Below are 111500 nucleotides of genomic sequence, written 5' to 3'. Positions count from 1 at the left end.
TGGGCCTTCATGTTGGGCACAATGGCGGGCGGGCGCGCACGTGCTCCCTGACACGCATGCATGCATGTGGACACGCAGACAAGACAAGAGCAATCCCTTCCTTCCTTCATCCTCTTATCATCCTTCAAGCATTCTTCCATCCCTCATTTTTATCTTTTGAAAGGCCACAATGTGTTCCTCTGTTCTGGAGTGGGTAAACAAAGGCGGGGGGCAGTCTGGACATCCCTGTATATCCCTATGGAGAAATGACACCCTATTCACTATATAGTACACTACTTTATACCAGGACCCTATGGAGAGATGACACCCTATTCCCTATATAGTACACTACTTTATACCAGGGCCCTATGGAGAGATGACACCCTATTCCCTATATAGTACACTACTTTATACCAGGACCCTATGGAGAGATGACACCCTATTCCCTACATAGTACACTACTTTATACCAGGGCCCTATGGAGAGATGACACCATATTCCCTACGTAGTACACTACTCAGTAGTTGTGCAGTAAATGATCAGGTTGCCAGTATATGGCGCTGGGGAGATGTTATTGCCTAAGGCTGTGGCTGTCTGGTGAAAACCTCTCATTTTGAAAACAGAAATGGTTCAGGAATTTGAATCCAATTAAAATACAAATAGGAACTTTTGGGAGTTTATGAAAGGCTTTTCCTGGTCCAAAAGTCAGAAAAGGTTAGAGTAGTTCATGCTTTCAATAAAAGTAACAAAAAAAAAATTCTAAAATGTAGTTTTTTCATCAAACAGCAAAGACATACCAACTGCCTCCATAGCTAATAACTGATTCAGGGTCAGCCATAACTCTAGGTTGAAGGAAAACTGATCTCAGATCTGGGGTTTGGCTAAGACACTGAGGTTTAAAGACGGGTGCTTTTACTGTAGCAACCACACGCATTTGTGAACATCCCAGAGGCAAAGACAGACATCCACATTGGAGCAGTTTCAATAGAGGATGATGATTTACAGGTACACACAAGAAACATGTCGCGAGAAGGCGGCCATATTGGATGATATTGAAGGAGTCATGCTAACAGGACAGTGTTCTGACAGGAGCATGCTAAGGATGCCCAGGCAACAGAACCCCTCGATTTAATCCTGGTGGACGGGGCATTTCAGTCCCTCTGAAAAATGGCATAGCTCGGGAAAGATCTGGAGGACATAAAAGCTCTTTGACCAATAGAGTGGCTCCATTTATGTCTGGTGGGCAGAGATGAGGTTGCGCAGCTGTTTGACGACAGTGTCGATGAGTTTCTGTTTGTCTCTCTCGTTCTTCCTGAACTGAGCAAACATGGTGCCTTTCCGACTAGTGTCTTTCATCCTGGGTAGAGATGGAGGGATGAGAAGAGATGGAGGGATGAGAAGAGATGGAGGGATGAGAAGAGATGGAGGGATGAGAAGAGCGGGAGGGATGAGAAGAGCGGGAGGGATGAGAAGAGCGGGAGGGATGAGAAGAGATGGAGGGATGAGAAGAGATGGAGGGATGAGAAGAGATGGAGAGAACATAGACGGGTTAAAAAATGCTAAACGCTTTTCGATGCATTTCAATTCTCACTTTGCAGCAAGAGACACAGAATCCAGACAGAGTTCACAAGGCATCACACACACACACACACACCCACACCCTCAGTGGCCCTCTCTCACCAACTGAGTGTGCGTGTGTGCGTGCGTGTCACATGCAGCAGCTCAGTCACAGTTTGGTGGTTTTCCATGGAGCTTCAGTGGGTTAGGGGGCAGCGGGAAAGAGACTAGCCCCAGCAGGGTGCATCCTCTGTGGGCAAACAGACCACCAAGACTGGGCCTACAACTCTCAGGGTTCCCAGGCCGTGACAACCACTGATTCACTGAGGAACAAAGTGTGTGTGTGTGTGAGTCTCTCTGTCTCTGAGAGTGTGTGTGTGGTGTGGTATGTTTGTGCATGCGGTGTGTTTGTGTGCGCTCCTATCTGTCACTACATTAACAAGACAGACTGATAAGATGATAGCCATCATTGCTATGGATACTTTATTGCTATGGATACATAAGTGTTGCTTTGGCGATACATCCCATCACTAAAACAGTGATAACATCATTATCAGCACTACTGCCTGGCTGTCTGTCAAAGACACTATCGTAACACACACGTTGCTTCCGTTTGGACCATGCGGCTGTTCTCAATGAATCACTGCAACACATGCATAATACATAAAGCGTGTGCACTCACACACACACAGAGACAAACACACACACACAGAGACAAACACACACACACACAGAGACAAACACACACACACACCACACACACACACACACAGAGACAAACACACACACACACACAGACAAACACACACACACACACAGACAAACACACACACACACACACACACACACAGAGACAAACACACACACTCACACACACACACACACAGAGAGACAACACACACACACAGAGAGACAAACACACACACACACACACACAGAGAGACAAACACACACACACACACACACACACACACAGACAAACACACACACACACACACACACACACACACACAGAGAGAGAGACAAACACACACACACACACACACACACACACACACACACACAGAGAGAGACAAACACACACACACACACACACACACACACAGAGACAAACACACACACACAGACAGAGACCCACAGAGAAACAAACACACACACACACACACACACGCACACAGAGACACAAACACACAGACACACAAACACAAGTTTGTATGTCTATCCTCATGGGGACCAGAAAATAGAAATTGCATGCACCCTTGCCCTAATCTTAACCCTAAACCTAATCTAAACCTTAACCTAACCGTAATCAAACCCTAACCTCAATAAAGTAACATTTAAGCCTAAACGTTACCTAGATGTAATGCCTAACTTTAACCCTCAACATAACCAACAATTCTGGGGCCTTAAAGAAACCCCAATTCTAACTATAAAATGAATGGTAAGTTTGACCCTAAAACCTGAGTCGAAAATTGACTTTTGCCTCATGGTGAGGCAAATTTGGTCTCCATGAGTATTTGGTGTCCATGAGTATAGTTAGAACTAAAACACACACACACACACACAAAGAGACACGCATACACACACTCAAAAGGACTTAAATGCACAACACACAGTAGTCCAGAGTTAAGGCAGTACTCACAATCTGGAAATCCTTAAAGATTCAAGGAAGAAGTGGAGAGACAGTTAGATGGGAAAATAACAGTAAACCAGGAGAGATGAGGCATGTTCTCTTACTTCTCCAGCAGCACCAGGGCAGTGTGAGGGCTGACCCTCAGGTACCTGCAGGTGGGTCTTCCGTAGTCGGCCAGATAGGTAGACCAGTCCCACTGGATGAACAGGTCCAGCAACTGGGGGGGGGGGGGGGGTCAGGTACATATAAATAAAACCATTCTGAAAACACTTTGACACTTCCAGAGATGGAGGGAATGAGGGAAGAAAGAGGAGTAAACTGATGTGTGCGTTTGCCTTTTTCATCTGATTATATAAAGGAGTGGCTGGGATGTTGAACTTTAGCTAAGACTAAACACACACACAGAGAGAGAAACCATATGAGATGGTAGGAGAGCAGAGGAGGAGGAGGGAGCAGAGGAGGAGGAGGGTAGGGAGCAGAGGAGGAGGAAGGTAAGGGAGCAGAGGAGGAGGAAGGTAAGGGAGCAGAGGAGGAGGGGGAGGAAGGAGGCTGATTTGGACCAGCGGTTCCAGTCCCTTTGACCGTGTTATGATGGTATGACCGAGACTTGACATGTTCCTGACCCAAACACACACAGAAACGGTTCTGACCTTGAGGTGACTCTCCCCCACTGAACGGCCCGGCAGAGAGACAGGCGGCTCGGAAGAGAGACAGGCGGCCCGGCAGAGAGACAGGCAGGAGTGGTTTGTTTATATAACTTGGCTAGATAGTGTGTGTGTGTGTGTGTGTGTGTGTGTGGGGGGGGGGGGGGTGAGAACAAGGTGAACGCATGCTGACAAGAGATAAGGAAGACAACTTATGTTTAGAGGAAATCACCTCAAAAGACAAATCTCGTACCTTTACACAAACACACACACACACACACACACACGATTTGCATAGGAATCTGACAGCGCATCTCCATGTAGAGACACGGACAGAAGGAAAGAAAACGAAAGAGACAAAGCGTGCGTGAGGGAGATAAGAGAAGATACAGGAGACAGTAGGAGTGCATCAGAAGGGCGCTTCGGACCAGGGCCTTGTGGGGAGTGCACTAGAGAGGGGACGTGGCACCATTGAGGAAGCATCCCAAGCTGGCCGTTTGGAACGCCACGGACTGAAATCACAGTACACGACCATGACCCATGATTCACCCACACACGTGCGCACAGAGTTGCGCATTTCTATCCTTCTTGGGAACCGAAAACAAAAGATATTCAGCTTCCCTTCTCATTGAGCTAACATACACATCAAAACATAAATGGGCCCTAATGCCTAAACCTAACCCTAAGCACTGCTTAAAGCTTGAAATAAACTCAATTCTAACCCTAGCCCTAACTTTAGGTTTTGCTCTAAACCTAACTCCTAAACCAAAACTCTTCTTTGTCGTCATGGGGACTGAGAAGAGGCCCTATTAAGGGCAGATCCTCTATAATTTACTACTCCGGTGAAGACCTTCTGCCTGAATCAGTTAAACCAAAACACACACACTTACCCATTTAAGTAGGGACAACCATGTTGATTGCCCTTAAAGAATCTAACCCTAACATTTAATCCTAAACTTAACCTAGCCCAAAAGCCTGACCAGTAATTCCAACCACAACACAATGTAATTCTTAGCCTTACCCCGAAATTGCCTTTTTAAAAATGGGGACAGGAAAAAGTTTCCCATTATTATATTTTTTTCTGATTTAACAGCAGTTTGAGAAAATGTTTGTCCCTGTTATACAGTACACACACAGACACACACCGCAACTTGGTCCGTCACGCGCACACACACGCACACACACACACACACACACACACACACACACACACACACACGGTTTCTCCTCTGTGCCTCTCCGTCTTCACCTCTAGGTGAACTGTTCTTCGTTCTCTCGCTCTGCCTCCCTCTCTTCCTACCTCAGAGTGACCTGCCTGGCTATCACTCCATTCTGCAATAACTCCCACACAAGAGGGGTGGAGGGAAGAAAACATGACGTAGCACAAAGAATCTCCTCATTTCTCTCCATCCTGCCACCTTCCCTCCCTGTTTGTTTAACAGTTCTAATGGTTATTCAGGCTGCTGGACATTTTGTTGGGAACATTTTGGGAAATTGTTTATTCTCCATTTACGGCAAAATGCCTGGAATACAGAACGTGGCGTGTTTCGATGTTATTCTAAGAGCCTGAGATATAATGGGTTACAGCCAGAGATCACCAATCAGACACGCAGAACGCCCCCCACCCAAACACACACACACACACCAACACCTGCATGCACGCACATTTGGGCATGACATTAATGGGAGTAGATAGGGAATATAGTGTTTTATATGTGGGTCTCTGATATTATCACACACTAATAACCAGTAGCGGTATACCTAGCATATACTGGTTGATAAGGGGCTGGTTGTGTTCACCCGGCACAGCCAGAAGAGGACTGGTCGCCCCACTGAGCCTGGTTCCTCTCTAGGTTTCTTCCTAAATATCGGTCCTTATAAGGGAGTTTTTCCTAGCCACTGAGCTTCAGCATTGTTGTTTCTTGCTCCTTGGGGTTTCAGGTCGGGTGTTTTGTAAAAGCACTTTTTGACAACTGCTGATGTAAAACAGGCTTTAAAAATAAATGTGATTGATTGATACGGGGGTGGTTACTTAGGGGCAGGTTAATAAGGGGATGGGCGTGGCCAGGACCACATGACATGATTATCACAAAGCTTATATCACAAATACCTCATGCGAGGCTCTTGATTCGATCAGTACTGTGACTTCTTTGGGAATATCAGAATAAAACTGCTCGCTATCTGCTCCAGAGTCACGTGGAAACAGTCCTGACCAGCCTTGGAAATAAACTAAACAAATTAATGTAGAAATAAAGAATACCCTAGGTGCAGTCAACTAACTATTGCAATAGTCAAAACACCAGGCAGATTATGAGCGAATGATCCGGTGCCCAGCTTCTGCCCTCAGGCTGGGTTGACTCGAGGTCAACAAGGGAAAGAGCCACCAACGACCCTGTCAATCATGGAGTCTTGACCTCAACGCACGCAGTTTAAAGGCGCCTAACAGATTATTATTTCTGAGGGTTTCCGTGAGAAACGTCTCAAGTGGTCTCATATCTTATCAGCTATGATTGTCACTGACAGCTACCGTATTGGGCGCTGGCTACAGAGCCATCTGAGAGGCTTGGGGTTAGGGTTAGGGTTAGGGTTGGGGTTGGGGGGGGGGGGGGGGTGTCAGTCGGTTAGACTCCCCGCGTCTGTGGCATAGATTAACTACATATCTGTGACCTCTTGAACCTTTAAAAGAGAAAGTCAAGGGTTATCCAAAGGGGATGCATAACCCTTGACCTGGCCTAACACACTATCTGGGCTAGTATTGAACCGTCACTCACTGGCCTAAAACCTCAATCAAATTCCTATTCCCATTTATCCTAACTGTAAACTCCATGCCCAAAACAACCTTTTCCCTAAGTGCTACTCTGCCTCCCTATTCTATTCCATTCCATTCCTCGCTGGGCTTTTTCCTATTTAACAGAATCCTAAAAGACCACGTATCGCATGCAGAGTTATTTAACGCCACACGCTATTTCCACTCAGGAAGTACTTAATAGTTCAAGAGGTCCCTGTAGGAGCTGACTCTTAATGGTGGAGACACTCTCCCCAGAGTCAAGGACCGGTCCCTCTCAGCATGTCAACACGGCCCAGGCGACCCGGTTCCGGGACAGCGAGTTGATGCTGATAATGGTGGTGGTCAGGGCCCGCTGACATTTGGACCAGTGCATCAGCACAGAATATGGGTTCAGTTGGAGCCCCCCCCCCCCACATTTCACCACGACACAAACCAGAGACCGGGAGGGAGAGAACGAGAGGTTGGAAAGGCAAACACAAGTAAGGCGAGGCAGGAGGGGAGAGGGTCTTTCCCCGGAGAAGTCGGCATAACCTAAACATAACAGAGTCATGTGAACTTGGGGCCGAGGGGGTATGACCCAACACCAGTTTGGTTCTCATCGCTCCCATCGTAGTCCGACCCTAAACAGGAAGGTCAGCGTGCACACACACACACACACACACACACACACACACACACAGACGCTGACCGGGTCAAGGCTTCGACAGTGCCAGGTCTGTCCCAGTTCTGTTTCCTTCAACAGGACGGTCAGGGTTAAAGACCAGGTTAAGACGGTCGTCCCACTTTTTGTTTAAACCTTGGTTTTTTTTAATGACTCTGCCTCCTCTCCCTTCGTGACGGGTTCCAGACACAGCGTGTACCAGCTGAGCCAAAACAACCCCTCTTCCTGACCGTGTGTGTGTGTGTGTGTGTGTGTGTGTTGACCGTGTGTGTGTTGACCGTGTGTGTGTGTGTGTGTGTGTGTGTTGACCGTGTGTGTGTTGACCGTGTGTGTGTGTGTGTGTGTGTACACGAGGCCCCTAAGTCACCTTCCTGTCTGCAGAGTTATCGCCAGGGCAACGTGGCCCAGCGCCGGTCTCCTCCACAACACAAACCAGCAATCTGATTGGTGGAGTCGCCTGACGGTCACAGCATCCGACTGACACGGTCAAATAGCGGTCAGCGTTGGAAACAATAAGTCAAACACCAGTTAGTCTCACACACTCTCTCTTACACATAAACACACTCACAGACGTACTCTCGCTTTCTCCCACACTCAGCCAATTTCAGGCCTCTCCAGGGAGGTTCGATCAGGTTCAAGGCCAGGCCTGGCTGGGCCACTCCAGGACAAAGACTTCTCCCAAAACCATTCTGCGTTGTCTGTGTGCTTGGGGTCATTGACCTCTTGGAAGCTGAACACCAACCCCAGTCTGAGGTCCTGAGTGCTCTGGGGCAGGTTTTCATCAAGGATCTGTCTACTTTACTGTGTTCATCTTTCCTTCGATCCTGTCAAGTCTCCCAGCCACTGAAAAACATCCCCAGAGCATAATGCTGCCACCACCATGCGTCACAGTAGGGATCCCAGGTGTCATATTTCAGTACGACCTTTGACCCAAGATACCAATTTCAGTGTCACACAAGAAGGGAGTTATGCCGTAATTTAAGATGCCTGCCTGCATGCATGCATACACACACACACACACACACACACACAACTCAGGTCAACCACAACAATATGGAAGAAAGAGAAAGAGAAACATCTAAGGATGGAGGGAGATAGAGGAGAGAGCTAGAGAAGATAGAGGAGAGAGAGTTAAAGAGAGTCAACAAGGTCAGAAAGGAGAAGGGGAAAAAAAGGAAAGATGGAACATTCTGTAATCTGTCTCTGTCACACACACACCCACCCACACACACACACACACTTTGGCATAGCGACCACCACAACGTCATCAGACTGTGAGGAGACAAACATCTCTCTCAATGTCCCTCTCCTTCCCTCTCCCTCCCATCCTTCCTCCCTTCATCCCTCCCTCCACACATCCCTCCCATCCTTCCTCCCTTCATCCCTTCATCCATCTCTCTACACATCCCTTATTTTTTGTCACTCTCGGATGGAGCCACCAGATCGACATACCAACACGGGATCAGTAGAAGGTCTGAGGGCGGGGTTGGATTTCAGGATGTGTGTGTGTGTGTGTGTGTGTGTGTGTGTGTGTGTGTCAGAGGTTCCCAATAGGACCACAGGGGGAAGCATTTACACGTCTGTCCACTGCTCATCCAGCTTTATCCTCCTCGTCTCCCTCGCTTTTTCTCCTCTTCACAGCATCAGTATACGGATGAAGAGACATGTCAGCCCCCCTGCCAGCCTGATGTCTGACTGGCGCACACACACACACACACACACACACACACACACACACACAAAACGCTGACCTCACTCCCAGTCCCCAGAGTAGCCAGACTTTCTCATGTTGTCAGTTAGAAGTGGCTTCCGTTCCCTTTACGGTTGACCACCCCAGAGGTCAGGGGTCAAAGTGCTGCCCTGACAAGTACAGGACAACCAATACTCTACTGTTAACACAAACCCACACACACACACACACACACACACACACACAGGGTAATCGATACTGGCTATGCTACGGTCTCACACACATACAAATGTTTTTATCTTGGCGTGGACCGAAAACTAAATCAAAACCTTAACCCCAAACATACAAACGTAACCGGACAACTGGCAAATGATGATTTGACTGCAGTTATAAACTATACCTTCAGTCCTTACTAAGACAGAAAAACAAGTACACACACACACACACGTCTTAGACCAGAGGAGCCAGTGAGTTAACGGCTGCTACTTTGGTTCATAGCCTGATACTGTCACAGACACAAACAAAGAGATTGCTAGCTCTTGTCGCTGTGTAATAGTGGTAATGGTGAGGTTACTCTGCACGCACACAGGCAAGGCCTTAGAGCTCTTTACTCTGGGGACTGACTTTACCCTCAGAGCAGAGAACCGTGGAACCAGAAGAACAGGCCGAGTTCAAAGGGGGGGCGGAGGAAAACACCTGCTCTAAAACAGAACCGCAGTCTGTGGAGAACCAGGTTTAGGGTCAACCAGGAGAGATGTCACTATCAGGAAGGTTAAAGGTCAACCAGGAGACTTTCCAACATCCTTTCCCACATTTTCCCCATTTGCTTTTTTGTAACCACGGCACTCCCCTCTTCCTCGCTCTTCCTCCCTTCTCCTCTCAGTCTCCCCACTCCCTCCCTTCTCCTCTCAGTCTCCCCACTCCCTCCCATCTCCTCTCAGTGTCCCCACTCCCTCCCTTCTCCTCTCAGTCTCCCCACTCCCTCCCATCACGGTCCCCTTTCTCCGTGCTCTCCATCCTTCCACTCCAAGTCTACTGGTTTGGATGTGTTGTGGGTCTCCCCCAGGGTGGAGTTGGGGTGTCCGCCTGGCTGGGACCTTAGTTTCCGGCACTCTTGTGAAATGCCCGCTCCGCCCCATCCCAGGACCCCAAACTCAGAGACACAAACAACTTTTGAAAACCTTTCAACGTGATTTATCGGCCATTCAAATACCGCTTAGACACACACAGATTCATACACACACACACACACACACATATATGAGGCATTGGGACCCCCCACCTTCTCTTTGATATGATGATAACATGAACCACATCGAAAGAACTAGAAAGATCGAGAGCAAGAAAACGAAAGCGGGAGAAAACAAAAGAGAAAGAGAGGAAAAGACACGGATTTAACTACGGCTGCTTCTGATGGAAAACATGCGAAGTAAACACTGAAAAGAGGAATTCATTTTCTTTTTCATTTCATCCTTCTCTCTCTCTCTCCCAAACAAGCGGTAGTACATCATGAGGACAGGCCAGACAAAGAGAGAGGGAGGGAGAAAGGAGGAAGAGAAAAAGCGATTGTTGCAGAGGAAGAAAGGGCTATCCGTCTCTGTCTGTCAGCTCATTCATCACGGTGTGCGTGTGTTAGTGTGTGTGTGTTAGTGTGTGTGTGTTAGTGTGTGTGTGTGTCAGCTCATTCATCCTGCATCCAGCCCATCTGTCTTAGTCTGCCAGTGTGAGTAACACACACATACACACACACACACAAAATGGCCACCTCAATGCCCAAAGCGTCCAAAGTTCCACAGACCTTTTCCCATCACACACACACACACACACACACACACACACGCATACACACACATACACACGCATACACACGCATACACACACACTCTTTAAACTAACATACACACAACACTTCATCACACATACACACACTCTTCAAACTAACATACACACATCATCACACACACACACTCTTCAAACTACCATACACACACAACACTTCATCTCACACACAAACGTATATACACAAACACATACTTTGCACTACCATACACACACCATCACACACTTTTCCACAACCCCCATGAACCTCTGGGCTGAGACGATGGTCCCGCCTTCAAAGCCAACACACACATCCTCCTGACCAAATGCAAAAACAACATCTGACTAAATTCAACATTTGGGGAGGGCCGGTAGATGGACAGAGTGAAGGAGGGACGGAGAAAGTGAGAGAGAATGGTGGACTATGGTAGAACAGTGGACTTTACAAAGTCTCAAACAGCATGAAGGATACTAACGGACTAGAACCACAGTGAATGATCACACCTAGGATGCTAAAAGACACACTCAGCATCGTAGATGTGACACGTCATTAGGATAATAGTTTAGTCTGTTAGCATCCTAGATGTGACACGTCATTATGATGATAATATGTTAGTTTGTTAGCATCCTAGATGTGACACGTCATTAGGATGATATTATGTTAGTCTGTTAGCATCCTAGATGTGACACGTCATTAGGATGATAATATGTTCGTCTGTTAGCATCCTAGATGTGACACGTCATTATGATGATAATATGTTAGTTTGTTAGCATCCTAGATGGGACACGTCATTAGGATGATATTATGTTAGTCTGTTAGCATCCTAGATGTGACACGTCATTAGGATGATAATATGTTCGTCTGTTAGCATCCTAGATGTGACACGTCATTATGATGATAATATGTTAGTTTGTTAGCATCCTAGATGGGACACATCATTACAATGATAATATGTTAGTCTGTTAGCATCCTAGATGTGACACGTCATTAGGATGATATTATGTTAGTCTGTTAGCATCCTAGATGTGACACGTCATTAGGATGATATTATGTTAGTCTGTTAGCATCCTAGGTGTTAGCACCCCCAAACCCCCCCCCCCCCCCAACCGAATTCGTACTGAGCTAAATGTCAGAACAGCTGCTTTCAAGAACCAGATCACAAAACAGGTCGCTCGCAAGAGTTCTGGGCCCTCTCCACTCCACACTGCCCTCTCATCTGTACAGAAGGAAAATCTCTCTGAGAATGTTAACATGCCGTCCAGCGACTACAGTTCAACATCATAACGCCCTCCAGGCTCATCACAAAGTTCAGGACCCCGGGACTGAACACCTCCATCTGTAACTGGATCCCGGACTTCCTGACGGATGTGGTAAACATCTGGAACCACACAGAACCGCATTCACACTCCAGAGGTTGAGTTGCATGCGCACAACGGATGTCCTCGCAATGAGGCCTGTTGTTGAATCACTAAAGTTGTCTGGCTTTAATTGTATGAAACAGAAAACAACTATTTGTTGCCGGGAAAAGCGTTTTGAATACATCACCGACCACATCATCTCATTTCTGGTTTTATGACATCCATTCAGCGTGGGCACATGTGAGCTACGTGAATGGCACAACAGGATCTGGCTCGAGTAATGCGTCCTGTTAATACAGCTTGGATAAAGGGGCAAAGGCCTTTAACCTTTGACACATTAGCAAAGCCTTGCAGATATTTCTGAGTGGTACAATGAGCCAAACGCATCATCCACGGTCTTGAATTAAACTGACTTGAAGAAGAAAATAGAAAAAAAAAGCCTAAACTCGCAAATTTCTGGGGGCCGGGCTGTATGTGTTTTAATCCAATAAAATGAAAAATGAGAAGAAAAAAAAAACATTTATGCTAAAACCCGATTTTGGGTGGTCTTGTTTCCTCACCAGCGCTGACTTTAACAAGCACTTTGATCACTTTAAAAAGACACCTCAAACATTTAAACCCCTTATCCAAAAGGGTGCAAGAGAGACAACATAAGACAGGTAAAACACCAATCCATGTGAAACTGTCTGGAAATTGCAGCGCGCTGTCTTTAAAGCCCATGGAAGGAGGATTCAGGCTTAAAGGGCAGGGGGACAGGTAGATCTTAAAGGCCTAAGGCAGGGGGATTGGCAGGGGTACTGGGGGGGGGGGGGGGGGGGGTCGAGGGTAAGAGAAAGACAGTGACCAAAACAATTTGAAAGAAGGCTATAAAGTTTGTTGACTGGAGCAAACCCCAAAACGTCACAAAATGAAAGAAAAGACTAAAGGATGAGCACGTGAGAGAGGGAGAGATGTTCTCCAACAGCAAGGAGAGAGAGGTTCTCCAACAGCAGTGAGGGAAAGAGAGAGGTTCTCCAACAGCAAGGGGAGAGAGAGAGGTTCTCCAACAGCAGTGAGGGAGAGAGAGGTTCTCCAACAGCAAGGGGAGAGAGCGAGAGAGTGAGGGCGAGAGAATAATGGACAACACAAAGACCTACTTGTCTCAAGTCAGAGAAGGCGAGCAACAGTGTGTCCCCCTGGAACCCTGGTACCGGGTCGGTTCTGGCAAACCCTGTGGGAACAGACAGAATGAATGAATTAAGGAGGGGACAGAGAGAGAGAGAAAGAGAGAGAGAGAGTGTGGGGGAGGGAGGGAGAGCGGGGAGACAGAAGGAAAGAAAGGACGGCAGGAATTTGCCGCACCGGGAGATTGGCAGACGGATGACAGGAGGGAGGTGGGAGGAGGAGGGAGGAGGTGGGAGGAGGAGGGAGGTGGGAGGAGGGAGAGTAGAGTGAGGGGAGGATGAAGAGATGATGAAGAGGGGGGGGGGGTGCGGAGGAGAGAAGGGAGTGGAGAAAAGGAGGTGGTGGTGTACTGGCTTTGAATTTGGAATGAAGGGGTTAACATCATTTAGTAAAATGGCAGGAGGTATTTCAGGTGCTGCAATATATAAATAGATTTAAAAAAAAAGTTATGCTAGCAAACTAACCTTTATGTGACAGACCAGAGCTTTGGCAAAGAGATGCTTAATCAGTATCCCCAGAGTCAGATGAGCTCTATGCAGTTTTAACAAATCAAGTTCAGCTGTTGTTAACACTCAACAGCCAGTTGATAAAGGGACAACCAGTACTGAGCTGAACCCTCTAAACCCCAAATGACGGAGGTCATCCAGGGATGCCACCAGGTGTTGGAAACCTACCAAAGGATGCTGCTCCTTACCAGACCTGAAGATGCCCACTTGGGTTAAGGATTTTTCAGTTTTGTAAAATATAAAACAGAAATATCATAACGGAATCAAACTCCATTCCCTGAGTTAATCTGTCAAATTCCTTGGAAAGCGACAATCTTCGAGGCATGCCACACATTTTAAATTGAATTTAGGCTGAGGCTTTGACTGAGCCACTCAAAGTCATTGTCCATTCAATTTAGCCACTGCACTGTAGATCGGGCACTCTGAAAGGTAAACTTCTGTCCAAGTTATATTTTTCTTGCAGAGAGTAGCCAGATTTTCTCAATAACCTTTCTGTGCCATTCATTTGTCCTTTTACACAGACTCAATGCCTGACGATGAGAAACAACCCCATAACATGATGCTGCCACCACCATGCTTTACAGTAAGGATGGTTTTCTACGGGTGATGGTCTGTGATGGGTTTGCACCAAATGTAATTCTTTGCATTTAGGTGAGAGTTCCAATCCATTTTGTCGGATCACGCCAAGTTTCAGCACATGGCTGAAGAATCCCCTAAGGGTTTCTCTGCCATACATAAAACAGAATTCAAGGAGGGCTTTCTTGAGTAATGGCTTCCTTCTTGCCACCCTACTATTCAAGCCAGGAATGCTTGGGATACTGTCACATGCACACGTTGATCAGTCTTGTCAATGTTGCCATTTGCCTCTTGGGAGGCAGGTCAGAGTCCTGATTGCCAGGTCATCCAGTTGGCAGGAGCAGTTTGCATGGGCAGATTGTAGCACAGATTGTAGCTCAATGGCAGCAACCTGCCTAAAATTCCTAGGACTTCGAGATATCCCAGTCGGAAGATTACAAGAATCGGAAGGCAGTAAGGCCTTCATCCGTACAATCACAAAAACCAGTGACAGGAGGGGTCACAGGAGCGACAGGAGGGGTCACAGGAGCGACAGGAGGGGTCACAGGAGCGACAGGAGGGGTCACAGGAGCGACAGGAGGGGTCACAGGAGCGACAGGAGGGGTCACAGGAGTCATAGGAGGAGTGACAGGAGTCATAGGAGGAGTGACAGGAGTCATAGGAGGAGTGACAGGAGTCATAGGAGGAGTGACAGGAGTCATAGGAGGAGTGACAGGAGTCATAGGAGGAGTGACAGGAGTCATAGGAGTGTTGCATTTCCTATCAGAGGGAATCTGGTTGAGGGGGAAAAATGTTGAGTGAGAGGCTAGGAACGAGAGGGATGAGGATTCGCCTGTTGATGTTTTTTTGGGACGGGGTCGACTCAAGTTTAGATGTGTTTTTGGCTCTAGGTATGATGCGGAATACGGGCTGTGTGAGAGAGAAAGGGAGAGGATCTGAGCATTGTGGTGGGTTAGAGAACATTTGACACTGGGACACAAAACAGCCGGGGCTGTAGCTAATCTCTTTCACCTTGTCCACACAGGCCTCCAAACAGCCCTGTATCAAGCCATTATCACGCCTGTCTCATTCCTCCCCGGGCCTGACCCCAACACACACACACGCCAACTATCTACGTTCCTGACCCCCCCACCCATTCCCTCAAAGTCCCTCAGCCTCTGTCCCCCTCCTGTAACCCTCTAACCCAAGTGGTAGACCCAGATGACCTTTAACCCACATCTAAAGCCTTCAACACAAACTACGCCTGTCGTCAAGGTCCCCCTGGTGTACCCCACCATTCACACACACACACACACACACACACACACTCCCTCTACTGTACACCCACTGTTCACTCACACAAACACACACACAATCATTCTCCTGTACCCCCACTGTTCATACACTTCCCCCTACTGTACCCCCACTGTTCATACACACACGACCCCTTTACTGTACCCAGACTGTCCTCACACACACACACACACACTAACTTTGAGATCCCTGACGTGTCAGCCAACAACCTATTAACCCTCACTCTCTATTTGTCTCTTTCACCCCACTCATCTCTCTCCCGCAGCTCTCTCACTCCCTCCCTCTCTACCCACTCCTTTCCATCCTCTCCTCTGAAGCCTGTAGTCCCAAAAAGGGCGAAGACTAATAGGAGGAGAAGACAAGCTGGGAGGGAGCAGGGGAAGTAAAATTGGTGTGTAGCGCCACCTCTGGGCGAATCTGAGAACAACAGAACAGAGGAATCTTCACTCTGAGCTCCGAGAACTGGAGAGACAAACTAAACTGGCTCAATGAGAAGACGTGGTTAGAGCGAGGGAGGGATGAGGAAGTGGTGTGACAGGGAGGGATGAGGAAGTGGTGGGACAGGGAGGGATGAGGAAGTGGTGGGACAGGGAAGGATGAGGAAGTGGTGGGACAGGGAAGGATGAGGAAGTGGTGGGACAGGGAAGGATGAGGAAGTGGTGGGACAGGGAAGGATGAGGAAGTGGTGGGACAGGAAGGATGAGGAAGTGATGGGATGGTAAGGGATGAGGAAGTGTTGGGATGGTAAGGGATGAGGAAGTGTTGGGATGGTAAGGGATGAGGAAGTGGTGGGATGGTAAGGGATGAGGAAGTGGTGGGATGGTAAGGGATGAGGAAGTGGTGGGATGGTAAGGGATGAGGAAGTGGTGGGATGGTAAGGGATGAGGAAGTGGTGGGATGGTAAGGGATGAGGAAGTGGTGGGATGGTAAGGGATGAGGAAGTGGTGGGATGGTAAGAGATGAGGAAGTGGTGGGATGGTAAGGGATGAGGAAGTGTTGGGATGGTAAGGGATGAGGAAGTGGTGGGATGGTAAGGGATGAGGAAGTGGTGGGATGGTAAGGGATGAGGAAGTGGTGGGATGGTAAGGGATGAGGAAGTGGTGGGATGGTAAGGGATGAGGAAGTGTTGGGATGGTAAGGGATGAGGAAGTGGTGGGATGGTAAGAGATGAGGAAGTGGTGGGATGGTAAGGGATGAGGAAGTGGTGGGATGGTAAGGGGGCGATTGAGTGCAGGGGTGGAGAGAGGGATTGTCAAAGACTAGAGGAGAGGGACATTTTAAGCATAGGCATTAAGGTTTAGGGATTTTTATTATTTATTTTTTATTATCCTAAATTGCTGGTCCGAACTTTGATAGTCGATTCAATGTGTGTAGCCTGTGTGTTGATGTACTTGTGTACTTTAGTGAGCTAGTTGTTGTATGTGTGTCTGTGGCTCCACTTTGGATTAGAGTTGGGTTAGGTAAGGTAAAGGTATGGTTAGGGTTAGGTAAGGGTTAGGTAACGGTTGGGTTAGGTAAGGTAAAGGTATGGTAAGGGTTAGGTAAGGGTTGGGTAAGGGTTGGGTTAGGTAAGGTAAAGGTGTGGTTAGGATTAGGTAAGGGTAAGGTAACGGTTAGGTCAGGGTTGGTTAGGCAAGGTATGGTAAGGGTTAGGTAAGGGTTAAGTAACGGTTGGGCTACTCACTCTCACACTCCTTGACGTCGTTGTTGAACTGCTGCATGGCTCCCAGGGAAACCTGTCTGACGTCAGGCTGCAGGAGGAGCCGAAGGAGAGAGGAGGCCAGGTGTTTACAGGCCGACATGCAGGCTGTCTGGGCCACCTTCCCCTGGGGCAGGAGGGGGAGAGAACACATGAAACTCTGGTCCTCTTAACACAGGAGGGGGAGAGAACACGTGAAACTCTGGTCCTCTTAACACAGGAGGGGGAGAGAACACATGAAACTCTGGTCCTCTTAACACAGGAGGGGGAGAGAACACATGAAACTCTGGTCCTCTTAACACAGGAGGGGGAGAGAACACGTGAAACTCTGGTCCTCTTAACACAGGAGGGGGAGAGAACACATGAAACTCTGGTCCTCTTAACACAGGAGGGGGAGAGAACACGTGAAACTCTGGTCCTCTTAACACAGGAGGGGGAGAGAACACGTGAAACTCTGGTCCTCTTAACACAGGAGGGGGAGAGAACACGTGAAACTCTGGTCCTCTTAACACAGGAGGGGGAGAGAACACGTGAAACTCTGGTCCTCTTAACACAGGAGGGGGAGAGAACACGTGAAACTCTGGTCCTCTTAACACAGGAGGGGGAGAGAACACGTGAAACTCTGGTCCTCTTAACACAGGAGGGGGAGAAAACACGTGAAACTCTGGTCCTCTTAACACAGGAGGGGGAGAGAACACATGAAACTCTGGTCCTCTTAACACAGGAGGGGGAGAAAACACGTGAAACTCTGGTCCTCTTAACACAGGAGGGGGAGAGAACACGTGAAACTCTGGTCCTCTTAACACAGGAGGGGGAGAGAACACGTGAAACTCTGGTCCTCTTAACACAGGAGGGGGAGAGAACACGTGAAACTCTGGTCCTCTTAACACAGGAGGGGGAGAGAACACATGAAACTCTGGTCCTCTTAACAGGAGGGGGAGAGAACACATGAAACTCTGGTCCTCTTAACACAGGAGGGGGAGAGAACACGTGAAACTCTGGTCCTCTTAACACAGGAGGGGGAGAGAACACATGAAACTCTGGTCCTCTTAACACAGGAGGGGGAGAGAACACATGAAACTCTGGCCCTCCTAAAACCATGGTGGGTTGATTATTAGTTATCTGTTTATAACAAATAGACTGGAGGCTCTGTTAGGGTTTTAATAGTCGGGACATATATTTCCCTCTCTTTCACGACATCACACACACACACACACACACACACACACAGACAGACAGACACCACACACACACAGACAGACATCACACACACACAGAGAGACATCACACACGCACAGACAGACAGACAGACACCACACACACACAGACAGACACCACACACACACAGACAGACATACACCACACACACACAGACAGACAGACACCACACACACACAGACAGACAGACACCACACACACACAGACAGACAGACACACACACAGACACACACACACAGACAGACAGACACACACACAGACACACACAGACAGACAAACACCACACACACACAGACGGACAGACACCACACACACACAGACAGACACCACACACACACAGACAGACACCACACACACACAGACAGACACCACACACACACAGACAGACAAACACCACACACACAGACAGACAGACACCACACACACACACAAACAGACAGACACCACACACACACACAAACAGACAGACACACACACACAGACACACACAGACAGACAAACACCACACACACACACAGACAGACAGACACCACACACACACAGACAGACACCACACACACACAGACAAACACCACACACACACAGACAAACACCACACACACACAGACAAACACCACACACACACAGACAGACAGACAGACACCACACACACACAGACAGACACCACACACACACAGACAGACAGACAGACACCACACACACACAGACAGACACCACACACACACAGACAGACAGACACCACACACACACAGACAGACAGACAGACAGACACACACACACACACACACACACACACACACAGACAGACACACACAGACACAGACACAGACAGACACACACACACAGACACAGACAGACACACACAGACACAGACACACACAGACAGACAGACAGACAGACACACACAGACAGACAGACACACACAGACAGACACACACAGACAGACACAGACAGACAGACAGACACAGACAGACACACACACACACACACAGACAGACACACAGATAGACAGATAGACACACAGATAGACAGATAGACAGATAGACACACAGACAGACACACAGACAGACACACAGACAGACACACAGACAGACAGACACAGACACACAGACAGACACACAGACAGACAGACACAGACACACAGACAGACACAGACAGACACAGACAGACACAGACAGACAGACAGACAGACAGACACAGACAGACAGACACAGACAGATAGACACACAGATAGACACACAGATAGACAGATAGACACACAGATAGACACACAGATAGACAGATAGACACACAGACAGACACACAGATAGACAGATAGACACACAGACAGACACACAGATAGACAGATAGACACACAGACAGACACACAGACAGACACACAGACAGACAGACAGACACACAGACAGACAGACAGACACACAGATAGACAGACAGACACACAGATAGACAGACAGACACACAGACAGACAGACACACACAGACAGACACACACAGACAGACACACACAGACAGACACACACAGACAGACACACAGACAGACACACAGACACCAATCAGGGCCACTTCAGATGCAGTTAAGATGATGAAGGTGAATCAGGGGAAACTGGATGAGGTGAGACACGGCATTACAATGCATTCATATACTAACCACAACGAAACATAGAGCGCACATGTGCACAGAGGAAAGGAGACAGATTTCATTCCAGGGAGGAGATGGTTAACCGTGATTAAACAACACAGTAAGGGTGCGCACACACACACACACACACACAGAAAGACACAGACAGACAGAGAGACTAGACGGGAGACAGTGGTAGTTTCCATCATGATTCAGAAAATACAGTAACTTTCATCCATCAATGTGACTGGGTTATAGTTCAGTATGGACGGACCGACGCACACACGTGCACACAATAATTCAAAGCCCTATGCAAATCTCAGATAATAGTCACATCCCAGATAATCAATAGTCACATCCCAGATAATCAATAGTCACATCCCAGATAATCCCAGATAATCTATGGTCACATCCCAGATACTGTAATCAATATTCACATTCCAAATAAACTCAGGTAATCAATAGTCACATCCCAGATACTGTAATCAATATTCACATTCCAAATAAACTCAGGTAATCAATAGTCACATCCCAGATAATCAATAGTCACATCCCAGATAATCAATAGTTACAACCCAGATACTGTAATCAATAGTCACATCCCAAATAAACCCAGGTAATCAATAGTCACATCCCAGATAATCAATAGTCACATCAAAAACAGCATTTGGAAAAATGAACAGATTTGACCACAAAACGTCAATAAACTGTTTATATAAATCCCTGACTGAGCTGTTTACAATGAACATGTCAGCATTCACAATAAGCTAATGGAATAAGACAGTCAACAATATAAACCTACAGAAAACAAAATATAAATCAGTGAATCAAGGTTGAATATAATGAATCATTTTTGGTTTCTTTCTTTTTACAAAGGCATTTTCAGAAAGTACCGTCTGGTTAGCCAGAACACACTCTGCTATTAAGACACATAACCAAATGTGTAAAAACAATACACACCTCAGACCAGACGGATGTCCTGCCACATAATTATGATCCACACACACACACACACACACACACACACACACACACACACACACACACACACACACACACACACACACACACACACACACACACACACACACACACACACACACACACACACACACACACACACACACACACACACACACACACACACACACACTAACCTGAGGGCCAACTGCCAGAGGGGGGTTGAAATTAGCCTTGTTCTATTCACCCTGAACACACTGAGGTGACTGGAAGGGGGACTGGGAGTCTGAATTGCAGGGGCATGCACACACACACACACACACACACACACACACACACAAACGCACTCGCACACACACGCACGCACTCGCACACACACGCACGCACTCGCACACACACGCACGCACTCGCACACACACGCACGCACGCACTCACACGCACGCACGCACTCACACGCACGCACTCACACACACACACGCACGCACGCACTCACACACTCACACACACGCACGCACTCACACACACAGGTGGAAGTGTTTTAAGGTTCTAGACAGAAGACTGGTAACACTTAGCCTGGGGGACAGAGAGGAGGAGGGAGAGAGAAGAAGGGAGAGACACGCGCAGAGAGACACGCGCAGAGAGACACGCGCAGAGAGACACGCGCAGAGAGACACGCGCAGAGAGACACGCGCAGAGAGAGTCAGAGAAACAGAGAGAGAGAGACACGCAGAGAGAGAGACAAATATATATATACATTTTTTTCCCAACTTGCCATGAAAAATTTCTAACACAAATGTCCACATGGGGAGAATAAATGAATCCACCCACATTCTCACCTCTACATACCTGTCTCTCTCCCCCCTCCACCCATCCAGACCTGTCTCTCTCCCCGCTCCACCCATCCAGACCTGTCTCTCTCTCCCCTCCACCCATCCAGACCTGTCTCTCTCTCCCCTCTACCCATCCAGACCTGTCTCTCTCCCCTCCACCCATCCAGACCTGTCTCTCTCTCCCCTCCACCCATCCAGACCTGTCTCTCTCCCCCCTCCACCCATCCTCACCTGTCTCTCTCCCCCCTCCACCCATCCTCACCTGTCTCTCTCTCCCCTCCACCCATCCAGACCTGTCTCTCTCCCCGCTCCACCCATCCAGACCTGTCTCTCTCCCCCCTCCACCCATCCTCACCTGTCTCTCTCCCCTCCACCCATCCAGACCTGTCTCTCTCCCCGCTCCACCCATCCAGACCTGTCTCTCTCCCCCTTCCATCCATCCATACCGGTCTCTCTCACCCCTACACCCATCCAGACCTGTCTCTCTCTCCCCTCCACCCATCCACAACGGTCTCTCTCACACCTACACCCATCCATACCGGTCTCTCTCACACCTACACCCATCCATACCGGTCTCTTTTTCTCACTCCTCAATCCATTCCCATCCATCCATCCTCCACCCATATCGTTTGCTCTCCCTCCTCCTCCACCTCCATCCAACACTCCCACTCTCTCTCCCCAATCCATCCCCTCCATCCTACTCCCCCCCTCCATCTAGACCCGTCCCTCCCTCCCTCTCCACCTAGCCCCCCCCATCCCTCCCTCTCCACCTAGCCCCCCCCATCCCTCCCTCTCCACCTAGCCCCCCCCATCCCTCCTATACAAGGTATATTTTAACAGCCGTTAGGATGAGTGTTTTATAATGAGTCCTTTGATGAAAGACTCCTTGATTAACAAGACAGAGGGATGAAGAGGAGGTGGGAGTGTGAATTGAGGGATGAGGGAGGAATGGAGGAAGCATGGATGAAGGACTGGAGGGAAGGGATCAAGAAAGGGGGGATGAGGGAGAAATGGAAGGATGGAGGAGGAATGGAAGGATGGAGGAATGAAGGAGGAATGGAAGGATGGCGGAACGGAAGGATGGGGAATGAACGAATGAAGGGAGGACCAGAGGAGTGAGGAAGCAGAAGTAGAGAAAGATATTTCAGGCAGGTTCCAGACTCACGCTGGGTCAGCCAATGGCTGAATCCGATTCACCAAATAAGAGCCTTTGACTCAGTAAGTCGATTTACAGACTTGGCAGCGACTGGGCACTGGACGCCATTCAAGGGTTAATTTGTGGTTAATTTCAGCCTGATGAGTGCAAAGGCTTGGAGTCCCTCCCTGCAAGGCAGTAAGAGCCAGGGTGGAGGGCACAGAAATCAACTGGACATCCGACCAAATCGGAAAACAGACGTTCCAATGCCTTGTCTGGAGCAAGCCGTGTCTGGGCGGATTTCTGAGAGTGAATTATTCAGAGTGATTTTTTTCAGAGTGAATTGCTCTGAGTGAATTCTCATGTTCACTCTGACGACAGGAATTCAGCCACAGGACAGCCGTGCGCAGAAATGATGGCCGCCCAAATCCACATACGTCTATGCAACAAAATCAACCCTTATATTTTGCCATGGCAACAAATTGGGACAATTCGGCGACACACAGCTGCACGCACACGTGCACGCAGACCAAAAGACATGGACACACTCATGCTTACACTAAGACACACAGCAGTAATCTGAGAAAGGAAAAAAAACGGCAGCAGTAGCAGTCAGGGAGGATTACAGGACAGTAGGACCACTCAGTGTTTCAGAAGAATGCATGGCCCAACAGCTTTCCCATGGAGTTTGGGGTGGATGGTGCATTCTGGGCAAATGTGTCTGCAAACACAGGATGTGCCTTATCAACAGCGGAGCATCAGAGATGGTGTTCCAAATGAGAAAACCTTGTTCAAGCTAACCAGCAAGGTTTAAGTGTTTGGAGGAGGTTCGGGGGCGACGGGGCGACGGGGCGACAGGGAGACACATTCCAGCAGCTGTCAAACAAACTGCCAGGCGGGAAAGGGGAGGGTCAGAGCCATGGTCAAGGGGTGGGGCCAATTGAGAAAGGGGCAGGGGCAATTTGAGAAGGGGTTGGTCACTGAACAATAACATATGCTTCCAAAGAAAATGAGGAGGGCATTTAGAGGAGCCTTTCAGGTAAGAGACCCCAGGTTTATTGACTACTTCAGGAATCATCCCTCATAGCAGCATTGCGAATGAAAAGGTTTGAATCAGGGAATCAATCAACCCGGGGTGCCACGCCAAAGACCAGGCAGTCCATCAATACTGTAGCCAAAGCACTCGCACTCCATTTTCGTCCAACCAAACCAGGCCTCATCACTCTCATGCTCCGTGGTCGTGGTTACAGACAGGTTATGGAGGCGTCGTGGTTACGGTGTGGTTACGGTCACTGACAGTCGAACCGCTATGCAACCAACACACAGCTGTAAACGACCGACCTTACTTACCGGTAGCCTAGCATGTTCTACGGCTCTACCCTACAGGAGAGAGAAACAGACTGGTGTGGGTGTGTAGTTAAGGAAATCATGCATTCTAGTAGACCTCTGCCCAGCCCAAGGTCCTCCCGATTGGATAACTCATCGATCCTCAGGCCTCCGACTGGCCAGCTCATTGGCCAGCTTTATGGTGTGACATCAGACTCTGTGAATAACTAGCCAGCAATTTTTAAAACAGGTTTGTTTGGAGGGCAAGTTTGCTGTGGGGCTTGCCATGACACTTGTTGGCTACGGGTGAACAGAAGCACTTTATAAAGGGAGGTTTTCACTGGGCAGTTACTACAAAAGGAAAAGATGAAGGCAACCTCCTCATTCCCAGCGCCTAGCCGTTCCCTAACCCTATCCAGATCGTTAAGTATTGTGGACAGTTACAGAATGTTCCGGAATGTCCTGGAGTGTTCTTTACGTTCCGGAGTTTCTCCGTTCAGCTGGGCAGCACATGGGCAGTCTGAATGTCCAGGGGCCACAGAGGGGCCAGGGGAAAGCCTCTTACAGGGGTGGCTTGGGGGCCACCACACTTACCACCAGCGCCATGTGTGTTCAATGTGATCCCCTAGGGCCAGAGACCCGTGTGCGTGCGTGTGTGTGTGTGTGTGTGTGTGTGTGTGTGTGTGTGAGACGAGTGGTATTAGCTGGGTTAAAGCAGGGGTCGTTAGCTGAATAAGCTAACTAAATGAGCCAAAGCAGGTTTAAGTCTGAACAGAGAACAGAGCTAGCACATGTATCAACAGACCGTGTGTGTGTGTGTGTGTGTGTGTGTGTGTGTGTGTGTGTGTCTATAAGCATTTCTGTGTACCAACCGGAAGGTGAGTGAAGACAGAGAAGGTGGAACACAGGAAGGCAATGAGGTCACTCAAGTAGTCGCTTGGAGCTCCGCCCCCCTGGGCTGCTGTCCAATCATAGTCCGCCAGCTGCAGGAACTGATCGATCTTAGCGTTTAGATTGGTATAAATCTCCTCCTCCGCAGCATGTCTGGCATCCTGAGGAAAACAATACATGCACTATTATTCAGAGACATTTGGGAGCATCATGCTATGGGGATGTTTCTCAGCATCAGGAACTTGGAAACTGGTAAGGATGGAGGGAAGGATAAACTGAGAAAAATACAGAGATGTCCATGCGGAAAACCTGATCAAGAGCGCACAGAACCACTGGCTGGGTCCAAGATTCATCCTTCACCATGACACTAACCGGGTGACAACACTTGACTGCTTTGTTATTACGGGGAATGGTGTGTAAACAATGGCTCATGAAGTCAATAATGAAGTCAATAACTTCATTGGAGGAGAAAGTAAAGGGGGTCGGAATAATCTCACGAAGACATTAGAAATAAAATTTAAATCAGATTTTATTTCTCACAGGCGCCAGAGGTGTTTAACATGAACGTGAAATGTTAGCTTGCAGATAATAAAAAAAAAGACATTTCCTGCTCCACTACCGTCCTTATCCGGGTATTTCCGTCCCAGGCCTTCAGGCGACGTCCAACCACGAAGGGGCGGAAGGCCGCGGGCGCGGGCATACCTTGAACGTGGAGGTTCCGTAGAGCTTTGTAGTGTTGGCGGTGTCGGGAGGGACGTCAGTGATGTTGGATATGAACCCCTCCAGGTAAACACAGGACGCCTCCAGATGAGTGGTGTTCAGGATGAGCTGGACCAACTACGACACACAGAAACACACAGACATGGTTCACCTCTCATCGACTACAATGACGATATAACTCCAGTTGGAGGGAGGGCGCGGGCGGAGCGAGGTCGACTGACAGGGGAATTGAGACGGCGCTTACTTCTGCCAGACCCACATTCTTCTTCTTGATGGCATACTGGAGACAGTGGCTGAGTGTTCTGGTTAAGAGCAGGTTGGTGGATTTACGAATCATGTCATCTACCTCTGTAGAGCTGTACAACAGAGACACACGGACAGAGACGTTTAATATGAGGAGCACAAAAACATCCACACGACATGGAAGAACAACTGACTCTTCAAACAATGTTCCAATCAATGTTCTAGAATGGCTCTTTCCAATTTGACAGGATGACATCCCAGAGACCTGAGGGGACAGGCTCCACCCCCTCTTTCAGGTGAGTGATCTCCGATCTCCGTATAGACAGCCCTGCAGTTCGCTGCGCTTCCAAACGTTTCATAGGTTAAAAAATGACTGTGGTGAACCCTCAGGAAAATGAACAAACAGCGCTAAATGGATAAAAAGTTAATTGGGAAAAAGGGATTAAGGAAAAGAGACAGAAAACATTCTGACCAAACACACAGACAGACACCAAATCCCTTAAATGTCTCATATCTTATTGTGTTGAGACAGGACGACAGGAATCGGAACCGTTCCCAGCACTCCGGAGCGGGGGTTAGAATTCCAATCACTGTTCCCGACAATACAGAGACAGATTCCTCGATTTCAATTCGCTGACTGGGCAAAAAGAGATCGACAGAGAGAAGTAGAGAGTGCAAGACAGGGGGAAAGAGAGGGAGAGAGAGGGGGAGAAAGCCAGGAAGGGAGGGGGAGAGAGTAGCGGGAGAATCATTCCTGATGAACATCTTTCTTCGTTTATTCTGTGGATGTCAGTGGTTACTAAGCCTGTCTGATTACACACACACACACACTATCCGATTACATCAATGTTCTCATCTCTGTATCGCTTTCACCACAACGTTTCGCATGATCAGTTAACGTAAAATTTGCTCAAATAAAAAAATTGAAAAACGCTACACGCACACACTGTCGATCCATAAATAGATCGAGAAAACTCACTGGCAACGAGACAACATTCTCTAGTCTCATTCAATAACAGAACAGATCTTTAGAAAACATAGTCTGCACTCCTGCCGTCTTTGTCTGTCTGTGCAGCTGCCTGTCTGTCTGTCTGTCTGTCTGTCGGCCAGTCTGCCAAAACTACCTCACGGTCCTGGTTAACAATACTTTAGGGGTTATGGGTACATTTGGGAAGCAACCAGGTTCTAAAACATGGCACGTGCACACACACACGCACCTCCTCTCATAGCAGAGGACGGAAGCCAAGCAGACCCTACGGAAACAGTACCCAGAGTCAGGCCACATCAAACCCCATATCACCACACACACTCCTCCAGGCTACCAAGGGACAGGCACTTCCAATCGGAACACAGGCCCATCACAAGGTCAGGGGTCAGGAAGCCAAGAGGAGTATCAATAGCCATATTTCCCTAACTTAGGAGAATATCAGAGGGAGTGTGCGCTCGCTCGTGCGCGGGTGAGAGGAACAGGGATCATATCACATGTCAAGCCCTTGATGTTCACCTACCTGAGGTGAAGGTCTTCAGAGTACTTGAGGCAGGCGTAGATGAATTCCTTGAGTTGGCAGTAGACTTTAGGAACAAACTCAGAGAACGGAAGCTTCTTGGGGAAAGGAAGCTACAAGGATAAGATGAGATAGATTAAAGGTCAGCGTAGGATCTACTGCCAATTACCTTCTGGGTTTTCTCTGTCGTTATCATTGACCCGGAAACACTCAATGAAGCCCATCAATCAGTATGCAACTCAAAACAAATACCAATAAGATAAATAATAAACACATTTTACTGACAATGAATGCCATTTCACTGAAAACAAACACTGCTTAACTGAATAACAAATACTATTTAACTGGAAACGATTACAGTTTTACTGTAATGAAATAATTACAATTTACCCGAAAGACCAATCTTTTCCTAAATCCTCTGAAATGACATTACATACAGTTACTGTACCCCTGAAGTCATTTCAGCGGGCTTGGGGGGGTCTGGACCATGGCAGTGTTGTTGGCATGGTAACGGGCCAGCACTTCCTGGTTGAGGGAACAGTGGGTGGGACATGAAGGGGCCCAGTGCAGCCCCCAGGGACCGCCTCGCCTCTCAACACGGACACATTACCTTGTCTAGGTCAGGGTCCTGGAAAGGGAACTGGGAGCTGAACTGTCGGTAGTCTTCCTCTGTGGCCACGGGTATTGGGCTGTAGTTATCCTGATCCAAGGCCTGCCTGAAGGGAGAGAAAGACAAGAGAGCATGTGAGAGAGGGCGGCAGGGAGAGGTTAGCGTATTGGTTGACTCTCGTCCTCCTCTCTTCATCCCTGGACAAACACTCCAGACCTTCCGTGGACCACAAGGAACCCTAGAGCAAACAGACAGATGCCAGGGGGCCTGTCTCTCGCCTGCACTCCTCTTGCTTCCCTCTGGACTCTTCGGAATGCTGAGAGCGACGCTCCAAGGATCAGACATTCCGACGATCCGAACAGCATTCCAGAGAGAGGCTTTGAACACTGAGTTGTTTCACAATAGAGGCCACATTTCTGCGGCGTGTGTGTGGGGACATTTCTGTGGTTTTACAGTGTATTGAACAGCCCTCTGGCATTTGGTGAGAAATTACTGCAGTAACAACGCTTCAGCTACCCCTGAGGTCAACACCCTAACAATGAGAAGGAGAACGAGAGGAGGGGAGGAGAGAGAGAGAGAGAGAGAGGAAGAGAGAAAGGGAGAGAGGGAGAGAGGAAGGGGGGGCAGAGAGAGGGAGAGAGGAAGGGGGGGCAGAGAGAGGGAGAGAACTGCACACTTCGGTCATGCCAAGGGCATTATCACATCTCGGGAAGTTTATCCTTCCCTCTCCTGTCGTAAAACATCACCACCACAACATTCCCACAATCAAACAACAAACTAATGACCTGGAACAGAGTGATTCATTCCAACACTTCCAGAACACACAATGACATTTACAGGAAGGGGACGAGAACCCCACCTCCCCACCACCAGAGGAGGGTAGTCTGTAACCCCACCTCCCCACCACCAGAGGAGGGTAGTCTGTAACCCCACCTCCCCATTACCAGAGGGTAGACTATAACCCCACCTCCCCATTACCAGAGGATAGACTGTAACCCCACCTCCCCACTACCAGAGGATAGACTGTAACCCCACCTCCCCACCACCAGAGGAGGGTAGACTGTAACCCCACCTCCCCACTACCAGAGGATAGACTGTAACCCCACCTCCCCACTACCAGAGGATAGACTGTAACCCCACCTCCCCACTACCAGAGGGTAGACTGTAACCCCACCTCCCCACCACCAGAGGGTAGACTGTAACCCCACCTCCCCACCACCAGAGGGTAGACTATAACCCCACCTCCCCACTACCAGAGGAGGGTGGACTGTAACCCCACCTCCCCACTACCAGAGGAGGGTAGACTGTAACCCCACCTCCCCACTACCAGAGGATAGACTGTAACCCCACCTCCCCGCTACCAGAGGATAGACTGTAACCCCACCTCCCCACTACCAGAGGAGGGTAGACTATAACCCCACCTCCCCACTACCAGAGGAGGGTAGACTGTAACCCCACCTCCCCACTACCAGAGGAGGGTAGACTGTAACCCCACCTCCCCACTACCAGAGGATAGACTGTAACCCCACCTCCCCACTACCAGAGGAGGGTGGACTGTAACCCCACCTCCCCACTACCAGAGGAGGGTAGACTGTAACCCCACCTCCCCACTACCAGAGGAGGGTAGACTGTAACCCCACCTCCCCACTACCAGAGGAGGGTAGACTGTAACCCCACCTCCCCACTACCAGAGGAGGGTGCTGAGCAAAAATGTGCGTGTGTTTATACCTGAATGTGAGGTTCCACTTCTTCAGTAGAATCTCTCCATATTGTTCCCTCATCTCCAGCAGCATGTCAAACAGCTGGGACACTGGAAAACCATAGCCCTGGGACACACACACAGATACACACACACAGATACACACACATGCCGTTAAAACAACATTGAGCATGCATGTTGAACGTTAAATATCATTTGAGTGACCTTAATCATTGAAATATTGTTGTGGCATCGTCAAGTTGTCAAATACTGATACAGTGTACATTACATTACATTACATTATTGTTGTGGCTTTAACATTTTCATTCTTACAGCAGCAGTGAAACTGTTTTACTGACGCTATAAAGATGACAGACAGGCAGGAAGACACATCAAACAGGCGGGTAACGCCAGGCAGACAGGCGGGTAACGCCAGGCAGACAGGCGGGTAACGTCAGGCAGACAGGCGGGTAACGTCAGGCAGACAGGCGGGTAACGTCAGGCAGACAGGCGGGTAACGCCAGGCAGACAGGCGGGTAACGCCAGGCAGACAGGCGGGTAACGCCAGGCAGACAGGCGGGTAACGCCAGGCAGACAGGCGGGTAACGTCAGGCAGACAGGCGGGTAACGCCAGGCAGACAGGCGGGTAACGCCAGGCAGACAGGCGGGTAACGTCAGGCAGACAGGCGGGTAACGTCAGGCAGACAGGCACCCTGACACACTAACCTGCAGTGTGTCTGCAAACAGCACAATGAGGTTCTTGAGATCCAACACCAAGTCAGGATCAGAGCAGTACGACTGGAAACAGACAGAGAAGATCAGACAGGAGTGTCCCTATTAAGGAGTGTGTGTTCCTTACAGAGAATGTGTGTGTATTACAGAGTGTGTGTGTGTGTGTTTCTTACGGAGTGTGTGTGTGTGTATTACAGAGTGTGTGTTTCTTACGGAGTGTGTGTGTGTATTACAGTGTGTGTGTGTGTGTGTGTGTGTGTTTCTTACGGAGTGTGTGCGCAGGGCTGCGATGGTCTTGGACAGTGCCAGCTCCCACAGCTCTTCAACATAAGCCCTATTGACCAATCCCTGGGTAGTATGAAGTATATGGTCCTCTACAACAAAGAACCTGGACATAGAGACAAAGATGGAGAGAGAGAGACAGAGGGGGAGAGAGAAGAGAGAGGGAGGGAGAGAAGTATATATAGAGACAAAGAAAGAGGGAGAGAATTACAACAGGAATGTACTAAACTAAAACATGAACTTCACTATTATACAGACAGAGAGAGGGGGAGACACAGGGGACACAGAAAGGGGGAGAGAGAGAGTGAAAAGGGTGGGGGGGGGGCTGGCTGATGGGATGTTTGGAGAAGCACGGGTCTTCTCTGCGCCAGACGCAGAACATTCCCATCCAGACTAATAGAATAACAGGGATATGCCACCTCAGAGCCCATGGACCATCAATCCTCATTCAGTGCCTTCCTGTGTGCATCACAGAGCGAGGACGGAACGAGACAAGAGACGGAACGAGACAAGAGACGGAACGAGACAAGGCTGGGGCTAAGGACGGAATAACGGAACCTTGAAATGGATCGATGGACGAGTGGGGGATGAGGGGAGGAAAGAAGAACTTACCCGATGATTTGATTGAAGAATCTCCTGTATCCATCCAAAGTTTCATGCTAGAGAGAGATGAGTGAGAGGCAGATCATTATTATAAGAAGCATCCTTATTGCGGTTGTTGTTACTTTAGGGGATATCGACGATGTGTAGAGCGTGGTCAGAGGGGATATCTACCATGTTAGAGTGTGGTCACAGGGGATATATACCAAGTTAGAGTGTGGTCACAGGGGATATATACCATATGTAGAGTGTGGTCATAGGGGATATCTACCATATGTAGAGTGTGGTCAGAGGGGATATCTACCATGTTAGAGTGTGGTCACAGGGGATATATACCATATGTAGAGTGTGGTCATAGGGGATATCTACCATGTTAGAGTGTGGTCAAAGGGGATATCTACCAATGTTAGAGTGTGGTCACAGGGGATATCTACCATGTTAGTGTGGGGTCAAAGGGGATATCTACCAAGTTAGAGTGTGGTCAGGGGGGATATCTACCATGTTAGAGTGTGGTCAAAGGGGATATATACCATATGTAGAGTGTGGTCATAGGGGATATCTACCAAGTTAGAGTGTGGTCACAGGGGATATCTACCATATGTAAAATGTGGTCAGAGCAGATATTGACTATGTTAGAGAGCGGTTCGAGGGAATATCTACCATGTTAGAGTGCTGTTGGAGGAGATATCTACCATGTTAGAGTGCGGTCAAAGGGGATATCTACCATGTTAGTGCGCTGTCGGAGGAGATATCTACCATGTTAGAGTGTGGTTGCAGTACAAGTCGAGCCTGTTTCCTCCTCTGCTTCCTGTAGTAGTTCTCAAACTCTTCCCGGGCTCCCTGAAGAAGAAAAAAAAACTCAAGATACCTGGTGCTGTAGCAACAAAGATACAGTTGCCCAGACAACATTAGGGTCGCCACAAGGTCTTATTTGGGTAATCAACTGGAGAAGGGATTTTTTCTTGATTGCATAACCCAAATGGCGATTATCCAATCACAACAATTATGCACATACTGGAACTCAATCACGGTACTCTCCATCCACAGAACTGTCCGAAGGCGCAGTTGGCCTGGACAAAAGCAGCATGTGGAACGGTGCTCTGCTCACGTCTCCGTTCTGAAACCAAACCCACACTGCAATCCCAACACCAAACGGCACAGATCCAGTGAAACACACTGACATCCTTTACCAATCAACGACTTGTTGAACGTTGAAGGAGAACCTGAACGTCTCTCTGACAATGCCACGCAGAAGAGACATCTATTCAGTAAACAAAGGTCGGCAGAATGGACATGGGAAAAAGTCAGAAGTGCAACAGTTTAAGGCTTCCATACAAAGCAATACAGCAAGTGTTTTCATATAAAATCGTTTGATACTGAGGTACAAAGGTGTTCTTATTCAGGGACCATCGCAGTCTTGACAGTACAGTCCCTGGTGTTGCCATCCCACTTCAAAGTCTGCAGCTTATCAGTCACTCACAGACCATTCCTGCCCTTCACATGGACATCGAACAGTGGCACCAGTCTGGGGCCTTATCTCCGCTAGATGAGACCTATCTCAGGACCAAACCAGGACCCACAGTAACGCCCCACCCCGCAGATAAGACACTAGAGCTGGCCTGATAACCAGCGGCCAATCCCCCTCTCACAACCCCAGGGCCAAAACCACACCGATTCATCTCTGTCACGCTGTTATAACAAACAACGCCACGGACAACAGAAGTTCAACAGAGATCGGACAGCAGAGATAAAGTGCAGGGCTTCCTAACAGAAAAGACGTCCTCGGACGAAGGCTTTTCAGCACCTTGGCAGTCCTGGCACTGAGAACAATGTCTATTGAATGTTGGGAACAGGGCTCAACGCTGCAAACCCTCTGGTGCACAGTAGCAACTGTCCCTCAGAGAGAGTCTGAAGGTTAGAGAGGGGGGAGGACGGGGAGGAAGGGGAGAGGGCGGAGGAAGGAGAGGGGGAGAAGGAAAAAGAGAATAATGAAAGTGACAGAGAGGTGAGACGCAGTCTAATGAATAGAGAGAATGTTGCTTAACCTCAGATACACAGTGGTGGTGGGGGGGGGGGGGGGGGGTTTAAAGTGGGGGTCCTGGGGAAGGAGGGGGAGGAGTTAAACTGGGGTACTGGGGAAGGGGGGGTAAAGTGGGGGTACTGGGGTACTGGGCAAAGAGGGGGGGGTGAGGTTAAACTGGGGTACTGGGGGGTGAGGTTAAACTGGGGTACTGGGGAAAGAGGGGGGTGAGGTTAAACTGGGGTACTGGGGGGGTGAGGTTAAACTGGGGTACTGGGGGGGTGAGGTTAAACTGGGGTACTGGGGGGGTGAGGTTAAACTGGGGTACTGGGGGGGTGAGGTTAAACTGGGGTACTGGGGGGGTGAGGTTAAACTGGGGTACTGGGGGTGAGGTTATACTGGGGTACTGGGGGGGTGAGGTTAAACTGGGGTACTGGGGGGGTGAGGTTATACTGGGGTACTGGGGGGGTGAGGTTATACTGGGGTACTGGGGGGTGAGGTTAAACTGGGGTACTGGGGGGGTGAGGTTAAACTGGGGTACTGGGGGGTGAGGTTAAACTGGGGTACTGGGGGGTGAGGTTATACTGGGGTACTGGGGGGTGAGGTTATACTGGGGTACTGGGGGGGTGAGGTTAAACTGGGGTACTGGGGGGGTGAGGTTAAACTGGGGTACTGGGGAAAGAGGGGGGTGAGGTTAAACTGGGGTACTGGGGGGGTGAGGTTAAACTGGGGTACTGGGGGGTGAGGTTATACTGGGGTACTGGGGGGGTGAGGTTAAACTGGGGTACTGGGGAAAGAGGGGGGAGGCCTACAGAGCAAAGTTTCACAGTTAAATTAGTTACACAATAAGGAAGACAATGTTACAAGTGTAGTAAAATGTTTCTGTTTCTGAACTAAACAGTCATTAAATAGTCACTGTATAAAACTGTATAAAACGTCCCTAAGTAAAAACATTTAGAAATACAATGGGAAAGTTGAAGCCAGGAAAGATGGGGTCCAGGATGTGTAACAGGCTAATTAAACACACATGAATACAATCAGCGCTGAGGCCTGGCAGTGACTATTAAACCTGGCCTTTCTCAGAGACTTGATGGTGACTATTAAACCTGGCCTTTCTCAGAGACTTGATGGTGACTATTAAACCTGGCCTTTCTCAGAGACTTGATGGTGACTATTAAACCTGGCCTTTCTCAGAGACTTGATGGTGACTATTAAACCTGGCCTTTCTCAGAGACTTGATGGTGACTATTAAACCTGGCCTTTCTCAGAGACTTGATGGTGACTATTAAACCTGGCCTTTCTCAGAGACTTGATGGTGACTATTAAACCTGGCCTTTCTCAGAGACTTGATGGTGACTATAAAACCTGGTCTTTCTCCGAGGCTTGATGGTGAATATTAAACCCGGGCTTTCTCAGAGACTTGATGGTGACTATTAAACCTGGCCTTTCTCAGAGACTTGATGGTGACTATTAAACCTGGTCTTTCTCCGAGGCTTGATGGTGAATATTAAACCTGGCCTTTCTCAGAGACTTGATGGTGACTATTAAACCTGGCCTTTCTCAGAGACTTGATGGTGACTATTAAACCTGGCCTTTCTCAGAGACTTGATGGTGACTATTAAACCTGGTCTTTCTCCGAGGCTTGATGGTGAATATTAAACCCGGGCTTTCTCAGAGACTTGATGGTGACTATTAAACCTGGCCTTTCTCAGAGACTTGATGGTGACTATTAAACCTGGTCTTTCTCCGAGGCTTGATGGTGAATATTAAACCCGGGCTTTCTCTGAGGCTTGATGGTGACTATTAAACCCGGTCTTTCTCTGAGGCTTGATGGTGACTATTAAACCTGGCCTAGCCAGCTGTATTGTGTCTTTTATCTGAACCAAGACCAGACTGCCTGAACTCTCCGGCACCAAGAGGGATATCTAAACCAGGACCCAACAGGTCCAATTAAGTTTACTGAATGTTGGAAAGCCAATTAAGAAAACAAATTAAAAAAACTACTCAGCGATCCTTTGACCAAAGAGCTGTGTTAAGAACCGAACAGTTCTGCCTGTGTGAATGGGGGTCGTTTCAGGAGGAGATTGTTTCCATTCACCTCAGAATAAAGGAGCAGCTCGCCCAGCAGTGAGAGCATCTGACACACCTGAAGGAGGTGTTAAACTACGAGTTAGAATGTGTTGTCAGTGAACTCACCTGGTAAGATAACAGTAAAGCATTGTTTTAAAAAGGAAATCTCTCTAGATTCTGGAGGGTCCATATGCAATAAATTGAGATACAATCATTTGTGGAAATCACACACAACCCCCCGTATACACACACGTGCGTGCGTGCGTGTGTATAATATAGTACATAATTTAGTTTTCTCTGCTTTCTGAAATTTTGAAATGTCTCCTTGTTGCTGTCATGGTGAACAATATGCCTGTGTTCTCCTGTTGCATGCGCGCACGCACGCACGCACAAGTTAGGACCACTGTGCAGTGTTCGCCTTTAAAAACCCACAGATTGTTTAACACTCAAACACACACAAACACTTCTCCAATCATCTAACTGCCAGGTATCAATCACAGGAGACTCCATGTGTTCTGGTCTACTTAACAGAGAACACACTGCCTTCATCTGTTGTGCAAAGGTTTCAAATGTCCTCCCTAGTCACGAAATGCGATGAATAGGATGATTAGGCTTATGATTTGTATCAATTATGTAGATGTGTGTATTTAAGTGGTATAAACAGTCATTGGTAAAGAGATCTGTATGTAGTGTTGAGTTCAGTGTGTGTTGGCATCCCTCTGTCCTTCACCCAATGCCCCTCTGGCACAAAGACATCCATTTAATCTGCCAGACCAACAGTTCTCCTCTGGGGTCATGACACACACACACACACACACACACACACACACACACACACACACACACACACACACACACACACACACACACACACACACACACAGACACACAGACACACAGACACACAGACACACAGACACACAGACACACAGACACAGACACAGACACACACACCAGCTCATAGATGCATAAAGCCTGAAACAATGGAGTGAAAAACAGGAGCAGGAGGGGGAGAGAGATGGAGGGGGAGGTAAAGATGGAGGGGGAGGTTGAGAGAAAATAGAGGAAGAACACAAAATAACTAAACAAACCAAGGAAGGAATGACAGAGGGGAAAACAGGAGGAAAAACAGAGCGAAAAGAACGAGTGACCCTGAGGTTAAGGAGGTCATACCTTTCAACACCTCACCCTTGTTCTGCCGCTCCCCCTCTTTCCTCTCATTCACTTTCTCTCCTGCCACCCCACCCCCCAAAGCCGTGGTTCAACTGGTGAACTCCAGTTCAACCTCTCTCTCCCCCTCTCATCTCTCCCTCTCTCCCCCTCCCATCCTCCTCTCCCTCTCTCTCTCTCTCTCCCCCTCCCATCCCTCTCTCTCTCTCTCTCCCCCTCCCATCTCTCTCTCTCTCTCTCTTCCAAAATCTCTCTCACCTCCCCCTCTCTCTCTGTCTCTCTGTCTCTCTCTCTCTGTTGCAAGGGCTGCCTCCTGCACTCTGTCACCTCCTGACAGCTTTCTCTCTCATTTCCTCCTCCACATCTCTCCCTCCCCCTGTCTTTTCCTCCCCTCTTTCTAAAACCCCCTCTTCTCTGCACCCCTTTCCTCCCCCCAACCGACATAGCCGTGCACCTCTTTATCCAGACTAAAAATAGTCTCAACTCAAGAGCACACGCAAGTTGTGTTTCACAGCAGCCAAAAGGTCATCTGTCATAGCTGTTGCCTAAATATTTCCTCTGTGAACTTTGACAATCAGACGGAGCCCTCCCCACAATGCAACAGGGTACGAGTGTTGGTCAAAACCAAAATCATCAGTAATCAGACCATGTCTGAGCAATCGGGGCATCAAAGCCATTGACAAATGAGATATTTGCTTTCCTTTTATTTCTGTCCCGGCTCCGACTCAGCCAATCAGACGGAGCCCATTTGTTTCTGGGAGTGGTCAGAGCGGTTCCATCATTCACACAACTAACTATAATTTAGTAGAAATCATCAGGTAGTTCAACCCGGACTAACGTCAGAGAAGACATAGTGTCACCGTGACTGGAACACGGTGTTCAGTTACCCAGGTAACACTCAAAACGTTTGTCTCTCAAAAAAAACACAATGTCAGGACATTTGTCAACAAACAATATTACTTGGAAAATCTCTTAAAACTTTAGAAACATTACACATGTTCACTCCTTAATTATGGCTAACAAATCTGAGCTGCTAGCCTCATATATCTTTTTTTTATTTATCCACCAGTCACAGCAGCCGGTGAACCAAACAGTAGAGGTTCTGGTTGACCCAGACTCCCAGCTCCGGCCAAGCACCACAACACCACACCCACGGACATTTGTTTCTCCTCTGCGGTGAAAGGTTCGGCCGATCCCTGGAAAGTTCAGTCCTGGAAGTCCTCCTCACCAGACATCATGCCTCCCCCATTCACTGGCCTCTCCTGGTCATGACCCCACAATCGCTCCACAACCCGTGCACACACACAGTCACGCCGCACCCCCCCCCCACCCATACAGTGAATGGAGGATGACACGTGTGGTGTAAATCATTACAGTGCGCGGTTCAGACAGGATCACCCAAACACTGGAGGCCCGGAAAAAAACAACGGAACACACACACACACACACACACACAGTTACGTGGCGGGGGAACAGAAAACTCTTCTGGAAGTGCTTACACATAATTTCTCCCTTAACCTTGACTCTGACATGGTGGGCACGGATACACACACAGGGAATGGCCTTAGGATCAGAACAGCGCCCCCCGAAGGTTACGAACCGCGCCGTGATCCGACCAATCTAGTGGGGGCTGGAGAAACGGGCGGCGCAGCACTGTGGGCATTTTATAAAGCCTGTGAAACTAAATAAACAGCCAACCTGAATAAAAAAGACACACTGGAAAGACAGGAGAAGGGAGAGCGACTGAGAGAACGAGAAAGAGGGAAAGGAAACCGTGTGGATGTCTACCGACTCACCAGAACAGTGTAGATGTGGAGGCAGCAGTACACTGGAGAGAAGTCCACCAGCTCCTGGGCTCCCGGTACCTGGGGGGGGGGTACAGGGGGACAGGTTAACATCCTGCTACGACTGGGCCTTGTGATAGACCCCCCCCCGTTCTGTCTATTGGGACAAGGGGAGTGGAGGGGGGGGGGGGGAATCACCCACGAAAGTAGATGCTAAGAGAACAACTTGACCCCTTGACTGTTAGAACATTTCCAAAGGTTCCCGGGGTCAAATCGGCTTGTCCAAATAGACGGCCCTGAACTAGAGGCTCCTAGCAGCCTGTGGTCACGGGGACAAAGAAACACAGACGCCGTCCTACAAGCCCTGGCACCGTGGAATGTCCCTAAAAGCTACCACCCTCAAAACAGCACTAATGTGGAAACAAAGGAAACATACACACACACACACACAACAATAAGAAAACAAACAGAAGAATGTTCCGGTGTTCGGCGCTTGACCACCATGTACACATGGGGGGGGGGGGGTGTCAAGGCCGGGGGAGAGAGGTTGGAACCGAGGGAGTCGACAGGAGGTCACGGGTGGACGTGAGGGCGAAGCACAGTGCCTGGGTCAACACCGAAACATGGTCAAGAGTTCAGGGTTAGACCAGGGCAGCGCTCGTCCCAGGGTGACGGACAGAACCGGTGGGAAACCGGTGTCCCCTGGTGTCAGGGAAAGGGTGACCAAGTTGGCAGGACTTCCCAGGAGAACAGAAAAACGTGTTGACCTGCCCTCCGGTGAAACAGTAAGCAACCTCCCATGGGAAGTGGTCCCTCTGTTTCTCCTCGACATATTAGAACACATGGATGGTAACGTAACTCAATAAATGACACTGAAATTAACCTCATATCATACAACCATGCATTGGGTGTGTCAAGACAGGGCTGTAGATCCCCTGACGGGACCCTGGGGTTCTCAGAGACTTCTATGAGAGTATTTCCGTCAGATGTTGGGGTGGCGGGACCCTGGGGTTCCTGGAACACTATGTAACACCCCCCCCCCCTCCTCCCCAACACACACACATACCTCATCATCCTCATCATCCTCTACGTCCAGTATTCCAGAGTCCTGCTCAGTCACTGGACTGCTCCCATGTCCATCCACCTCAGTCGCCGCCCCTAGTCCCGCCTCCTTTCTGAGCCGTCTACCTACCGCAGCTCTTTGGACATGTGCCTGGAAAACACACACACACACACAGCTGTTATCCTACAACACCTGCAGAATGTTTTTGTGAAATCGCTGCAGCAGCAACATCATGCAGCCAATCAGCTTTTCTCCAATCTTGTTCTGTCAAATACTCCTCTCTCCACCTCCTCCTCTCATCCATACTGCTCCCCTCTCTTCTTTCACACCTTTACGCTCTTCTGTCCCTTGCCGTTTCCCTCTCCTCCCATCCACACCAAAGTAGAACAAGCATTAGTTCATGAAATGCTCTAAAACATGGGTTTTAGATACTTCCCAAAAAGGCGGACTTTCAGACATTTTCTTAAGATTAGGGGGAGATAATCTGGTTCCACCACAGTGGATGACAGAGAGAAGTTGGTTCCACCACAGTGGATGACAGAGAGAAGTTGGTTCCACCGTAGTGGATGACAGAGAGAAGTTGGTTCCACCATAGTGGATGACAGAGAGATGTTGTTTCCACCATAGTGGATGACAGAGAGAAGTTGGTTCCACCGTAGTGGATGACAGAGAGAAGTTGGTTCCACCGTAGTGGATGACAGAGAGAAGTTGGTTCCACCGTAGTGGATGACAGAGAGAAGTTGGTTCCACCGTAGTGGATGACAGAGAGAAGTTGGTTCCACCACAGTGGATGACAGAGAGATGTTGTTTCCACCATAGTGGATGACAGAGAGATGTTGTTTCCACCGTAGTGGATGACAGAGAAAAGTTGGTTCCACCGTAGTGGATGACAGAGAAAAGTTGGTTCCACCGTAGTGGATGACAGAGAAAAGTTGGTTCCACCGTAGTGGATGACAGAGAAAAGTTGGTTCTACCACAGTGGATGACAGAGAGAGGTTCTGACTGAGCTGATCAGGAGTCGTCCTCCTGTGGAGGTGGGATGTCCCACAGAACAGAGGTGTCAGAGAGAAGAGCTCAGGGTGGGCTGTGGGGTTTGATCATAGCATGAAGGTAGGGAGGGGAAGTTCTCCTTGCTGCTCCGTGGACAAACATGTTGTCGTAGTGGATGAGAGATTCAAATGGAAGCGAGTGGAGTGCGAGGAGGAACAGGGTTACATGGGAGGACCATGGCATTCTGGGTAACACGCAGGGGTTTGAGGGCAGACGTAGGGAACCCCACCAACAGGGAACATTTGGCCCGCTTCCTGTGGGAGGAAAGGCTGCATTCAGCGCTTGGTGCCGAGTGTGACCGTGGAATCCCCAGCGGCTGCTCAAGGGAGCAGAGGACAGAAGCGCCGTTCACGAGAACGTGGTGTGTCAACAGGCCAAAACCCTCCCCCCACCGCCCCTGCCGCCCTCCCCAGCCCCACGGCCCCATCCTCCGTCCCGACAAAAGCCATAAGTGCCCCACAGAGAATGCGTGCGCACGGGTCCTGCTCCACACTCAGGTTGTCGCAGACCGAAAGAGACCGAAAGACAAGGAGCCAAAAAAACCTGGATGAAGGAATGCGGACGTCAGTCCTACGTCCGACCGAACCTCGGAACCGACGTCAACGCCAGCCGTCTCCTTGACAACCAACACTCAGCCATCGCCAACGGAGGCCGGAGTCCTTGGAGGGGGAGCGACAATAGGAGCACATGAGGAGAACCGGCCCAGGCCAGGAGTGGACCGAAACCTGAATGCGTGTGGGCGGGAATGTGGGCGCCCGTGCGTGCGTGCGTCATCCAGGGCATTCCCAGAGAAAGCGCTGCCTCTCAGTTCTGTGGGGATCCACGTTGTTTTTCTGTTGAGTTTCTAGTGGGACGTAGTTTTGTGTCGCACTTCAACACCAGGTACGTCAGAGGCTGACGGAGGCCAGGTGGGCGGGGCCTGGGGCAGGAAAGGGGAAGAATGGAACGGAGGAGGGGCGGGGATACACCTGTCCGGCTGACCTCTGAACTCTGCCACGGTTGTTCTTTGTCCAACAAGCAGCTCAGAGACGTAGGACAACCTGGAACTAGATACTGGTCATCAATCTTCCTCCACTTCACAGACGGAGCAATGTGGTTCCCATTAAGGTGTGTGTGTGTGTGTGTGTGTGTGTGTGTGTGTGTGTGTGTGCGCCCCTACTGAAAATTCACCCAGTGGCACTGAACTTTCTCCTAGTGAACTACGGAAGGCAAAAGACAAATAAAGAAAGGAGAGAGAAAGAGGTGGAGAGAAAGGGATAGACTGAGAGGACAGGAGCCCAACAGAAAGAGAAAAAGACAGGCTGCATTATTTGGACGGTTTCCTCTCCTCCTCTCCACCCCCATTCCTTCCTCCCTCTTCCCCAAGCCTCCCTCCCTCCTCCCCAAGCCTCCCTCCCTCCTCCCCAAGCCTCCCACCCTCCTCCCCATGCCTCCCACCTTCCTCCCCATGCCTCCCACCTTCCTCCCCATGCCTCCCACCTTCCTCCCCATGCCTCCCACCTTCCTCCCCATGCCTCCCTCCCTCCTCCCCATGCCTCCCTCCCTCCTCCCCATGCCTCCCTCTCCACGCCTGTGGCTGCAGACAATGGCCCCATTATAAGAAGGTCTGGATGGACGATAGTATTTATTTTCAGAGACCGACTTCCAATGTCACCCTAAACCCCAGGTAGTGCACTTAATTAGACCAGAGTCCATAGGAGAACTAGTGTACCACTTCCCACCAAAGTCTATAGACGTATTTAAACAGTCACTGAGCTTTAAGTCTGCCTGTCTGCCTGCCTGCCTGCCTGCCTGTCTGCCTGTCTGCCTGTCTGCAACAACCAACTATTAGTGCCCTGGTCTGATGGGAAAAAGACAGTGATGGTGAGATGAAGTGGAAGTGCCTGGAAGGAGGAAGGAGGAAAGGAAGGAGGAAAAGGAGTGCCTGGAAGGAGGAAGGAGGAGAGGAAGGAGGAAAAGGAGTGCCTGGAAGAAACACAGATGGTGGACGAAAGGATATAATATAGAAGTACAGGGATTAGAAGGATGGAAGAAAGGCCAACAGCAACAGACCAAAAGACAGACAGACCAAGACAGACCACAAAAGGGACAGACCGACCACAAGAGAGACCGGCAGAGAGACACAGGATTAGACAAAAAAAGACCTTACACTCAGACAGACAGATGTAATGCAGTGGTTCTATTTGCAGTGTTCTATAATGGAACCCAGTAGTTCTATTTGCAGTGTTCTATAATGGAATGCTGCAGTTCTATTTGCAGTGTTCTATAATGGAATGCTGTAGTTCTATTTGCAGTGTTCTATGGGTTATTACAGTTCAGACGTGGCACTCCGTTCCAGGCCAACATTTCACGGGGCTTACAAGCTGGAAGGACCAAATTACCCTCTGCTCCCTTCGGAGGGCACGACATGTGACTATACATATGGTTTTGGTCCAATTAAGTGCACCACTGACTCCGGTACAGTAACGTACAGCAGTATCACAGAAAAGGAAGTCATTTAGGACACACTAACTCCCTCACTAACCAGGTGCAGATATCATGCCGTCGACAGGTGGGAGTGTTTCAGGATGACATGCTAAGGTAGACAGATCGTAGATCTTTGATCAGGGAATTGCTATTTTTGTCTTCAGGCAGCTACAGTGCCACCCCTATGCTTTACTGACACCTATAGGACACCAGTGGAATTACACCAGAGGATAAAGGGTATATAGCAAGGCTGTAGGTTTTAACTCCAACACTGTTCCAGGACATATACACTGCTGTAGGTTTTAACTCCAACACTGTTCCAGGACATATACACTGCTGTAGGTTTTAACTCCAACACTGTTCCAGGACATATACACTGCTGTAGGTTTTAACTCTAACAATGTTCCAGGACATATACACTGCTGTAGGTTTTAACTCCAACACTGTTCCAGGACATATACACTGCTGTAGGTTTTAACTCTAACAATGTTCCAGGACATATACACTGCTGTAGGTTTTAACTCCAACACTGTTCCAGGACATATACACTGCTGTAGGTTTTAACTCTAACACTGTTCCAGGACATATACACAGCTGTAGGTTTTAACTCTAACACTGTTCCAGGACATATACACTGCTGTAGGTTTTAACTCTAACACTGTTCCAGGACATATACACTGCTGTAGGTTTTAACTCCAACACTGTTCCAGGACATATACACTGCTGTAGGTTTTAACTCCAACACTGTTCCAGGACATATACACTGCTGTAGGTTTTAACTCCAACACTGTTCCAGGACATATTCACTGCTGTAGGTTTTAACTCCAACACTGTTCCAGGACATATACACTGCTGTAGGTTTTAACTCCAACACTGTTCCAGGACATATACACTGCTGTAGGTTTTAACTCTAACACTGTTCCAGGACATATTCACTGCTGTAGGTTTTAACTCCAAACCAAGGGAGATCTACCATCCTTCTCTTCTTCCCCAAACACGTCTGAGTGAGTGAGCATCTTGTGCCTCTTTGGATTTTAAAAACCAGAAATGGCTTTGTTATGACTAAACCTGCATCTGATTATCAGAGAGAAAGAAAAAAGGGGAAATAGTGAGCGACAGAGAGAGAGAAGGATGAAAGTAAATTAGTGTTGTCCTGCCACACACACACACACAGCCTAGTAAACCACACACACACACACACACTCTAATGTTGTGGGGACAGAAAGGTTTTGTCCACTTAAAACACTACCTTATCCAGCCCTGATTCTTAACTTAATACTGGTAAGGTTTTCTTGAATTTAAGTTGGTTTACATCACAGGACTTCTGGTTGGCTGCAAGCAAGCAAACACACAGACGCCTTTCTGTCCAACTCTCCTCCGTCCCTAGAAGCCAGGGGACAGAGGAGGGGACAGAGGACGGGACAGAGGACACACCTGTTTCATGGCCGTCTCTCCGATCTTGTTGCTGTGTTTCCGTATGGACTCCAGGAAGTCTCTGAGCTGAGACATGGCCGTGTCTTTGATCAGAGTCCTCACACGAGGGATGTTCTCCGCCATGATCGAACAGAACCGGTACTGGCCCGCTCGGGGAAGACATGTCTGCTCCAGTTGTTCTAGGGTCCGCAGCGCAGGGTAATACCTGAACACACACATACGCACACACACAGAGAGAGAGAAAACAACTGGTGATGACCCACTTTGGGAAGACAGGTCTACTCAAGCATCTCAGAGTTCTGCAGCAACCCTGGGTAGTGAGAAGAAACATGTTGACACAAGTACAAAACACTCCAACTACACAAACATAAACTCAGAAACCAAAGGGCTTAACCGGGATCCCACCAACTATCCCTTTAAGGAGAGTAATTCTCCAGAACCACTGTGAACAAACAAATAACATAATTTGGTATCCTGTCACTGAGACGTACAAACATAGACAAAAGCATTGCACAACCATGATTTCAGCACGCACGCACGCAGGCACACTTGCATGTGCGTGTATTGGCCGACCTCTCTGTGCTCTGCTAGTCAAACAGACAGAGAGAGAGGCAGAGATGAAACGACAAACAGAGAGGCAGAGATGAAACGACAAACAGAGAGGCAGAGATGAAACGACAAACAGAGAGGCAGAGATGAAACTACAAACAGAGAGGCAGAGATGAAACGACAAACAGAGAGGCAGAGAAGAAACGACAAACAGAGAGGCAGAGATGAAACGACAAACAGAGAGGCAGAGATGAAACGACAAACAGAGAGGCAGAGATGAAACGACAAACAGAGAGGCAGAGAAGAAACGACAAACAGAGAGGCAGAGATGAAACTACAAACAGAGAGGCAGAGAAGAAACGACAAACAGAGAGGCAGAGATGAAACGACAAACAGAGAGGCAGAGAAGAAACGACAAACAGAGAGGCAGAGATGAAACGACAAACAGAGAGGCAGAGATGAAACTACAAACAGAGAGGCAGAGAAGAAACGACAAACAGAGAGGCAGAGATGAAACGGCAAACAGAGAGGCAGAGAAGAAACGACAAACAGAGAGGCAGACAGACAGAGACCCCATTTAATTGTTACAACATTGAGTAGGACTATTATATTATTATCTGTGTCTCCATATGTGGCAAGTCTAGCCATGCTAATAACACCTTCTTAATGGAGTTAAGAGCAGTAGCAAGTGGGAGGGAAAAGGGGAGAGGCAGACAGGGAGGGAGAAAGGGAGAGGACAGAGGGAGGAAGAGAGATCTGAGAACAAATGTTAGAAAAATAAATGTTTACCTTTTCAGTCTCATCTGCTCCTGTAGTTTGCTGTACATCTCCAGCACTGAAACAGATAAATATAATATAAACATAGACCTGTATAAATATAGATCTACCTGTATACAGATATCTATCAGTATACAGATACAGCTCTGGAAAAATTTTAGAGACCACTGCACATTTTTCATTCCTTTCCAAAAAAAAGTCAAAAAGGAAGGTTTTGAGTGAGGAACAGAAACGTTCAATTTGCAGTGGTCTCTTAATTTTAACCCTTCTGTTCCTCACTCAAAACCTTATTTTTCTACTTTTTTGTAGATAATAACATGTGATGGTCTATGATTCACCTAACCCTGTCTATAATAACATGTGATGGTCTACGATTTACCTAACCCCGTCTATAATAACATGTGATGGTCTACGATTTACCTAACCCCGTCTATAATAACATGTGATGATCTACGATTTACCTAACCCCGTCTATAATAACATGTGATGGTCTACGATTTACCTAACCCCGTCTATAATAACATGTGATGGTCTACGATTCACCTAATCCTCTCTATAATAACATGTGATGGTCTATGATTCACCTAACCCTGTTTATAATAACATGTGATGGTCTACAAATTACCTAACCCTGTTTATAATAACATGTGATGGTCTACAAATTACCTAACCCTGTCTATAATAACATGTGATGGTCTACGATTTACCTAACCCCGTCTATAATAACATGTGATGGTCTATGATTTACCTAAACCTGTCTATAATAACATGTGATAATCTACGAATTACATAACCCCGTCTATAATAACATGTGATGGTCTATGATTTACCTAACCCCGTCTATAATAACATGTGATGGTCTATGATTTACCTAACCCCGTCTATAATAACGTGTGTGTGTGAGAGTCTACCTGGGAGACAATGCGTGAGTCTGTCAATAGTCGTGGCAATATTTCTCTGTTGCAGTCGACACCGTCTCAGGTCATCCATGCAGGACACAAGCTAAAGAGAGACACAGACAGAGAGACAGACAGGAGAAAGACACAGACAGGAGAGCAATACAGAGAGACAGAAAAGAGAGAGTCACACAGACAAGAAAGAGAGAGACAGAAGGGCAGACAGGACAGAAAGACAGAGAGAGACAGACACACACAGAGGGACAAACGGTCAAAAAGAGACAAACAGGCAAAGATAGTCTGTCACTAGGAAGTCCCCTAAACCTTTGGCATATTTAAAGTGTATATGTCCAAATTTAAGTCATTATCAGATCAACAGTATTGTTTCAATCAGAAGGCTGTGATGTCATACCCCTTTACCGTCGTCCTGAAGACGCTGGTTGGTGTCAGTCACCTGACTCTAAAAACAGCCAATCAAAGAAAAGAGTCAGTCAGCACATTCATGTTTTCATCCCTGCCTTTAATTAATCCCCCGCTCTTCTGTTCATACTAATTATGTGCTTCGGTTGCACTTTTGCATTCAGTTTACAGACCTTGAGTTTCTGGGCTTCTGCCCTGACTTTAAGTAACTCTGTAATAGAGTCCACAAATCCTTGGAAGTGGTGGTTACACATCTTCTCAATGTCTCGGTCATGGTTCCGGATCCTTCCGTCCAGCTTCTCCATGAACAGGCCATGTTCTTGTCCGTCGTACACTGACCTGGGAAGAGTAGAGGGAGAAATGATCATACATTATGACAAGCAGACACAGAGGGAGAGACACGGAGGATGAGGTTTCTTATTAAGATGAATGCGCCACATTAAGGCATGCTGCCCTTCCACCACCAATCCAGCAGGTGGCAGCATTCCCCTAAGAATATAGCAACCAGACATTTCCAATTTATTCGGAATCCATACAGAAAGATTTAAGATTGTTACAGTCTTTCGATTTAAGATAATTATATATTTTAAAAAAACTATGACGATGATGATGATAAGCATACAAAGAACACAAACTTTTCATTAAAAGTATTAAAAGGTTATTGTATTGAACAGTTAGTAATACATATACATATATTAAAACTACTACAACTGTAAACTGCTCTTGGGTGACCTAGAACTGAAGCATAGCGTAACTGATCAAATGCTTGATTGAGTTGAGATTGGAACGGGCTCAAAGGGCTCCGCCCACTCTACTTAAATAGGCAGAACCACGGTGGCGAGGCCGAACGGCCAGATCCACGGAAAACCCTGCTGAAGATGCCACCCCACTCCTGATTCTGCCTCCTCCAGCCTACCCCCCACATCCACACTGGTGATCCAGACACATTTAAGTGGCTCAAATTAAAGTTTGGCAACATCGAACTCATCGCCCAGGGTTGGGCACACACACATGCATGCACGCACACACACACACACAAACACACACCTGAAAGCGCAGTAACATACACACACACCCATACACGTGCGCACACACACACACACACACACACACACAAACACACACCTGAAAGCGCAGTAACATACACACACACCCATACACGTGCGCACACACACACAGACACACCTGAAAGCGCAGTAACATACACACACACACACACTTCCTGTGAATCAGGAAATGCCAAACCAGTACAATGGAGAGGGTCTGACGCCATCACAACATCCTCCTCAAAACAAACATCATGTCAGTTGAGGTGAGAGGAAAAGTAGTCTGATGGGTACGCTGCTTCTCAGTCCATTCTGTCTTTGCCACCTTCCTCTCTAATCATATCCAACTGAATCAGCATTTATGTCTCGTGGCGACCACCCCCGACAGGCTCCCGAGCTATTCTCCTTTCACCACTTAGTCCAACCTTTCAGTGCCGTGGGTCGCCACTTCAGAATGCACATTCACATGAGAATCTCAGTTTGCACTGCAGGAACCCACGCCACCTGATGGAGTCGCTAGAGGTCAGTTAGCACTGCAGGAACCCACGCCACCTGATGGAGTCGCTAGAGCTCAGTTAGCACTGCAGGAACCCACGCCACCTGATGGAGTCGCTAGAGCTCAGTTAGCGCTGCAGGAACCCACGCCACCTGATGGAGTCGCTAGAGGTCAGTTAGCACTGCAGGAACCCACGCCACCTGATGGAGTCGCTAGGACTCAGTTAGCACTGCAGGAACCCACGCCACCTGATGGAGTCGCTAGAGCTCAGTTAGCACTACAGGAACCCACAGCACCTGATGGAGTCGCTATAGCACAATGAGACCAGGACAGCCATGCCCCCTGCATGCTGGCCAATGGGCAAGAGCCTTGTGGTGTTCCAGTCACCCGTCAGTTAGCAGCACGATCAAAGCTAAGACCTACATGGGTTGTCAGCTTGGTGTTAAAAAACTGTCCCTAAAACAGCTGGGACACACACTTCCTGCTTCCTACTTCCCTCCTATTGGTCCTGCACACACATTAACTGCCAGTTAAACCCACTGTACCAACTGTGATTTGAAAAGGACACGCCTGAACTATGTCTGCGAGTACAATCAACCGAGGTGAGGAGAGCCGGGAGAGGGAAGGCATTCCATTCCTCCAGTCATTTTCTAGACATTGATTTGCATGATTCGGTTTCTAAATGTATTGTTGCTCTTGACAGTTCTTCATCAGGTTTTCTGAAAATAAACCAGGGGAAAATAAAGTTGCAATAATCAACTTAAAAAAGTGTGCCCGATTTCTCCACAAGTTCAACATAACCTCTCTTCTTAGGTTTTCTGAGAAAGTCAAATTGTGAGAAAGTCAAGTATCTGTCAGCTTACATTACTTCTTATTTGCTAGTAACTAACACACATGGAGTGCTTAAACATGAGTTATTATTTGCTAGCAGCTAACCATGCATGAAGTGCTTAAATGTGACAGTTATTATTAGCTACCAGCTAACCACGTATGGAGTGCTTAAACGTGACAGTTATTATTAGCTACCAGCTAACCACGTATGGAGTGCTTAAACGTGACAGTTATTATTAGCTACCAGCTAACCACGTATGGAGTGCTTAAACGTGACAGTTATTATTAGCTACCAGCTAACCACGTATGGAGTGCTTAAACGTGACAGTTATTATTAGCTACCAGCTAATCACGTATGGAGAGCTTAAACGTGACAGTTATTATTAGCTACCAGCTAACCACGTATGGAGTGCTTAAACGTGACAGTTATTATTAGCTACCAGCTAACCACTATGGAGAGCTTAAACGTGACAGTTATTATTAGCTACCAGCTAACCACGTATGGAGTGCTTAAACGTGACAGTTATTATTAGCTACCAGCTAACCACGTATGGAGTGCTTAAACGTGACAGTTATTATTAGCTAGCAGATAACCACGCATGGAGTGCTTGAACGTGACGTTATTATTAGCTAGCAGCTAACCAAGCATGGAGTGCTTGAATGTGATGGTTAGTATTAGCTGATATCTAACCACACGAAGTGCTTAGATGTCAGCTAATACCGCCACACAAACAGACAGTGGAAAAACTAGTTGAATCAGGAGTGCAGATTTTGAATGAAGATATCTTTTTAAATCAATAGCATCAAAACAGATGGGGTAAAGTCAAAACTGCATTTTGAAGATAGTAGCTGGTAGCCTGATACTAGTAAAAGGTTTATAACAGACTGCGGCAGAAGACGTCGTCAAATACATGCCCCTTCAGAACTGTTCAGCAAACTACTAATTGGGTGGTGAGCTACTGGCAGGAGCCATAGAGTCATGACATCCTCAGCAAAGTTCTCCCGCTGTGCATGCATTTTTTAATCCAGGCCAGGTTTCACAAGGAACTCACAGAACAGTATTTCACAGAACAGTATTTCACAGTCACGCTGCTTTTACTTAAGGACCATGCACACGTTCCCGTTTTGGGAAACCAGGTCTGGGTCAAGTTTACGTTGAAATCCGACCAGAACAGTAGCAGTTGACGAGTCCTTACTATTGCGGTCACAGGCTATCTTTGGTGTTCGGCAGTCAGTGACCACCGCTGGCGTTTAGAGGGGGTCTGATTCTTAACCATGAAAGTATAGTTTATTATGAAAGTGTGAGGTATAACAAACCTAGCTGTTGCTAAGAGCCGGTCTGGTTTATTAACATGGTCCACGCCTGGCTTGCAGAATCAGACAAACATAAACCTTTCAGTCACCCTGTAATGGGGTGGGACAGAAGGTGAAGAAAGTGGGTGTGGCCAAATGAGAACTGCAGCTGTGTCCATCCATATCCTCCAATTCAGCAGGAACAGAGGGTTGGGTGTATAGAGACCCCAGGTCTAATGGGAGAAGAACATATCACCCTGCTGTGGAATTCAGCATGGTCAGCACGTCAAGTTAATTGCTAACTTGAACAACACCCTCTGGAAAACCCGTCCGGCAGTAGAAAGATTAGTTTCCAACTGCTCATCGCTAGGCCTCCAGTGTCAATCAGCCAGAGGAAGCAGCGTAATCCCGGTGAAAACCAAGCATCAAGTCGGATTGAAAATAGAAAAAAAAGAAAAGATTTCACACAGAGAGCGAGAGAGAGCGAGAGCAACTCCACCACATGTGCTGAGTCATAGATAACATGGCTCCTAGCTTGGTACTGTGCAGCCTGAGGGTGGTGACTGTTGTTGACATGTTGAAGTATCTGCTGGCAGACAGGAGACCACAGCTGATACAGTATTTCTATCTCCACCACAACGTCTCTGACAGCAAATTCATTAGGGACCCAGACTCAGGAAAGGTAAAAATACAACTTACAACAGAAACCTGAAAGAAAACAATAATGTACAATAAAATTTTTCTTTAAAAAGCTAAGTTGACCATGGTGTAGTCAAATATTTTTCTTATTTTGATGACCTATGCCAGATCCTTCGCAACCCAACTTTGGCCAGTTTGAAAGACAACAGACTTTGGCGACGCCCGGCTAAAAGAACCAACGCATCCTGGGTCCTGGAAAGGGGCGTTAAGGCCAACATCTTGGCAAACTGAAAGGAAATATAGCAACTTCCTGCAATTTGACAAATATCATGGACACAATCACATTCCTAGATAGAGACGGAGCGCGGAGAGACAGGCGCGCGGAGCGCGGAGAGACAGGCGCGCGGAGCGCGGAGAGACAGGCGCGCGGAGCGCGGAGAGACAGGCGCGCGGAGCGCGGATAGGCAGGGTATTTACTACTTCTGCCGTCTTGAGGCTGTATAAAAAGCCAGTCAGTAGTACAGAACAATGACATGCAGGCATTTGGTTTCGGCAAACTTAACGGAACTAACATTAATTAAATAACAGCCTGAATGTCAACATAAAAGCCTCAACAATAATAACTGTGTAGAAATACATCAGTTTCAATACCATCTCTGTTCATTTACACCTAAAAGGGACCATGAGCAGTGGCTTTATCCAGACACAAAGTATTTATTGCACACATTGATTCTTGAAGGATATCACCACTCAAGTCTGGTTTAACTGAGAAAACCCATTCAGAAACCGGGGCCATCGCTGTGACATCACAAACGGCCAAGCCATCATTGGGACATAAACAACAGGGTAGTGTGAGGTCAGTGTTGTTTGAAAGACAGCTGTGGAACTGTCTTTTGCAAGAAGTCTTTCAAACTTGGCAGACATGGGAATAAAATCTGTGGAATCCCATTGAGTGAAAAACACAAAAACGCTGTGAAAACCTCCAACAAATGCCCGGCATTTCTCAGTTCTGTTTGGTCATTTAGCTCACGACAGTCCCGCAACATTAGCCAGTAACTTCAGGTTTACTGCTCTAACAACAGACCGTATTTCAGTTGAATTTCCTCACATACTTTCTGCACATGGTGTTGTTGTGAAATTGGTCTTAAATTGAATTCATAGTGACATTAAAGTCTTAAAACATCTTAGATTTAGCTTACTGAAACCTGCAGATACACTGTGGAGTGCCTTTAGGGAGGTTTCCTACTGAGATGTCATTGCAGATCATCCATTGGTTGTTTACGGGGGAGGGGGCTGCTGTCACTGCGATTGACACATTTTGAGACATTGCTGTGGAGTAAAGTTTGTCAGCCCACAGGAGCCCCCTAACGGCCTGGGGCCCCAAGCAGTTCCCTGCCTCACCTGTTCACATGCTATACGTCTGGTTCTGTGGATCTGAATCTACAACATGCATGTAGTCTGCAGAACAATAAGCACGTTTTGAAAATAACAGGAAAATTACCTTAACTCTGCAGTTCACGTGTGCGTATTGAACCATATGGGGCGTATCAAGCAGTTCTATAACAGACAGAGGCAGAGTGTGTGTTTGTGTGTTAGAGAGCGATAGAGTGTGTGTCAGATGAGCACGAAAAAAGGGCGCAGCACATCACAGTGATGCCCACACCCAGCTGAGTCATTACACACACACACACACACACACACACACACACGTTTAGTAAAATCCTCATGGGGACCAGAAAATAGAAATTGCATGCTCCCTTAACCCTAAATCTAACCATAACCCTAACCTTAACCTAATCTAACCCTAACCTTACCTCAAAGTAATATTTATGCCTAGACTTTACCTAGATGTAATGCCGGAAATTGACTTTTGCCTCAAAAAAGTCAGCAAAGAAAAAATCTGGTTTTACTATACTCACGGGGACATTTGGTTAGACCTAAAACACGCACGCACGCACACGCATCAGCAGAGCCAATATTGGCTAATGCTTCCAAGTCACCAAGAGCTGCCTAACAGAGGTGGGGCCCCCCTCCACCAGGGTGGTGTGCGCTAGGGCGGTGTGTCTGTATGTGTGGTACCAAATAGCTGTAGTTCTGTTATTACTGTTCCCCGAAGGAGGTGATAAACATTCACCACTGTAACAGGCGTTCCCCGAAGGAGGTGATAAACATTCACCACTGTAACAGGCGTTCCCTGAAGGAGGGAATGTACATTCACCACTGTAACAAGCGTTCCCTGAAGGAGGGAATGCACATTCACCACTGTAACAAGCGTTCCCTGAAGGAGGTGATAAACATTCACCACTGTAACAGGCGTTCCCTGAAGGAGGGAATGCACATTCACCACTGTAACAAGCGTTCCCTGAAGGAGGGAATGTACATTCACCACTGTAACAAGCGTTCCCTGAAGGAGGGAATGCACATTCACCACTGTAACAAGCGTTCCCTGAAGGAGGTGATAAACATTCACCACTGTAACAGGCGTTCCCTGAAGGAGGGAATGTACATTCACCACTGTAACAAGCGTTCCCTGAAGGAGGGAATGCACATTCACCACTGTAACAAGCGTTCCCTGAAGGAGGGAATGTACATTCACCACTGTAACAAGCGTTCCCTGAAGGAGGGAATGTACATTCACCACTGTAACAAGCGTTCCCTGAAGGAGGGAATGTACATTCACCACTGTAACAAGCGTTCCCTGAAGGAGGGAATGCACATTCACCACTGTAACAAGCGTTCCTTGAAGGAGGGAATGTACATTCACCACTAATAACTGATCCCCGAAGGAAGTTATGAACAGGGTCCAAAGCTAACTTTTTCTCACTGGCCCTATTGGGCCAATTAGTCTGAAAACTACTGGCCAGAACTGAATTTTTAAAACCATAATATAATAGTATTTTACAGATATATAGTAACTGTACAGCTGGTACAAGCAGTTGCTGTTTACATAAATATAATGCAATGCACATCATTAATTTTTATAAATGGTTATCAATATATTAAGCTACTATAAATATCATTATCACCTTTTCATGAAGATGCATGCTTATTTGATATGACAAATGCATGAAAATAAAATAAATATGGCACAATACTGTAGTTGCACTAGTCAGTTGACTGGCATCCTGTGTTTCACTGCTAGCAAGCGCTTAGGCAGGCGTATTTAACACTGTCGACAAGCCATGTCCGTATGGATTCTCCATCCGTATTCACGGACTATGTCATGGACATAAACATACACAATAATTAGGCAAATCGTATCCCCCAAGATATCATTTTTTTGTTGAACAAACACAATGCTTTCAGTCAATCCAAAATATAATTGACCCTCAAACCTGAAGGTTTAACAAAGGGAACATTTGTTTGGATCATTCTCAGGAGAATACATTAGTGTGCCGAATTATTAGGCAACGAAATAAAAAATACAATAATATTCCAACTCTTTTGGAGAGTAAGTGCAACAAATAAGTAACACAAAATGAATATTCTTCTTGACCTTGGCCATGTCTCTGTACACTTGACACCTTGTACTTCTGGACACTCCAGGTAGGTTGCAGTTCTGGAATATGGTGGCGCTGGAGGATAATGGGTTCCTGGTAGCTTCATGTTCAATTATTCTCAAGTCTTTTGCAGTTAATTAGCATATTTTCTTCTCCACACATTTTTTTTTTACTTTGAATGCACTTTGAACTATGGTTGGGTAAATATTGAATATTATTGGACAAAAAGATAACACCGGTACTGTAACACACCAAGGGGGAGAAGAAGCACCACAGATGCATTTTAATGCGAGAACAAGTGAAAATCGAAGCGGGAAGAGTGACAAAGTTTGACAAGCAAACATGTTAATACGATACCATGAATTTAAATGGTGAAACTGAACACTGGTCCTCACAGGCCAGTGACTGTCGTTGACTACTGGTCGATGTCAGGTCTTACTGGCCCTGGGACTGCGGGCAATCGTTGATGTTGAACCCTGGTTATGAAAAGTCTTGAAACATGCAAACATACTGCTGTTGTTACAGGCCCACAAGCTATCAGGAAGTAAATTGCTTAAAATACACTATTTTACTGTAGGTGACGTTGAATGCAACTGACTCCCATTGCTCAAACCCGAAATGCATGATAATGATAATGGCAGCTGGTGATGTCAATGACTCTTGTTGGCCAAAATGTAGCATCATCTATGCAGGGTTTACATACGTAATTGGCCTGACGTATCAATCCTTTCGGCAGTGTGTTTAGTGGAAGGCCTGAAGTATCAATCCTTTCAGCAGTGTGTTTAGTGGAAGGCCTGAAGTATCAATCCTGTCAGCAGTATGTTTAGTTGAAGGCCTGAAGTATCAAACCTGTCAGCAGTATGTTTAGTGGAAGGCCTGAAGTATCAATCCTTTCAGCAGTGTGTTTAGTGGAAGGCCTGAAGTATCAATCCTTTCAGCAGTGTGTTTAGTGGAAGGCCTGAAGTATCAATCCTTTCAGCAGTGTGTTTAGTGGAAGGCCTGAAGTATCAATCCTGTCAGCAGTATGTTTAGTTGAAGGCCTGAAGTATCAAACCTTTCAGCAGTGTGTTTAGTGGAAGGCCTGAAGTATCAATCCTGTCAGCAGTATGTTTAGTGGAAGGCCTGAATCAAAGGCCCGGTGTCCCAAAAAAGACAAAGAGAAGCCCATCCATGCTTTTAGCTCTAGTAGGATTGAATACTGTAATGGCCTCTTAACTGGACTCCCGAAACCACTGTAAAACAACTGCAGCTCATTCAGAATGCTGCTGCTTGAATTTTAACCAGGACCAAGAGAACAGAGCGCATCACTCCGGTTCTTAAATCTTTGCATTGGCTTCCAGTCAGTTACAGAATAGATTTTAAAGTGGTGCTTTTAGTCTATGAATCACTGAATGGTTTAGGACCCGAATACATTTCTGATATGTTTGCAGAATATAAACCGAGCAGGGCTCTTAGATCCATGAACACAGGTCAGCTAGTAGAGCCCAGAGTCCAAACTAAACATGGAGAAGCTGCGTTTAGCACTTATGCTGTACACAACTGGAATAAACTACCAGAAGATCTTAGACGTGCACCAAACCTATACATTTTTAAATCCAGGTTAAAAACACTTCTTTTCACATGCCTATGACTGAGCACTTTAATGTTTTCATATGAGTATTTGTTTTACCATTATTATATTTTTCTTTGTAAAGCACATTGAATTGCTTCGATGTATGAATTGTGCTATATAATCCTGTCAATCCTGTCAGCAGCGTGTTTAGTGAAAGGCCTGACGTGTCAATGCTGTCAGCAGCGTGTTTAGTGAAAGGCCTGACGTGTCAATCCTGTCAGCAGCGTGTTTAGTGAAAGGCCTGACGTGTCAATCCTGTCAGCAGCGTGTTTAGTGAAAGGCCTGACGTGTCAATCCTGTCAACCAAAAACAGAGGTTTTTGATCAAGGGCCTTGTGCACAATCAAACAATCAGAAGTTAACTCAACATTCCAACCCGGCTAAAAATATTAATAATTTCTCTAGAATTCTGTGTTGTACCGCCAACAATGGCAATGTACTTAAGGACTGAACCCATGAAAAGAACATCTGAAAAAAGAGCTGTTAAATTTCAAAACCACCCAAAGGAAAACATCTGTCAAACTGTCCATAACAAAGAGAAGTGTCCTATGCAGCGGATATTCGCCCTCGGTTCACAACCCCAAACAGACCCCACAGAGTAACCCCGTCAGATCCAAACCAGTCCGGAGAGAGTTTCCATGACAAAAGAGAACACAGGGTTGAAACAAATAACATAAAAAAAGCTCATGATATCACATTCAAAATTCCCTTTTCCTTTTTTGGAACCTCTGTATGTAACATTTACTAAGAATTCCAGATCTAATTAAAATTTTTCTTTACACTGCTGACGTTTATTACATGTTTCTTATATACCACTGGCTTTGACAACGCCAACAAAATGTCTCCCACGCTGATACAGCCGAGAACAAAGAGACGGGGACAGTCAGATATGAAGCAGAAGCTCCACCGCAAACCTCTTTCCCTAGCAACTGTTTGTTCCAGATTCCTTGGGTGATGAAAAGGAAGGGCCTCTTTACACAGCCCTACCATGACGAAGAGGAAGGCCCTCTTTACACAGCCCCACCAGGACAAAGAGGAAGGCCCTCTTTACACAGCCCCACCAGGACGAAGAGGAAGGCCCTCTTTACACAGCCCCACCAGGACGAAGAGGAAGGCCCTCTTTACACAGCCCCACCAGGACGAAGAGAAAGGCCCTCTTTACACAGCCCCACCAGGACGAAGAGGAAGGCCCTCTTTACACAGCCCCACCAGGACGAAGAGGAAGGCCCTCTTTACACAGCCCCACCATGACGAAGAGGAAGGCCCTCTTTACACAGCCCCACCAACAGACTGACCAGGGCTTCTGTCATACTGATCCCAGAACGCTTGAACCAAATCAAACTGTTCAGTGTTTCTATGCCCTCTTCGACAGTTGGGGCCTCTGCCTGATTGACTTGGCTCTGTGTGTGTGGGGGTGTGTGTGTGTGTGTCAGATTGCCATGCACTGCACCATTAGATGGCGGAATGCAGTGACGAGCTCAGACCTGCACTGTTGGTTGCTGGGAAAACAGCAGGCCACTCACTCACCTAACATCGTCTGTAAATGCAACACACTGCTTCATTAAAACACACCGCTCCCACAGACAGTGAGTGAGCCGTGGCCCCGCTGTATGAAACAAGCAGACAGGCACGGAGGAGTCCAGCAGCTGTTCAACTGAGCGTAACAGTGGCCAAACAGAGTAACCTGAGCAACTGAAAGCGAGGTATGATCGTCGGAGACCGGCACAACAGTATTACCGTCTCAGACGCGGCGACCCCGCGGGACACTTCGAGAGCACCATTTTTTTCAACATCAATTTAACTTTAAACTGCAAGCGAAGCGGTCACATTATCGCACTAAGCAGATTCTGGGAGTGGCGCAGCCGTGATTCTCTCGCAGACACTGCTGGACGCGCCTAGCTTCGTTAGCACAGTAATGTCTTGCACTTAAAGGGGCAGCAGCGACTTTGTCTCATCTGTATTCATTGTCTTGTTGGATGTGAACTTGGGAAAAGGGTGCGTACTGTAGGCTTCTGCCGAATGCAGTCATCACACAGGCACAAGTCACAGAGCAGGTGTGTCCTAACAGAAGCTCGCCAATATTGCCCATGTTTGGTCAGTCACAAAACTAAAGACGAAGGACTTACACACCAGAATTGTGTGCAACAGAAACTCTGAAAGTTTTGCAGCCAACGGGGTTTATTCGGTTGATTAAATACGACCCTGGAAAATACTGCCAGCTCACATGGAACATCAGCTACTGGGGCTGCATGGACAACAATATTAGCCGCAACGCACAGTTTCTGTCAGATATCGGACCAGCCAGAAAAAAAACAGAGCTAGCTGTTCACTTTGCAATAACAACGCCGATTCCCTCCCCCCGACACAGATCTTAGCACTTTTACTAGGTCTCTCTGATCTGTATTCAGGGGACATGGTATTTATGGTGCGGCTACATATCATCATATCATCAGACATTTCTTTGTGAGGAGCTTAATAACCTAATCTTTATGTCTAAACTTAACCCTGAACTAACCCAAAAATAACCCCATACGTCCTTATGGAGATCGGCTATAAACGATGTGGTACACACAGGCTGTATAGTGGAACCAGGAACCTGTGTGACTGACGTGTCATTTCTCCCAGTAGACTGTTGCTCAGTCTTTCCAGTATGATTCAGCGCGCGCACACACACACACACACACACACACACAAAGAGAGGGAGAGAGAGACACAAAGAGAGGGAGAGCGAGACACACAGAGGAACAAAGATAAATGGCATTATTTTTAGAGCTGTCATTGGCATTGCCAGGATTAGCTCCTGTACTTTGTGCCTGTCGGTGTGTGTGTCTGTGTGAGCGTCTGTATGTGAGTGAGTCTGTATGAGTGTGTCTATGTAGCTGTGTCTTTTTAGTTGATTTAAATTGAAAGGACTTATTTGCGTAAGAAACGTGTTTACATTTGCCAACGCAAGTGGTAAAACAATCACAACAGTGAAAACAAATATGACGTAAGTATTGGACAGATGTGCTTCTGCCAAAAAGCAAGCAGGCACACACACACACACACACACACACACACACACACACAGAAGCTCAGATTTCTCTTTTGACATGATGAGCCAGCTATTACAGTACTTGAAAGCGATGCAATGACTAAGTTGACTGGCTGGCTAGTTAGCCGCTGCCCAGGAGTTAGCAAACAAGCAACGTTGGCCTATTAAACGCAACTCCATGATTTACCATCGATTCGTTGAGTTAGTAGACTAACACAATAACTTAAACTGGCTGGTTAAACTTAATAAAGCCGAATAAAACTTTAATGTTGTTTTGAGACAGCACTGTATTGTTTTGGCTTACTCTAACAGTTTGCAAGCAACTGTCATCAGATGGTCAGCTAGCTATTTGAAACCAACAGTTTCATTCAGTTCCCAGTAATGTTGGACAGAATGGCAACCGTGTGTCTGTTTTACTGTAGCCAGCATTGCTATATTCTTCAACACGTTCAAAACGGCTAGCAACAGCACTCTTGTCCCGAATTAGTTGCTAACTTAGCTAGCCGAAGTATGAGAGACTCGCTTTCCCACCGTTTTTTCCGGGTTAGCGAAAATTCCTTTACAGAAAGTGGAGGAATGTAAGAATACGTCCGGACAACCGGATTTGTTCTTACCGGAGAGTCGGTCCGATACAGTTGGCATCGGTGCTCTCGATCTCCCGTAGGATGCGTTCGTGCTCCGCTACTATTTCTACACTCGCCATGTTTCAATGTCCCGCTGGCGAACACACGCACTCCAAATGTTTAGTATGCATACACACGCGTGCACACCGGACAAGGACGAAACGCCGCTCCTTGCGTCACCTAAAAAGAAAAACAACGCAGATTCTTAGGAGTTCCCTACTAGTTCCTTCTATGATTTGTTTTCTCGCAACGGATCCACTTGGCCACTTCCCCTTGGTATTCGTTTTCGGTGTCCTCTTGCAAGAGGGGAAATACAACTTCATAATTAGGGCATTAAAACAGGCCACATCATGTTAAAGGGTTTTAACATTTCCACGTAGCGGCGCTCATATCTTCCACAAATAATTACTTATTGGGTTATTTAAATCTAATGATCTAGCGTCAAATTATTCTTTCTTAAGGCACTGTCATTAGAATTTTTTCGAAATCTTTTCGCCTCGCGTCAACTTTCTCAAAACCCATTGGAGGAGAGGTTAATAGGGAAGTAACTTATGGCTTTCTCATCCAATGGTTTTTGAAAAACAGCCGATGAGACCGGCGAATGTTTTGGTGTTTAAATTATTTTATTGCATTTTAAAATAAAATAATTTATATAGCAGAGAGGACGCGAGTAGAAAACGTTGAAGAAAAAGGCCCAACACGCTGCTAATCAATAAAGTTGGAGTTTGGAATGTGAACCTAACACATGAACTCCGCGTTTTTAAGCCAGTCCGTGTTTTATCACTGCCGGCAGCAGGTGGGCTCGCGTCATCGTACGTGCAAACGTGCAAACGTCGGAAGAAAATTTTTTCGGAAGTATGGAGGTAAAGTATCAATTCACGTCTCCAAAACTGCTTACATACATGCACGTCTTAATTCACGAAAGTCACGAATTAATGTCATTTAATTGCATTGTGGTGCTTTTTACCTGATTAGCTGCTGGCTATTAATGCGTTCATGTTGGACACCTGATCGAAGCCAGGGAGCTTAGCCTATTGTAAGCACTGTATACAGGTGCTGGTCATATAATTAGAATATCATCAAAAGGTTGATTTATTTCAGTAATTCCATTCAAAAAGTGAAACTTTATATAATGTATACATTCATTCCACACAGACTGATATATTTCAAGTGTTTATTTTCTTTTAATTTTGATGATTATAACTGACAACTAATGAAACCCCAAACTCAGTATCTCAGAAAATTTTAATATTGTGAAAACGTTCAATATTGAAGACACCTGGTGCTACACTCTAATCAGCTAATTAACCCAAAACACCTGCAAAGGCCTTTAAAGGGTCTCTCAGTCTAGTTCTGTAGGCAACACAATCATGGGGAAGACTACTGACTTGACAGCTGTCCAAAAGACGACCATTGACAACTTGCACAAGGAGGGCAAGACACAAAAGGTCACAGTGTATTTGTGAACTGTGACTAATATTTAATCAATGTCTTTGTAATATATATATATATATATACACTCCCTGGCAGTGGTGTCGTTATGCCTGGGCGCCCGGATCTGAAATTGACCAGAAATAGTAAAGAAATAGCCCCTGATCTATTCATCTATAATTCCACTCCCTGGTATAAGGGTGGCCGAAGGCACCGGTGGAGCTTGACATCCCACTGTTTTTATTTTTTTTTACAGACCACTGCACCTTTTTCTTTTCTGACATCTAGTACAGGGTTACATAACTGAATAATGTCAATAGAGCGCCATGTAAATGAGGCTTGTCAATGGCAGCACTCTGTCTCTGTTTTAACCCTCGTCTCCTCATCAGATCTCATTAAACTCAGTAGACCGCTACGCGGTTGAGGCTCCAGAAGCCTTTGCATGCAGCGGTTTCCTGACTCTCCTCCCATCTCCCCACCCCATAGCCCTTACAGAGGAAGTAGTTGAACGCCGTGGACCACTGTGTGGTTGAGGCTCCAGAAGCCTTTGCATGCAGCGGTTTCCTGACTCTCCTCCCATCTCCCCACCCCATAGCCCTTACAGAGGAAGTTGTTGAACGCCGTGGACCACTGTGTGGATGAGGCTCTAGAAGGCATCGTGTCCAGCTCAGGGTGTCTTTCCCTGCTGCGCGGCCACAGGGTTGTGGTGCGAGCCGACCTGGGGGCCCTCCGGGGCCAGGTGGGCCTGGTTTCAGGAGGCGGGTCGGGACACGAACCAGCGCACACAGGTAGGACAGAGCCTGTGCACGCCAGTGTAGAGGGGTGACCTGGACTGGGACTCGGCTGGGTCTAGCGACTGTCATCCAGTGCACGTGACTGACGAACAAAACTGGAAGCTGACTGTTAGCGACAAGGTCTCCCCCGTGGCTCTCTATCAAATCAGTCATTCATTTTATAAAGTCCTCTTTACATCAGCACTTGTCTCACACAGCTTTTCCAGATACCCAGCCTGAAACCCCAAAGGGCAAGCCACAACATTTAATGCACCACGGCTAGGAAAAACCCATTAGTAGGTTCAAAACCTAGGAAGAAACCTAGAGAGGAACCAGACTACGAGGGTTGGTCAATCCTCCTCTGGCTGTGCCGTGTGAAGGACGTAATAGTACAATACCTTCTGGGTCCCGTCAATGTTTTAGATGACCAGCAGGTCAGTAAATGACCTCGCCCCCTGGCTCACCCTCCCCCTTGCTCTCTCGCCCCCTTGCTCACCCTCCCTTTCCAGGGTTCATAGGCGGTGGGATGCTGTCGGCCGCAGTGGCTGGTGGCGTCTTCGCCTCCCCTCCTCCAGCCAGTGTTCTGGCGGCCATCTTGGCCCTGCGTGACGCGGGGGCATCGGGGGTCCTCCTCATTGTGAAGAACTACACCGGGGACCGCCTGAACTTCGGCCTCGCCGTGGAGCAGGCCCGGAACAGAGGCGTGGCGGTCGACATGGTGATCGTCGCCGACGATTGTGCGTTCAGTCAACCCAGTAAGGCGGGGAGGCGGGGTCTGTGCGGGACGGTGTTCGTTCACAAGGTAACGGGGAAACGGGTTGCTCAGGGAAACCGTAATCATCCGGTTTCTGCCAGGCCAGGTGCCTGCTGTCCAGTCAGAGTTAGTGTGTATTTATCGAAACAGAATCATGTTGACCGTTTAAAAGGAAAACAGAAATATTCTCTCTCTGAACCGTACAGAGACTGTCTCTAAAATGCTGATTCCACTGTCTCTCTCTTTCGCTTCTCCTTCTTTCTCTCTCAGCTTGCCGGAGCTTTGGCTGCAGAAGGTCGTCCGCTGGAGGAGATCGTCTGTCAGGTGAAGGAGGCCCTGAAGAACATCGGTGAGACCTTGATGTCTATGGGTTTACGTCGTCACACACTAGTTTAACAGCGTGGAGCATGCACACTGCTGCAGAGCAATCGTTCGCACCAGCTCAGGTTTACTATCGTGTGTGTTTTCCTCCTGTACTTTAGGTACTCTGGGGGTCAGCTTGTCCCCCTGCAGTGTTCCAGGCTGTCTTCCCTCCTTTGACCTGCCTCCCGGGGAGATGGAACTTGGCCTGGGTAAATGGAGTGTTTGGACTGACTACACACACACACACGTCTTTCATGTATTTAAGGATGTGTAATTTAGTTTTTTCTTCTCAGGCATCCATGGAGAACCTGGCATTAAGAGGTTGAAGGTCAGTAGAGCATAGTTTGAAATGATTGTGTGTGTGTGTAATATCCACAACCGTGAGTGTGTGTAATCTGTGTAAGAGTGTGTGGTGTACTTCTCAGGTCTGTCTTTGTGTGTGTCAAGGTGGCTACAGCGGACGAAGTGGTGAACAACATGATTGATCACATGACAAACCCCGCCAGCCAGTCACACCTGGCGCTGAAGTCAGGTGACAGCGTAGTGCTGTGTGTCAACAACCTGGGAGCGTTGTCCCGCCTGGAGATGGCTGTTGTTACTCGAGCTGCCATCAGCTGCCTGGGTCGGTTTATTTTGGAATACATTTCAATTTGTCAGAAAACAGTGGTTCTCAAACCTCTCCTGGGAACCCTGAGTTTTCTTATTTGCTTGTAGCATTGAGCTAGCTAACATGAAGGAAGCAGTCAAATGTGTAGTAATTAGCTTATTATAAGTTTATTCAGCTGTGCTATGAATGGAATGTGTCTAATAAATGGACCTGCTGTGGCCCCCCAGGAGACGTTTGAGAACCACTGATCCAACAGATAAACCCTTTTTTCTCTTACTCGGGGTGCCTCTAAATAAATACCATATATACGTTTGAAAAAACTCTTCTTTTGTGTGTGGACATGATAAAAAGCTAGTTGTCATGGTTGCAGAGGGTCGTGGGGTGCAGGTTGCCCGGGTGATGTCGGGGTCCTTTATGACATCACTAGAGATGGCCGGAGTGTCCCTGTCACTGATGAAAGCCAACCAGGAAGTACTCCGGCTGTTTGGTGAGGGAACGCGCCCCTGGTCACACTGTCCTGGACTCACAATGTGGTCACCATTTTCCTTCTGCATTTGTTCAATCCCACGTCTCTATCTCTCTGCCGTTTTGCCTCAGATGCCAAGACCTCAGCGCCAGCCTGGCCCAACCAGAGCGGCGTGCGTGTCAGTGGGAGGAGCTACACCCTGGACCCCCCGGCAGTCGGCACCGACGTCTCCTCGCAGTCAGAAGGTTGAGACTGCGTTTAAATGCTCCGCCCACAGTGACCATGCGTAGCGGCTGGGTTAGCGTGTATCGGGTCACCTTAATGCCTCGGCTTGAAACCAGCAAGGATCTGTCAAGCCTCATGCAAGAAACGCTTCAAACTGTAGAACAGAAGGTGCATTCCCCTTATAGATACCGTGCACAGTTCTGAAGGACCATCGAAAAGGGCGAAACCCTAGGGGTCATCGTAGTCTCTGAAGATCTCCGTAGTCTCTGTCAAGTCTCTAGTCATGTGTCAGTCTGTGTGAATCTGCCCTCTGGATGCAGGGCTGACATGATCACAATGTTTTTCAGCTAGTGGTTGAATTCCTGTCGAATTCCAGATTGCACAGTGTTCTCGCATCAGGTCTTCATCAGGTCCTCCTTCTGATGTATTTATCATTATTTTATTCATAGACATCTTGTTTCCTAAGTGGTGTGAAGAACACTCTGGGGTTGGTGTTCTATTTCCTGCCGCAACATCACACAGACACACATCCACAGAGAGAGACACGCGCACACAAACACACACACATCCACAGAGAGAGACACACGCACACACACACATCCACAGAGAGAGACACGCGCACACACACACATCCACAGAGAGAGACACGCGCACACACACACATCCACAGAGAGAGACACGCGCACACACACACACATCCACAGAGAGAGACACGCGCACACACACACATCCACAGAGAGAGACACGCGCACACACACACATCCACAGAGAGAGACGCGCGCACACACACACATCCACAGAGAGAGACGCGCACACACACACATCCACAGAGAGAGAGACGCACACACACACAGAGAGACAGCTATAATGGGACATATTTGTTTACTCAGGTCCTCTGAGTGGTGTGATGGCTAACACGCTAGAGATGGTGTGCTCTTCCCTGCTGCAACGCCAAGAGGAACTAAACTCCCTGGACAGGGCATCAGGGGACGGAGATTGCGGGAACACTCATGCCCAAGCCGCCAAAGGTGAGGACATCGGTTTCATATTTTCAAATACCTTATGGAGATATAGGTTAGTGAGGTGTATTTAGATAAAATCCCCATCTCTGTCCCTCAGCCATTCTGGAGTGGCTTCATAGTCATGTGGTGCCTGGTTGCCCGGGGCAACTGATGTCCACCCTCGCTGGATTGGTTCAGGAAAGAATGGGCGGGTCTTCCGGAGCAGTAAGCAGGGCTTCATTTAGTATGGAAACACCCTTATATATACATATGTAGTACCAGTCAGATGTTTGGACACCCATCCACTTGAGTTTGTGTCCAAAGGTTTGGCTGGTACTGTATATAAAATATCAGAAGTGACCCCTCTACTTTGTTGTCTCCAGTTGTATAGTTTGTTCCTGACTGCGGCCGCTGTTCCTCTGAAGGACCACTGCCACCCCGCAGCCTGGGCCACCGCTATGCATGCTGGGACAGAAGCCATTAGAAGGTGGGTGTTGTTTTTTTTGTTGAACTGGAATATTTGGGTGGCATTTGTCAGTGTTTTGGGTTAAGCCTGCAGACCTGGTTGTCCTGAAATGAGAGTCATTACACACTTCAGCGTGAGGCTAAATCACAGCAAGCAGATGAAGAAACGGTGAACAAAAACACGGGGTTTTCTGCTGGGTTCCTCGGGACTGAAATGATGAGATCTCTTGCAGGTATGGGGGTGCTGATCCCGGTGACAGAACCATGGTGAGGACTCCTAAGATGGTGCCGTGTTCATTATCCACATGGTATCAATTAGTTCATATCAGAGTGTGTGTGTGTGTGTGTGTGTGTGTGTGTGTGTGTGTGTGTGTGTGTGTGTGTGTGTGTGTGTGTGTGTGTGTGTGTGTGTGTGTGTGTGTTTGTTCCCACCTGAGCCCGGTCCATCTTCTTCTACAGTTGGATGCTCTGTGTCCAGCGGTGGAGGAGCTGAAGAGACTGGCCACAGTGCCACCTGGTGGTCACATGGCTGTTCTACAGGCCGCTGTGGAGGTAACCCATTCACACAGTTTTTTAAGAACACCTACGCATCTGCAACAGTCTAGGTTTGAAACAAGATTTGATGCCAGAGGACAATGCGACTGACGTTTTTATGATCAAATTGAGGTTTTCCAAATGTGAACAGGAAACCCTGGAAATGGAAAAAGTGGTTACGATAGGTTAGGAGCCCCTGCTTTAACTGTCACCTGGTGGTGACATGGTGGTACTACATGCAGTTGCAGCAGTATCTCAAGGACAACCTGTATTAGTCTCTTTAATTAATAAACACAACACAGCGCCCCCTTATGGACCAACCACAAGTATCACACACCCACTACCAGAATCAGAGTAACTTTAAAGCTATACTAACCTCCCCTTTCTCTGTGTGACTCATTCACCCTGCCTCTCATTCCAGAGATCCGAGTTGGGGGCGGAGTCCACCCGTGACCTCATAGCGAGGGCAGGGCGGGCCAGCTACATCGCCACGGAGCGTGTGACCCTCCCTGACCCGGGTGCCGTGGCAATAGCCACCATTTTGAGAGCAGTTTTCCAAGCCCTCGGGGGAACCGAAGCAAAGTGATCTGAATTCAGAGATTATTCAGTGTAGATTACAGACTGAATGAGCCCAGATATTATTAACAGTGTAAATTACAGACTGAATGAGCCCAGATATTATTAACAGTGTAAATTACAGACTGAATGAGCCCAGATATTATTAACAGTGTAGATTACAGACTGAATGAGCCCAGATATTATTAACAGTGTAGATTACAGACTGGATGAGCCCAGATATTATTAACAGTGTAGATTTCAGAGTGAATGAGTTTAGTGATTATTAACAGTTTAGATTTACAGACTGAATGAGTTTAGATATGAACAGTGTGTATATACTGTATGGTGTTTATTCATTTTATTGGAAGCACCAGGAAAAATAATCCTTCAAAAACAAGACCTTTAGAATGAATAGTTGGGGACCAATCAGTAATGCAGGAGGGAGGGACTGCTGGTTATTATGCAAATAACTGCACTTTCTAACAGGGTTGACAGCCTTTGACTGTAACTTTAATACATGCATTGAAGACCTTCTGGTTGTTGGTGTGTGTTCTTACCACGATTTTGTTTTGTTTTTACTTTGGTACGATGTTGCTGTGGTACGTAATTTTTCACAACTGACCCGCTCACCATTACAATGTGTTCTGATGCATTTGTAAATATCAATCCTCTAGTACTTACATTTATAAACATTTGATGTTCTCTTTATTAAAACGATAGTGTCTTTAAATGGTTAATTAATGGGTTTGATAAAACCCAGATTTTCTTTTTTACAATTACTGTCTTTTTTACAATTAAAAACCTGTCTCAAAACAAAAATCCCAAACCAAATTTAAACTGCAAATTAAACAATCATTTTTGTAGAAAGTGCAAACATTCCTGTAAAATTGTAACAATTAATTTTTCCACCTTAGAGTAGCGTATTAATCCTTATTTTATCAGCTATGTTGGCAGAATATCACCTGCAGAGAGACGAGAACATGCATAGTTGAAAGCAAAAATGTAATACAAAAATAGTAGTTTGCAACATTGTTATTTTAAATTACCTTTGATGCCTAAAAAGGTTTTAGCCTCTTGATTTTCAATGTCTTTAAACATCTTAAAATGATGTCTGAAGAACTTTCTGTTAATCGTGTCGTCCTGAAGTGTATTGTATTTCTGAAAGGAGTAGTACACATATTAAAGGAACGCCAGAGTAGAAAACCTATAGTGGAGACCATCCTAGTCTTGTACTCTTTAAACATGTTTTTCAGTGCAATTAAAGGAACACATTAACACATACAGTTACTGTAGAAGAAGGGGTTGGGCCCTTATCAACGTTCTCACCCCAGAGCGCTCCGGAGGTCGTCTTGCCAAGTGAGCGGCTGTAACGGTCCACATGGAAGATGGGATGTTCACTCTGCCCTTCAGTGTTTCCTCTGGGTTCTCACCGGTTCTCACCGGTTCTCACCGGGCCCCGCTCCAGTCACCACAAAGGCCTTTATTCTGCCGTTATTACCCACACATTGATCCAAAATACCTTTGACTTTTCCTCCAAACCACTCCAACTGCCACTATTGAAGGTCTCTGCCTGGGGTACGATGTTGGTCAGGGTGAAGGTGGGCTTCCTGTATCCGGAGCATGGCAACATGGGAACAGGTGACCTCTATTCATTTGGTGATGTTGGTCCTATATAATCTAGTTTCCCAGCCTGATGATCATGTTGGTCTTCTTTACTTCTCTCCTCCATCAACTCACTATTTACCTGGTGACAATCAAGAAAGCCTGGCCGAGAGTCCAGCCTGAGCCATTTCACAGTTATATGAATTGTCTGGACTTTCAGAAACTGTGCTCACCACCTTCTTTTCTCTACACTGAATCTGTATGCGTTAACGCACGCAGGACAGTAGATGAAAACGTGTCGGGCCAAAGCCCCAGGGAGAACCACCAGGCCCAGGGCAGCCCAGTTGATCTCCTGGAACACAGCCCAGGTGATCTCCTGGAACACAGCCCAGGTGATCTCCTGGAACACAGCCCAGGTGATCTCCTGGAACACAGCCCAGGTGATCTCCTGGAACACAGCCCAGGTGATCTCCTGGAACACAGCCCAGGTGATCTCCTGGAACACAGCCCAGGTGATCTCCTGGAACACAGCCCAGGTGATCTCCTGGAACACAGCCCAGGTGATCTCCTGGAACACAGCCCAGGTGATCTCCTGGAACACAGCCCAGGTGATCTCCTGGAACACAGCCCAGGTGATCTCCTGGAACACAGCCCAGGTGATCTCCTGGAACACAGCCCAGCTGATCTCCTGGAACACAGCCCAGCTGATCTCCTGGAACACAGCCCAGCTGATCTCCTGGAACACAGTCCAGCTGATCTCCTGGAACACAGCCCAGTTGATCTCCTTGAACACAGCCCAGTTGATCTCCTTGAACACAGCCCAGTTGATCTTGCTGCCTCCCCTTGACAAGACACACCTGCTACCCAAAAATATGTATCAAGTTTTATTGTTTCTTCCACTTTTTGTGAATGAATCCCCTCCAGGACCGAGAACACTGGCCCTGTGGCCATTCCCTGTGTCTCTCATCGTTACTACATATTAGGGATGGCATAACCAAGCATTGACCCAGGCATGTTTCTCAGAGGCTCATTCACACGGTGTACACTGATGCCACCTGCTGGTTGAAATGATTCATTGCAGCCAAATGAACTTCCCTCCAGATGACAGATCATCTGCTCAAACTGAAGCTTCACAATCATCCACCTCTAGAATGTTCTCAGGTCAGTTGCATCACTGTCTATGGCCTAACGTTATAATAATAACTATGGCCTATATTGGTTATCTTAGATGTAATGTTTTACACAAGGCCTGTTCACAATATTGGTTTATAATTTTTTCACTAAATTCATATTTTTCTAAATGCATTATAATGGACAGAGATTAAAAAAAAAAAAATACAATGTTTGACGCTTATTGACTGAATGAGTACAGAGATAAAGGCATGTTGGACAACATTTGTAGTAAACAATGAATGTTCTTCGAACTGGCAATAGGCTTTTGTAACTTCTCAGGGCATGAAAGGGCAGTGCCTAAACTTAACCCAGCCCAAACTCAGCATAAGCTGGTACGAGCCCCAATTCTAACACTAACCCCAGGTTTTACCGTAAACCTAAACCCTATGCTGGAAACGGCCATGGCTCCCCTCACTTATAGACAACAACAACATTGTTATGATCAGTGGGCCCCCAGCCCCAGCCCTATCCACCTTTCCTCGTGTCAGCTACAGCCCTGGCTGGAACTAATCGTGGATGATTCAGTTGTTACGTTTTACCATTTTGGTGAAGAAATCTGGTCCACAGATGTTGAGTACAACCAGGATCACACACACACACACACACACACACACACACACACACACACACACACACACACACACACACACACACACACACACACACACACACACACACACACACGTGATTTCTTTTACATCCAACATTGTAGAAATACGCAACAAGATTAGGGTTGCTAACATCTGCTAACTTTCCCAATATTTTCTGGGTAACCAGCAAACCCAGTTAGGATGATTCACATTAATAAGTGGGGAATAACCAGCAAACCCAGTTAGGATGATTCACATTAATAAGTGGGGAAAAACCAGGAAATCCAGAATCCTCTAACGTATGGATTTTGTGGAAAACCACAGGATTCTGGGAAATTTACAAAATTTACAATATTTTTAAATCCCAAATGGATTTAAAGAAGCAAATAAAGTTGGTAAGACTTTACATAAAAAGAGTAGGAGTCTTATCAGTAGCACATGAGCTGGTCGTTGACTGTTCTTTAAGATGTACTACAATGCCTGCTAAAAGAAGTTATAATGTGTATATTTGTGATTTACACTCATATTACAGCATATTACACTCACATTTATCCATAATACTCAATATGTCTACTGTACTGTTCATAGTCCCCCTCCTACTCTTTCCAAATTGATGCTCGTTTACGTTTTATATATAATACCTTCATACTTACCATATCAATAATATACAATACTACTACCAATACTGCTGCAATTTTAAAGTACACTTTTTTAATTGCTGCTATGTACAGTGGTATGTATATTATTGCTTTATCCTCTTGCTATATTTTGCTGTGTGTACATTTTGCCACCATTTATAGGCTTATATATATACTCATATGCATCTATAATATTCATTAACTCTACCAATTGCTGCTAGTTCACAATGTTATGTATATTACTGCCATACTTACCATATCTAAATGTTCAGTAATACTACCCAGATTGCTGCTATATCAAATACCACCCAGATTGCTGCTATATCAAATACTACCCAGATTGCTGCTGTATCAAATACTACCCAGATTGCTGCTGTATCAAATACTACCCAGATTGCTGCTATATCAAATACTACCCAGATTGCTGCTACATCAAATACTACCCAGATTGCTGCTAGTTTACAGTACTCTTTTTTTAACGGCTGCTAGTGTAATGTATAAAGTTGCTTTATTTTATTATTTTCCATCAAATTAATTTTTTTGCTTATATACTCTTCCAACTCACTACTTAGTTGTTGGGTGCCATGTCACAAGAATGTCATTGTGTGGGATGAAGCTGTGTTTTGCAGTGCATTTGACAAATAAACTTGGAAACTTGAGACATAAAGTGAAGCACCCCTTTAACCCACACTATCCCAACCTTAATTTTCATCAACTCAGTTTAACCCCAACCACAACCCAAACAAATGGTTATGAAATGGTTTATTTCAGCTGACCATAAACACATTAAATTTCACGGTTTGTTTATACGGATTAGGTACATCATCTATAGGGGACTCTCCGCAACTATTTCCTAAATTGCGTCTCTGGGATTTTGCACCATTTCTAACTGAGGCAAAATATAATTCAGAGACAGTGGCTGGTACAGTCGGAAACACCTGGACATCACCCTTGTAGTAATTTTTGCTAGAGACACTCCAATTTATTTATTTTTTACATTTTGCTTGAGAAGTACAGATCTTGATTCATCAATATATATAGCCACCCCTGCTATATACTGTATCTAGTAAACTCTAGCCACCCCTGCTATATACTGTATCTAGTAAACTCTAGCCACCCCTGCTATATACTGTATCTAGTAAACTCTAGCCACCCCTGCTATATACTGTATCTAGTAAACTCTAGCCACCCCAGTTATTTACTGTATCTAGTAAACTCTAGCCACCCCTGCTATATACTGTATCTAGTAAACTCTAGCCACCCCTGCTATATACTGTATCTAGTAAACTCTAGCCACCCCTGCTATATACTGTATCTAGTAAACTCTAGCCACCCCTGTTATATACTGTATCTAGTAAACTCTAGCCACCCCTTTTATATACTGTATCTAGTAAACTCTAGCCACCCCTGTTATATACTGGTATAGTGTTAGTTAAGTAAATACATTGTTTGTTAGTTATTTTACATAATGTGTTCGCATTAGTCAATCAGATGTGGGGATTAGTTTTTGGCTTGTTTACTTTAGCGTCAGATGCTTGCAGGCTCCAGTGCAGAAGGTAGTATGCAAACCCATCGGCGCTGGGCAAGAGCATAAAATCCCTGTTGTTGTAAAAGTGTGTTTTAAGAAGCCAAGTAAAGTTCCTGAAACGGATGTTCTTTGTTGTGTGCTTCTCCTCACGCCTCCACGAACACTGATCGTCCAAACACGAGAAAGCACAACAACTCTAGCCACCCCTGCTGTATACTTTACTAGATTCAGTTTCCAAGGTGTTACGCTGCTATATTATTGTGCTGGGGGACATGAGGGATGTACTACTAACTTTTCTCAGTTTCCTCCAATTTGAAATTTTAGAAGGAGATGAGGTCCTGGTCCACACCTGCGGATTACCTGGTTTGGGGGGACCGTTGCTGTTCCTGTCCTTGTCCACCTGGTCATACTTCTGACCTAGTCTAAAATCAAATATACTCTGGATTTAGCCCAGAGAAATTTATTTATTATTCCAATTGGACTCTTAATATCTCACCCGGCACAGCCAGAAGAGGACTGGTCACCCCTCTGAGCCTGGGTCCTCTCTAGGTTTCTTCATAAATTCGACCTTCTTAGGGAGTTTTTCCTAGCCACTGAAATTCAACACTACTGTTGTTTGCTCCTTGGGGTTTAAGGCCGGGTGTCTCTGTAAAGCACTTTGTGACAACTGCTGTTGTAAAAAGCGCTTTATAAATACATTTTGATTGATTGATTGATTGATACTGTATGTAGTAAACTCTAGCCACCCCTGTTATATACTGTATCTAGTAAACTCTACCCACCCCTGTTAAATACTGTATCTAGTAAACTCTACCCACCCCTGTTATATACTGTATCTAGTATTACAAAAAAATATACTTTTTACATGGTGTACGTTCAGAAACATTAGAGAACCTTAGAGACATATACAAATGCTATATCTTCATTTAACTGAGTTTGTTGAGCACATTAAGTCTGAATTTTACCAGCGTTTAATTCTCAAAAAGCACCAAGTAGTGGACAAACTCAAATGGAATTTTAAAATAATGTTTACATTACCTGAGGCTCAATCATCCATGTTAGTGGTCTTCCCTCACTTCCTCCAACACCAGTGAAGGTGTAGGCTGAGAACACAGGGATCTTGTTCTTTGTGTCAGAGAGTTGCAAAGGTGTACTTCTGAACACCTCAAAGCTAAAGAAGAAGTAACAGACCAGTTGGTAGACTGGAGACTGAACACCTCAGAGACAAAGATGAAGTAAAAGAGACCAGTTGGTAGACTGAAGACCTCAGATTAACTGATTTACTGCCAGTTTGCCTTCTACAAAACCAATATGGGCCCTTTCTTCTAGAGGCTCCCACTCAATCTGGAAATGTGGCAGACTAGCCTAACGACCAGCTTTCCTCCACCAGTAGTCCACGGAATAGATCAAATGTAAGCATATTTTCTTTGTAACAGCTGTTCTGATAATCACACAGATGTAAATATAACATCATTATACAGAGAAGATGCAATTGTAACACAGAGATTTAAGTATAACCATCAGAATATACATATTTCTTTCAAGATTATCTGAGGCATTGCGACATCTTAAGTGGGCATCAAATATTTCACTGGGGTATTAATATGAGGTGACATTTCATTGTGGAATATCAGTATACGTAAAACTGGGCAATCCATATATTATTATATCTTGCGTTATGATAGGTTTCATTACATAAGAATTTCCATAATGTATATGTTAAAAAAAAAAAATAATAATAGAGGATAGTTGCACATAGGGTAACATAGAGCAAGACAAACCCCCAACATGTCTATTTCCAGAAACAAAAAAGAAAAGTTGAGTGATTTTTTTTTGTATGTTGAAGATGGCTACGCTAAAGTAAAATAAATAGCTACAGTTAACCAATTAATTTGCATTTAATAAAAAGGGGCATTTTTTCCAGCAACTGGGGTAAGATACCCCCCATGGGGTTAGTTACAGGAACAAGCACCAACAGTTACAAATGTTCGACAGGCAATTTTGGGTGTATCTCATTATTCTAGCTTTGTACACTCTGTGAATTCAAGTCCTCATTTTCTATTCTTGTTGTGTTTTTTTCTTGTTTGAATTTTTTGTGGAGATTTTTCACATGAGTCAGGAGATCAGTCTTCTTACTGAATTTGTCACCACAGATTGGGCAGCCATGTTTGTTTTTTGTGTGAGTCTGTATATGAGTGGTCAGATTCCCCTTCTGATTAAAACTTTTGCCACAATGACCACAGACAAATGGTTTCTCTCCTGTGTGTGTCCTTAGGTGCCTATTCAAGTCTCCCTTTTCATGGAAGCTTTTTCCACAGTCACCGCAGACAAATGGTTTCTCTCCTGTGTGAGTCAGTATGTGCAATTTCAGGTGCCCCTTCTGACTGAAGCTTTTTCCACAGTCACCGCAGACAAATGGTTTCTCTCCTGTGTGAGTCAGTATGTGCAAGTTAAGGTGCCATTTTGAATTGAAGCTTTTTCCACAGTCACCACAGGTAAATGGTTTCTCACCTGTGTGAGTCAGTTTATGTCTGTTCAGGGTCCCCTTCTGACTGAAGCTTTTCCCACAGTCGCCGCAGCAAAATGATTTCTCTCCCGTGTGAGTCGGTAAGTGCATGGTTAGGTCCTGCTTCTGGCTGAAACTTTTCCCACATCTTCCACAACTAAACTGCTTGTCTCCCATGTGAGTCAGTGTGTGTTTGGTTAAGTTTCCCTTCTGACTGAAGCTTTTCCCACAGACACCACAGCTAAAGGGTTTCTCCCCAGTGTGGATCATTGTGTGTTTTGTCAGGTTCCCCCTCTGACTAAAGCTTTTCCCACAGTCATTACAGTTATAGGATTTCTTTCTTGTGTGAGTCAGTTGATGGTGTGTTCTGTCTCCCTTCTGTCTGAACCAGTCACGACAGTGGTGAGGTTTTCTAGACATGGTAGGTTTGGATCCACGTTTCTTCAGTGGTGGGTTGGAATTCATTGATGAGCTGCTGTCTCGTTGTTCTGGGTCACTGGGAGTGTTGGGACTCTTTAGGTTGGTCACCGTGCCAGGAGGTCTCTGAGGTAAATCAGCCTCTCTGTTCTCCACAGTCTGGGTTGAGGGAGGAGTCAGGGACCACAGTGGGTCTTCCTGATCACATTCACTTTTCACACCGGAGGGAGTGAATTTAAACTTCAAAATATCAAGCGCCACCCCTTGATCTTGTTCTTCCTCCTGACTGGTTCGGAGTTCCTCCTGTTCCTCTTTAATCTGTGTGGGCTCTGGGTCCTCCTCCCCCAGACTGGGACTCCACTCCTGCTCACAGAGCTGCTGCTCAGGGGGAAGCTCCTCTTCAGAAACAAAGACCTCCAGGGAGTCTGGAGGGAAGGAGAGAAAGAGTATTTCTTAAAACTGACCTGTTGGAGATAGATAATATAGAAAATAGATAATGTCTATGTAGGTTTCTAAGGAGCACTTAAGAATTAACCAAATTATATTCCTCAGCTAATCATAAGATATGTTGAAAGACAATTAATTCAGAATGGCAACATTCATTAACTGTCCAGAAGATTGTCAGATGGGTTTTTCAACACTTGCCACTGGACATATTAGTGACAGCTGTGAAATTAAGAAACAGATTTGCCATATCGCTGCTGTTTTAATCCATTTGCTGAGGAGGAATGTCTGATAAACCTAAACTGAAAGCATAAACAGTTGTTTATTCAAGTGGAGCTTGCTAGATATCAGTAGATATACAGTGAGGGAAAACATTTTTTAGGTTTATTTGAACAGTGAGAGACAGAATAACAACAAAATTATCCAGAAAAATGCATGTCAAAAACATTATAAATTGACTTGCATTTTAATGTGTGAAATAAGTATTTGACGCCTCTGCAAAACATGACTTAGTACTTGGTGGCAAAACCCTTGTTGGCAATCACAGAGGTCAGACGTTTCTTGTAGTTGGCCACCAGGTTTGCACACATCTCAGGAGGGATTTTGTCCCTCTTTGCAGATCTTCTCCAAGTCATTAAAGTTTTGAGACTGACGTTTGGCAACTCAAACCTTCAGCTCCCTCCACAGATTTTCTATTGGTTTAAGGTCTGGAGACTGGCTAGGCCACTCCAGGACCTTAATGTGCTTCTTCTTGAGCCACTCCTTTGTTGCCTTGGCCGTGTGTTTTGGGTCATTGTCATGCTGGAATACCCATCCACGACCCATTTTCAATGCCCTGGCTGAGGGAGGGAGATTCTCACCCACGATTTGAAGGTACATGGCCCTGTCCATCGTCCCTTTGATGCAGTGAAGATGTCCTTTCCCCTTAGCAGAAAAATACCCCCAAAGCATAATGTTTCCACCTCCTCTGGCGAGTTGAGTTGATGACAAAGAGCTCGATTTCGGTCTCATCTGACTACAACACTTTCACCCAGTTCTCCTCTGAATCATTCAGATGTTCATTGGCAAACTTCAGACAGGCTTGTACATGTGCTTTCTTGAGCAGGGGGACCTTGCCGGCGCTGCAGGATTTCAGTCCTTCAAGGCGTAGTGTGTTACCAATTGTTTTCTTGGTGACTATGATCCCAGCTGCCTTGAGATCATTGCACTGTTCTCATGATCATTGCAACTCCACAAGGTGAGATCTTGCATGGAGCCCCAGACCGAGGAAGACTGACAGTTCTTTTGTGTTTCTTCCATTTGCGAATAATTGCACCAACTGTTGTCACCTTGTCACCAAACTGCTTGGCGATGGTCATGTAGCCCATTCCAGCCTTGTGTAGGTCTACAATCTTGTCCCTGACATCCTTGGATAGGCTCATTTGTCTTGGCCATGGTGGAGAGTTTGGAATCTGGTTGATTGATTGCTTCTATGGACAGGTGTCTTTTATACAGGAAACAAACTGAGATTAGGAGCACTCTCTTTAACAGTGTGCTCCTAATCTCAGCTCGTTACCTGTATAAAAGACACCTGAGAGACAGAAATCTTTCTGATTGAGAGGGGATCAAATACTTGTTTCACTCATCAAAATGCAAATCAATTTATATTTGGACATGCATTTTTCTGGATCTTTTGTTGTTATTCTGTCTCTCACTGTTCAAATAACCATTAAAATTATAGACTGATCATTTCTTTGTCAGTGGGCAAACATACAAAATCAGCAGGGGATTATATATGGATTTTTTCCTCACTGTAAATACAAACCGATTCTAGATAATGGCATCTCCTGGGTGTTTTTCAACAGTCTCCGGAGATGATCATTCTCTTCCTGGTATTCTGACACAGTTTTCTCAACTGCCCTGAAAATCTCCACAGCTGCCGACACCATCAAACGCTCATTGAGAAACACATGAAACAACTGGAGTTTAGACATTTTCAGTCCACTGACAGATGGATATTCAGCTGGTGTTTCTCTGGAAGGTGGGTCCTCCTGTTCACATTCATGTTTCACACAGAGAGGAGTCAATATGGAGTCTTTGGTATCAAAGAGCCCTTGATCCAGTTCTTCCTCCGGACTGGTTCTGAGTTCCTCCTGTTCTTCTTTAATCTGTCTGGCCTCAGGGTCCTCCTCCCCCAGACTGGGGCTCCACTCCTGCTCACAGTGTTTCTGCTGAGGGGGAACCTCCTCTTCAGAGACAGAGACCTGCAGGGAGCCTGGAGGGAAGATGAGGAACAGAGGTTATCTACTGTATAATACATTTTAAACATATTGTGGACAGTAACATGATGTTTTGCAGGCAAGAATATGTTCTTATCCTAATGTGACTCTATAGTTGCACTATTTATAAATTAAATATAATTCATAAAATGAAATAAACATTTCAGGGCAATAATGGCTGAATTATTATCATTACGCTTTAGAAAACACTAGTCGAATAAGAAATGGGAGATATGACAACGATTTGTTTATAGTAATACACTTAAAACAAATAGCCAACCGAGAACTGCAAACAGTGCCTTAATTCCCACGCGATCAACCTGCCTTAAAGATCCAATGAAACGCACCCTAACGTGTCCTTCGATTGCTGTCTTGATGTAAACAATTAAATTAAAGCTTTTTGCTACGAATGTCAGTGAAATATGTAGGCTGAACTGTCCTCTCAACAAGGAAACAAGTCGCAGCAATTAGAATCGGGTGGGACGGCAGGGTGGATGCTTCGGCACAACACCGGATCCCCCGGCCAGTCTGCTTAAATACAACGAAAATGATTTTTAAAAATGTATTATTCGATATAGATTTCTGGCTAACAAGTGAATTGATTTAGTTGGACTGTAGCTGCCGATCAGCGCATCTATATACGAACCGATTCTACCAGGCGTGATTTGCAGCTGTCTCCGTAGCCGATCATTCTCCTCTTGGTGCTCAGCTACCGTTTTCTCAACTGCCCCGAAAATGTCCACAGCGGCCACAACCAGGCGCTCATTCAAAAATACACGAAACGACTGCAGTCCGGCCATTTTAAGATGACAAGTTGGGGTTTCGGCTAGTACGGCTACATCCGGGCCAACATAACAACACTTGGATCTTGTCAAAAACACTAACAAAGTACTTCTGGGTTACATCAGTTAGGAATTTTTTTCCTTAATAAAAGTCCAACATCTAATGCAGGATGACGTTTAAACGCTGTACTTATGGTTTAATTTATTTTCCTCCGTCAAACCTTTAAACCTGCCTCCCGCAGTTACAACGACAGCTGTTTGTAGTGGGCGCGTACAGTTGACTAACGTATCATGTACAGAACAGACATCCGAATGACGTTGGATATTTGTAAGCTAGTGATATAGTAAAGCAGATGTCATACAGCCGTTTGAGGTGGCATGAATACGATTTAACCCCCGAAATATATAAGTTGCTGTTAAAAGACACGGTTCTGTCCAAGGCAGATTGCTTCCAGGTCAGCACTGAAGAAAAAGTGTTATTGGTACTAACCTGGTAAAATAATAGAAAGGCTTTTGTCCCACCTCCTGCAACCGAACTAAATTACCAAAATGAAGCCTAATAAAAACGTAGAGGCGCTACATACCTTACTGACTACTGGCAAACAAACATCGGCACAAAAACTGTTTTGTTCACTGTAAGGTATAATACATTTCACATGGAGTGTATGGCATTGAGACCATTATAATGCTTGAAATTAAAAGCCACAATAGTTTAAATGACCCTATCTCCACATAACATGTAGATAAGAACATAAGGTAGTCATTTGATAGCTGCGTAATTACATTAATTATATACAGCTAATTGACGCTTAGATGAGGGACCTTTATTCTGACATTCCTGACCCGGAAGTATTCGTTCATTGTTTCTAAGATGACATGGCAGGTGCTATTCTTGCTTGAAGTCATTAATGTATACATAGCCGTTTAATGCCCTGCTCTTATAACACGGAAAATGACTAATCTGCAGTTGTTTCGTGGGTTTGTAAATGAGCGCTTAACCGCGAGTGCTGTTATGATTTTTAGGGCGGTTGATAAATTGGTAGGAGACTACCAGGAGGAGAATGATCGGCTAAGAAGAAGTCTGCTGATAATGCGGCAGATAAAACTTTGTGACATAGGTTCGTACACAGTAAATCTACTGGTTTCTAGCTATAGTTTTGATTCGTTGGCACCCACGGAATTGTCATTGGATATTATTTCTACACGAGATCCGTGGTTACGCATGCTGGAGACGAAACATAAACGTCTCAAAGGTGTCTGGACCAGTTTCCTTGAAACAAAAGGCATAATGCAGAAGGACTCGACTTCGCTTCTGTGGAACTTAAATGTGTCACTCGCTACCAACAAACATGTTGGAAACCCCCCCCCCCCCACCCCCATCGCATGAAACTTGAAAGTGCATACACCACCACCTACTGAACGAATGGGAAACTGTAAAAACAAATAAAGTGCTTACTGTTTTCAAGATTGATGAACCCTCTCCTTTGGCACTTTAACATTATAGTCATTGTTTCACAATCCAATCCAAAGTGCTTGAGTACAAAGCCGCAGTGAAATAAATACTGTCTAATTACTTTCACACCTCTGTTCCTCCTCGCCTTACCTCCAGACTCCCCACAGGTCTCTGTCTCTGAAGAGGAGGTTCCCCCTGAGCAGAAATGCTGTGAGCAGGAGTGGAGCCCCAGTCTGGAGGAGGAGGACTCAGAGCCCACACAGATTAAAGAGGAAGAGGAGGAACTCAGAACCAGCCAGGAGTTGTTTCAGTCCTTGATACTTCCCCAATCCCAGACTGGGGAGAATAGAGGGAGTCACTATAAACCAGTGGATCTTAAACCTGTTGACACTGTGATCCAGTCAAATGGTCCCAACTCTGCATGTCCCCCCCCAGATAATCAAACCCACGCCTCCAGCCACAGCTCAGTTGTAAGCAGAGATCCGGTGATACCGGACAGCAGCCCACCATTAAATCCCTGAGAACCATTTGAGAAATACTGTTCCACTTCCACAGGAAGGGATGCAGCTACAACTCCACCTGTAATCCGAAGGCCAACATCCGACTGGGTCACAGTGGGAAACCCTTCACCTGCCCTGTTTGTGGTAAGATGTTCAAATTCAGAGGAGATCTGTCCCAGCACATGAGGATTCACACAGGAGAGAAATCTTTTTGCTGTGATGATTGTGGGAAAAGATTAATTTCGGAAGGGGCACTTAGCTACACATACACATATTTACACTGGAGAGAAACCATATAGCTGTGATGACTTTGGGAAAAGATTTAGTCGGAAGGGGCACCTAACTACACACATACAGATTCACACAGGAGAGAAACCATTTAGCTGTGACAACTGTGGGAAAAGCTTCAATCAGAAGGGGAGTCTAACCATACACAAAATGACTCACACAGAAGAGAAACCTTTTAGCTGTGGTGACTGTGGGAAAAGCTTCCGTCTCAACCAGCATTTAACCATGCACAAACTAACTCGCACAGGGGAGAAATCGTTTATTTGTGCTGACTGTGGAAAAGGTTTTAATCAGAAAGGGAGTCTAACCAGGCATAAACTGATTCACACCGATGAAAAACTGTTTAGTTATAATGACTGTGGGAAAAGCTTTGTGGAAAAAGAGGATAAAAGAAGACAATCTAATTCACACAGAAGAGAAAATCGTAGCTGTGGTGTTGGTGGAAAAAGCTTCAGCCACAAGTAGTCCCTGTCTCAACTTATACTGACTGAAAGAGAGACACTGTTTAGCTGTTGTGACTGTGGAAAGCTTCAATCTGAAGACAGACTAATCATGAACTGATACAAATCGGGGTATGTAAAAATAAAAGCATCCACAAAGAAAAGAAAATGGCTATAGAAAATTGAAACCCTCTTTAACATATTTTGTAATATGTTTGCCTTAGATTTTTATGAATTAAAAAAAATCCTGTAATTTACACCTCCTCACATTAAAGGAGTATGTGAGTCAAGTCTCAATGTGTCCCCCCTGCTTAAATAAAATAAAGGGAATATGTTTATTGTGAAGTGAAATAATAAATAGAAAATTCTAAATGAAAATATCATAATTTGATACGTCTCCCCACCCCTAAGTTAATTGGTGGAAGAACCTTTGACAGTTACTACAACTCTGTCTGGGCCACTCAAAAATATTTCCCTTTTTTTTTTTTTTACATTGCCACTCCACATCTTTGGCTGTCTGCTTCAGTTTGACTGTAAGGTGAACACTTCTGGACAATGACAAGAATCCCCACAACATGATGCTGCCACCACCATGATCCATATTAAGGATGGTGATCTATGGGTGGTGTGTTGGGTTTCCTTGGGGTTTAAACTTTCTTTTGTCAAAGGACATGTTTGTAGTACAGAACAGAACATTTTAGGTCTAGTTGGATTTAAGTAGTGATATAGATCACAAGTACTATTATCCTACCGGTTGAGATAGCATGAATATGAAATAAACCATAAGCATGTTTGTTTTACACAAAACACATCTACATTTATGGACTTTTCCAGAGTTCTGAAGCTCTCTGGACGCTTTGTTGGTGTAGCTATATACAATGTTAATAATGTCAGGCACTTTTTTGGACACAAACCTTCTTCCTTCATAGTTAAAAATAAAGGGTGTTTCTGTGCTCTCACACATGCCCTCATAAGGACACTCAGGCTGTCATTTACAGAAAAAACAGACCAGGTGGTTTGAAGAGCTTTACTAGCCACATTAATCTTTTTTTTACACTGAAGAACGGCACAACAACAAGGACAATTAAATGGGTGTGTTCTGGTTAGATGAGACAACACAGACACGTTTTCTGTGCTCATCAGCAATGCTCCAATTGAACATGTCTTCTCTCAGATGATGAGATGAGATCCATAGAAACAGAATTAATAGAACTGGAGGCACCAGTCCTATTCCTTACACAGTGCATTCACCAATCTTCTAGTTATTCCTTTTCATACTTACCAGTCTGTACCTTTTAGTTAAAGTCCACCTGGGGGCACTGCGATGTGTTTGTGTTCAATACCTGCTGGTAAGAACAAACGAAGACAATGTGGACGTGAAACTCCCATGTTTTACATTGTGTCATGCTGTCCAGGCATAATTAGAGATTAGGGGAGCAGCCATTAGACTTGTGGTCTTTCAGAATAAGAATCAGCGGTAAAACGCTACATGTATGGTATGTAATCAAAATGAGTTATGAGGCAATATGTATTCCAAATGAACTGGCTGAATCTTGACAGTGGAACCAACAGGATTTTAATGCCCTACTCTTGTTTGATGGAAAATGTATTATTTTCAGTCTGTTGGTGCCTTTGTAAATGAGCGCTTAACCGCGACTGCTTTTCTGGCTTTAAGGGCAGTTGAAAAAAATGGTACAGGACTACCAGTAGGAGAACGATTGGCAGATTGACTTGATTGATGATACAACTGATGATGACTCTAGCAGAATGTATTCTGAAGTGTAAAAAACTTTGAATCTGCTCAGATGAAACCAAACTCTTTGGACGACGCTTCATCATAACGCAGGACAATGACCCAAAACACATTGCCATAGCAACCAAGAGATTTTAAGTGGAAAGTTCTTCACTGTCCAAGTCAAAGGCCAGATCTGATTCCAATTGAACATGTCTTTCACATGCTCCAGACAAGACCAACATTTGAAAAAAGCCACGAACGGAGCAGGACCTGAAGATGGCTGCACTACAGGCCTGGCAGAGCATCACCAGGGAAGATACCCCGTACAGACCTGGCAGAGCATCACCAGGGAAGATACCCAGTACAGACCTGGCAGAACATCACCAGGTAATATACCCAGTACAGGCCTGGCAGAGCATCACCAGGGAAGATACCCAGCACAGGCCTGGCAGAGCATCACCAGGGAAGATGTGGAGCATTTTTGGTTTTCAGAAAAGCTAGACAGTGCATGCTAGGAATATTAATCAACACATTTGACTACTTTAATAAACACACTTTATACGAATGTGTAACAGTTTTTTTTTACAATTGCTAATATCCTTTTGTCCTATCTCTAGACACCTTTTCTAAACTAAACACAATTAGCACCAACTCTGTGTGTTGTGGACCATACAATTTACCCAGTTCAAGTGTTTTTGCAGAATATGCAGTGAATTAACACATTTCTAAAATGCTTAGATTTTCTTTTCATACAAACCAATGCCAAAATTATGGATATTTCTTGCGTTATTTACAAATGCTTGTACACAGCATGCCAGAAATGAAGACCTAATCTTCAAAACCTTAAATATAGTATAAAGCGTCTACTTCTGCAACAACAGCAGGTCAAAAGTTGTATTGGAACAGCTGTTAAGAATTTCTGAGAAATAGCTGATTTACCAAAAATGCACACATTCAACACTCAGCCAAAAAATGTAGAGCCGTTTACAGTAAAAAGAAAATGAAATATATAACCTAATGGATTCATAGCTTCATCTCTTCCTGGTAAGAAAAGTGTAACAGTGGTTCTCAAATGGTGCATTTCATATTGTCTGTTGTATACAGGCAGAACCGAAACATTCAAAGTAATGCTGTTTTTGTATTTGCCATCAACTATTAGTATTTTGAAAGTCGTTGTGCTATGATTGACTATATGTTCCTCTTCGATGGAAAACGTGTGCTAGTGCTTTGACAGAATTATTAGATATTGAGTCAGGTTTGCCCTGTGTTTTGATAGAGTTGGTGTATGTAGAGAACATTTGTTTGCATTTTGAAATGTAGAGTAGGTATTTAATGAGCAAGATGTGGTTTTGAGCAGAACTGTTTGGGTAATCTTGTGGTGTAGGTGTGTTGCTGTGTTAAGATTTTAGAGAAAGTATCTTAAGTATAGGTAAACTCTAGCTAGCATATTGAAAAAAACTGTAATACTTCAGGTTCCGCAAAATTAGGTGGACTATATAGAATACGTACTGTAGTTTCTAAGCATTTAGATACCAGTTCCCAAAATGTATATACTGCAGGTGAAGTTAATGTTTGGCACTTTAGTCATTGTTTCATTGTCGAATCAAAATTGCTTGAGTACAAAGCCAAAATAAAATTATGCTCATGTCCAAATACTTTTGAACGTCATTGTAGAAAACCTCTTCTGTGTTGGACAGGATCTACAAATAACCTTCTTCATAACTTTTTAATATATGTTGTGTATATTTGTTAATATCAGTCAGTCACAATTCACCAATGTTACACTGTGGTTGTGATTCTAAGGCCACTAGGGTATGAATGGAGTTGTGTGAGTGTCAAAATACCATATTACATTACTGTCCCAACTCCACATAACACCTGGTCAATTCATCATAGATCAATTTCCTTTTCTGAACCCACAGTATCAATAATCCAAAGTTGGTTTACTTTCTTTACACAAATTCTGTTTCCTTGTATGTCTTTTTCATTTTGTTTTCCTTCCTTGTGGATGTTTTTCTGATTACTTAGTAGAGTTTTGTCCCACTGGCTGAACAGGTATGTTGTTTGACTCCATCGTCAGTCAGTATGTGGGCGATTAGATATTAGTTGTGATTTCTTCACTACTTAATGATTTCTCTCCTGTGTGAGCCAGCTCATGCCTGTTCAGGTTCTTCTTGAGACTGAACCTTTTCCCACATTTACAGCTAAAAGGCTTCCCTCCTGTGTGTGTTTGCATATGCCTTTTTAGGTCCCCTTTATGGCTGAAGTTTTTCCCACAGACACCACAACTCAAAGATTTCTCTCTCTTGTGAATCAGCTGATGTCTAGATAAGATCTTCTTCGTACTGTAGCTTTTTCCACAGTCACCACATATTAATGATTTACCTTCTGTGTGAGTCAGTTTATGCCCTTTTAGGTCTTCCTTATGAACAAAGCTTAAGCCACAGTCAGTACAGGTAAATAGTTTCTCTCTGTGAGTCAGTTTGTGCCTAGTTAAGTTTTCCTTTAAACTGAAGCTTTTCCCACATTCACCACAGCTAAAGGGTTTCTCTCCTGTGTGAATCAATTTATGTCTCCTTAAAGAAACTTCAAAACTAAATTTCTTCCCACAGTCAACACAGTTAAACGGTTTCTCCCCAGTGTGTGTCTGTATATGCCTATTTAAGTCCCCTTTCTGACTGAAGCTTTTATCACAGTCAACACAGCTGAATGGTTTCTCTCCTGTGTGTGTACGTGTATGCACAGTTAAGATTGCCTTGCAACTGAAGCTTTTCCCACATTCACCACAGATAAATGGTTTCTCTCCAGTGTGAGTCCGTTTATGCCTTTCCAGTACTATTTTCCATTTAAAACTTTTTCCACAGTCATCACAGGTAAATTGTTTCTCCCCTGTGTGTGTCTGCATATGCCTATTAAGGTAAGCCTCTGAACTGACACTTTTCCCACATTCACCACAGCTAAATGTTTTCTCCCCTGTATGAATCCTCATGTGCTTGGACAGATTCCCTTTTAATTTGAACACCTTGTCACAAAAAGGGCAGGATAGTGCTGAGGATGACGGTGGAAAGTCAGTCTCTCTGTTCTCCACAAGCGGGTTCTCCTGTTCACATTCACTCTTCACACAGAGAGGAGTCAATATGGAGTCTTTGGTATCAAAGAGCCCTTGATCCAGTTCTTCCTCCTGACTGGTTCTGAGTTCCTCCTGTTCTTCTTTAATCTGTGTGGGCTGTGGGTCCTTCTGCCCCAGACTGGGGCTCCACTCCTGCTCAGAGTGTTTCTGCTCAGGTGAAAACTCTTCAGAGACAGAGACCTTCAGGGTGCCTGGAGGGATAGAGAGATTATCTATACCAGAGAATGAAACAGAACAACTTGAATCATACACGGAAATTATGCAAGTGTGACTTACACTCTCTGGGCTGGTTTCACAGACAGATCAAGACCCGTCTTGGACTTCAAATCAGGCTCAATGGAGATCATTTTATTATTCCTGGACTAGGCTTATGATGTCCATACACAGTTAACTTCAGAATTGTTTGGACTGTTATTTGTTTGGCACTTTTAATGATATGACTAGTGTTAATTTGTGGGTTTCAGATCCTGGAGGCTGAGCAGCACACTAAACCATGTCGTATTGGCCGTTGCAGACACATAAACCATGTCGTATTGGCCGTTGCAGATGCACCAAACCATGTCGTATTGGCCGTTGCAGACGCACCAAACCATGTCGTATTGGCCGTTGCAGACACACTAAACCATGTCGTATTGGCCGTTGCAGACACACCAAACCATGTCGTATTGGCCGTTGCAGACACACCAAACCATGTCGTATTGGCCGTTGCAGACACACCAAACCATGTCGTATTGGCCGTTGCAGACACACCAAACCATGTCGTATTGGCCGTTGCAGACACACCAAACCATGTCGTATTGGCCGTTGCAGACGCACCAAACCATGTCGTATTGGCCGTTGCAGACGCACTAAACCATGTCGTATTGGCCGTTGCAGACGCACTAAACCATGTCGTATTGGCCGTTGCAGACACACTAAACCATGTCGTATTGGCCGTTGCAGACACACTAAACCATGTCGTATTGGCCGTTGCAGACGCACTAAACCATGTCGTATGTCTGCAACGGCCAATATGTGTCTACTAACAGTTCTACCTGGAAATGACCAATGAGCATCCATTAGAATTTAGTCACAGCGCTGCAGAATCCACTCTTGGCTCTTTTAAAGCTGATAGTCACTGTTTCATTTCAAATCTAAAGTGCTGGAGGACAGAGGCCAAAAGTAAACATTCTCTCGGTCAAAATACTTCACTGTACTGTAAATGTACACAACCAGTTATAGTAAAGGTACAAACCTATTGTACATGACTGTATCTCTGGGGTGAGTTGTATCAGTCTCCGGAGATGATCATTCTCTTCCTGGTATTCTGACACAGTTTTCTCAACTGCCCTGAAAATCTCCACAGCTGCCGACACCATCAAACGCTCATTGAGAAACACATGAAACGACTGGAGTTTAGACATTTTCAGTCCACTGACAGATGGATATTCAGCTGGTGTTTCTCTGGAAGGTGGGTCTTCCTGATCACATTCACTTTTCACACAGAGAGGAGTCAATATGGAGTCTTTGGAATCAAAGAGACCTTGATCCTGTTCTTCCTCATGACTGGTTCTGAGTTCCTCCTCTTCCTCTTTAATCTGTCTGGGCTCTGGGTCCTCCTGCTGTAGACTGGGTCTCCACTCCTGCTTACAGTGTTTTTGCTCAGGGGGAACCTCCTCTTCAGAGACAGAGACCTGCAGGGAGTCTGGAAGGTAGAAGAGGAGCAACAGAGGTTTCCTATAATAACAAAAGTATTTGGACAGTAATGTGCTGTTTTGACTTTGTACTCCAGCTCTTTGGATACCTATGCCTCACTCATCATTATTCAGGATTCCTTCAGGATTACCTGTATATCTACAAGTAAATGGTTGCTTATGTTTGAGCTTATACATAGATTGACCCACATGTGAAATGTAGTCTTTGGACTGACAAGAATGTCACCTTCTTAGTAATTTACTTGAGGACTGGTGAGCATCTGAAATGAGGATCTAAAATATAGAACTAATTCAGCGATTGACTGGGTCGCATCTATAGCAATTACAACATGAAAATAATAATTTACTAATAAAACATGTAGATATAAACAAAACAAAATGTCTAGAATGTTTGCTTAATGGAATATCTACATAGGCATACAGAGGCCAATTATCAGCAACCATCAGTCCAAATGGCACGTTGTCTTTGCTAATCCAAGTTAATCATTTTAAAAGGCTAATTCATCATTACAAAACCCTTTTGCAATTGTGTCAGCACAGCGGAAAGCTGTTGTGCTGATTAAAGAAGCAATAAAACTATCCTTCATTAGACTAGTTCACCAGGGGCATCAGCAATTGTGGGATCGCTTAACGGCTCTAAATGATCAGAAGAAATATACATTCTTCTGAAACTCAGTCTATTCTTGTTCGGAGAAGGCTATTCCATGAAAGAAGCTGCCAAGAAACTGAAGATCTCGTACAAAGTTGTGTACTACTCCCTTCACAGAGGAGCGCAAACTGGCTCTAACCAGAAAAGAAAGAGGAGTGGGAGACACAAATATATTAAATCTCTTCAAATTATGGCAACAAACTAGCAACTAGAATGCCAGAGATCTGCAAGGCTGTAATTGCTGCTAATGGAGGATACTTTTAACATAAGCAAAGTTTGAAGGACACAGTGATTATTAACCTTATTTAACCCTTCAATAACTATTCATGTATTATTTAAATAGAAATTCTTAAGTTTTTTGGGGGTTTTATGCCCATTTAAATGTTGCTGAACTGAAAATATTGATGTCACAGCAGACATATTAGGCGTTACCACTGACTTTTATTTTGAACGGAAAATACGAAAACCGAAAGTTGCTGTCGAAAACGTTTCCTGTATAACGGTAATTGGATACAGCTCTGGTATTGATTGATCGATTAGGCCATATATACTACAAATCTCAAGAGGTGCCTTAATGCGGTTAGTTATCAACGCAATTGTACCAGCAAATGTTTTATCATACCATGAAAGTACGTTGATTCAAATATTCTGGATTATTAATGTTTTTTGTCAGTCTGGACAAAAACATTTTTTGAAAGGAAAACCCCCTGGAAGCCGTTTTGCATAACCAGTGGTGTACTCGTTCAAGAGGTAAAACGTATAGACGCGTTCCGTCCAATATATTTCCTGGCGTTGACATTTGTTGTTTTCAAAATCAGATTCATACGAACCTATTTGACATTGTTCAATCTCCGGCTTGATCTGCAGCATTCTTCGTAACCGACCATTCTCAAGCTGGTATTCCTCTATTGTTCTCTCAAATGCCCCCAAAATCTCCGCAGCAGCCTCAATTAAGCGCCTATTTAAGAACACGCGAAACGACTGCAGCTCAGACATTTTCAATGGAAGGACAACTTATTATCAAGGCAGGGCAGCGTACGATCAGCGTTTTATGAGCAACATTACAGAAGCACTTCCGGGTCACGAACATTTCAAAATAATAGAGGCCAAAGTATTAGTTGCGAACTTACATAACTTACATTTGGGTATTAGCCTATTATTGATTATATATATGGCAATGAAGGCAGTAATATACATAATGTAAACTAGCAGCAATTTGGTAGAATTATTGAATATTATTGATACATATGAGTGTGATAAGCTAATAAATGATGACGTAGCACACTACAACTACATAGTGAGAATTACGACATTGTACATCTAGTGGTCCGTGATGACAGTAAAGCTCTGTGCAGATACTGCAAAGCAGAATTATTACAGTTTATAACAAAAAAAAAAGCATAACATAGCCTACTAGTGTATATACACTCACCTAAAGGATTATTAGGAACACCTGTTCAATTTCTCATTAATGCAATTATCTAATCAACCAATCACATGGCAGTTGCTTTAATGCATTTAGGGGTGTGGTCCTGGTCAAGACAATCTCCTGAACTCCAAACTGAATGTCAGAATAGGAAAGAAAGGTGATTTAAGCAATTTTGAGCGTGGCATGATTGTTGGTGCCAGACGGGTCGGTCTGAGTATTTCATAATCTGCTCAGTTCCTGGGATTTTTACGCACAACCATTTCTAGGGTTTACAAAGAATGGTGTGAAAAGGGAAAAACATCCAGTATGCGGCAGTCCTGTGGGCGAAAATGCCTTGTTGATGCTAGAGGTCAGAGGAGAATGGGCCGACTGATTCAAGCTGATAGAAGAGCAACTTTGACTGAAATAACCACTCGTTACAACCAAGGTATGCAGCAAAGCATTTGTGAAGCCACAACACGCACAACCTTGAGGCGGATGGGCTACAACAGCAGAAGACCCCACCGGGTACCACTCATCTCCACTACAAATAGGAAAAGAGGCTACAATTTGCACAAGCTCACCAAAATTGGACAGTTGAAGACCGGAAAAATGTTGCCTGGTCTGATGAGTCTCGATTTCTGTTGAGACATTCAGATGGTAGAGTCAGAATTTGGCGTAAACAGAATGAGAACATGGATCCATCATGCCTTGTTACCAATGTGCAGGTTGCTGGTGGTGGTGTAATGGTGTGGGGGATGTTTTCTTGGCACACTTTAGGCCCCTTAGTGCCAATTGGGCATGGTTTAAATGCCACGGCCTACCTGAGCATTGTTTCTGACCATGTCCATCCCTTTATGACCACCATGTACCTATCCTCTGATGGCTACTTCCAGCAGGATAATGCATCATGTCACAAAGCTCAAATCATTTCAAATTGGTTTCTTGAACATGACAATGAGTTCACTGTACTGAAATGGCCCCCACAGTCACCAGATCTCAACCCAATAGAGCATCTTTGGGATGTGGTGGAACGGGAGCTTCGTGCCCTGGATGTGCATCCCACATATCTCCATCAACTGCAAGATGCTATCCTATCAATATGGGCCAACATTTCTAAAGAATGCTTTCAGCACCTTGTTGAATCAATGCCACATAGAATTAAGGCAGTTCTGAAGGTGAAAGGGGGTCAAACACAGTATTAGTATGGTGTTCCTAATTATCCTTTAGGTGAGTGTATATATAGCCTACTAATACTAGATACATGTGGTACTAATGTATTTTATGCTCCCCCTTAGTGCTCCTGTCTCCTCGTTTTCCATCTCTCCTCTCATATTCTGCACGCAGGTGATCAGAGATGAGTGGATGGTGCCTGCCCTCCATATAGGCGTTTGATAAATTTTTTTGTACAAAATGATTTGCTTGTTGATGTTAAAATACGTGTTTTGCGTTTCAAACTGTTGCAGGCTCACTCGTTGACCATTACACGCTATAACAGTATCGGGCTTGTTTTGGGCTTGTTTTTGAAGCTGTGGTTGCTTGTTTGACTCACGAGAGTTGGCAACACTGCTCTTGAGTCTTGCAGCCCTTCCAAATGTCTGAGTATATGATGCCTCCTTCGGCCAAGTGTTCATGAATGGCAGCCAACAGAGTTATAGAGCTCCTGTTCAACGCCTTGAGGAGGAAGCAATGCTTGGTGTCACGGCGAAGAGAGCAACAATACACCACTGAGATAGAATCCCATTGGCAAGTCCGCCATTGGCGCCAAGTTCTCTTCACAGATGAGAGCAGGTTCACTCTGAGCACATGTGACAGATGTGAAAGAGTCTGGAGACGCTGTGGTGAACGTTATGCTTGTCTGCAAACATCATCCAACATGACTGTTTTGGAGGTGGGTCAGTGATGGTCTGGGGAGGCATATCCTTGGAGGATTGCACAGTCCTCCACATGCTAGCCAACGGTACCCTGACTGCTGTTAGGTACCGGGATAAAATCATCAGACCCATCGTCAGACCTTATGCTGGTGCAGTGGGCCCTGGGTTCCTCCTGGTGCAGGACAATGCCCGGTCTCATGTGGCCAGAGTGGTTAGGCAGTTCCTAGATGACGAAGGCCTTGATTTCATTGACTGGCCCTCCTGTTCCTCAGACCTTAATCCAATTGAGAACCTCTGGGATGTTATGTATCAGTACATGAGAGCCAAGTAGAGCCACAGACTGTCCAGGAGCTCACTGATGCCCTGATCCAGGTCTGGGAGGAGATCCCCCAGGACACCATCCACTGTCTCATCAGGAGCATGCCCAAATGTTTTTGGGAGTGGATACAGGCTCGTGGGAACCATACACACTAATGAGTCACAATGTGTTGCCGTGATGAAATTCACGGATGTTGGAACAGCTTGTGATTTCAGTAGTTACTTTAGCTTTTTGAGTATGAATCCTTTCCTCAATCGGTTGGTGATTTTGGCTTTCATTGACCATTTTTACGTCATTATTTTCATAAAAAAGAGATACAAAATGTACAGTGAAACTTAGGATCCTTCATGTAATCCCTTCATCGAGACCCCGTGTGTGATTTAAGTTCTCCCTTCATTTTTTTGTATGCTTTTTTGTGGGAGTTAATTTTTAACACCCACAATCAGTTGGTGATTTTGGTTTCCATTGACCACTGTTATGTCATTTTATTCTCAACAAATTACACAATGTTCAGTAAAGACTTTGATCTTTAATATATTGATGTGTGACTTAAGTGTTCTCTTCAAATACCTGGCGGAGAGCCTGCCCATGATTATTCTTCCTCTGCACTCTCTCCTGAACATTTCCTACAATTAATTCACTGCAGCACATTGGAAAGTTCGAGCTATGAGGCAATATGTATTCCATATTCAGTCATTCCCATTGGCAGACATTTTACCTAAGAACATATATCTCTGAAAACATTAAAATAACTAATATTTGTTCATATTTATGAGACAATAAAAAATATTTAAACGTCTCATTAATATGAACAAATATTAGTTATTTTAATGTTTTCAGAGGTATATTTTCTTAAATAATATAAAATAATAAATTCAAATTTCAGACCAACTAATGCGAACAGTTTCTTATTTGAAACTGTTCGTGACCAGGACGTGCGTTTTTAATGTTGCTCACAACATGTAGGTAAGACGAATGTATTCTCCTTTGGCCAATCTATACATTGTTGTTTAATGCCCTACTCGGGTTCGATGGAAAATGTACAATATGCAGGCTTTTCGTGCATTTGTAAATAAGCGCTTAACCGCGACTGCTTTTCTGATTTTAAGGACGGTTGAAATAATATGGGACTACACGTAGGAGAGTGATCCGCTAAAAAGCAAGCTGCGGATTATGCCGGAGAAAACACCTTGCGACATAGGTTCGTTTATATGTATAGTAAATCTACTGATAGCTATAGTTCACATTCCTTTACAATTAAGGAACTGTCTCCTTAACTAGTGATCGGATATTTACTTGTAGAGATCCCGTAGATCCCCGAGCCGGTCTGCTCTCCCGAAGTTGATGCGTTTATTACACACCGATCCAGTCCGTGGTAGTCACCCTCTGAGTTTTGTTAGCAACTCGTGACCGTGGAGGACCGGTCCTGTTTCTACTTTAAAATGAAGCAAAAACATCGTGTCCCATTTGTTTGAGTAAAATAAAATAAATTTGGAAAAGAATAGTGAACGGAACTTTTTTTCCAACGAATAATGGCCACCACGTTGATTTACAAGTTTTTAACTGAGCAAATGGATAATAACAGCCTTCTGAGCCTACCAGTAGGCGTAGCAGGCCGCTTCTGACCCATATCTATGAGGCTGATAACCACTGATAACGCCCATTCAATCCAATGATAACATTCGAACCGGGTGGGTTCTTGGTAATCTTCACAGCTTAATGATTTATCTGCCTTGTGAACTAGTTCATGCCTTTTCCACAGTCACCACAACTGAATGCCTCTTCCCCTGTATGAGTATGTAAATGCAAGGTTAAGCTTGCCCAGCTAAATGGTTTCTTCCCTATGTGAATCAGTTTGTGCCTCTTCAAGTATCTCTCCTTACTGAACTTTTTCCCACAGTCACCGCAGCTAAATGGTTTCTCCTCTGTGTGAATCCACATGTGCTTAGATAGATCTCCTTGATATTTGAAGGTCTTGCCACAAATGGGGCAGTGTTTCTCAATCTGACCAAGTCGGCCAGGGGCTTTCAGTTTATGGGAGGAGTTGCAACATTTGTAGCAGTAGTTAAATTCAGTAGTCTGCAGATCATCTTTCAGGAAAAACGTTTCACCACAGCCACGGCTCTGGGTCCTCCTGCTGTAGACTGGGTCTCCACTCCTGCTTACAGTGTTTCTGCTCAGGGGGAACCTCCTCTTCAGAGACAGAGACCTGCAGGGAGTCTGGAGGGTAGAAGAGGAGGAACAGAGGTTTCCTATAATGACAAAAGTATCTGGACAGTAATGTGCTGTTTTGACATTGTACTCCAGCTCCATGCCCAAGCCACCTCAGCTGACCCCTCTCAATGTGGAGGAGCAGCAGCTCTACTCTGAGCTCCGCCCGGGGGACCGAGCTTCTCACCCTATCTCTAAGGGATCGCCCAGCCACCCTGCGGAGAAAGCTCATTTCGGCCGCCTGTATCCGGGATCTTGTCCTTTCGGTCATGACCATAGGTGAGAGTAGGAACGTAGATTGACCGGTAAATCTTCACCACAACAGACCGATACATCGACCGCATTACTGCAGAAGCTGCACCGATCCGTCTGTCAATCTCCCGTTCCATCCTTCCCTCACTCGTGAACAAGACCCCTAGATACTTAAACTCCTCCACTTGAGGCAGGCACTCTCCACCAACCTGAAGTGAGCAAGCCACCCTTTTCCGATTGAGGACCATGGCCTTGGATTTGGAGGTACTGATTTTCATCCCCACCGCTTCACACTTGGCTGCAAACCGTCCCAGTGCATGGTGAAGGTCCTGGTTTGAAGGGGCCAACACGACAACATCATCCGCAAAGAGCAGAGACAAAATCGTGTGGTCCCCAAACCTGACACCCTCCGGCCCCTGGCTGCGCCTAGAAATTCTGTCCATAAAAATTACGAACAGAACCGGCAAAAAAAGGGCAGCCCTGCCGGAGTCCAACATGCACTGGGAACAAGTCTGACTTACTGCCGGCAATGCGGACCAAGCTCCTGCTTCGGTCATACAGGGACCTGACAGCCCTTAGCAAAGGACCCAGGACCCCATATTCCCGAATTACTCTCCACAGGATGCCGCGAGGGACACAGTCGAATGCCTTCTCCAAATCCACAAAACACATGTGGATTGGTTGGGCCAACTCCCATGAACCCTCCAGCACCCCGTAGAGGGTATAGAGCTGGTCCAGTGTTCTACGGCCCGGACGAAAACCACACTGTTCCTCCTAAATCCGAGGTTCTACTATCGGCCATATTCTCCTCTCCAGAACCCTGGCATAGACTTTCCCGGGGAGGCTGAGAAGTGTGATCCCCCTATTGTTGGAACACACCCTCCGGTCCCCCTTCTTAAAAAGAGGGACCACCACCCCGGTCTGCCATCCCATCCCAGAGGAACAATAAGTACCAGAAAACCTAATCATGTCTCAGAATCGCCTGCAGTTTCACCCGAAGATGAGCCGTTCCAAATTACAATCCTTATTTAAAAAAGAAATACATTGGCATATATATATATACACACAGCTCCAGAAAATATTAAGAGGCCACTGCACCTTTTTCTTTCCTTTCCAAAAAAAGACAAAAAGGAAGGTTTTGAGTGAGAAGCAGAAGTGTTAAAATTAAAAGACCACTACAAATGTAACACTTCTGATCCTCACTCAAAACTTCCCTTTTCAATTTTTTTGGAAAGGAAAGAAAAAGGTGCAGTGGTAAAAAAAAATATCCAGAGCTGTATTCATGCCAAATAGCCAGTCATGTTTATATATTTCAAAAATATTTTTATTAAACAAAAACAGAGAACCTGAAAACATAAAACAAAAATGTATTCCAGTGGCCATTCTTCCAGGTTCTATATTCAGTGAGTTAGATGGATGAAATAATGCAGATTAAACTAAATGTATCATTGAATGTAAAACAAACTAAAATAAAATATCCATACTTATATGTATCCCTTTCAAACTCTGGCCACTAGGGTATGAATGGAGTTGTGTGAGTGTCAAAATACATTACATTACTGTCCCAACTCCACATAACACCTGGTCAATTCATCATAGATCCATTTCCTTTTCTGAACCCACAGTATCAATAATCCAGAGTTGTTGTTTTTTTATCTACAACTTCTTTGGAAATCTCTTAGACCTTATGTTCCATTGATGTTTCTTGCAATGTTTTCCTTCCCTGTGGATGTTTTTCTTGATTCCACTGAGAGTCAGTATGGGAGCGATTAAGTTTTAATTGTGATTTCTTCATTACTTAATGATTTCTCTCCTGTGTGAGCCAGCTCATGCCTGTTCAGGTGCTTCTTGAGACTGAATGTTTTCCCACAATCACCACAGCTAAAGGGCTTCTCTCCTGTGTGAATCAGTTTATGTCTCCTTAAGGACACCTCAAAACTGAATTTCTTCCCACAGTCAACACAGTTAAATGGTTTCTCCCCAGTGTGTGTCTGTATATGCCTATTTAAATCCACTTTCTGACTGAAGCTTTTCTCACAGTCAACACAGCTGAATGGTTTTTCTCCTGTGTGAGTACGTGTATGCACAGTTAAGATTGCCTTGCAACTGAAGCTTTTTCCACATTCACCACAGATAAATGGTTTCTCTCCAGTGTGAGTCCTCTTATGCCTTTCTAGTACAATTTTCCATTTAAAGCTTTTCCCACAGTCATCACAGCTAAATGGTTTCTCTCCTGTGTGTGTCTGCATATGCCTGTTAAGGTATGCCTCTGAACTGAAACTTTTCCCACAGTCTGCACAGCTAAAAGGTTTCTCCCCTGTGTGTGTTTGCATGTGCCTTTTTAGGTCCCCTTTGTGACTGAAACTTTTCCCACAGTCACCACATCTAAAAGGTTTCTCTCCTGTGTGAGTCAGCTGATGTCTGGATAAGATCTTCTTTGTACTGTAGCTTTTTCCACAGTCACCACATTTAAATGATTTACCTTCTGTGTGAGTCAGTTTATGCCCTTTTAGGTCTTCTTTATGAACAAAGCTTAAGCCACAGTCAACACAGGTAAATAGTTTCTCTCTGTGAGTCAGTTTGTGCCTAGTTAAATTTTCCTTTAAACTGAAGCTTTTCCCACATTCACCACAGCTAAAGGGCTTCTCTCCTGTGTGAATTCTCATATGCTTGGACAGATTCCCTTTGAATTTGAACACCTTACCACAAAAAGGGCAGGGAAGTGTTGAGGACCACAATGGAAAGTCAGTCTCTCTGTTCTCCACAAGCGGGTTCTCCTGATCACATTCACTTTTCACACAGAGAGGAGTCAATATGGAGTCTTTAGTGACAAAGAGCCCTGGATGCTGTTCTTCCTCCTCCTGTTCCTCTTTAATCTGTGTGGGCTCTGGGTCCTCCTCCCCCAAACTGGGGCTCCACTCCTGCTCAGAGTGTTTCTGCTCAGGTGAAAACTCTTCAGAGACAGAGACCTTCAGGGTGCCTGGAGGGATAGAGAGATTATCTATACCAGAGAATGAAACAGAACAACTTGAATCATACACGGAAATTATGCAAGTGTGACTTACACTCTCTGGGCTGGTTTGGTGGACACAGATCAAGGCCATTATTATTATTCCTGGACTAGGCTTATGATGGCCAAACACAGTGAACTTCAGAATTATTTGGACAGTTATTTTTTTGGCACAATTTGTGGGTTTCAGATCCTGGAGGCTTAGCAGCACACTAAACCATGTCGTATTGGCCGTTGCAGACACACTAAACCATGTCCTATTGGCCGTTGCAGACACACTAAACCATGTCGTATTGGCCGTTGCAGACACACCAAACCATGTCGTATTGGCCGTTGCAGACACACCAAACCATGTCGTATTGGCCGTTGCAGACACACCAAACCATGTCGTATTGGCCATTGCAGACACACCAAACCATGTCGTATTGGCCGTTGCAGTCACACTAAACCATGTCGTATTGGCCGTTGCAGACGCACTAAACCAAGTCGTATTGGCCGTTGCAGACGCACTAAACCATGTCGTATTGGCCGTTGCAGTCACACTAAACCATGTCGTATTGGCCGTTGCAGTCACACTAAACCATGTCGTATTGGCCATTGCAGAGACACTAAACCATGTCGTATTGGCCGTTGCAGACACGTGTCTACTAACAGTTCTACCTGGAAATGACCACTGAGCATCCATTAGAATTTAGTCACAGTGTTGCAGAGTCCACTGACCGTGAATTCAGGACAAAATATTTCTGATGTACTCCCTGTCAAATGACATTTCTGCTTTTGTTTTGTAATAATCATGCATATGGCTCTTTTAAAGCTGACAGTCACTGTTTCATTTCAAATCTAAAGTGCTGGAGGACAGAGGCCAAAACTAAACATTCTCTCTGTCAAAATACTTCACTGTACTGTAAATGTACACAACCAGTTATAGTAGAGGTACAAACCTATTGTACATGACTGTATCTCTGGGGTGAGTTGTATCAGTCTCCGGAGATGATCATTCTCTTCCTGGTACTCTGACACAGTTTTCTCAACTGCCCTGAAAATCTCCACAGCTGCCGACACCATCAAACGCTCATTTAGAAACAGATGAAACGACTGGAGTTTAGACATTTTCAGTCCACTGACAGATGGATATTCAGCTGGTGTTTCTCTGGAAGGTGGGTCTTCCTGATCACATTCACTCTTCACACAGAGAGGAGTCAATATGGAGTCTTTGTTATCAAAGAGGCCTTGAAGCGGCTCTTCCTCCTGACTGGTTCCGAGTTCCTCCTGTTCCTCTTTAATCTGTCTGGGCTGTGGGTCCTCCTGCTGTAGACTGGGGTTCCACTCCTGCTCACATTGTTTCTGCTCAGGGGGAACCTCCTCTTCAGAAAACTGCAGGGGTTCTGGAGGGAAGAAGAGGAGGAACAGAGGATTCCTATAAAGACAAGTATTTGGACAGAAACATGTTGTTTTGACTCTGTACTCCAGCTCTTTGGATACCTGTGCCTCACTCATCATTATTCATGATTCATTCAGGATTCTCTGGATTTCCACAGGTAAAATGGTTGCTTATGTTGTCGTTTGTTCCTTTAAGCCTATACATAGATTGACCCACATGTGAAATGTAGTCATTAGACTGACAAGAATGTCACATGCTTAGTAATCAAATTGACGCATCTGTAAAACATTGACGCGATGCAGTCCGTTGCAACCAAAACATGAAAAGCATAATATACTAATAAAACATGTAAATATATATATTTTATTTAAATTGTAGTGGTTTTGTTTACATCATTATTAGGGTGTCCGGCATGCAGGGGTGGGGCACAAAATTCTGGGACCGCTTGTACGTAGGCGGTCCCTGAGGGCCTCTCCCCTCTTTATTCAAGATTCAAACATTTGAGGGCCCCTCTACACGTTAAGGCCCTATATACCCATTCCCCCCGGTCTGACGCCACTGCCTTTATGTCCAGAAATTAATGAGCATTCTAAGAAACACTTGTGGCCGATGAGCATCAAGTATACAACAATACTGTGGTACATTTAATCATGGAATAAGGCCAATATACCACAGCTAAGAGCTGATGTTATGGATGATGCAACTAAATGCCTGCTTACAGACCTACATTAGTAAGAAACAGAAAATAGTACCTTTAATTAATATTTTTATTCTCATTTAAAAATCAATTTAAACATTTTCACAATGAACACTTTGCCAAGCTGAAAAATTATTGTTTTCATATAACAAATATAGCGTTTTACCACTGACCTTTATTTTGAAGGTAAAATACGAAACCCGGAAGTTGCTGCCGAAAATGTTGCATATCGGTAATTGGATACAGCCCATGGATTTATTAGGCCGTACTAGAAATCTCAAGCGGTGCCTTAATGTTATTCGTTACAAACGTAATTATACCAGTTAATGTTTCGTCAAACCATGAAAGCACGTTGATTAAACTCTAGATCTTAAAGTATTAAACTTGTAGATTAAAAAAGATAGGCAAACACTACTGGTAGGCGTTTTGCATAACCAGTGTTGTATTCCTTAAACGAAGCAAAATGTTTTAGACGCGTTTCGTTCAACATAATTCCTACTGTTGAAATGTTTTTATAAATGTGTTTAGATTTCTGCTCAACGTAATTGACTGGGACTTCGGCCAACTGTCAGAGCATAAACAAAAATCTGAATCATACGAACCTATTTGACATTGTTCAATCTCCGGTTTGATCTGCAGCATTCTTCGTAGCCGACCATTCTCAAGCTGGTAATCCTCTATCGTTTTCTCAACTGCCCCCAAAATCTCCGCAGCAGCCTCAATTAAGCGCCTATGTAAGAACACGCGAAACGACTGCAGATTAGACATTTTTCAATGGAAGGACAATTTTGCACCAAAGCAGTATGTCTTCATCCACATAATAATAAAGAACGGCTTTCACGAACCAGTTCCACTTCCGAATTTTCTTCTTTAGTTCTTATCTCCAGGTGTCGAGCCCATGAACACACCGCAGCGCCCCCGAGTGGATGGGGTTTTACTGCACGCTGCAGCCCAGTGATAATGGAAGAACTGCAGTGTCGGGATCACCAATGGTCAGATACATTCCCGAAATATTTTTTCCCTGCATCTGTCCTTGCTGACTTCTCACCACAGCTGGTTGTGTGAGTTTAGTTATACTCTAACACAAACTACCTGAACTAACTCGTGGTTCCAGTAGAGGGCTTCATGACCTGTTTTTACCCGTACGTTCCAGGAGACAGCGCCATGACCTGTTATTACCAGTCGTTCCAGGATAGGGCGCCATGACCTGTTAGTACCAGAAATTCCAGGAGAGCGCCGTTCTCAAAAAACGTCCAGCTGATGGATTTCAGGACTAACCAAAATGACCCATACCACTGCACACCAACGTGGTACTGCAGCTGATCTATTTAGCTTTTTTATTTATCCCTAAATGTGATTCACTTTGATCTTAATTACCATTGGTGCCCCCCCTCCTGGTTTTTCAGAATACCATCACTGTGATATTGTTTGTCCCTTTTAATGTATGTATTTGGTGAAGATGGTGCTCCCAAATGTAATTGTTTAGCTGTCACCAGTGTCTAGTACAGGATATGTCCCAGGTCATCATGTTACTCCCGTTTTCCAAGAATAGTGGGTATTTTACGTTCTAAACGGTCTGTGTCTTGTAGTAAAACCCCTTGCACCTGGGGGCGATGTGAGCTGATCATGGGCTCGCAATCCGCTAATCCAAACAGAAAAAGAAAGCAATGCGGAAGTAAAACGAGGAGCGACGCTGTTTTGTCTTCGTTACCTCTTATTTTTCCTTCCATCGGAAGCTCTACTCGCTGAATACTCAATTGTCATTCCCCGAAACATGTCTAAACTACAACAGTTTCGTGTGTTTCTAAATAACTATTTGACTGCAGCTTCTGTAGAGATTTTCGGGGCAGTTGAGAAAACAGTAGTGGAGTACCCAGACATTGGTGGGAATGATCGGATTATACTGGAGATCGAACAAAACACAAAGACAATAGGTTCGTATGCAGGTCTTCTGATAGATAGCTGTAGTTATATGTAGTTGATAAACTGGCTTGCCGTGTGTCACTATTATACGTCCACCTGAGACATTTATTTAAGCTGTTTATTTGAGCCCTGCATGTCTACTTGTTCAAATAAACACACAAAATAACATTGAAGTAAACACAATTAAAGAAACATTAATACAATGGAAAGTAATCAGGTCTCTGTATTTTTAAAACAAGTCAGTATTCTGTGGGGCCTCGCGTGTAATTCCTTGAACTGATCCAGTGGTTAATTATACCAAGCCTCTTCTTTTGACTTTGGCTGTCATTGGTTAATTTCCCTGCCCAGGTGATCCTACACATCTTCAGGTATATAGAGGATGGCGCTCTGGGTTGGTCAATCTAATCCTGTGAGGCTTCTATCTGCAGGCTTCTGCTGAGTATGTCTTAGTTTCCCTGCAAAGTTGATGCGGCCCCGGCCTAATTGTGACCCCGCCTGCATGTCATGGCAGAAATCGTTATTCGCCAGACCAGCGTGTTTTTCCAATCTTGAATTGTCCCGCTGAGGCCACTGTAGCCTCACCTTCCTGTTGTTAGCTGACAGGGGTGGAACCTGGCGTGGTCTTCCGCCGGTCTGCTGCTGTAGCCCGTCCACACCAAGGTTGGCCGCGTTGCACATTTAGAGATGCTCTTCTGCGCAACACCGTTGTAAAGGGTGGTCATTTGTGTGGCCTCTCTGTCCGCCCTCTTTTGTCATCAACAATGTATTTTCACCCAGAGAATGGCCGCTCACTGGATGTTTTTTTCTCTGTAAACTCAAAGAGCGCAGTGCCTGAAAATCCTAGGAGGCCACAGATCCCAGGTCACTTGATTAGGTACACCAGCTTGGTAACACAAATAGCCAAACATTTAATCATATAGACATGGTCAAGAGGTTTAATTTTGGTTTGTCAAAACATTAAAATAGGGGAAGACGTGTGATATAAGCAACTTTGACTTTGGTATAATTGTTGGTGCCAGGCATGATGGTTCCAGCATCTCTGCTTTTTAACACTATCAATATAGCAAAATGTAAAACTGTAAATCATGCATTAAATTTTTTTTTTTTAATATATAACCTCTGCTCCTCCTCTACTTCTCCTCCAGACTCCCTGGGGGTCTCTGTCTCTGAAGAGGAGGTTCCCCCTGAGCAGCAGCTCTGTGAGAAGGAGTGGCGTCCCAGTCTGAGGGAGGAGGTCCCACAGTCCACACAGGTTAAAGAAGAACAGGAGAAACCCAGGACCGGTCAGGGAGACGGGCAGCTTCAAGGGCTCTTAGAGACCAAACAATCCATATCGACTCCTTATTTTGGGAATAGTGAACGTGAACAAAAATCCATCCTAGCTGAATGCCCAAATCTCAGTCGACTGAAAATGTTGAAGCTCCATTTCTTCCACAAGTTTCTAAATGAGCGTTTGATGGTGTCAGCAGCTGTGGAGATCTTCGGGGCAGTTGATAGAATGTTAGCTGAGTACCAGGAAGAGAATAATAGGCTACAGAGTTTGTTGCGGATCAGTCCAAAGGTGAAACTACATACAGTAGGTTTGTATTATAGTAATATCCAGCTAAGGTCAATTTCTTACTTAACCTTACTCTTTTTCTTTTTGGTCATGAATTGGCCCTCCCCAAACGAAAACACAATATAAGAGTTATATTATATATTTCTTTCATGTATATCCACGCATTTGAAATGCAAAGACACCCCCAGATATACCACTTTACCAGACATAGTCCCAGACCACCAAAGGGACACAAACAGACCACTAACTAACTACCCTAAGACAGGGCAGAGTGTCTGAAACTGCACAGACCTTAGAAGGTGCAAAACCAGACAAATATGTAGATTGTCAGTGACCCACTCCTCTTGAGAATTGTGAAAAGCTTTTATTTTTTTGGCCATCATTCTGTTCTCATTAATTATTTAATTATGTTGCTGTTAATCAATCAGATTTATTTTTTAAGCATTTTTGACATCAGCAGTTGTCAAAAAGTGCTTTTACAAAACACCCAGCCTGAATTTAGGAAGAAACCTAGAGAGGAACTGTTACATTATTTTGTACATTAAAGATCTAGATTAAACCCACAGATACAATGCATTGTTTGAGATTAGTCGCAATTTCCCAATTTTCAGGTGTGTTCTTTAGCCCATCAAATTTGTGAACATTTCCACTGTACTAAATTATTTGCTCCAAAAAAATGTTTTCACTGAAAGTCTATCTATGTAAAAAGGTATTATTATATTTCTATATTAAATTATAGAAAACTAGGTCATGGAGGCCCATGTCAATAACTTTGTGTCTAACGCATCTAATCTCTAACTATATGCATGATAAAACATTTTTGGTAAAAATATCTTTCTCTCCTTCCCTCCAGACTCCCTGCAGGTCTCTCTCTCCGTCTCTGAAGAGGAGATTTTCCCTGAGCTGCAGCTCTGTGAGCAGGAGTGGAGTCCCAGTCTGGGGGAGGAGGACCCAGAGCCCCCACAAATTAAAGAAGAACAGGAGGAACTCAGGACCAGTAAGGAGGAAGAACAGGATCAAGGGGTGGAACTTGATATTTTGAAGTTTAAATTCACTCCCTCCAGTGTGAAAAATGAATGTGATCAGGAAGACCCACTGTGGTCCCTGACTCCTCCCTCAACCCAGACTGTGGAGAACAGAGAGGCTGATTTACCTCAGAGAACTTCTGGCACGGTGACCAACCTAAAGAGTCCCAACACTCCCAGTGACCCAGAACAACGAGACAGCAGCCCACCAATGAATTCCAACCCACCACTGAAGAAACGTGGATCCAAACACACCATGTCTAGAAAACCTCACCACTGTCGTGACTGGTTCAGACAGAAGGGAGACAGAACACACCATAAACTGACTCACACAGAGGAGAAATTATTTCACTGTGGTGACTGTGGGAAGACCTTCAGTAAAAAGGGTAACCTAACCAAACACAAACGGACTCATACTGGAGAGAAACCGTTTAGCTGTGTCAACTGTGAGAAAAGCTTCAGTCGGAATTGGAACCTGACCAAACACAAACTGACTCACACAGGAGAGAAACCATTTAACTGCAGCGAGTGTGGGAAAAGCTTCAGTAGGAAGGGGCACTTAACCAGGCATGAACTGATGCATACAGGAGAGAAACTCTTCAGTTGTGATGACTGTGGCAAAAGCTTTAGTCAGATGTGTCACCTAAACAGGCACAAATTGACTCACACAGGAGAGAAATCCCTTAGCTGTCGAGACTATGGAAAGGGATTCACTCACAGTAGAACCCTAGATATACATATAGGAGATTAACATTTTATTTGTGTTGACTGCGAAAAGCTTCAATCACAAGGGCTACCTTATCAGGCAAATGTTGACACAGGAGAGAAATTAAATGGTTGCTCAGCCCGTGTAGAAGGTTTCAGAAAGCATTCTTATTTGCTGTTGTGTGTGAAAAACATAAACAAATAAGAAACCAAGAAAAGGAATGAAGAAAGAAAGTTAGAACTGGTCAAAAGGGGATCTTTACTCTTGGGTACAAGTCAATAGCCTAGCCTTGTCCGCTCTGCACACCAACATTTGAAGATCCTGGTGGACAACAAAGCCATTGGCCAGGAGAACTCGGCTCTTGCTGCCGAGATTGATGAAGCCTGTCTAGTCAGCTGGTTAAAGTGACCTGTGGCAGAGACCACCTGGCTCGACCGAGAAGATGTCAGTCAGTTTAACCAGCAGGCAAGTCAGGCCTGTTTCATCTGTTGACCCGTTCCATCTGGGATGCCTGTTGAACCAGTGTATCTGGGATGCCTGTTGAACCAGTGTATCTGGGATGTCTGTTGAACCAGTGTATCTGGGATGTCTGTTGAACCAGTGTATCTGGGATGCCTGTTGAACCAGTGTATCTGGGATGTCTGTTGAACCAGTGTATCTGGGATGTCTGTTGAACCAGTGTATCTGGGATGCCTGTTGAACCAGTGTATCTGGGATGTCTGTTGAACCAGTGTATCTGGGATGCCTGTTGAACCAGTGTATCTGGGATGTCTGTTGAACCAGTGTATCTGGGATGTCTGTTGAACCAGTGTATCTGGGATGTCTGTTGAACCAGTGTATCTGGGATGCCTGTGGAACCAATGAATCTGACTGATGAACCAGTGAATCTGACTGATGAACCAGTGAATCTGACTGATGAACCAGTTTAGCTGGGTTGCCTGTTGCTGCTATGTTCATGAAAGGGGCAATCTGCAGTTCAAACGAGCATGTTTTGTTAAACATCTTAGGAATTGGGATAAATACTGTTGAAATATCAGTCCAGTTTGCTTATTTTTATTCTGATTGTTTGAACAGGGCAGTACATATTATATAATACAAAGAAAGAGTTTGTAAATTGCACATTTTGATATTTTGTGTCGAGAGTGAGGCAAATTATAGTTCTTGAAGAATCTGAAAATCCAAACTGTTGCACATTGCATGTAAATCAAATTGCCAAATCCTGGGATTGTCCTTTACTAGGGTGAACGTGTATAAAGTGGCAAGAAGAACAAATGCAAGAAGATGCAATTGAAGCTTGGGGCGCTGCAGTGGACGCACAGTAGATGCACAATAGACACACAGTGGATGCACAGCAGACGCACAGTAGATGCACAGTAGATGAAGCCAGTTATGATTCTGAACGTTCAACAGTTGAGGGAAACGGATATGATTGTCAGAGTTAACTGTGCCAAACAAACAATAAATAAGTGTAACTGTAAGTAAAATGTTTAAATTTTGCATTTGTATTTTTTAGTATATATAAACCCAAAGCATGGCTGGGTGTGACAAATGTTCAGGTATCAGTTGATAATTGGTGACCCTGTGGGACAGGGGTTGCTCAGATTTCCAACAACAGGGCCAAAAGCATAATCGGGGGGTTACTAGTACTACCCTTATGTGTTTCTGTGGATACTGTAACCTAGGGGTCTGGTTGTAAACATTTTGTACAAATGACCATGAACATTAAACACTGAACAACCGTTAATATTGCAGACTTTTGAAATGAACACTGAACAACTGGTATTCATTGCAAAATGTGACTTTATTTAAGAGATTATAATATTCAGAGAGATAAGGACTACCAATCCATAGGGTGCAGGCATACACATACTAACAGATTGCTTAGTTAGGGTCCTTCGGTATATTTACAAAATCCACACTGGGGGGGGGGTTACCAAACAACAACAGGTTATATTGGAGACTGTGGCTTCATCGAAAATAATACCATATGGAATAAGCTCCCATGTAGTCCCTCCAAAATGGAAACCTTAGCTGGAACACAGGAAAGGAAATGCATGCCAGCAGGGAGCGTCATTCTGGCCGCGGTCAGCTGGAAAAAATAGAAAAGCGGGGCGTTAACTATTGTGTACATTAAAAACACTAAAAACCAACCAATTCCCTTTAATTAAGATGTATTTTACCCAATCAAAATGTTGGATGCAATTAATGTAAGGGAAAATGCTCTAGAGACAGCTCAGTGTGCAAAAGATGCCTTTCAAATGATTTCACTCAATAGGAAAATCATTACCTCCATAGTTCATTTCCATGCAGTGCTCCTGGCCTTTGTAGTTAGAAGGTTGTCCTTCACTCCAGTTGTGGTAATTTAACCTGGACCCGTCACTCAACAGCCAAAGACCCTCCTAGAGACACAGACAGATCATCAGACCCTCATCTCTACTGCCCCCCACAGTTCAGGTAATCTGGATAAAGGGGCTGAGGCTGGATAAAGTCACGAGTCTCAAATTTAGACACAGCTATGGATACAAGGACTGACCAGCCATGAGATCAAACTGATTGAATCATGTTTTGAAAAGCTGAACTGCGTTTGTTGTTTTATAACGGAAGCAGACATGTTGTCTGAGGTCAGTGCTGTTCAGTGGTCATTGCTGTTCAGTGGTCAGTGCTTCCTGTCAGCAGGGTTTCTGACCTGAATGGCATCTGTAGCTCCGACCCAGGCTCGCTGGTCTTTCCTGGAGCTCTTTTCGATCACTGACAGGAGGAATGTGTACTCGCTGTGGTCCTGAACTGACACCAGGTTACCTCCCAAGAGCAAACAGTTCCTCTGGGAAAGAGGGAGTTAGAGAGAGAGATAGAGACATCAACAGACCTTTTTACCACAGGGTAAACCTACTGCAACCACAGATTAACCAGATAAAAGAGATGAACCAGACAACATATAGAGGCTCTAGTTTAACCTTAGGCAGTTGTTAAATTCAACAGCGCGGATTATTCCAATTCCAACAGTCACAGTCAGTTGTGTCACAGCTTGCTAAAACCCAACGTGTGTCTTAACATGATTTAAATCTGATACCCTGAACGTGGACACTTATGTACGTGAGTTTCCAGTCACCTCAGCTTCAGGCCACGTTGCTTTGATGGGGACATAGACATAGCACTTATCAGAATATTCGTCCCAGCCATCAGGACAGGAAGAATCTGCAGGGGACAGGATCATGTGACTTTAACGTTAAATAGCATTATGAAACGGTTAAAAAAAAGTGTGTTCCACCAATGACGTTACTGAGAAGAACAGAAGAGCTACCGGTGTGTTTTTGAGAAATAATCAATTCACTTAAAGGAAGGAAGTAACTTTTTTTCAACATGATGTTAAAGAAGTATATGGGCCAGGAAGACTGTATGATCAATGGTTCAGTTTTCTTGAACAGCTATTACACGCTTCAGCTAACTAGCCACAGTGACCATTTAAGTTAAATATATATATTCTTTGTTAGAGATGGTGAAAGTTAGCGGAAGTTTAGAAGGCCTGTTTAAATAAAATTCATTAATTTCACTTTGGCCCATATACTCCCTTCAGGATCAGGAAACATCTAAGATATATGTTTTTTAAATTGACATTTAACAGTCAGTTAACATTAAAAAGCAAATGGAATAAGTATGTTATTTTACCAGATGGCTGCTGGTTGTTCTGATTTTGCATGTCTTTCTTCACACTATCCCAATCACGTTGAGAATGGCGTTTTTCGTCATCACTGTAGTCATATCTGGGTCTTTGTCGAGAACTTTGCATTTCATCACGTCCAGGTCTTTGTGGAGAACCTTGCATTTCATCACGTCCAGGTCTTTGTGAAGAACTTTGCATTTGATCACCCCCAGGTCTTTGTGGATGAAGGTGCATTTCATCACGTCCAGGTCTTTGTGGAGAACCTTGCATTTCATCACGTCCAGGTCTTTGTGAAGAACTTTGCATTTGATCACCCCCAGGTCTTTGTGGATGAAGGTGCATTTCATCACGTCCAGGTCTTTGTGGAGAAATTTGCATTTGATCACGTCCAGGTCTTTGTGGAGAAATTTGCATTTCATCACGTCCAGGTCTTTGTGGAGAAATTTGCATTTCATCACGTCCAGGTCTTTGTGGAGAAATTTGCATTTCATCACGTCCAGGTCTTTGTGGAGAAATTTGCATTTCATCACGTCCAGGTCTTTGTGGAGAACTTTGCATTTCATCACGTCCAGGTCTTTGTGAAGAACTTTGCATTTGATCACCCCCAGGTCTTTGTGGATAAAGGTGCATTTCATCACGTCCAGGTCTTTGTGGAGAAATTTGCATTTCATCACGTCCAGGTCTTTGTGGAGAAATTTGCATTTCATCACGTCCAGGTCTTTGTGGAGAACTTTGCATTTGATCACCCCCAGGTCTTTGTGGATGAAGGTGCATTTCATCACGTCCAGGTCTTTGTGGAGAAATTTGCATTTCATCACGTCCAGGTCTTTGTGGAGAAATTTGCATTTCATCACGTCCAGGTCTTTGTGGAGAACTTTGCATTTCATCACGTCCAGGTCTTTGTGAAGAACTTTGCATTTGATCACCCCCAGGTCTTTGTGGATAAAGGTGCATTTCATCACGTCCAGGTCTTTGTGGAGAAATTTGCATTTCATCACGTCCAGGTCTTTGTGGAGAAATTTGCATTTCATCACGTCCAGGTCTTTGTGGAGAACTTTGCATTTGATCACCCCCAGGTCTTTGTGGATGAAGGTGCATTTCATCACGTCCAGGTCTTTGTGGAGAACTTTGCATTTCATCACGTCCAGGTCTTTGTGAAGAACTTTGCATTTGATCACCCCCAGGTCTTTGTGGATAAAGGTGCATTTCATCACGTCCAGGTCTTTGTGGAGAAATTTGCATTTCATCACGTCCAGGTCTTTGTGGAGAAATTTGCATTTCATCACGTCCAGGTCTTTGTGAAGAACTTTGCATTTGATCACCCCCAGGTCTTTGTGGATAAAGGTGCATTTCATCACGTCCAGGTCTTTGTGGAGAAATTTGCATTTCATCACGTCCAGGTCTTTGTGGAGAAATTTGCATTTCATCACGTCCAGGTCTTTGTGGAGAACTTTGCATTTCATCACGTCCAGGTCTTTGTGAAGAACTTTGCATTTGATCACCCCCAGGTCTTTGTGGATAAAGGTGCATTTCATCACGTCCAGGTCTTTGTGGAGAAATCTGCATTTCATCCCGTCCAGGTCTTTGTGGAGAAATCTGCATTTCATCACGTCCAGGTCTTTGTGGAGAAATTTGGATTTCATCACGTCCAGGTCTTTGTGGAGAAATCTGCATTTCATCACGTCCAGGTCTTTGTGGAGAAATCTGCATTTCATCACGTCCAGGTCTTTGTGGAGAAATTTGCATTTGATCACGTCCAGGTCTTTGTGGATAAAGGTGCATTTCATCACGTCCAGGTCTTTGTGGAGAAATTTGCATTTGATCACGCCCAGGTCTTTGTGGAGAAATCTGCATTTCATCACGCCCAGGCCTTTGTGGAGAAATCTGCATTTCATCACGCCCAGGTCTTTGTAGAGAAAGTTGCGTTTGATCACGCCCAGGTCTTTGTGGAGAAATCTGCATT

The 111500-nt window shown here is 45.3% G+C and overlaps 7 protein-coding genes across 17 annotated transcripts; 2 read left to right on the top strand and 5 right to left on the bottom strand.

Moving 5' to 3' along the window:
* Positions 1-954: 954 nt before the first annotated feature.
* exoc6b (exocyst complex component 6B) lies at positions 955-60770 on the bottom strand. Of its 4 annotated transcripts, XM_034290372.1 has the most exons (24): positions 60500-60770; positions 47609-47774; positions 47428-47475; positions 47031-47121; positions 46132-46177; positions 44794-44998; positions 39847-39993; positions 38793-38861; positions 32493-32576; positions 31749-31795; positions 31122-31242; positions 30849-30920; positions 30152-30249; positions 28424-28529; positions 27817-27926; positions 26310-26421; positions 26048-26182; positions 25327-25506; positions 24479-24508; positions 17353-17494; positions 13266-13339; positions 3274-3386; positions 3179-3190; positions 955-1336 (listed from the first exon to the last, which is right to left on the bottom strand). In XM_034290372.1, exons 1-24 carry the CDS (start codon positions 60586-60588, stop codon positions 1210-1212), a joined length of 2424 nt encoding a protein of 807 aa, XP_034146263.1. In that variant the 5' UTR covers positions 60589-60770; the 3' UTR covers positions 955-1209. The 4 variants fall into 4 exon arrangements, with proteins under 4 accessions (XP_034146263.1, XP_034146264.1, XP_034146265.1 ...); XM_034290373.1 differs by lacking the exon at positions 3179-3190; XM_034290374.1 differs by lacking the exon at positions 24479-24508.
* A 52-nt stretch (positions 60771-60822) lies between these two features.
* tkfc (triokinase/FMN cyclase) lies at positions 60823-68217 on the top strand. Of its 2 annotated transcripts, XM_010866396.5 has the most exons (15): positions 61297-61371; positions 62535-62727; positions 63222-63514; positions 63737-63815; positions 63949-64038; positions 64123-64157; positions 64277-64451; positions 64807-64923; positions 65034-65147; positions 66018-66155; positions 66247-66353; positions 66512-66615; positions 66827-66860; positions 67053-67145; positions 67549-68217. In XM_010866396.5, the coding sequence occupies exons 1-15, from the start codon at positions 61366-61368 to the stop codon at positions 67711-67713; spliced, it is 1743 nt and encodes a 580-aa protein (XP_010864698.2). In that variant the 5' UTR covers positions 61297-61365; the 3' UTR covers positions 67714-68217. The 2 variants fall into 2 exon arrangements, with proteins under 2 accessions (XP_010864699.2, XP_010864698.2); XM_010866397.5 differs by lacking the exon at positions 62535-62727 and having other exon boundaries at positions 60823-61371.
* Positions 68218-75098: 6881 nt separating this feature from the next.
* LOC105007459 (zinc finger protein OZF-like) lies at positions 75099-79866 on the bottom strand. 3 transcript variants are annotated; one of them, XM_034290504.1, is made up of 3 exons: positions 79845-79866; positions 78388-78837; positions 75099-76564 (listed from the first exon to the last, which is right to left on the bottom strand). In XM_034290504.1, exons 2-3 carry the CDS (start codon positions 78554-78556, stop codon positions 75237-75239), a joined length of 1497 nt encoding a protein of 498 aa, XP_034146395.1. In that variant the 5' UTR covers positions 78557-78837; positions 79845-79866; the 3' UTR covers positions 75099-75236. The 3 variants fall into 3 exon arrangements, with proteins under 3 accessions (XP_034146395.1, XP_010864702.2, XP_010864703.2); XM_010866400.5 differs by lacking the exon at positions 79845-79866 and adding an exon at positions 79488-79832; XM_010866401.3 differs by lacking the exon at positions 79845-79866 and adding an exon at positions 79488-79838 and having other exon boundaries at positions 76483-76564; positions 78375-78837.
* A 5885-nt stretch (positions 79867-85751) lies between these two features.
* On the bottom strand, positions 85752-90556 carry LOC105007460 (gastrula zinc finger protein XlCGF57.1-like). Its single transcript, XM_029117582.2, has 3 exons — positions 90343-90556; positions 88404-88853; positions 85752-87360 (listed from the first exon to the last, which is right to left on the bottom strand). The coding sequence occupies exons 1-3, from the start codon at positions 90506-90508 to the stop codon at positions 86135-86137; spliced, it is 1842 nt and encodes a 613-aa protein (XP_028973415.1). The 5' UTR covers positions 90509-90556; the 3' UTR covers positions 85752-86134.
* Positions 90557-94004: 3448 nt separating this feature from the next.
* LOC105031528 (gastrula zinc finger protein XlCGF57.1) lies at positions 94005-101548 on the bottom strand. 2 transcript variants are annotated; one of them, XM_029117583.2, is made up of 4 exons: positions 101267-101548; positions 99528-99971; positions 98281-98556; positions 94005-95333 (listed from the first exon to the last, which is right to left on the bottom strand). In XM_029117583.2, the coding sequence occupies exons 1-4, from the start codon at positions 101430-101432 to the stop codon at positions 95221-95223; spliced, it is 999 nt and encodes a 332-aa protein (XP_028973416.1). In that variant the 5' UTR covers positions 101433-101548; the 3' UTR covers positions 94005-95220. The 2 variants fall into 2 exon arrangements, with proteins under 2 accessions (XP_028973416.1, XP_012987908.3); XM_013132454.4 differs by lacking the exon at positions 94005-95333 and having other exon boundaries at positions 96930-98556; positions 101267-101546.
* Positions 101329-107493, top strand: LOC105031523 (zinc finger protein 184-like). 2 transcript variants are annotated; one of them, XM_010906003.5, is made up of 5 exons: positions 101329-101398; positions 101539-101725; positions 101818-101974; positions 103733-104167; positions 104999-107493. In XM_010906003.5, the coding sequence occupies exons 3-5, from the start codon at positions 101947-101949 to the stop codon at positions 105919-105921; spliced, it is 1386 nt and encodes a 461-aa protein (XP_010904305.4). In that variant the 5' UTR covers positions 101329-101398; positions 101539-101725; positions 101818-101946; the 3' UTR covers positions 105922-107493. The 2 variants fall into 2 exon arrangements, with proteins under 2 accessions (XP_010904305.4, XP_010904304.4); XM_010906002.5 differs by lacking the exons at positions 101329-101398; positions 101539-101725; positions 101818-101974 and adding an exon at positions 102051-102598.
* Positions 107494-107890: 397 nt separating this feature from the next.
* Positions 107891-110650, bottom strand: LOC109615062 (ladderlectin). 3 transcript variants are annotated; one of them, XM_020043353.3, is made up of 5 exons: positions 109543-110650; positions 108986-109071; positions 108563-108697; positions 108164-108275; positions 107891-107965 (listed from the first exon to the last, which is right to left on the bottom strand). In XM_020043353.3, exon 1 carries the CDS (start codon positions 110638-110640, stop codon positions 109582-109584), a length of 1059 nt encoding a protein of 352 aa, XP_019898912.3. In that variant the 5' UTR covers positions 110641-110650; the 3' UTR covers positions 107891-107965; positions 108164-108275; positions 108563-108697; positions 108986-109071; positions 109543-109581. The 3 variants fall into 3 exon arrangements, with proteins under 3 accessions (XP_019898912.3, XP_028973548.2, XP_034146396.1); XM_029117715.2 differs by lacking the exon at positions 109543-110650 and having other exon boundaries at positions 108986-109095; XM_034290505.1 differs by lacking the exons at positions 107891-107965; positions 108164-108275; positions 108563-108697 and having other exon boundaries at positions 108934-109071.
* Between the last annotated feature and the right edge of the window lie 850 nt (positions 110651-111500).

The sequence above is a fragment of the Esox lucius genome, chromosome 24 (genome assembly GCF_011004845.1).
Source record: "Esox lucius isolate fEsoLuc1 chromosome 24, fEsoLuc1.pri, whole genome shotgun sequence".
NCBI classification, from domain to species: domain Eukaryota; kingdom Metazoa; phylum Chordata; class Actinopteri; order Esociformes; family Esocidae; genus Esox; species Esox lucius.
The sequence above is the reverse complement of the archived record's forward strand: the minus strand, read 5'-3'. Positions and strand labels throughout refer to the sequence as shown.

Excerpts from the sequence above, each read along its gene's own strand:
- exoc6b (XM_034290372.1), bottom strand. The coding sequence starts at position 60,588 with ATGGCGAGTGTAGAAATAGTAGCGGAGCACGAACGCATCCTACGGGAG. Across the intron at positions 26,183-26,309 it reads AGAATGTGGGTCTGGCAGAA|TTGGTCCAGCTCATCCTGAA; the intron begins GTAAGCGCCGTC and ends TGTGTGTCGTAG. Across the intron at positions 3,387-13,265 it reads CCTTCTCTGACTTGAGACAA|TTGCTGGACCTGTTCATCCA; the intron begins GTAGGTCTTTGT and ends CCCCCCCCCCAG.
- tkfc (XM_010866396.5), top strand. Across the intron at positions 66,156-66,246 it reads TCATGCCCAAGCCGCCAAAG|CCATTCTGGAGTGGCTTCAT; the intron begins GTGAGGACATCG and ends TCTGTCCCTCAG. Across the intron at positions 67,146-67,548 it reads TTCTACAGGCCGCTGTGGAG|AGATCCGAGTTGGGGGCGGA; the intron begins GTAACCCATTCA and ends CTCTCATTCCAG.
- LOC105007459 (XM_010866400.5), bottom strand. The coding sequence starts at position 79,641 with ATGGCCGGACTGCAGTCGTTTCGTGTATTTTTGAATGAGCGCCTGGTT. Across the intron at positions 78,838-79,487 it reads AATCACGCCTGGTAGAATCG|GCTCCCTGCAGGTCTCTGTC; the intron begins GTTCGTATATAG and ends TCTTCCCTCCAG. Across the intron at positions 76,565-78,387 it reads GATGCCATTATCTAGAATCG|ACTCCCTGGAGGTCTTTGTT; the intron begins GTTTGTATTTAC and ends CCTTCCCTCCAG.
- LOC105007460 (XM_029117582.2), bottom strand. The coding sequence starts at position 90,508 with ATGTCTGAGCTGCAGTCGTTTCGCGTGTTCTTAAATAGGCGCTTAATT. Across the intron at positions 88,854-90,342 it reads GATTGAACAATGTCAAATAG|ACTCCCTGCAGGTCTCTGTC; the intron begins GTTCGTATGAAT and ends TCTACCTTCCAG. Across the intron at positions 87,361-88,403 it reads GATACAGTCATGTACAATAG|GCACCCTGAAGGTCTCTGTC; the intron begins GTTTGTACCTTT and ends CTATCCCTCCAG.
- LOC105031528 (XM_013132454.4), bottom strand. The coding sequence starts at position 101,432 with ATGTCTAATCTGCAGTCGTTTCGCGTGTTCTTACATAGGCGCTTAATT. Across the intron at positions 99,972-101,266 it reads GATTGAACAATGTCAAATAG|AACCCCTGCAGTTTTCTGAA; the intron begins GTTCGTATGATT and ends TCTTCCCTCCAG. Across the intron at positions 98,557-99,527 it reads GATACAGTCATGTACAATAG|GCACCCTGAAGGTCTCTGTC; the intron begins GTTTGTACCTCT and ends CTATCCCTCCAG.
- LOC105031523 (XM_010906002.5), top strand. The coding sequence starts at position 102,439 with ATGTCTAAACTACAACAGTTTCGTGTGTTTCTAAATAACTATTTGACT. Across the intron at positions 102,599-103,732 it reads ACAAAACACAAAGACAATAG|ACTCCCTGGGGGTCTCTGTC; the intron begins GTTCGTATGCAG and ends CTTCTCCTCCAG. Across the intron at positions 104,168-104,998 it reads GGTGAAACTACATACAGTAG|ACTCCCTGCAGGTCTCTCTC; the intron begins GTTTGTATTATA and ends CCTTCCCTCCAG.
- LOC109615062 (XM_034290505.1), bottom strand. The coding sequence starts at position 110,635 with ATGCACCTTCATCCACAAAGACCTGGGGGTGATCAAATGCAAAGTTCT. Across the intron at positions 109,072-109,542 it reads GAACAACCAGCAGCCATCTG|ATTCTTCCTGTCCTGATGGC; the intron begins GTAAAATAACAT and ends TGTCCCCTGCAG.